Here is a 144,179-nt window from a genome sequence, read left to right on the forward strand (position 1 = left end):
GCAGAAACTGAGGGTGATAGGAATATTAAAGGAATCTCTGCTGGGGTCAGATAATGAATCCCGCTGGAGGCACTGCTGCAGAGCCAAGGTCCAAGGTCAGAGGTTAATTGAGTTTAGGGTTAACTAGAGCTACAGAATCCAGGTACGGGATCCTGGAGAGCATAGAGGTGAAGGTCCAGACTAGGTCTAGGCAGATAAATGCATGGACAGCAGCTCCCAATGGACTAATAGCATGCGGGTGGATGGCAATTCTAGCAGGTCACATCACCATCGGAGACTGAGAGTCCTGGGGGAGTTCTCTGCCTGGCAGTGCCTTGGCTCACACCTTGGGTTGCCAGGTTGATGGGAACTATTGCCATCACAGTTGCTAGATTCCTGGGGTTCAGAGGAAGGTGTTGCATCCTTTCCTCGGGCTGGTATGTTAGATAAGTTCTTGGCCTGGTTTTCTTGATAGGGTTTTACTATGTCTGTGTGCTCCGACAGTGCCCATTCGCTCTGATAAATTAAAGTGTAGCACCCTTTTTACTTTCGCTAGTAAGACTTGTATCATAGTCCGTATCTCACGGGTAGTGCCAGACAGATGGTGTTATATGTTCACCAAGGTGCTGAGACAACAGGCGTAGCCCAAGCAACCACTGTGCTATACACGATGAGAGAACTTCACGTCGAGTAGAGCTTTCAAACTGTGCAAACGAGAATCCAAGGGGAAGGCACAGTTGAAAACACTGTTCTGCACCCCATGAAATAACTCCGAGCCGAGCCACGTCTGACCTCTTCATTGCCCCACTCACCTCCCACTCGGGGAATTCTTGAGCAGCCATAGAAACCTCACTGGATGTCTTCTGAAGCATGTCATTGTTTTTCTCATTCGACCCTGACATCACTGTGAAATTCCTGTCTGGGGCTTGAAGGCCCATCTGTAGCAGCCAGTTCTCTTTAGCGGAACTAAGTGGGCCACCCGCTTAGGACTAATGACTGGAATCGTCTACTTCCCACACCGTCATTGGGATTAGGAAGGTCATCTAGACAGAGAGGGCATCACACTAATGACCACGCAAGTCACTCTCATTCTCACCTGGCCCAAGCTCCCCCCCCCCATGCAGCCCGCTCAGCTGAGCCCTACTCCACCCTCACACCCTCTGAGCTGTGTTCCAGAAGGAACACTTCGCCTACTGTACCAAGGTTCTTTCAGTCTCCTGTCGAGTTAGAAAACCACATAAACAGTGTTTAGCAAGTCCAGGCGATTCTTTGCAGGCCTTTATCTAAGAGGATTTAGTTATACAAAATGCCTAAAAGGTTCTTTTATCATGTAAATACAACATTTGTCATGGAAATCACATCCTGAGGTCCCTGAGAACAGAATGGGAGCAAAATTAGCTTCCTGTTTAATTAGTCTTCCTTTCTGCCCTTGATTTGAGGATTCCGGGGACAGGAAATACGGTTCCATTTTTTCCCTCCCACACACTCTACAGCACCTTTGCAACCTGAGAAGGACAGATGCTGTCCTTGAGACCAGGAGGACGAACAGGAAACTGTCACAAGTTCGAATGGACCTTGAATCACAGGGAGTCCTCGGAGCAGCCTTAAGGAAGTGTGCACTTACATTTCTTTGCCTTAGTTCATTGTATGTTTGATTACGGAATTGCAACCCTAGTTTGTGAACATTTTTTTTAAAAGTATGTTTGGGATTGAACCTAAAGCATGCTAGGCCAGCACTCTATCATGTGACCTACATCTTCAGCCCTCTGTACTCTTTGAAACTGAGTCTTAACTAAACTGCCCAGGCTACTCTTGAAGCGGCTGCAAATTGGAATGATGTATTCTGACTCCAAAAAGATATCGAAGGAAAAGACCTCAGAGGTTGAGGTTTTCAGCCTTTTCCACCTCTCCTACAGATCTGACCACGGAGTGCTGTCTTTCTCGTTTCCCAGGTCATCTCCAGAGGTCTGGGGGGTGAGGGGCACACAGCTAGAGGTCGGTGGTTCTGTGGCTCGGTGAGAGGATCTCGAGCCAAGTGTGCACCGACCTCAAGACAACTGGCTTTATGAGCTACTTGTTTCGGGAGGAGAAGCGGCTACGTACAAAAGTCCCAGCTGGGCTCAGTGGGGGCGATTAATTTTCTTTGAGTGGCATCATGTGGAGGACCACCCAGCTGGTTCCCTCAAAGTGCCCATACATTCTGAATGCGCAAGGGAAGGGGGTTAAGGGCGTGGGCTGTGCTCTGCTGGGGAGGGGGAGGTCACGGAACTCGAAGGCATGAAAGGAATTAGAAAGTGTGGCATTTTGAAATTGAAAGGAACTTACCCTCCCACACAGATCAGAAGCCCCGTGGAAGGCTTCTCCCAGCCTTGGCTGGGAAGCTGTGTCTAAGGCTGGATGCTCTGCCTTCCAAAAATAGGAGCCCTCCACCCAGAAAGGACAACCAGACTACTCGTGATAGGATCTTTATAGGCCATCCAGAAGCAAATCACATATCAGGTTACAGATGTAATGCTTGTCAAGTTCTGGGTGAAAATGGCCTCAAAAGGGTTGAGCAAGGTTACGGGTGCTGTGGATGGTGTTTTAACACTCCCTTCAACTGAGGGCCGAGACAGACACGCTCCACCGTGACTCACAGAATCAGAAGTGTTACTCAAATCAAAAGGTTCCATGATAAAACGGACTTTAAAAAATACTGGGCTTAAAAATAGATGAACAGGAAGGCCCAATGTGGTGTTAAAGTTCTTCTGTTTATAGGAGTGTCAATGTCAAAGTCCTGGTTACGATATTGTGAGATATAGGTAAACAATGTACTACCAAAGGGGGAAACTGGGCAAATGGATCTGTGATTCTCTTAAGATATATATAGATATAGATATAGATATAGATATGTATATATGTGATATGTATTTATGTATATATGTGTGTATGTGTAAATATATAGTACATTATTTCTTTTGTGACTCTATAATTATGTCAAAATAAAATGGTTATCTTAACCATGTTAAGAATTTAGGGGCTGGGTTGTAACTTGGTTGGTAGAGTGCTTACAGGAAGCCCTGGGTAAACTCAGCATGATGGTGGTTTATTCTAATAATCCCAGCTCTCAGGAATGGAGGCAGGAATCTTGTCTATTTAGGCCAGGCTGCCCTGGGCTACAAGAGAGCTGTCTCAAAGCAAACAAACAAACAAACAATAGCAATAGCACAAATTGTATCAAGTTATTTTTGGAAAATCTAATAAAATATGTGTGCTTTTAATTTCGGAAAGGTGGCCTAGCGTGATCCTTGCTTTTTAGGGCCATACACAAATCCCACACTGAATCAGGGCTAGTGTGTGTGAACAAGAAAAAACAACCATGTATGGCTTTGAAGCCAGGTCCAAAAAGACATTAAAATCTGTGGCCTTTAAATATACATTCTGTTGAACTCTATTTGCTAGTATTTTTGTTCATATATTTGCATCTAAATCCTCCATGTAATGTGCATAAGACCTTCTTCACCTAACTCCCCCTGGGTACCAAGGTTATAGTAGCCTTATAGAATTAGCTGGTAACTTCCCTTTTTACTCTGTGAAGTGGTTGAAAATAGATAAATGCTCTTTGTAAGTAAAGTGAGGTGGTGTCTTTGAGGGGTAAGAGAAGGCCAAAGGGACCCTCAATGTTGATTTTATTTCTATCATGACTGTCCTTTTCATGAGAATATTTGCTTTTTTGACATTTTCAAGGTTCATGGTCTTTATTTTTATTTTTAGAAAAACAATTATTTTAGCAAAGTTTTAGACATTTATGTGTGCTTTTACAAATCACCACCAAAGCAAGTGAGATGCCTCACACCTATAATCCCAGCACTCAGTAATTGAGGCAAGAGAATTTCTGCACGTTTGAGGTCAGCCTGAGCTTCAGATTGAAGCCTATTTCAAACCACAAATACATACATATTCAAACTCCACTAAATCTATAGTGGTATCCTCTTTCATTTTGAGTATTATTTGTGTCTTTTTATTTTATTCAGTTTGGAGCCTTTTATTTTGATTCCCAGTTTCCTTCTTTCCTATGAGGTACAGAGGTCCTTATTCTCCCTGACAATCACTAGGGAAACCAGGAATGTTAAACACACAGGCTTATCTCTTCAAAGAAAGAGATGTATGACCCATTTTCCACCCAGAAAGCTAGGAATGGACATGGTTAATAGTCTGGTGACCTCTGCACTAACTGTGTGAGAGACACCATACCAGATCCTCCCCCAAACCTTTAAGATGCCACATGTAGTCAATCTATAAGACCTTTCTTTATGGAAGAGGTCACATGTACTTTGCAAAGAATTTCAATATAGATATACCTTATGTATTATTGTGTACATGGGATTGAGTTAATTATCCCTGGGAAACTCTTCCAAAAGTGCTGTACGTAAACATGCTAAAATAAACTGCTTGGTGTCAGACTCCAGAAGTTTGAACCAACTCCGGCTGAGTCCTGATGAACTGAACTTCCTTCTTGCTTCCCTGGATTGACAATCTGCTGGTTATGGTGCTTGCAGGGACCCCCCACAATATTTTACTCCTTTCTGCTCCTTTTCCTTTTATTTAAGTTCTTATGTTTTATGTGTATGGGTGTTTTACCTGCGTGCATGTCTGGGAATCATGCGTATGCTTCGCTCCCAGAGGCAGCTAGAAAAAGGCATCAGATAGATCCCCAGGAACTGGAGTTGGATAGGTGTGAGCAACCATACTGGGCATTGAAACTAGGTCCTCTGCAAGAGCTAGCCCAAAGGTAATTTTAGATGCATATATTTATTCATAAGCACTATATGTTCTTTTTATTTATTTTTTTCAAATGTATGTTTTCCCATAAATTATAGTTTATCTGAAATTGACATTGCTAATCTAGCATTTTAGGATTGTGATTTGATTACTGTCGAGGCACAAATGTTCTAACCCTCTGTTTTAATTTACTTCATACTTGGTTTATCTTGCCTAAGAAAACTAGAAAACTATGTGCTATGGTCTGAATGTCATTTTTCCCCTACACATTGTCTCAGCACTGCCGTGATAGGGTTAGGAAATGGGGCCTTCGGAGGTGATGAGTCCTTGAAGCTACGCTCCTTGTCCTTATAGAGACCACCCCTCTGAGGAACAACAGGGAAACTCATCTATGAGCCAGAACGAGTACCCCCACCAGACACAACTCTGCTGGTGCCCTGACCTGGGAATTCCCAGCCTCCGGAACCATGAAAAACAAACGCTGTCACCTGTGAGTCTCCCAGCTAAAGACATCGTGCTATTCTAAGCTGAATTCACCGCATCACCACGCCAGGATTGGAAAACAATTTTTTGATCCTATAGTCTCTTACTTTTTGTTTTGTAGTGAACTATTTCTTCAGAGTATGGGTTACTGATTGATTTACGATAACTCTCTCCCTTGTTGTGACCAGGTGATCATGTTTTCTTAGGTTCTCCTAGTTCCCCTCTCCTACAGTCTACCGTCTTGCCAAACTTCCTGTGTTTTCCCTCTGTTACTGACACTACTGAGGATGTTTTCTTCTTTACTTATTTAACACACATAGTAGACCATACATTCTAATGATTCCAAAATGTCTAATAACTTTTTTTGTCCTGGACAACAGCAAAAGAAGCCTTGGTACACCGTAAGCACTGTCCTCGTTGCTGCTTTGGTTTACCCATATCTAGAGTCAGTTTCGAACTTGAAGCAGAACAATTCTTTTTTTGCTACTGTTTTACAGTCAGCGATTTGTAAATGTCGGCCTATATTCTATCAGTTTCTGGGCTCACTGTTTTCTGTTCTGGCTCTTTTCTTAGTGAGGAACAGTCTTTAATCCGTTCAGTATACGTCTTTCTTGGAGACCGTATTTAACGGTGTTGCATTTCTGATCAACTTCTGGCCCACAGAGTCATTTATTTCGTTTTTAAACAAAGTGTCTCTTTGCAACTCTCTTTTTAGATAGCCTGTCTTTGCTGGGGGTTCATAATTTAATAGAAAGAACCCAAGGGGTCACTCGGGACCCAAATCAGAGTTAGTGACTGTTGAGTCTCTGGTCCTTGGAGAAGGACCAAAGCAGTGTCAAGAAAACTTCCCTGAAAGGGGAAAATGGTTGTTTTAGTTTTATGCACGTTACAATTGCAAAATATATTTGGATTTTTTTTCTCCATTGATAGGAATGCTGGGGTGATCACACTTGGTGTGCTGACCCCTGGTGGGGTCTTCAAGCGCTTATTTATGGCTGTTTCTGGAGTCAGACTTGAACGCCTCCAGAGGCCAGACAGGTTATGTAAATATACTAGACAACCCTGGATGAGACAATAGACTGCGGTGTCATCCGGCAAAACTGGATACAGCTGTCTCCAGCAGCAACACGGACCATCGATGTTTTTTGAAAGTTGGCAAATCACACACAGGTGAGCCCCCGAGTGAGCGTTTAATTAGGTCAATCACGCTGGTCCAAATTCCACCCTTCAGTTGCACACAGAAATGTTGTGATGTGGTCACACCCAGAGCTGAGCTGTAAGTTAATGATCAACATCCTTGCGAAGATGTATTCTGACTTCCAAATGTATCATAAACTCATCAGCGCCATGGAGAGCTGTTTCAGTCAAGGAAGGTTAGTTGAATAAAATTAAAACCCAATTCTGATATGATATTTTTTATTTGAATAATAGAATAAGAGTAGACCACATTAAAAAATATCAAAATCAGAGGTATTATGGATGAAAGGTGTATACTTCACTGATATTTAAAAAAAATCAGCTACACTTATTAATTGTAATTGCCAAAGAACACTCACTTAACCTCTGAGAAGCAGACATGACTTATACTTACTTCTCCAGTTCTTTCTCTAGGACGTACATGATGTCTAACTGCTGTCTACTTTTGTGACTCTTTGTAACCAGCATGCCCGGAAAGAATGAGAGTATTCCAGAGACACTTTGCCTCTCCCTTTGACGACCAGGCTATTGAAACAAAGCAACCCAAGAAATTGAAATGTCCCAAGAATCTCATGCTAGGAAAAGAAAAAGACTGGACCAGTAAGAGGTGGGATTTGTCTCCTTGAAAGAGATGTACGACTTGTCACACCGTCTTGTAGAAAACACCGGATTCCAGTGGGCCCTACCCTGACTAAGACCACTCAGCTAGGTATAGCTAAGACCACTCAGCTAGGCATAGCTATGCTCTTGCTTAAACATAAATTCCTGCTGGTGAACTGAAGAGAATAATACTCACTGGATCTCTTTGCTCCTTTTCCCAGCGTGGCAGACCACATGAGTGAATCTTTTTTTTTTTTTTTTTTTTTTTTTTTTTTGTTACTGTTTGACTGGCCTAGTGGATACAAGTAAAGAAAGCTGGCTTATCGGGAATTCCGTGGTTCATCTTGTTAAGTCCCAGGATTTCCCCCTCCCCAGTTCTGTCTCCACTCTGCACATTTTGAGCACCATATGTCTGTCCTATTCTGTGGTCTGAAATTCTTCTGAGCAGTTTGAAATTTTATTTCATTATCATAATGCTGTACTAGACCTGATCTGAGCAGAGTAGGTTCATTCTATCTGAAAACACACATCATCCTATCCTAACCAGAAAGAGGAGAAGAACAAAGAAGAAAAAATTCTTTGATGTTAGTTTCCCCCTTATTTTATCCCTTTCCCTATTTTCTCTGGAATTAATGTAGGCATCCAACATCTTAGACCAATGCTCAATTTTTGCTATTTTTTTCTTGCTTTCTAGTATGCTTTCTTGACTTTATTCTCCAGTTCTGTTGCTGAGTCTTTTATTTTTGTGATGGTATTTTTTATTCTAAAAGCACATCTTTACTCTCTAATACTTTGCGGGAGGGGCTGTTGGGCTGTGTTTTGTTTTATTTTTAATCATGTCTTCTTGTTGGTTCATTTATACTACATATTTTTCTAAAAATTTTTAACTAGAAGCCAGGATGTAGTGGCGTATACCTTTAATCCCAGCACTCAGAAGGCAGGAGGATATCTGTGAGTTTGAGGCCAGCCTGGTCTTCAAAGCAAGTTCCAAGACAGCCAGAACTGTTACACAAAGAAACCTTGTCTCGGGGGGGAAAAAAAGCAAAAAAAAAAAAAAACAAAAACAAAAACAAAAAAAAACAAAAAAAAACAAAATAAAATTTCCCCAAAATTTATTTACTTGTGTATATACTTTAGCTCCATGTGAAAATCAGAGGACAACTTAAGGAGGTTTTTATTTATAAATAAAGTTATTTATTTATGTATTATTTTTATAACAAGCCATCAAAAGTTTAGAGTAATCAACTGTTCTTTGTTTTGGTTTCTCATATGAAAGCTGTCAGGATCAAAATGGAGTCACTTGTGCCAACTCTAACTAAAAGAAGTAGTAATGCCAGAAGGCTGCAAAGGAAGAGAAGTTACATATGGCTACCTAAGAACAGCAGCTATCACAGATGACTTTTCCAGAACTACGACCTTGCACAAAAGCCACCACAACCTTACATAAAAATAATGCTGGCCGGGTGGTGGCACATGCCTGTGACGTCAGCTTCTTAGGAGACTGAGGCAGAGGAAGTGGGAGTTTGAAGCCAGAATGACCAGCTTAGTAAGATTCTGCCTCAAAGTTTAAAAAGGCTAGAGCACTTGGTGAGCATCTGCAAAGTGTTACGTTTGCCCAGTACTGCAAAAACAAAGCAACGAGAAACTAGTTCTGAAAGGGCATGCTCCCCAACATCTCCTGTTCAAAAGTGGACCAAAGAGCCAGGTGGCAGTGGCACACACCTTTAATCCCAGCACTCAGGAGGTAGAGGCAGGCAGGTCTCTGTGAGTTCAAGATCAGCCTGGTCTACAAAGTGAGTTGTAAGACCTCACAGAGAAACCCTGCCTTGAAAAACAAACAGAAAAGTGGACAGATACGACCTTTGTAATTGATCCTGGGAGCCAGAAAGTACTGTGTGCATATGTAGTCATCATTTTCCCCTGCAAACTCTCCTCTTGCTGCATCCTCCTTGAGCATGAACGTGGTTCTACAACATATGTGTCACAATGGCAGTGCGATATTGTTCCCTGATAATATTTTAAAAATTCTTTTCTTTGCATTATTTTTAGGTTGGTATGCATATTTACCTTTAAAAATAGAGATCCAAACAGTAGATGGGAAGCTCTGAATGTGACCTTTGCTGATCGTGACCTTAATTTTCTGAGGCTCTGGTTGGGCCATGGCTTTAGGATGCTCCTGGTGTTAAAGTTGTGTCTCTCACCTTGAGGGAAACTCATTCTTCTCACCCTGCTAGGATGTCCACTGGCTGCCTGGATTCTGGGAGGTGGGGAGGCGGAGAGATCTTTTGGGGAACATGTTGCAAGCTTCATAGTGTGTTAACTTCTATTTATACCTTCTCCCAGCAAAATAATCTGCTCTCAACTTGTTTTGGACCATTTCCCTCCGTCCAGGGTTGAAAGTAAGTCTAGGACCCCTGGTGACGGGAGAGAATCATTTAAAAGGTCCCAGAATGCTTTCAAAGTGAGTATCAACCCATTCCCTGGCTCGTGGCTTAAACTTTCCTTCCATATTAATAGGTTCCTGATGAAATTTAGAACCCAAGAGATGGGAAGGACCAATACAGTAAGTCCAATTGCTACCTGATTTTCTCCAGGAGAAAAACACCAAGACCTGCCTGGCAGATGCTAACCGTGGTCAGAGCTCCCATATGCTTGCTTTGTGTCCGAGGGTTGTTACAACAGGGAACAAACAGAAACGCCTTTACCCCTCCTGTGTTTGTGCAATCTCAGGAGGGAAGCGAGGTTAATGCACGTGTCTGCTCAGCCGAAGCATAAGCAGGATTCTCAGTTCATTCTCTCAGATGAGCTTGAGGGCTTTGCTGATTTGTGTCTCTCATTGATTCAACTTCTTCTAAAAGCGAAACCTTACTTTAGTCCATGTACTGGCTGGTTTCGTGTGTCAACTTGACTCAAGCTAGTCATCAGAGAGAAAGGAGCCTTGGTTGAGGAAACGCCTCCATGAGACTCTGCTGTAGCATTTTCTCAATTAGATATCAACAAGGAGAGCCTTGCCCATGGTGGGTGGAGCCATTCTTGGGCTGGTGGTCCTGTATTCAATAAGAAAGCAGGCTGAGCAAGACAGGACATGTAGACCAGGAAACAGCATCCTCCATCGTTCTGCATCAGTTCCTGCCTCTGGGATCCTTCCCTGTTTGAGCTCCTGTCCTGACTTCTTCCTTTGGTGATGATGAACAGTGATGTGGAAGTGTAAGCCAAATAAACTTTTTCCTCAACTTGGTTTTTTTGGTCATGGTGTTTTGTCACAGCCATAGAAACCCTAAGACAGTCCATAATTTCTTTATCCACCAGTTTTTAGTGTTCTATTTATTATATTGTTTTCTTGTCTTTTCATTCATTTTGTGGCATTTTATTACAGGCTTAAATTAAATGTTTAGTCTGTTCCCTAGTTATAACCAAAAGTATTGAATCCAGAACTTTCTTCACTGGATAACTGCGGACAGTTCCATAGTTATTAATAGCTAACAATTCTATTGGTATAAAATTCTAAGGAGCTTGAGGGCTGGAGAGATGGCTCAGTGGTTAGGAGCACTGCCTATTCTTCCAAAGGTCCTGAGTTCAATTCCCAGCACCACATGGTGGCTCATAACTATCTGTAATGAGATCTGGTGCCTTCTTCTGGCCTGCAGGCATATATTTAGACAGAATACTGTACACATAATAAATAAATAAATTTTAGAAGAAAAAAATTAAGGAGTTTGTATCTTCAGTTGTATTTTCTGAAAGTTTTTGCATTTTTAGAAAAACAATGACATCTTTCTATACAGAATTCTTATTGCCCTTTTTGTTTATTATTGTGTACCCTTGCTTCACTGCCTCCCCAAAAGTAGACCTGTGAGCATTTTACTAAAATATTACTTTTATATTAGTATCAATCTTACATTAAAAATAGTTTTAGTTTTCTGTCAACTTCATAATTACCTTAGGAAAATTATTTTTGTACCCACTGTAAATTTTAAATGGCATAAAACAATATTAAAATGGTGTACACTTTTCTCTTCTGCCTTTCCACATATATGAGTCCAAGGTGTTCATCTAACACGAAGAAGAAAAGTCAGGAAATGGGAATTATTAAGATTCCTTTGTAGAAATGAAGCGCAAAGATGACAGTTTTTCAGTTTCTGACATTCAGATGGGATTTTGCAGTTGAGACCACAGACAACAATGTGTGACAGTTAGCTGAAGACAAATGTCTCTGTGTCTGTTTCGTGCGGCAAATGCTAGGCCTGGCCCAGAAGATTGCAGGAATTCTTCTAGAACTCATAGCAAAATCATTCTGCTTGCCAGGAGAGGATTAGCCAGGAAGGCTTGACACCAAGGGGCAGAGGGGATTAAGCAGAACCGGTATGTAAAAAGTCTGCCTGCCCTTTCTGGCCCTGTGAGGATCAAGGCAAGGGACTAGGGCATGAGACTTCGGGGAAGGTCAAAACGGGGCTGCAGTAACTCCTCTTCCAGCCACACCTAGGTGAGGAAACTAGTGCTGAAATATTGCCGAAGACTCAGTTCCCACATAGGAAGGAGTGGGAGGTGCAGACCAGGCTGCTTTAACAAAGGCGGCACTACTGAAGCCAAGGCAGGTAGTGTAGAGACACAGCTACGGCTGTGGTCTCAACCCGGTTCACTTCCTAGAGGACATGGGGACACTGAGCTGCACTGGACTGGCAAGAAGCAGGTAAAGTCATGGGTGTAGCATGAAAGTGTGACCTCCAGGCAGCTTCAGTAAAACTGAGGAGCAGGGAGGGGCATCAAGGACCAGAGAGAGTCTGGAAAAGCCAACTGTGGGTTTCTCTCTTCCAGAAGTCAGAAGCAGGTATCTGCAGTATGCCCAGAGGATACACGGGACTGCCACAGTTTACCAGTTGACGGCCAGTGGCACCCAAGGTCCAACTTGAGGCCAAGACAATTCTTTGAGAACCAAATGAGTCTCTGAGGATCTTCTGCTTTCTAGATCTGTTCTGGATAGCATGGTGGGCAGTGGATGGCATGGTGGGCCGTGGATGGCATGGAAGACAGTGGAGAACATGGTGGACAGTGGATTGTATGGTGGACAGTGGATGGCACCGTGGACAGTGGATAACTTGGTGGACAGTGGTTGGCACGGTGGACAGTGGATAGCAGGATAGCATGGAAGACAGTGGATAGCACAGTGGACAGTGGATTGTACGGTGGACAGTGAATGGCACGGTGGACAGTGGATAGCATGGTGGACAGTGGATTGTACGATGGACAGTGGATGGCACGGTGGACAGTGGATGGCACGGTGGACAGTGGATAACGTGGTGGACAGTGGAGAGCATAGTAGGCAGAACAAAGGAGACTATGTGAATCCTGTAGACTCATGCCCCCAACAGCAACTTAAGTCGAGCTGTTGCATAAAGGATAGTTTCTAGCCAAATTGGCATAAAAATCAGTTGAACTAAAATTTAAAAGTGTTTTTAGGCTTTCTTATTAGAGAGCCTCACACATCTGAACCTGTCAAATACTCTGAACCAGCCTTCTGGTTGGGACATGGCCTTCATTTTTCTATGTCCTCGAGAGTTCTTGCTCAAGTTTTTCAAGCTGAAATTAAGATGCACACTTACTTTAGGGTGGAGGACCTCGAAGGAATTCGTTTCGGAACATTGTATGCTCTTTTGTCTCCGGCGAGGACCCTTAGATTGTCTTGTCTGAAGCTCTGGGATGTCTTCAATTCCTCAGCACTGGATGGACCACAGTGCTCTCTGAATTGGGATGGCTACAGTCATTCCTGGGTTAGTGCGTGTCTCCTCTCCGTGTCAGCAGCTCTTTTCACGGTGCTGCTTAGCTTGCAGAACGGGTCTTCTGCTGAGAGAGGTCAAGAGAGTGATTTCTAATTTGTTTCAACTTTTGAAATGAAACATGTATGAAATGCTCTTAAACTTGGGGAGGTCTTTCAGCATCTACTGCTTGTTACCTGGTGTTCCTATTTCAGGAACATGGAGTTCATTTTTAAATTCTTTCTCCTCTCCAGTGTTTCTCTCTCTCTCTCTCTCTCTCTCTCTCTCTCTCTCTCTCTCTCTCTCTCTCTCTCTAGTTTTGAACTCCTGGGGTTCTTTACTCTTCAAGCCATTATTTAAGTTGGGAAATATGTATTCCATTCCTTTTGGTGTCTTTATTGACTTGAGACTGTTTTGACAACTTTTTACTTTTCAGAGAATCTTTATTTCTGTAGTCAGAGCCTTTTCCCTGACAATATTGGCTTATTGTTCCAATATCCCTGAATCAGTGAGTCTGAAACACAGTTTTTAAATACTGTGCCATTGTTCTCTGGTTTCTGTGTTAATTCTGTTCTGGAGCCACTTGCTGACTATTTAGTTTGCCATTGTTTTCTGGCTAATCCTACTCAGGGGATTCGTGACTGTCCCCATCCCCACCTAGGATGGTAGAACATAACTGTATTGTAGGAGATACGGGCTTTGGAATGTCCATGGTGGTCAGACTGCAGCAGCTCTTGATATCGTTTTATTCCAGGCAAGGAAATGCGCCTTCTGCCTTCTGAGCTGAGCTGGCAGTAGTCTTTTGTTTTGTTTTGTTTTCCAGACTCTGGCTGTCCTGGAACCAGGTCTGTAGACCAGGCTGGCCTTGTAGACCAGAGATCCGCCTACCTCTGCCTCCCAAATTCTGGGCACTATAACCTTTTATAGGTTTAGGAAGGTGCTATGATTTTTTTTCTTTTCCCATGATGGCTGGAGGGAAATCGCCTAGTAAGGAATCTGTCTTCTATCAAATGACTTATAGGAACTATGTCAGCCCTATTTGAGTCATTCAAGTAGATGCTTATGACTGCTGATTGGAAGTGGAACCTAGTTCTCATTTTTCAAAATTGAGAGAGAGCTTGCTTTCCACACTGGCTGATATACATGGCTGAAGGGCCAGGAGAGGGAGGAACCCACATAGCAGGTCCTTAGGCTGATATATATATATGTGTGTGTGTGTGTGTGTATACATATATACACACACATATATATACACATACATACATACATACTTACATAATAGTATCATGTGGGTCCTAGTGTTATAGATCAGGTCATCAAACTTGACCAGTTGTCTATTATCTGTTGAACCATGTACTGGCCTTCTTGGCGCTTAGACAGGGTCTCACTATTAGATTAATCTGGCCTTGAACTGACAGAAATCTGCCTATCTCTGCCTCCCAAGCGTTGGGATTAAAGGCACGTGCCACCACATTTGGCCCCCTTTGTTTAATTAAATTCTTTCTGTTGCTTTTATTGTAACCTCCTTTGTGGTTTTGGTTCAGAGTTAGTGTATTCCTTAACATGGTTGTGTAAGCCTCTTCATGTATGTAGGGGATTTTTGACAGCTACTACTAAATCAATCTGGATCTACTTCAATTCTTCTTATTGTTTTTGTCTTTTCAAATACAAAGATAAGTTGCCATATACATTTCATGAGCACAAAATTAATAAGACATAAAAATTATACTCTAGACCATAACATTCATTTTCTAGTGGTCAAATACTTTTAGGTGGCCTTCTTTAAGTGACTTGGACAGCTATAGTAAAAGGTAGCCTTCATTTTTTTAATACTACATTGTGTGTGTGTGTGTGTGTGTGTGTGTGTGTGTGTGTGTAACTGTGAGCACGTGACATGGTGCATGTGTAAAGGCACGAGGACTTGTGGGACATAATGGAAGGGGAGCACAGACTCCCATAAGTTGTCTTCCACCTTACGCACTGGCACAAAAATAAAGCAAAGAATATTCCATTTGTGCACAGAAGAAATTTGCAAGCCGGGAGCTACAAGTCCTATCAGAAACCAGTGGTTCTGCCTGAGATGAGTGAGGAGTCAGGACTTCTTAACAAGAAAAGGAGAATAGAGTATACTCAGCTTAGCTGATTTACTGGACAACTGGTAAAGTCCAGCTATTGGAAAGCTGGTACTAATCAGGACAGTCATAAAATTTGAAAGTGTAGAACCTGGTGACTGAACTCAGATCATCAGACATGGTAGAAAGCATCATTGTCCTCTGAAGCATCTTTCTGGTTCAAGGATTGTCTTTTAATAGGTCCTAGATAATACTTCCTGTTATAAAGCAATTGGTGCAAAGAAAGTGATCAATGTGAAGGGAAAGAATGGAATCTACATCTCTCTTGATGTTATGCTAATCAACACATAACACATTATTAAGCAGAACCTGTTAAACCCCTCAGGTTCCTATTTGAAACAATACCAAAAAAGCTTGACCTTATTTTAATGTTTATTTTTCACTGGTATAATACACTACATAATGGCTTCTCCAGAATGCTTATATATCAATCTCCAGAGCACGTGGCTACTCAGCAGCTGTGACTAATTTAAATAATTCTGAGCAGGGAGATTATCCCAAGTTACCTAGTTGGGGCTGACATACTATCCTGGGGGGTCTTCAAAGAGGACACAGGAAGGATAGGAGTCAGAGAGAAAGGTGCAACAGAAGAAGAAGAAGAAGGTGGAGGTGAAGATGCTACATGGCTGCCGGAAGCATCTAAGGCAAGAGAGACTGGAGACTGTAGAAAAGCCAGTGAAGGAAGAGGCAAGAATCCTCCCCCTTGTGCCTCCAAATGTACAAAAAAGCAAAGACAATCGATGGGGTAGTAACTTTCATGTGGGATACACTGAAAATTAGAAAAAACAATAACAAGAGGGGTTTGTGTGGGTCTAGTCCATCCAGGGACTCAGGACACTACCTAGGAGACCTGGGTTTTTATGTAGGAAGTAACTGATACTTAACTGTAGGAATAAATAAATCAAATAAATTAATTATAACTCCATATATACATATATCTTTATAACTGGTGTCATAAAAACATATTTCTGCTAAAATCAAGACATGCAAATATTTATGGCTCCTTATATGTCAGAGTTTCAGCAAGATCCGCTAATCAGTGAGGGAACCAAAGTGTCTAAGATGTCCGGAGTGGGGGCTATGTTTGGAGTGGTACCCTTTGGACTCCCAAGTTCTCTTCTTTATGATGAGGATGTTTTAGCTTGTTCCTGTTGTTATGACAAAATGCCACAAACTGGCAAACTTACAAACAACTGAAATGTATTTGTTGAGGTTCTTGACGGCAGGGAGAGCGAGGCCATGGTACAGGCGGGTGTGGCATCTGGAGCGAACTCACAGGAGGCTTGACACGGGACATTTCCTTGCTGTGTGCTTACAGGTTCTGCCCTCATAACTTAACCTGTTTTTCAAAGGCCTCAGCAATGCAAACATCGTGAGGATCAGGCTTCCACAGGAATTTCTAGAGAAGACAAACGTGGTAGGATGGCTATATTCTGTGGGCACACATTTCCTGTAAAGGAGCTGCCTCTGCTAGGATGCTTTAGTTTAGCTGGGAACAAGAGGTACTCATAGGACTGGAAGTAAAACAGGAAGAATAAGGGGGGCAAACACTGAGAAAATCTTCAAGAATGAAAGAAAATTCTCATGGGAGAGTTAGAGCCAAAAGTGATGGGAGCGGGAGGTTATGGAGGTCACAAAGCATGAGGCACATAAGGTCCAGCTTTCTAAGACAATAGAGCTCACCCTCTGCATCCCTATTATCCCACCGTCTTCTGTCTTGTACGTCTCCCAGCCACTACCGCTTCAGTTGTCTTCTCTCTTTGTCAACTGACTCTACAAAGCCTCTCCTTTTATTTGCTATACAGTCTAGCAAAGACGCTCTTTGCCCAGAGTTTTCCCCCCGGTCCACATTTAACTTTCAGCCTATATACTACCTCTTCCAAAAGGACGTCCTGACCATAGATGCCATTCTAATCTACTCCTGCCGCTCTTCCATGCCCTTTTGCACTCCTCATTCAGAAAACATACTCTTAGGTACTTCTTGCCATGTTTGCTCTGTGATGGCTGTGTGTTTCTCTCCATAATGGGTGTTCTGTAATGCTAAGCTCTTTCCTGTTCTACTCCCTGAACTTCCCAGTTCTTAGAACAAGAGTAGCATACTAAAGGCATACAAAGAAACATCGGGAGACATGTTGCTATCTTAAGCTTTCTCTACTGACAATGATCGATGCTTCTAGTGAGAACCACACAAAACCCTAAAGTTTACACAACTTAATTAGTGATATTCCCAAGTTGTCTATTCCTCCACATAGTAGATTTGTCCCTTGAGACCTGGAAAGCAGCATTGCTTTGGGTTGCAGGTTGGTTGACCGTCTCAACTTCCTACCAGAGGCCTTCCCCTCGCCCTTCTCTCTTCTCAACTTCTTGGTCATTCTGGGTCTAATAGGAGACAGATTCCAAACAGTAAACTATCCACGCCTAGTTTAACATGGAGAATTACTATTTAAATGATTTAACACAAGGAACCTTTCAGCGACTATGGGAGAATAACCATGAAACGAGAGAACTCGGCTGGACACTCTAGGACTTGGGCAGAGTACGTAAGGACAAACTCTCAAATACGTTGGGGTTCAGCCCTCTCTGTGAAGAGGGGATAGAAGGGGCACCTGCTTATTCCTGCTCACAGACAGGTAGGAGCAGTCCTCTGGCAGCTGGTGAGCCCAGGGTTGTGGGGCGCTGTAGAGGGGATACATGCTACAACGGGATCAAAGCCTCAACAGACACTGTCTGTGCTCAGAAAACCTGAACAAAGTTCCCAGCTTTGGGCCAGTGGAGGCAGGTGGTAAGTTGACAGAAGGAACTGGGCCTGCAGAAGGGGTTGGGGTATCAATGCAGACATTGCTGGAATCAGGTACTAGAGGCAGCATCCTGTTAACTTAGTGAGCTTCCACACGTGGCCTTACCCAGGTAGCTCCAAAAGTTATACTAGAACTACTTAAAATGCTTCTCTCTCTCTCTCTCTCTCTCTCTCTCTCTCTCTGTGTGTGTGTGTGTGTGTGTGTGTGTGTGTGTGTGTGTGTGTATAGTATGCTGAGAAAGGGGTGGGGCAGCAGCAATTTTGTTTGGGTTGCATCTCTCTCTCTCTCTCTCTCTCTCTCTCTCTCTCTGTGTGTGTGTGTGTGTGTGTGTGTGTGTGTGTGTGTGTGTGTGTATGTGTAGTATACTGAGAAAGGGGTGAGACAGAAGCAATTTTGTCTGGGTTGCAGCTCTGGACTGGCAGTATCTGATAAGCTTCTGAACCAACATTAAGGGCTTAATACCAGAGCTAGGGCTGGAGAGATGACTCGACCGTTAAGAGGATCAGCTGCTCTTCCAGAGGACCTAGCTTCAGCTTCCAGCAACTACATAGTAGCTAATGACCACCTGCAACTCCAGTTCCTGGGGATCTGACTCCTTCTGGGTTCTGGTGGCATTGCACACACACACACACACATACACACACACACAGTGCACAGACACAGAAATAAATCTTTTCTCCCCTTTTATTTTTTTTAAGAAGAAAAACTATCTTTTTCTTTATACATACCAATCCAAGTTCCCACTTCCTCCCTTCTTCCCATTCCTTCCACATGCCATCCGGACCAACCCTCATCCACTCCTCAGAGAGGGTAAGGCACATTGCTTTGGGGAAGGTCCAAGGCCCTCCCTACTATATCTAGGCTGAGCAAAGTACATATCCAAAGAGAATGGGATCCCAAAAAAGCCAGTACATGCAGTAGGGATAAATCCTGGTGCCACTACCGGTGGCCCTTCAGTCTGCCCCAGCCATGCAACTGCCAACCACATTCAGAGGGACTAGTTTGATCCTATGCTTTTTCCTTCCCAGTCCGGTTGGTTTTGGTAAGTTCCTTTTGGCTCAGGTAGACTGTTTCCTTGGATGTACCCATCATGGTCTTGACCTCTTTGCTCATATTTTCACTCCCCCCACTCTTCAACTGGACTTTGGGAGCTCAGTTCAGTGTTCTGATACGGGTCTCTACTTCTGTTTCCATCAGTTGCTGGATGAAGGTTCTTTGGTGATATTTAAGATATTCAGTAGTTTGACTATAGGACAAGGCAAGTTCAGGCCTCCCTCCTCTATTGCTTAGGGTCTCAGCTTGGGTTATCCTTGTGAATTACTGGGAAATTTCTCTAGGTTCAGGTTTCTTGATAACCCCATAATGGCTGCCTCAACCAAGATATCTCTTTCCTTGCTCTCATCTCTGTCCTTCCTCTATCTCAACAATCCCATTTCTTCAAGTTCTCCTCACCCCTCCCCATGTCCCCTCCTATTCCCCTTTCTCCCTCCCTCCTCCCCGCAACCCCATGCTTCCAATTTTGTCAGGCAATCTTGTCTATTTTGACTCTTCAGGTGGATCTATATATGTTTTTCTTAAGGTTCACCCGATCACTTAGCTTCTCTAGGATCATGAACTATAGGTTCAATATCCTTTGTTTATAGCTAGCTCACTTATGAGTGAGTATATACCATATTCATCTTTTTGGGTCTGGGTTACCTCACTCAGGATAGTGTTTTCTATCCATTTGCATGCAAAATTCAAGATGTCGTTGTTTTTTACCGCTGAGTAGTACTCTAATGTGTAAATGTGCCATCTGTTTTTTTTAATTCATTCTTTGGTTGAGGGGCTCTAGGTTGTTTCCAGGTTCTGGCTATTACAAATAATGCTGCTATGAACATAGTTGAACAAATGATTGTAGTATGATTGAGCATCTTTTGAATATATGCCCAATACTGGTATTGCTGGATCGTGAGGTAGGTTGATTTCAAATTTTCTGATTGCCATACTGATTTCCAAAGTGGTTGTACAAGTTTGCATTCCCACCAGCAATTGATGAGTGTTCCCCTTACTCCACATCCTCTCTAGCATAAGCTATCATTGATGTTTTTGATCTTAGCCATTCTGACAAGTGTAAGATGGTATCTCAAAGTTGTTTTGATTTGCATTTCCGTGATGGCTAAGGATGTTGAACATTTTCTTAAGTATCTTTTGACCACTTGTGATTCTTCTATTGAGAATTCTCTGTTTAGTTCAGTACCCCATTTTTAATTGGGTTATTTAGAACTTTGATATCTAATTTCTTAAGCTCTTTATATATTTGGAGATCAGTCCTTTGTCTATGTGGGGTTGGTGAAGATCTTTTCCCCTTCAGTAGTCTGCATTTTTGTCTTTTTGACTGTGTCCTTTGCTTTACAGAAGCTTCTCAGTTTCAGAAGGTCCCATTTATTTATTGTTGCTCTCAATGTCTGTGCTACTGTGCCATTTAGGAAGTGGTCTCCTGTGTCCATGCATTGAAGACTACTTCCCACTTTTACTCTTCTATCAGGTTCAGTGTGGTCGGATTTATATTGAGGTCTTTAATCCATTTTGACGTGAGTTTTATGCATGGGGCTAGATATGAATCTATTTTCATTCTTTTACATGTTGACATTCAGTTATGCCAGCACCATTTGTTGAAGATGCTTTCCTTTTTCCATTGTATAATTTTAGTTTCCTTGTCAAAAATCAAGTGTTCATAGATGTGTGGATAAATATCTGGGTCTTTGATTCGATTCCATTGGTCAACCTCTCTGTTTTTTTTGCCAGTACCAAGCTGTTTTTATTATTGTTGCTCTGTAATAAAGCTTGATATCAAGGATGGGGATGACTCTGGAAGTTTCTTTATTATAAAGGATTGCTTTGGCTATCCCAGGTTTTTTGTTTTTCCATATGAAGTTGATTATTGTTCTTTCAAGGTCTGTGAAGAATTGTGTTGGAATTTTGTTGGGGATTGCATTGAATCTATAGATTGTTTTTGGTAGGATGACCATTATCATTATGTTGATCCTACCTATCCAAGAGCATGGGAGATCTTTCCATATTCTTGTATCTTTTTCTATTTCTTTCTTCAAAGACTTAAAGTTTTTGTCAAATAGGTCTTTTACTTCTTTGGCTAGTATTACTCAAGACATTTTATGATATTTGTGGCTATTGTGAAAGGTGATGTTTCTCTGATTTCCCTCTCAGCTTTTTCAGCATTTGTGTATAAGACGGCTACTGATTGTTTCTTTTGAGTTGATCTTGTATCCTGCCACATTACTGAAGGTATTTATCAACTGTAGGAGTTCTCTGGTAGAGATTTTGGGGTTACTTATATATACTCTCATATCATCTGCAAATAATGAAAGTTTGACTTCTTCCTTTTCAATTTGAATCCCTTTGAATTTCTTTTGTTGTCTTATTGCTATAGCCAGAACTTCAAGAACTATGTTGAAGAGACATGGAGAGAGTGGACAGCCCTGTATTGTTCCTGATTTTAGTGAATTCACTTTGAGTTTCTCTCCATTTAATTTGATGTTGACCATTAGCTTGCTGTATATTGCTTTTATTATATTTAGATATGTTCTTGTATCCCTGATCTCTCTTATCATGAAGAGGTGTTGGATTTTGTCAAATGCTTTTTCAGCATCTAATGAAATGATCATATGGTTTTTTCTTTCAGTTTATTTATATGATGGACTACATTGATAGATTTTTGTATGTTGAACCATCCCTGCATCTCTGGGATGAAGCCAACTTGATCATGGTGGATGATTTTTTTTGATGTGTTCTTGGATTTTGTTTGCCAGTATTTTATTATTTTTGCAACCATGTTCTTAAGTGAAATTGGTCTGTAATTCTCTTTCTTGGTTGAGTCTGTGTGGTTTTGGTATCAGGGAAACTATAGCTTCATAAAAAGTTTGGCAATATTCCTTCTGTTTTTATTATGTGGAACACTTTGAGGAGTATAGCTCTTCTTGGAAGTTCTGGTAGAATTCTGCACTAAAACCATCCATCCCTGGGCTTTTTTTGGGGGGGGGGAGTTTTTGATGACAGCTTTTATTTCCTTGCAGTTTATAGGTTTATTTAAGTTGTTTACCTGGTTTTGATTTAATTTTGGTATATGGTATCTCCCCAGAAAATTGTCCCATTTTTTTTACGTTTCCCAATTTTGTGGAGTGCAGGGTATTTTTTATTATGATCTAATGATTCTCTGAATTTCCTCAGTGTCTGTTATGTCCCCCATTTCATTTCTGATTTTATTAATTTGAATGTTCTCTCTCTGCCCTTTGATTAGTTTGGATAAGGGTTTGTCTATCTTGTTGATTTTCTCAAAGAACCAGCTCTTTGTCTCATTGATTCTTTGTATTGTTTTCTTTGTTTCTATTTTATTCATTTCATTCCTTGATTTGACTATTTCCTATCTTCTACTTCTCCTGGGTGAGTCTGCTTCTTTTTGTTCTAGAGCTTTCAGGTGTGTTGTTAAGTCATTAGTGTGAGTTTCTCCACTTTCTTTATGTAGGGACTCAGTGCTATGAACTTTCCTTTTGGCACTGCTTTCATAGTGTCCCATAGGTTTGGGCATGTTGTGCCTTCATTTCTGTTGAATTCTAGGAAGTCTGCAATTTATTTCTTCCTTGACCCAGGGGTGGTTCAATAGTTCACTGTTCAATTTCCATGAGTTTGTAGGCTTTCTGCAATTAGTGTTGTTGTTGAATTCTAACTTTAAACCATGGTGATCTGATAAGACACAGAGGGTTATTCCAATTTTTTTTTTATATCTGTGGATGTTTGTTTTGTTTGTTTGTTTCTGTTTGGTTGACTTGTCCATTGGCAAGAATGGAGTGTTGAAGTCTCCTACTATTAGTGTGTGGGGTTTGATGTGTGATTTAAATTTTAGTAGTTTTTCTTTTACATATGTGGCTGCTCTTGTATTAGGGGCATAGATATTCAGGATTGAGACTTCATCTCGATGTATTGTTCCTGTTATGAGTATAAAGTGTCCTTGTCCATGTCTTCTGATTGATTTTAGTTTGAAATCTATTTTGTTAGATATTAGGACAGCTACACCTGCTTGTTTCTTAGGTCCATTTGATTGGAAAACCTTTTCCCAACCCTTTACTCTGAGTAGTGTCTGTCTTTGGGGTTGAGGTATCTTGTATACAACAGAAGGTTGGATCCTGTTTTCATATCCAGTCTCTTAGCCTGTGTCTTTATAGGTGAATTGAGTTCATTGATATTAAAAGATATTAATGACCAGTGGTTGTTAATTCCTGTTATTTTTTGGTAGTAGTGTTTGCGTGTTTTCCTTCTTTGGGTTTTGCTGGTGGGAGGTTATCAGTTGTCTGTGTTTTTGTGGGTGCAGTTAGCTTCTTTGGGTTGGGGTTATCCTTCTAGTAATTTCTGTAGGGCTGGGTTGTGGATACATATTGTTTAAATTTGGCATTGTCATGGAATTTTTTTTTCTCCATCGATGGTGAATCAAAGCTTTGCTGGGTATAGTAGTCTGTGCTTGCATCCGTGGTCTCTTAGTGTCTGCAGCACATGTATGTGCCCATGACCTTCTGACTTTCATGGTTTCCACTAAGAAGTTGGATGTAATTCTGATAGGTTTACCATTATATGTTACTTGACCTTTCTCCTTTGCAGCTCTGAATATTCTTTCTTTCTTCTGTATGTTTAGTGTTTTGATTATTATGTGGCGAGGACTTTTTTTTTGGGGGGGGAATCCAGTCTATTTGGTGTTCTGTGTTTCTTGTATCTTCATAGGCATATACTTCTTTAGGCTAAGAAAGTTTTCTTCTATGATTTTGTTGAATATATTTTCTGTGCCTTTGAGCAGGAGCTCTTCTCCTTCTTCTATCCCTATTATTCACAGGTTTGTTCTTTTCATGATGTCACAGATTTCCTGGATGTTTTGTTTTAAAAATTTCTTGGATTTAATGTTTTCTTTGACTGATGAATCTATTTCGTCTATAGTATCTTCAACACCTGAGATGCTTTCTTCTATCTCTTGTATTCTGTTGGTTATGTTTGCCTCTGTAGTTCCTTTTTACCCAAATTTTCCATGTCCTGAATTCCCTCGGTTTGTGGTTTTTTTTATTGCCTCTATTTCAGTCTTAAGTTTTGAAATGTTTGCTTCACCTGTTTGTTTTTCTTGGTTTTCTTTGAGGGTTTTATTAATTTCTTCCAATTTTTTATTTTGTCTTTTCCTCCACTTAAGGGAGTTTTTCATTTCTTCTTTAAAGGTCTCCATCATTTTCATAATGATACATTTAAAGTCAATTTCTTCTGCTTCTTCTGGGTTAGTATGATCAAGTCTTCCTGTTGTGTGACCACTGGGTTCTGGTGTTACCACGTTGCTTTTTAGGTTGTTGGATGAATTGTTGCACTGGTGCCTACCATCTCTTCTTTCAAATGAGACCGGCAGCGTCTTTGCATCTTGGTCCAATCCTTGCAGTGACTGTCTGAGTCTTTGGGAATTGTCCTTGGTCTGCTCTGTACTGCCAATGTCTGTGTCTCAGGGAGCCACTGAAGTCTCTCTATGCCTGTTCTCCTGGTTTTCTCTCCTGGTTCGCTCTCTTGGTTCCCTCAGTGTTGTAGCAAGTTGTGTTTCAGAGTTCCACCGAGGTTGCAGGAGGATAGGTGAGTTTGAGGGTGGGATGGGGCTAGTAGCTTGCAGGGTCTGAAGATGGTGGTGGGTATTGGGGCAGCCTAATTACAAGAAACTCTCCTGCTGGCTGGCTAGAGAAACCAAGGGAGTTGGGGGAGGAGCCTGGGGTTTTGTCCCACTGTGGAGGTCCTGGAGAGTGAGGTGTCCGGCCGCGTGGCTGTTCACTTACCTCTTAGTTTCCTCAGTATTTTAGCAGGCTGTGTTTCAGAGTTCCACTGAGGTTGTAGAAGGATAGATGAATTTAGGGGTGTGATGGGGGCTAGTAGCAAACAGGGTTCCATTGTTGGATACACTCTATACTGCTGTTTATTACCACAGGTCTGCAGTGCTCATGATGAAGGCCCCAAGTGGAGCCATGTGCCTGCTAACTGTGGTTTGAATGATGAACATCTTCCACAGGCTCAGGTGTTTGAATGTGCAGTTTGGTGAAAGTGGTGCTGCTTGTGGTTTATGGACGCTTACAGTGTTTCTCAATCCTCTGTAACTTTAAGCCCTAATTAATTTTTTTTCTCTGCACATCACTTTCAGTCATGGTGTTTTATCGCAGCAACAAAAAGTAATGGAGACAGCTAATAAAGTCAGATCTTCTTTGTTCTGCCAATGGCTCCTCACAGCCAACAGCCAGATGGGCCACTGCAGTCAGTAACTCTAATCTAGAAATAAATCTTGAAAGGAGAAAACCCATAGCTAGAGAAAGCTATACTTTGCTGGAGGAACTGCCTGAGTGAAAGGCAGTTTGTGAGCCAGCAGAGCTGGAACCTGACCAGAAGTTCTCCTTGCTTCCCTGTGTGGCTTCTATATGCCTTCCACGAACACAGCTGGATGTCAGGTTAGCAGGGAAGAGACTGTCCTCAAGAACACAGGTGGCCAGTACACTTGGAGGAAGGTAATGCATCATGGGTGTGCAATGCCTTCGAAAGTTCTTCCAGCACTTGGACTTTAAATGACACCCACACAGTGATGATTCCAATAACTGCACTTCCAGTCCATTCCCTTTTCCCAGGCCCCAGGAGCAGAGTCAGTGGACTCTGACCATAGACATAGCAAGGCTCCCCACTGACCTCTTGATTTCCCTCTCTCAAAATAATCAATTTTCTCATATATTTAGAACTACTCCAAAAGAAAGTCTACTAAGTAAACAAGTGGGGACTGGAGAGATGGCTCAGTGTTTAAGAGCACTGACTGCTCTTCCAGACCCACATGGCAGCTCACAACCGTCTGTAACTCCAGTTCCAGGGGACTGGGCATAGGCATTCATGCAGGTAGAACACCAGTGCACGTTACATAAAAATATATTTAAAAATCAATAATAAATACACACGAAGAGAAATTAAATAAAATCACTTAAAACCTACTAAAAAGAACATGGCAAACTTGATTACAGCCTCTTAACACCAAAAGCCTTTAAGTGACATCTTTCTTTCCCACATTCCAGGTACTGTTGGGCAAAGCCCATGGTCTCACAACAGGCACTTCTTAACCTGATCCCAGCATTGATCTGCTTTCAGCTGGAGACTGTGGCAATAGCCATGCCCCGGCAACCCCTGCCATGGAGTAAAAGCTGCAGTCCTCCTTGTAGACTTCACAGCCTTGTACTTTGGAGTCCCTCCCTGTTGTCTGCTCATCCAGCCCCCTTCTTGTATTCTGCTCCTCGGATGCAGACCTCCCCTAGTCCTCTCCAGATAAGGCAATGGCCCATCTTCTTTCATTGCCACAACTTTCTTGTGTCTGACCTGACTTCCTCAAGGCTCCCCAAAGCATCACCTTTCCATTAAGACTTACTTTCGCCACCTTGTTGGAAGTGATAGCTTACCCTTTCCACCATGCAGTTTCTCCTCATTCTTTTGAGCTCTTCATTTGCCATCATAGCATGTCCACAAAACTCTACCCATGTCATTCCCTAATTCTCAGCATGCTCTTCTTGTTCAAGGGTTTTGTTTTTCGTTTGGTCTATTTTGTTCCCTGTTGAATTCCAGTTCCTAAATTCTAATACAGAGAGTACCAAAGTGCCAAGTAGGGTAAAATGAATTCTATGGAAAACAAAATGTTAGTGCAATTTATATTCCATTACACTCATATCTTTACATGAGTGTAAATTTAGGCTATGTAAAACACACAAATTAAATAATAGATTGGAGATATTTGTTTTACAACATCCCAGTTATACCACACTATCATACCACCACAGAGACAACTTCCAAAGAGTTTTTTGTATGCACTTTGTCTTGAACAAGTAAAGCATGAACTAGAACTTGATGAGAATCACCTGCACTCTGTCTCCTTTCGACTTCACTCCTTTTTACAGGCCCTTTTAAATCTAGACTGAACTTTATAAAAAGTTAGATTCAACCCTAGTGCGACTATTTAGTTACATAGTTGCCTAAAAGTGGGATATCAGAAATTATGACAGGAATGTGAGTCATATCAACCTCTGGTTGCAATGGATAAAAAGAACACTTTTTGTAAAGATGAAGATTTCTTATATTCATGCATTTGTAGTACACTTTTTTTAAAAGCAAAGTGAGGTATAAAATTTGATACATATAACAAGGGAAATTAACTTACATAATTACTTAGTACGTTTATTGTAGACTTCCAGGTATGTGGGTTTGTATGTTTGCACACATTTTTTTGGGGGGGTAGAATTTGTTGGTATTTCATAATGGTTCCTTAGGAAGTTAAGAAAAAAAACTAGGGTTTAAGGTCATTTTATTAGTCTGATATCCAATCAACTGTTTATGTAATACAACATAGCAAAAAAAATCCTTTGCCCATCAGATATCTATTAACTTTTAAGATCTGTTCTCTAATCAAGCATATACAAATACACCCAGACCCATGTACTCCAGTACATAGACATGCATGTTCAAAAGCACTGACACAAAACTTGTATAATTGTTTTATAACTATTTTAATACCTCATAATTTGGTGATGACTGTACAAAGCAGGGAAAAAGGAAGTTACACTAGCTTAAAAATAAAGGGCACCTTAATCTTTAGTTAATTTCTAAGTGAATAGGTCAGTTGGTCAGAGTATTATATAGTGATGTTAATGAGCAGTTTAGGTTCAGACGCAGGGTTACTAACTTTACAGAAGTGGGGACACCCAACCTATTTCATCATCATCACCACTTATGCCTGGCAATGCTTAGGCATGCACGGGCGACCTGTTTATGGTAGTTCTCCAGCTGGAGAAGGTAGGATGAGTAGGAAGTAAGCAGTTACTGCAAACTGACATGCAGGCACCACACTAAGAACTGTTTCAGTGAGAGCATGCCACCTGCTTCTTAGTAAATCAAAGCTTCAATCTTCTAGATGAGGTACGTCACAGATGAAAAATAACCTCCCATCAGAATTGCAATGTTCCTGCCCCCAACTGCCACTGAATCCTGAGGCTAGAAAATGGAGTCATGAATAAGTCAACAACAGGCTGCATTTTCATGGAGGCTGAGAACAGCACCGTCTACTGAGTAGTCTATGAAGGGCAGGTACAACCGTAGGGGCTGGAAGGTGGTGTTAGAGCTAGGGGAATCTCTTGATTCTTTAACCTTGAAAACTGATTTTAAAAACTTGTAGGTTTTATATACTTAAATTATGCAATATATGGTGACAATTTGATGAGGGAGCTAATACCTATTTAACTTTTTATTGGATAATTCTATGAAAGCTCATTGTTGAAAAATAACCCAAAACGTACACTGGGGAATTAGGGAATCAAGAGTATGACATTCTTCTGGAAGTTACTTTAATGTTAGATCATGTAGACACTCTTCAAACCAAAGGCTAAAAATAGAATCCCTTCAAGTCATCTTGATTGTTAATGGCCAGGTCAATGGTTTATACTTATGATCATAATTTCCAAAATTGACTATACAAATTTCAATTTCTGCTACCCAGACTAGGTCACCACATAACCCATGGTTCTAGTAGAACAAATTCCAAGCCCATTCAGTAAGCACTTACTTTTTACTTAGCCATCTAATACTGCTACCTAAATTTGGACTAGCAGAAGTCTTTAAGCAGAGTTTCTAAGCTCACTTTCTCTTAGTGACAGTGCTTAATTCAGACACCATAGTTGTCTCCCTACTGTAAGGTGCCATGACTGACATTACTCTCCGAAAGACAACTTGGCTGTGACGAATGTGACGGGATAACCCCATTTTGTTATAACATTCCTTGAGAAACATGCTGCTTTAACCAATTTAAGTCTAGTAAATACAAGAAGGATATTAAAGGGTCTTGGAACTTGCTTATCATGTGAATATTATTACTTAATTAATGAAACTGGTAGTTTAAAAATAACCTAAAAAACGTTTCCCAAACATAGCTGTCCCAGAGCCTCACCATGCACCTATAAATGCATTGTCTTCAGATGGGCAACTCCTCTACCCCAAGCTTTCCTTGGATGTTGGTGAACAATAAGGGTAAAAATTTAGGCCTGGCTACTCTTCTTGAGCTTTTAGTTTGTAGAAGACTTCTCCAACCCTGGTAACAACCAATAAACCTTCACTCCCTTGAAATGGACTGTTCCTTTAGTGGGCTAAATTCAGCTGAATATGGACACCTTCTAACAAATAGTAATTTTGCTTAAAAAACGCTTTTCTTAGGAATATTGCAAAAACATTTCGGGAATCTCTGAAACTGGACCAAGATCTTCACCAGACTCTCCACCACACCTTTCATTTAAACATCAGTCACAATGTCTTCTTGTTTTATTACATACATGCTGTGCTGCTTGCTGCATCAGAACACACTGAAATTGTCTTTACTTTACTCTATACCATGCTCTTTAGCCAAACTTCTCACTCTTGTTTCATCTCTATCTTTAAAACATCAGGTTAGTAGTTACTTCACAAATCTAAGCTAACATAGAAAATTAACTCCATAGGTATTGAGATCTGACATTGAGCATTTTATGCAAACAACAGTAAAGAATATATACCAAGATACACATTACAATTTTATATGCATACTGTTTTAGTATCAAGGCACTGTAAGTCAACACAAACTTTTACCAAAATATATGCTAAGAAAAATTTGTAAAATCCAAATTCAACTTCTACATATCACTGGTTCCTGGAGATGGAACATGAATAATCATTAAAAAAACACAGGCTTTAGAATGAACACAAGCTTTAGAGCGAGACTTGTGTCCAAATTCTAGCACTACACTTAGTGGGATTTGGCACACATTTCTTTTTCCAGACTTTTTCTTGTTTTTCTGATTTTAAAATCAGCAAAAGAAACTGGGTCCTAGAAGTTGCAGTGATGTAAGCAACAGCAAGTTTGTGTATTCATCTTTTAATACATGTAAATCAACATACGGTTGGCACACTTCATTTCCATAAAATTCTGCCCCATACACACTAATTGTAGTAAGATTATTTACCCTATTCCCAGGGAGGGGGGACTACTTTAGAAGAAATTTTCACCCAAACTAAAACTTCATTAAGTAGACTGTAACAAGATTATAAATGATATGAAAATAACATTTACCATCAATTTACAGCTATGTATTTCAAATTTTTTAAAAGGTAATATATTCTACCTTCAGATGGCCTTCAGAATTAAAACACAATGAAGATGAAAGAAGAACGTGGCTCTGAGCTAAGAAGTAATGAAAATGGTATACTGAATAGAATCTTAGAGCCAACAAGGTCTCTATACTGTTCACTTACACAAGAGCAGACTTGGTAATTACCAGTTGTACTAAATGTACCAAATAAAGCTCCTAAAGTGGTACTTGAAGGCGCCACCTTAAGTTTTCCAGGTAAACTGTCTACATGCTTTTGTTGATGCTGGAGTGAATTTTGCTGCACAAATTTTAATATAGGAAGCTCAATGCTTCTAAAACCTGCTACACTTGGGGCTTCAAGTGCCATATCCCCCCCCCCCCCCAGATCCTGCTAAAGCATTCATTCAGAAATCACAACAGGGGAAAAAAAAATCTGCAGAATCACAATCTTTGCACTGCAAGAACTATGCACATTAAAGTTTTACGCTATGTGAGTTGTAAACTTTATTAGAATGTTGAAACTTGATTTCATTAACTAGAAACACAGCACACAAAACTAGGAGCTTCTCATGTACTTTAAGTCTAACACTTCAAGGCATTTCAGCATGGGACGCTTAGGAACAAGTTAGACCCAACTATCAAGAATGAAATGACTTACGTCAAGTTACCAATGTTCCATTTAAATATTCTGTTCAAGTTCTCCCAAGAGCTAGCTTCATGACCAGTTATTATATTGTCATTTTGTGTCCTATACCTTCTGGATTTGGTATAAAAAAAAAAACACAATGCAATAAGGAGTTTGTAAAATATGATCACTTACCTTGTAACCCCCACACTAAGAATTTTAGAGTTTATTTTCCTTTAAATGGACATTTTCCAAAATAGTAGTCATCGTTATCCTTGCTTCTTGTCTGATGTTGGCATCAGCAAATATTGGCCAACAAAAACATGCAGAATTCTACTGATACATTTCCACGTTACATCCATTGCTTCATGCAAATGAAGTACACAGTGACAGATTTAAATGGATATCCATACCCATTTCACGGGACATAAACAAGCTCGAGTCTTAGCTTATAATTAAACTAAGGTCCAAATGGCTTAGGCATTTTTTAGCAGTTACCTTGAATAACACTGGTATAATAGTTATGTCAAATGATAAGACAACTAAATGGACAACAAACTGTTCCCACAAAAGTCACCCGTGACTTGACCATTTCTGCTCTTGTGACTAGAAGATTTATAATTTCACTTACACCACCCCTTTCTTACATTTTCCATTATCAATAGAACACAAAAATAGTTACTAAATGAAGTGCCACCACACAGTGTAACATGTTACAAATAATACACAGAGGCTTTTCTTCCAAGACTGCAAGAACCTTATGTTGTGTAAAACATAACATAAATAATTAGGCTACTTTCAAAGGACAGTTGAGAGACAAGAGCAAAATCTTGTATTATTTGTTTAAAGTGAATACTCAAAATTAAACCCAAAGAAGCATTGTATAGAATTAACAAAAAACATTAATACCCAAGTAGCGGAATTAGGTATTCAGAAGCCCAAGATGTCAGTCAGGGTACTAGTTTTGGGAAATGTACACATTATTTATAAGAGCACTGGTTCTTAGCTAAGTCTCCCCATCCATCCAGCATATTGAGAAAACAGAAGTCAACAATGCTTCACTGTTAAAGCTTTCCAGGTTTTGAAATGGTGCCTCCCTGCTCAGTACTTACAATGCCCCATATATGCATCCCTTCAATTCCCTGGTTAAATTCACTGACATAAAGAATCCTTGCTATCATAACCATTTTCTTTTTATTTTGTGAGGCTGTTTCCTAATTGTAATAAATTTTCAATTTTTAAATTGACAACTTAAAAATAAATTGCTGTCCTTATGAAAAACGACAGCAAAAAATTACAACACAACAATTAATGAACAGAGGTGACATCATTTTTGTAGCTGGAAAAATTATCCATCTTCCCTAAAATTCGAGTCACAAAAAATTTAGTCACATTATTTTTTCAAAACATTAAAAGTAGATATAAATGTCAATGACCTATTGCTGAGGAGAAACATCAAAATGCATCACAAGAATTTGGTAAGGTAGCAGAAGTAGCATTCCCCAGCAAATCTACTTTAACCCAGAAGCAAGCATCTAGAAGCACAAGTATCAAATCTTTATGTCCCTACACATACGCTAGACCTGATCTATACAGCCATACAGAAGATGACATCAATGAAATTTTAATGGTTTGAGCTAGTACTTTGTTTTTAATGTCTGACTTAGGAGACTTCATAACAGAAACTTTCAAAGCATCCTCGATTGCTGACAACCAGAACTGTCCTTACTTCCAAAGTGTTAAAGAGCAGCTTCCTTAGTGAAAAATCCAAATTACCAGAAAGCAACTCTTCAGCATCCTGTGGTACCTGTGTAAGCACAGCAATGTCCATATTACAACATCTTCACTGTCTCATGTAAAGGTGGGAAACATGTAGAAACCAAGACCATAAGGTTTAAATTGTACAACACAATAAAAGCAATTTAAATGAAATAAAAGCATATTTGCAGACCTAAAAGGGAAATTATAATCCAAGACGCATGGGGAAAATATTTATGTGGAGTTTTTAATCCATATTAAAATTCAGTTACTGTAACTTCACCATCAACGTAAACAGAAACCATCTTCTGAGACATACATTCTAATAAGCATAGCAACAGTATTGATGTTCAATGGGGAGTTGGTTACTTGAAATCAGTAACATTTCATTTTTCTGACAGAAATCTACAGTGGTTTCCCCCAATTACATATCTAAAACATTACCTTGTAAGAGAGAAAAAAAAGAGTGAAATTAAATAAATTGCAAGATAAAAATACTCTGACGTTAAAGCAAACTATAATCCTTGGCAGATCAATGGGGTAGGAAACAACTTCAGTGATAGTTAGAAGCACAGAGCAATGGACACAAATCTCCAGCACAAAGCACATCTCTGAAAACATGAAAATGACTCTTCAGGACAACAGAGAGCTAAATACCCAAGAATCATCACATTTGAAAAATATTGCTTAATCACTTTCCAAAACACAGCTGCAAGAACTGAAGACTTCCTTCAAACTACCAAGTTAATCTATTTATTGCATTTTTAGATTGTATTTTGAAACAATGGTGTACCAGTTTCACCAAAATATATATTTAAACTGTGTGCATGTGTGTGTGTGTGAGAGAGAGAGAGCAAAAGAGATATGGGGGCTAAGTTATTTATAAACAAAGGGTAGAATGTATGTGCTTTTCAAAGGGACTGAATTAAATATAACCAGCTGCCACCTTTGTGCTCTGACATATTTGAGTTAGTGTGTAAGTGAATACTAAATTCGTTTATTTTTTGTCTACAATAAATGAAATAAAAACACCACCCTATACAATCCACTATTAGCAGTAAGTACAACAGCAAAAAATTATTGTACAATTTATACATACTAAAATATTTTCTTTCTCTAGAAATAACTCAGAGCAAAACCTAGTCATCTTAGAACTTATTTTGGAAAACCTCAAATTACAATAGGGACAAAACAACTCAGGGTATGTACTCATGTCCAAACAAAGGGTCTTGGTCATAAGGCTGGAAGATTAATAAGTGCAAGTGGTAGGATAAAGCATGCGCCAATTGTACGCCTGGTCTTTGTATATTTATCAAACCTTTAAACAATACCAGCTAAGGAAATGTCACAAGCAGAGCAAGAAAACTGGGAACTTTGTATTTCTTTTGCCATTTTTGCTACCCAACTTACACAATGCGCAAAGTGCTAATAAGCAACACTACAGAAACACATTTACATCAACACTGAAGACCTGGGGAAATGAAATTCAACAATTTTATTTTAATGAGCTGTGTTTTCTAAATTTGTTTTATTTTTTTCCTGTTTTCATACAATATTGAAAACAAAACGCGGCACATTCACATTTTCCCGAGGAACTGTAAAGATGATCTCTACAGGGATAACGTTGGAAAGCCTGAAGCTCAATCAACTGATGTTGAAAACTCTCAGAGGGAGGAGAGGCTTGATCTGAGTGGTCTATAACATGTACTGCAATTTAACAGAAGAGATGGTCGTCTTAATAGTAATGATTTAAAAGAACTTCCCAGTCCATGCGAAGAGTACAGTCCAAGAATAAATCAAATTTCTGAATGCATTTTATGCTACGTATGTGTATACTTTGCGATCCTCAGGGGTTCGTGCCAAATATTCTCTCTCAATAAGTCCTTCAATACGTTTCTTAATAACAACTGGACTTGGTAAGAATCGAGCCTTCAACTGTTGAGTTACCTAAAAAGAGAAGGTACAAATCTAATTTTTAAAACACTTCTACATAAACACACAAAAATTCCTCTTTCACTAGAGCTGACATGCCATTTTAAAGCTAAGATCAAAATTTAGTGACTGTACAACTAAATTAGAAAATATAGATGCACCAGGCATGGTGACTACCATCTATAATTACAGCAGTAGGGAACATAAGGTAAGAGTACTCTGTATCAACCTAACAGATAAAATGACTGAAACAGAAAAAAAGCACAAGGAGTAACTTTAAGGCCTTTACTTGAAAATGTTAAAGAGGGTTAGAACACACTGCCATGTGTCAAAATGTGAACGATAAAGATGATTTGTTGGGTTTCATTAATCTGACAATATACCATATCTGACAATATATATAAAATGCAATCATTTTGATGATGATATTACTAACTTCTGGGTTATGTTTTCCAGCTTACAGAACCTGGGTAGCACAGTATGTGGTTTACAAGCACAAGCTCTGGATTCAAGTTGCCTGGGTTCAAATTCCTGATTCATATCTGTCCAGCTCTGGGATCTCAGAAATGAGTTAACGGATAAAATAACTTACAGCAATGGCAGCCAATACTATGAACAACTGTCGTCATTTGCTCCAGCTGCAGTCAGATCCTAAGCAAGGTGCTTCTAGTAATAAATTAACTGTAGCAGTCGGTCTACTGCTATCAATCATTGTGTATGTAAATAAATATACTTGTCTAATGCTTTTAACTACAATGTAGGCTGTTTCATTTTATAAAGAAAAACAAGAAGTTGGTATTAACAGTTAGTACCAGAACCAGAGAGAACCTAAACCTCTTTGTCCTCAAAGCTTATTGAACATTTCAATAATTCACCCTGACTCATCCATTCACCCATAATCCAGGTTTTCTTTAATTCTTGTTGATTAAGGTTATTTTTCCCACAAGAATCAGTTATTAGAAATTCTGGGATGTGAAATTTCAGCACTCTACTATGCAGTTACTATCTATCCTTCTTCCACAATTACTATTGTAGCATCAAAAGCCTTGCACTTGGCAGGTAGTTCTCCTTTTCCAACCTTAGCCTCTCTGCATCCTCACAGTGCATTTAATACACCTGCTAATTAAAAAAGGTAATAAAAACAAAAATCTTGCTATCATCCATTTGAAATTGTCTATTCTTAAATATCTTTCAGACTGTGAATAGCTACTTTGGACACAGCCTCCTTCCTTACAGGGCCTAGACTGTATTTAAGACACTACTTCAACTCTCAAAAGCATTTTCGACTCTGGTTTCTTTGGTCCTATTTTACAAGCATTGTTTGATGAAATTATTATCAGTATAAACTAAGAGTCATCAGTTGCACTCATAGGTCAAAACCACCTACTACTTGCTTTTATGATATAAATCACTTATATCTAGTCACACTTATATGTGCTGCTTCTAGCTGCCCTCAGGCTAAAACTGGCCTTTTATAAAGGTCTGAAAATCCCTGGGAAATCCTAGTACAAATTTAATATGAAAATCACCGCTCAGTTGTAGACAGAAATGCTAATTTCAATGTGTTTCTTCTTTTCCAACCTTGGTGCTACAATAACGCAGAACCACTATCCTGTTTTACACAGGGACAAGAAAGAAGTCATCTCATTTTAGTTTGATTTGATACTCATCTTCCTTCCTTACATCATGTTTATCTACTTCATCACTGCTTGGTCAGCACATACTGTGTGCCCTACTGTGTTCTCAGGAAAAGGCACATTTTGTTAGTGCCCACTATTGCTACTACCAGCCACCAATATTCACCCTTCCTTTCCCAGATTTTACTGCCTCCTTGTCCTAACCACCCACAATATACGCACCATCAACAATCTCCATTTAGAAGAAAAGGGCGAATTATAGAACACCTAATACTACCACTTAGTCCTCTAGCGTTCTTCTTTCTACCTATTACCAGGACCCATGGTCTCGAAGTACAAACTCTTAGTGGTTTCCACCCCCACTTACTTCCCCAGTGCTGTATCAACTATCTACTCTTCTAGACCAGTGAAAATATATGGCAAAATTAATCACATTTGCTGATACAGTCATTCATCTAAGCTTTATGGTTTCTACAATTATTGACCATCCACTCGTGGTCGTTCCTCTGCTGTGTAAAACCATACTTAGTTTGTTGTTCTCTTTGGAAGGGCATCATATTTAAACACGCTTCATAATCACCTACGTAGAGCCTGTTAAAGGCCAGATTGCTGACTCAAGAATTTCTGATTCAGTAGGTCTGGATAGACTGGGAACCTCTATTTCTAAGACTGGTTCAGGAAAACAACAAAAACAACCCTTTAAAACCAGTGCTCACGGGCTTCCTCTCAGTGTCATTAGGCATTCTCATTGTTCCTGAATGTGGTACTGTAGAACTCTTTCTTGCAGTATTTTCCTTCTGCTATTTTCCATGTTACGCCTGAGCAATTTATAATATGAATCCAGTTTTGACTATATTCCTACATAATGTGAATTAATAATTTAATGTCTGGCCTTCACGTTTCAACTGACTTTCAATGCTCTAATGGACTCCCAGCCCCGCAAACGCCAGTGTACAACAAAGACAAATGTGCAAACCATTACAACTAAGATACAGATCACAGAAGCACATCACTCTTTCTCACTATAGAGTTAAGGGGCCCAACCTCTGTTTATTCACTCAAGCCAGAATCCCAGGAAGCTAAACTCTTCCTTCTCATTTCTCAGTTAATAAACTGTTGGACCTACTCGTCTAAATTCTTAAACAAAGCTTTTGTTATCTGACTATGTTACACCCCTCATGGGTCTTAGTTTCCTAATTTGTGAAGAGGTCCTCAAAAAATGGTAACATTACTAATATTCAAAAATATATGTGATTTGTTTAAAAAGGTAACTGGTGTGCAGGTGTTTCATTATGCAGTGTCTTGCTCGTAGTAAGCCGTGTTGTGTGAAAATGATGCCAATCTGGCTCCAAGCATCCTTACCTCTGCTACTAAAACATTGTGCTGCATCTTCTTCCTAGACTTCATTATTCGCACTATAGCAGCTTCTATCTCATGCTTTCTGTCATCATCTACTTTCTGTCTTGTTTCTTTCCTTTCTGGGTCAGATTCACCTTGTTTGGCTGCAACTAAAATAAAAATAAAGGTATTTGTCAGAAGAAATATATTAAAAATTTGGTTTATAAGAAAATTTAATATACTTTACTATTATTCAGGGAAAAATTCATCTCAACTAGAGTATGCATACAAGTTAACACACAATAAGCAAGCATTCACACTCACCTCAATTATAAATTTTTTTGTATAATTAGAAGATAGTTTTAAATAGGAAAATAAAGCCAAAAAAACATTTTTTAAGAGGGTCTTACTACATAGTCCTGCTTGGCTAGAACTCATTATTTAGACCAGGATGTCCTCAAACTCAGACATTCATCTGCTTTGGCCTCCTGACTTCTGCTATTAAATTTGTATTCCACATATGCCTGGCTAAAAGTCAATTATTCATAGACCAGAATAATTTCTATCCTGGAAGAAAAATGGTAGCGAATATCTCCAGTGGCAAAATTAACAGTACACAATTTATAAATTGTTCATAGCTTTTAGACCTCAACTCTTACTTTTTCACCATGGCTTCAAGTATTATTTCAACAAAAACCTTTCAGATAGATAGTCAAATATTTGCTCTACCTCATAAGACACCACAGGAAAGGGAAGAGGAGGTGTTGTCAAGATTCCAACAGTTAAACAATTAAAATGCACTACTGAGGTATCAGTAAAAAGAATTCTATAGCAATGAAATACCTTTTTCCAACTCCTTGGATTCTACTACCTAATAAAATTCTTTTCATAATTCTCATCATACATTTACTCTGTATTCCAACCTTTGGAAGAGTCTCACTCTGCCCTTCTTATAGTATTCAAAATAACCAGGAAGGGGCAAAATAAAGACCTACTATACAACTATGCCATAATTGATGTAGCAAAAACAAGACCCATCTGTTGTGTTATCAGGCCATTAAAAGGAGGTAAGCATGAAACTTTATACTCAAACTAGAAAACCTCACAGAGGCAAATGGCTGACTTATGAATAGACATTATATAGCAGATTTATAATTTATATTATTCTGGTAAATATAGACATTTAGATGCTTGGAGGAAAAGTTTCTTGATAAGAATACTGCTTTCTGTAGGGGACTCAATATGGCTCAGTGTTAAGAAGCATGTAGCCTAGTGTATGTGAGATCCTGTATTACAGCCCTGGTATCTTATCTAATCTAATCTCACCGATCCCTCTATCCTATCTAATACAATCAAACCATGTATCTATTTTTCACTTAAACAAACATAAGAAGACATATGGAAAAGAGAAAACTGCATTCAATAGCATTTAGCAAAAAAAAAGTAAAGCAATTAAAAATTATCTACACAAAGAATTACCCCCTCATGAGGTCAATAATGAAGGGTATGGGTTTAGATTATTTAGATTAGGAGAAATAAAAGAAATACAATAAGTAGTAATGCGGAAATCCTAAAAAAAAATCCTAGTTACAAAAAGAACTTTTGAGACAAAAAGAATATACAACAGAAGCAATATGAAATTATTTTTCCTGAGTGTGATAACATATTTAGAATGATGGAGGAAAATATTTTACTTCAAGGAGACATGTGTGCTGAGGTATGTCTGTGTACTAATATTAACCTTGAAACCAGGAAGCAGGATGCTTTAATTCTAAACACTGAAAAGGAAGGATTGGCTTTTTGCCATTTACAAACAGAAAATAAAAACCTAAAACAGATTATATATACTGAAGACTATTTTCAGTATCAGCATAGAAGGCAGTACTAAAAATTGTTCACAATGGTGTTATTTATGCTTTTAAATTAAAGGTAATACTGGTTTTACAATACTAAAACCTAGAGAAAGTACCTAAAGATTAATCCTTTAGGTAACAACCAATTTTAAAAATCTGTAAAACAGCCTTAAAAGACTTCTGACTACCAGTCAGAAACAATTATACCATTATTGCTAAGAAGTCTGTAGGGCTGTGTCTCATTTGCATTTGGGTTCAGCATTTTGCTATGCTCAGGTATCCACACAATCCACTTCCCTTCTCAGCACCAAGCACAATCATACCACAGGCATTATTTTTGTTAACAATGAAACTATTACTCTTTAAAAGGAAGAAACCCAATACAAGAGGAATAATTTTTTTATGTAAAAATACATGATTTTTAAGAGGAAAACTTGAATTCCAGGTACCTGTTTGAATCTTGACTCTGTGTAGTTTGGATGTGAACTGATCATTAACTGTAAATATGTGGCCACTTTCTATCTCCTTTGACTTGGGTTCTTTTGTGAGGACCCGCTGTGTTGGTTTACCACAGGCGAGGGACTGGAGGGCTCTAACAAGTTCTCTTTCAGGGATATCTGTCTCTTGTTGAATTTCCTGAAATTTCATTAGATTTGACATAATTAGATTTCCCCCCAATATTAAAAGTACATTAGTTAATCAGCAAATAAATAGACCAAGCAGTGGCTAGTGAAAGGTAATTTCATTAAAGAATTAATTTACAATAAAAATCTCCTGACTATTATGACTTGCTACTAAAATCTCATTATTTGAACAAACTATACAAACTGTTAAAGGCAAGGGCATTTCTGCTTCAGAAGTACAATGTGTTCTCTAAAAAGGACATCAGCAGGCACCACCAGGAACTTGACAGCATTCAGGTAATACTGTCACAATAGTCAGTCTCGGGAGTATTTACTATATTCCTTCCAAGACCACTTTGTTCAAGCTTTCACTATGAAAACAAACATTAGAACCTGAATTAAACCATTTACTGCCCCTGGGATCAAAGTAAGATTTGACTACTGGAAATTAACAAACACAAAAATCATAAGACAACTATTCTGAGGTCTAGGCAATTACTAAAATACAATTTTATATTGAGAAAAATAAAAACACTTGGGCAAAGAGTTGTAATTTTTAACCCACTGTGCTCATGTCAGTAGGATAACTGAGAGAACTGCACACTCACATGACTTACTACACATGTATGTCTATGAAAACATGAAGTAGGTAAGCTCAAGATTCTGTGAAATGTTATCTTACATAGCTCTGCTTCAAATAACAACATCTATTACTATTGTAGACATTACAAATAATATATGAATTAACAGAAAGCTAAATAGGTCTTATTATTAGACTATAGATGGCTAGTTCTAACATAAGTCACTTATACTGAAAGATTTGAAAATACTATCTTAGGTTGTATCTTTATTTATGCTCACATATCAACTTTCAAATATATGCATTTACCTAGAATCTACCTTCATATAAGATGTGATATAAAGGTAGTAAAGGCCCTCGACTGTCCTCTAACACCTCCAAAAATATCCACACTTGACTTAAAATGATAAATTTAGTGTATCTGAAATATTAAAAGATATAACCCAATTTGTTTCTGGGTTCTTATTTTGTTCAAACAAGTTCTTCATCTATAACTTTTATCATAACACCAGCACTTGGGAGACTCAGGCAGGAAATCATGAATTTAGACACCAGTCTGGGCTATATGATAACTCATCTTGAAGGAATACATTTAAAACAGAAAATAATTTTATGCTTTGGTATTAAGATTCCCCACCACCAATTCAAGACCCATTTCCTTCCAGTAACGTTTTGCTTATAGGCTGGGCAGTAGCGGTGCACACCTTTAATCCTAGCACTTGGGATCCAGATACAGGAGAATCTCTAAGTTTGAGGCCAGCCTGCTCTACAGAGTGAGTTCTAGGACAGCCAGGGTCATACAAGAAACTCTGTCTTGAAAAATCAAGGAAGAAAAAAAGAAAAGAAAAACAAAGGTTTTGTTTAGTCTTGTGCACTTTCTTATTCACATAAATCCTGGGATCAGTTTATCAAGTTCATAAAAAAGAGAAATGTTTAGTTTTAAAGTTCTTTGAACTTATAGGTGACTTAAAAAAATTGACCACATAATATGTAGTCCTCCCATTCTACAACCTTCCATAATTTTTCCTTTTAAAAGCAAAATTGGTATAAATCCTCTATTTCTTGCTACAATGACTATATTATGGCTATGATTCTTGATAATTCTTTTCTTCTTGTCATAAGCTATGAAAACCTCGCTTACAGAAAGTGTCATTTTTCCATACCACTACTCTGAGAATGTTTTCTTGTGACTGTCACACACTATCAAGCTCACAATCAAATAATATTCATAAATGTAAATGTTTATCATTTCACATTTATCACTGTTAAGAATTCAAGGACCTGCAGAGGAACTGTGGTAGCAAAGGTAGGCATCGCACCAATTCTCAATGGTGCTGTCCCGTTGTGATGTTTAGAACTCTCTTTATGACAACTAAGAAAACTTTCATTCTATTTAGACGGCTAAGAGGCCTACATTTCAGCAGTGAATATGAAGACTGACTTTAAGCAAATATTTTCAGTATATCTGTTGAAAGCACCAATTGCTTTTTGCCTTAAAATGGTGCGTGGCAACTAAATATCTGTGTAATATCCTAGGATTACAATTTAGCTATCTTAACACATCATTCTCGTGCAGATCATTTTTTGTATTCCAAGAAGAGTACTACATAGACACATAAATCATTTTTCAACATGCATCTGTAACAGAGCTCCCATCTTTTTCCTTTTTCAGCTTTGGTAACACAGTTGTGTCATATAGAGATTTATTTCAAGAATTCAATGTCTATTCTGCTGTGTCTAAATTCTTTAAACAGTTTCAATTGTACCTTGTTATATTATGTAATCTTCCATATCCCTTTTAATAATTTTACTAGTTGATAATGTAGGGAATTACTAAGATTACACACATCTATTTTTCTATCAATGTGTTAAAATATTTCCTTCTGGCTTGTGGCATTACACTTAACCACCACTGATGACTGCTATCCATTTCAGATGAACTACACCCCTTTCCCACGGGGTTTCTCTGTGTAGCCCTGACTCTCCTTGAACTCAGAGATCTGCCTGTCTCTGCCTTTCTTGTGCTGTAAAGGCATGTCATCACCACACCCAGCACTGGGTATGTTTATTGGTTTTCCACTTCAATTATATTTGACATTAGAGTTCAAATTAGCTTATACTTGAGAATCAGAAAAATTTTTAAAAAGCATACTATAGAGCCTTAATATAAGAATTACTACTCATGTTGCTTTCAAAACCAAATATTAGTTACTAAAACTAAGGATATAAGCTACTATTCTATGATCCTTGTAACTATTTTAGATTACAATGAACTTTATTTAAAAAAACACATAGAAAAACCTCAACAACTTTATTACTATGGATTAAATGTGACACTCTAAAATTACCTCTCTTGTAAGTCAGTTCTCAAGACAGCTCATAAAAATCTTGGTAGTGCTGTTTTTAAACATTTTTGTTACATTATGTATTTACTGGGTTTGGTGTGTGTGCGCGCGCCACAACTCGTTTGTAGAAGGTAAGTTAGTTCTTAACTTATATCATGTGGGTCCCAAGGATAAAATTCAGGTCAGTAGGCTTGATGGCAAGCATATTTATCTGCAAGCACTTTTGCCTTCTGTGACATTTCATCAGCCGAGACTGACTCGGGTGACCAAACAAGAAAGGAAGGCTCTACCAACAAAGACAATAAGACTTCTTCTTAGGGCTCTAGGAGTGCTCACATTAGGGCAACTAAGGCACTAACGATGTTAACAATGGTCAAAAGATCACAAAGGCCTACATGGAAAAAAACTACAGACTTTTAACAACAGCCAAAACAAATCTGCTCACCATGAAAAATGCCTTGGAAGTGTAAAGTGCAGTCAAATAACTGGATTTTCTAAGCTCAACCTGACCATTAAATACAATCTTGTCAAGGACTTTAAGCTAAAAGGGCCTTAAGCCACAGTTACACAAGTGACCTCCAGCTAATACTTAACTCAGAGAAACCAAAAGGTAACAGATTATTAGTGGGTGTTCTAAAGCACATCGATTGGGATTTGGTATGTGGTTAATCACCTTTCTGAACTCAAAGATGTATAAAGTATAAATTTTAAAGCTTCCTTTAAAATTATGAAGTATTTAGATCTCCTCTAATTTCTGTGAAAGAGTTGGCTAACAGAATTGAAGGGAAAGATGTAACACACAGTGTACAACCCAAGTTAAGTGTCATGTATCTTCTTACAATGCCTTAGTTAGAACCCAAAGGTTTTGAGGCCCATTATACACATGGAATTCTACACAGAAAATTCAGTGTGCATGAATTAGATAAATTGGCAATGTTAGAGCAATTTTCTTCTACCTAACTTCTACCTAAAACTTGCTCGTTAGCATCAATGAATCCCAAGTTGGTTGAAAAAGAAAAGCTACCTTCAATCATTACAGTTAATGACAGCAATTTCATAGTAGTTCTAGAAAATAAATTTGGACTGTTCTAATAATCCCACCATACTTCTTAGTTCTTTAATAAATTAGAGCTTTCAAAATTCAACCTTAGTATTTATCAGGTATTAACATACTCTTCATAAAATATTCACGAAAAACTTCAATTAAAGAACATCTATTAGAGCTAGGCAACAGTGGGGCACACATTTAACCTCAGCACCTAGGAGACAGAAGTCTGCAGAGCAAGTTCCAGGACAGCAAGGATAGCCAGAGCTACGTAAGAGAGCAACCCTGTCTCAATTATGCCCAGCCAAACAAACAAATAAAAACATAAACACCTATTGGAACTAGGGATATAGTTCAGTTGGCAGAACACTTGCCTAGCATGCAGGATGCCAGGTTTGATCCTCAGCACCACATAAAGCTTGATGTGGTAACTCACACCTACAATCCCAGCATATCTAAAAATTAACTTGAAAATTACCATATGTAAATATAAAAACTAAAATTATAAACTACTTATGAAAGCTAGAAGTAAATCTCTACAAATCTCATGATGGGAAATCATTTCTTTGGATATCAAAATAATAAACCATAGTGAGCCAGGCACAGTGGCACATGCCTTCAATCTCAGCAGAGGCAGGTAGATCTCTGAGTTCTTGGCCAGGTTGGTCTACAGAGCGAATTCTAGGAGAACCAGAGGTACATACATGGAGAAACCCTGTCTCAAAAAGTCAAAAAAACAAACAAACAAAAACAAAACAACAAAAAAACAAAGCCATTTTAACTGAACTTTAAATATTTATAAGTTCTCTTCTTCAGAAAAAGCAAGCAATAAATTGAAAAATATTTGTGGCATAAACATGTGGTTTAAATGACAACGACCCCACAAGCTCTTATGTTTGAATACTTTTGTTCTTGGTTCATGGAACTGTTTGGAAAGGATTAGGAAGTATGGTATTGTGGGAGGAGGGCTTTCCCTAGGGGGTGTACCTTTAGGGTTTCAAGAAACTAGTGCCTTTTGTCTACTTGTGGATCTGGAGTTCAGCTATTCCTGACTCAACACCTTTGCTTTCCCTTTATTGACTCTTAATTTGCTGAAACTCTAAGTCCAATTAAATGTTTTCTTTTACAAGTTTCCTTGGTCATGGTGTTTTTGTCACAGAAATAGAAAAGACAATGTGACAAAGCATTTGTATCTGCAATTGTGTGTGTGTGTGTGTAGATATAACTATGTAGCTTACAAACACATAAAAGATGTGCAACATCATTAATCATTAAAGAAAGATTAAGTCCATGATTCAACTAAACATAAACTAAACTGACTAAAACTACGAACTTCAGAATATTTAAGGCAGTTGCTTAAAAGTTAAACATATACCTTGTGCGCTCTCTCTCTCTCTCTCTCTCTCTCTCTCTCACACACACACACACACACACACACACACACACACACACGAGACAACCTTAGGTGTAGTTTCTGAGGAGGCAGTCACCTTTCTCTCTTTACCTCCCTCTCACAGGCCTGGGGCCCATCTCCCCAGTTCTGGAATTACATGTAAGTGCCACCATGTCTGGCTTTTTTAAAAAACATGGTACTGGTTCAGGTGATGAAACATAGACAACTCAACAAGTGAGCTGATTAAAAAAAAAAATGTAGCTAATACACAGGCAGTAAAAAGAATCAACTACTGATACTATATAACAGAGATGAATTTAAAAACAACGAACCATGAAACCTCAACACAAGCAACACATACCATATTATATTGACATGGAGTTCTATAAAAGGCAAAACAACCCACAGAAATAAATATTAGTCATTAGTTATTTGGCACCAAGAGTGGTTGGAGGGAATTGGCTGTAAACAAATACAAAGAAATATAGGAGGTAGTACTCATGACAGATAATGGATACAAAATTTACTTTTAAAACTTAGCAAGCTATGTATGTATTCATATAATAAAAAACTGTATCTAAATAATGTCAATTTAAAATAACAAAAACAAAACACACCCCAATAATGATGATCACATAGTTCAATGGATGAATTTTATGCAGTCTCTCCTAATTGTATTCAAAGAGTGTCTCTTAAGTTAACTCCAATAAGAAAGGCTCAAGTAACAATAGTTAAAAACAATACCACTGGTCAAAATGTTTATTACTATAAGCCATACCTCAAATGTATATTTCTCTCTATTATTAAACAGCATTAATATGGTCATCTGGAAAGTGGAGACTTGCAGTATGTGCTTCCGAGTATTAGAACCAGTTACTTGTGCACCACCAACACCAACTTCAGATCCATCTTCCTGTTGTATTTTTTCAAAAAACCAAAAAAGACATTATCTCCTACCAGCTTTAATCATAATTTCAGAAATAAATTCCATATTCTCCTCCCATCCAATAAATATTGTAACCCATTTCTATATAATAGAAAGCCCGCTTAACACTCATGTACATATACTGTGTGTGCACGCACGCAAGCGCACACACACACCCCTTTAGTAAGAACTGTCCCCATTTTCCAGCAAGTGAACACTTAAATGTAGTCAAGAAGAGTTTATATACTTAAAGAGATAACAGTGCCAAATATTTTTTCAATTAAAGAAATTATAAAGTTCTGCATCTACGTTAATTACATATAAAAACAACAATATTTAGACATGCATTTAACAAAACTAAAAATGCTTTGGTGTCATACTCATTACATGAACAAGTCTAGGTTACAATCTAGATTACAACTTTTTGTTGCCTAAGTTGATTAATTTTCAACTCTAAGGTTTGATTCAAACCAAGTATTAAGAATAAATTATCAGTCTAGACCTCAAAACTTTTAAAGATTACTTTTTAAAGAGAAACAAATTACTTGTTCTTCATTTTAAAAATGACTCTACAAATATTTGTGTGTCTTATAAGTATCAATCCTTATCGTGCCAATCTCCTGGTATTGATTTGCAGGAAGAACTAAAAGACAGAATTTTCAAAAGGGTTACTTTGCTTTGTATGCTCTTAAAAATCAACTTACATATTTGGCCACAGGGTCTCTGTCTTAATTTTATAAGTAAAATCTGCAATTTTCCTATTATTTTATTCTTTAAATTAAGAAGACATAATCTTCACATTTTCAAATGCAGTTAGCAAACAAAAGAACACACATAATAAACAGAAACAGAGATTTTAAGTTTTCCAACTTACGAGGTGGAAGTGACTGCTATCCTCACGTCAACCTAAATCATACAGCTCTGTCCACAAATTTTTAAGTTACTCTGCATACTACCAAGAATCAACATTTACCTTTTTAACTGGACCATAAAAGGTGGCATTGAGGTCTGCAGAACCCATGTGATGCTGGAGTGTGAGCTGTCGACCACTGTGTTTGGCTAAGTAGAACCTGTAGCAAAGCAAACTAAGTTTTAAAAAAATTATACAATTTACACATCTGAAATTACAAACTGTGAGACAACGACCCTTTGCAAACATACAGATAAGAGACATTAAAAGATGTAGGAGGCCTTTAGATTCTGTTCCTGCTTTTTACCAGAAGAGGAAAGTGAAAGCAGAGCATAGGCTGTTGATGTAAGTAAGATCAATGCAACTAATTAGGTACCAACACACTCAATCATTCCTCTTGCACACTTTGACCATGCCAGCTGTTCAGAAGAGTTTCTTCACAGTCTATCCTCAGCCAGTGACCAACACTAACAGTGCAAAACATAACAATTAACATATACTGATGCTAAAGGAAGGACACTGACACTCGTGTGAGGTTCTTTTTAAGATGTTCTTACACGCTAAAAGTTACTAATATAAATTCGTCTGAATATGAGGTTTAAAGTAGAATATATTTACCACTGATAAGAAATATGACTAATGTGAAAAAAAATCCAAATTTGGTTATTTATAGAGTCTTTTTAGGTGTTACCTTCTAAATATCTCAAAAGCATGTCTCGGTGCTGGTGGGATGTTGCACTTTGGTGTGGCTGACTGAGTGGGCCAATATCCCGTTGTGAGAACCCGGACTGTGAGATCAACACCACCTAAAGATACCTATACAAACAGAAAGAGATGAACTACAACAGACTAGATTCACTACCCACCCATACAGTCTCTATTGTAATTTACAAAGTAGTTGCAAAGTAGATATCTTCATGTCTAGAATCTAATAAAGAAAAGAGATCTTAATAATTGGATCTGTTTAATTAGCTTTCCAAGTAATTATAATTATTGCCTAAGCTGTTAACTTAAAATAATAAAGACAAGAAAATTCTTAGATGTGAGTAGAATCATTTTAGACCAAACTTTATCTTTCGTCTATGCTTTGAACATTTTTACCTCATTAGATAACTAACATGAGCTGGAGGTCCAGTGTTATGTATCTGCTTTCAATAAACATCTATCTATATGATAGATAACAACTTCAATAAAATACACACTAGCATTACTCTCACTGTTAGGCTTTCTGCCCTCTTAAAAAGAAACAGGAAAAAATGAACAAACACTTGTAATTTCCTATAATACTACAAGTAATCACGTGTATTCTATTTTTTAGAGCAAAATATTTGTTGTATGACTCCTGAAAATAAATAAAAGGACCACTGTGTTGAATAGATTTCAACAAGCCCAAACCCTCAGAAAAGTTGTATTCAGCTTGAAGATCCACAACATTCTAACAGAATTCAAAGACTTCAGGATGCTCACAGTTGCTTTGCTGACTCTGATGCTGTCCATCAACTGCTTCCAAAACAGGGAAAAGCTTAGGAGATTTTACGTTTAAGGTCTGCAGCATAAACAATTACATTTAAAGACTTCCTAAGTTATTAGTTTTAATTATGTTTATATGTGTGTCTGTGTGAGTTTGTGCACATGAGTGCAGTTGTCCTCACGATACAGGAGGGTGTCAGAGCCCTTGGAGGTAGAGTTACAGGCAGTTAGTTGTAAGATGCCTAAAAGGCTGGGACCCAAAAAAAGCTCTTAATCTCTGTGTTATCTGTCCAGCCCAAATATTATTTTTAATTGCATGTCTAGGGTAGCTTCAAAGTATATGGAAGATGTTATTAAAATTGAAGACATAGACTTTCTATATATAAAAGAAAAGATTCAACATTTGAGAAATTAATGTAGTCTCTTACCCCTGTTGCCTGTAGATGTTGCCTGAACTCATCCATAGTTGTGTTTGAGATGCTCATATCCCTAAACATTCCTTCCAGTTTCGATGTGAATTGACACCCACACTCAGTCTATTGAGAAAAAACACAAATACAAACAAATAAATAGCGGACTTTCCTAAGAAAAGGTATAGAAACAAAGACTTTCATGTTATTGCCATCCCTGATTATCTCCTCTGAAAGTCTTCCCACTTCACTCTATGTGTATGGCTATTAAACTTTAAGGTGCTTAAGAATAACTTCAGGATTTAGTTTTAAGTATCATTACCAGGCTCTTTCAGAAACTCGAATATACTCCATGGAAAGTAAGGCCTAAACTCTGACATTTTCTACAAACATCTCAAATGATTCTGGTACAGATTATTTCAGAAACCGCCCTATGCAACAGAACTTGAGAACTTTGATGTTCTTTACTTCGAACAAGTGAAAGCAAAGCACTTCCCACCTCCACCCCACATTCAAAAACCAGACTACCCTGAATAAGTCTGGAAGTAAACATCCAAAATCAAACAATTTCTAACTATATGTTGATGTTGCTGTGTTCAACCAACCACACAATTAACATTGGTTAGGCATACTACATTCATTTTAAAATAAAGCTTACCTTTAATTTAGAAATCATATTTTTTTCAGAATCATCAGAAACACTTTTATTCGTGAGCAGTCTCCTTGCCAGGTGCTGTTTATAATAACGTTCAAATACATCTTTTTCTTGCATAAACCTAAAAAGGACCATAGCCTTATCCAATATCGTTTCTACTTCTTGTTCTGTTAGCTGCAAAAGTAATCAAAAGACAAAGGACATGATTTGAGAATGTGCTCTACTTCATTCATTCCTATACTCTCTAATGTATTTAAAGAGTGGAGACTACTCAGATGGGACATTAATTATTACAGGGCTGGACTAAGAACAGATGAAATTTCATTAACAAAGGATACATTAAAACTTTCTGCAGAAATTTACATGGCCCTAAGAGATTTAAGACTTCATTAAAAACCTCAAAATTGGCAAATATACGGGTAAATTTTTGTTAAATCCTTAAAAAAGGCTTTTTTTGCTTTATCTCTTAAATAAAGAAAAGAAAATAAGTAGTGGGTTGTATTATGCTTGTGATTTTAGAAAAGAGAGATTAGATTGAATGCCATTTCTTTGCTGCCGGTAAGTTTGTTTTCTAACTTAGCAGTAGCCTCCCTTAATCTTCAATCATTTGCTGCCTTTTTCCTTTGTCTTAGAATTTCTAAGATGAGGTTTAAAAAGGCCACATGTGATCAAAATAGCTTAATTTGATTTTTTATGGTTCCAAGTGAGCTCCCAAGGTCCCAGAGATGAAATTTAAAATTATGCTTCAGTAAGTGAAACTTTCAAAATATTTCAGAGAACTGGTCTTTCAAGTACGCCTTCAAATTCCTCAAAAACCAAGCCCTGCTTGATATCCCAAACCCAGAACCAGATAAAAGCAAGCAACAATCTACAACTGTTGTCAAGTTTTCCAGTTTTTGTAATCCCTCATGCAACTATTTTGTTAGCTATAAAGGTAATCATTTTAAAATTATTGTGATATTTGTGCTTTTACTTTTAGGGGAATTTTTAACAAGAAAAAACTATGTAAAAAATGTGTATGTGAAATGGCAAGCAACTTTTGACATGTCTAACACGTTAAACAGAACTGTCTGTCTAGTAGAGTAAAGAGCCCTGCTTCATTTTTATTTGTTAAACTTCTTAATTTTATTTCTGAATTTTAGATCAGGAAGTAAAACTTGCATTTTCCAATGTATTATTACTTACCCCTTTGACTCCCTTTTTCAGCTTATCATCAATAAATAATGAGAGGTATTCAGGAGACCTGGAGTTGAGGTTTAGGAAATACTCAAAGTCCCCAGCAATAGTCTGTTTAAAGAGCCGGTCATTATTGAAGGATTCTTGGAGGAAGCGATCAAACCTACTCTTCAGATCCAATAAGCCCTTACAAATAAAAGCAAATTTATGAAATATTATAAAAATGTTCTAAGTAAAATACTTGCAAGTAAAATAATTTGTTGGTAATTATGAGTTCAGTGTTTTTATAGACTATTATTATTTTCCAGTTAGTTTCTAAGTTCTAATGTTAGTGATGGTAAGCATTCTACCTTTCACATATGTGTAATATATCAAAATCAAACAGGATCCGAAGATGGCTCAGTAGGTAAATGTACTTGTTGGACAAAGAGGATAGGAGATAAATAACTCTGTCCTCTGACTTCTACAAGGCACACACATGTATGCATCTCCTGCCCCCTCCATACAAAAATAAATGACATATAAGCATTTTACAACAAACCAAAAAACACTGCTACTGTTTCTCCTCACCCTCTTATCTGGACCAAATGGGGTAGCCAAAAAGTATTAAGTTTTAAAAAACACTGATTATTCATAATAAAACAAAAGAGCACAATTTAGTCAAAGTACTGTTTAAAAAAATTTTGAGATTTAAGCATTTAAAACACAACTTGTTATTGCTGGGTCTTGAGGAAGATTGATTCCTAATTTTCTGAGAAACGTTATACTGATTTGTACTCCCACCAGCAATGGAGGAGTGTTCCTCTTACTCTGCACCCTCTCCAACATAAGTTATCATTGGTGGTTTTGATTTTGACCATTCTGACCAGTGTAAGTTATCTCAGAGTAGTTTTGATTTGCATTTCCCTGATGACTAAGGACTGTGAACAATTCTTTAAAGTCCACAAGGACATTTGCTCAACTATGTTCATAGCAGCATTATTTGTAATAGGAAGAACCTGGAAACAACCTAGATGTTCCTCCACCAAAGAATGGATAAGGAAAATGTGGTACATTTACACAATAGAGTACTACTTAGCAGTAAAAAATAATGACATCTTGAAACCTGCAGGTAAATGGACAAAACTAGAAAAAGAAAAAACCATACTGAGTGAGGTAACCCAGACCCAAAAAGACAAATATAGTATGTACTCACTCATAAGCAGACATTAGACATAAAGCAAAGGATAACCAGCCTACAGTCCACAACCCCAGAGAACCTAGACAACAAAAAGGACCCTAAGAGAGACATACATGGATCCATTTAGGAAGGAGAAGACGACAAGATCTCCTGAGTAAATTCGGAGCGTGGGGGTGGGGGTGAGGGTGGAAGGGGAGATGGGAGGAAGGAAAGAAGGGAAGTGGGGAAAATGTGTACCTTAATAAAAACAGTAAAAAAAGAAATAGAAAAAAAAATATAACGTCTTTCCCTGTATTTCAACACTAACACACACACACAAAAAATAGTTTACCTTTTGTTATTCAGATTAAACAAATCTTGACTAGGTTACTAAAGATCAACAAAAAACAGTAGCTGAGTCCAGTTCCCTTATATATATAACGAACACCTTGAAATATTTTAAAATACTTAGTTCAGGTATATCATACATACACTGAGCAAAAGTGATCCATAAAGTACTTGCTAAATGCTTATTATGAATGCAAAACTTTTATCTACCTGGATATAGTCAACAGGATTCTTCCCTTCGCCTTCCTCGGAAACAAGGGCTTTTCCTTGCTCCCTCAAGTAAGAACTCATACATTCACACATTGTCTTCAAACCATTTGGCACACGACTAAATAATTTGTACATGCAAGCAAGATCTAGAATTAGAAAATAAACAGACTGGTTACATTAAAGATTAAGGTAAAAATGGAGATCTGTTCAAGAAAATTTACTTATCAATTATTATCATTTGCTGCCCATACAACTAATAAAAGAAGATATTTGAACTTGCACATAATTCATTCTGTTACTCTATTGTAGAAACAACAGATGCTGCAAATGTCTGCTAAAAGCTGTAACTAGAAGTCACTAGGAAGAAATCTAAAGCAATTAATATCTTGCATCTGAACTGACAACCATTACAATAAATGAAATGTTATTAAAATAAGATTTAGTAGTACACTGTATCTCATAGTAAATTTTGCATGAAAACTTAAAACCTAAACATTCATTTTTTAAAAATATTCTTACCCTGAGTAATTCTGGGCAATTACTAGTTATTTCCCAATAACACTGTCTATATTTCTATTTTAAATACTGGGTACACCACACTGCACTGTTTAATTTTAGACTCTGGTCTTCACCCATTTTTTTTTCATAGCATTTTCAACACCACCAAATGCAGATCTTAAATAAGTTTCTTCCATATGCCCTGTGTTGCTCCAAAGAGCCGCTTATGGGGAGCCTGTAATGTCAGAAATTTATGATAATAGAAAAAATATTTACTGTCAGAAACTTTCAGAAATGGTGTCAGAATGGCAATTTTTAGGTCAATGCTGGCCTACCATCTTCTATTCAGCACTAGACAATACATATCTTAGGCTAAGAGGTCATAAGATATTAGACACAAAATCAGTTTTGTCATCACAGTAAGCAAGCATTCAGAGAGAAAAGCATGAATGATTGTTCAAATAAAGCTTTATGAATATTGAAAATTTATATAAATCCTAGCATATTATTCTCATTCTGCTATTTCTTTATTTTTAAAAAACTGTTAAGAGGTCAGATTTGACAAACCATAACTGTCTACCTTGGGCCTTATTTATAAGTCAATTAGTACCTAAAATTAAAGTTGGTGTCTCTTACATAGGTCACTAATATTTGACTCACTGACTTAATCTCAACTTGTATTAACACATGTTCTTATTTGTAATACATTCCCAGAGTAACCTAAATATGGCAAATCGTGCTTGTTTAATAGATTACAACCAAAATTTTCCATATTAAAATCATTATAACGTACAATAACAATTTACAAACTACACCAAGCTCTGCATGCCAAATACCTGTAGCAAACGCTAAAGTTTATTTTGTTCCTATGTTTTAAACTTTACCTATTTGTACATTTAAGCTGTATATTAATCAATATAATCTTACTATATTGCTTGATTCAGTGTAATTAAATATATGGGATATTAGACAATGTGAACAAGTAATTGAAAAAGTTTGACATTCAAAAATTATGTGTCATTTCTCTATACTTAATTAAAAATAAGTCAATAATACAATACCATTTGAATTTTCATACTGCTGTATGTATCTAATCATTAATGTTCATTTATTTTCCACACAGTAAACAAACTATTCTTTCACTCTTTGATTTATGAGAATAATGAAATTGTGTCTGACAACAACTGCTGATGAGCAAGGCCCACCACAATTAACACATTCTTTGATTAAGCTTCTAGTGGTAAGTTAAAGACAAATTTAAAATCATAGGTTAGCTACCTGCTAACAACACTAAGAACTAAACAGAGCAAAACCAAAACAGCTATTCCACTATTTAGAGTGCTTGCCAGAACGGGTATACCTACCACTTTCACAACACATGTCTCCATGAAGCTTAAAGAAATACTGTCATTCAAGCATGTCCAGAAATTTCAAACACTTCCCGGGCCCTAAACTCAATTTCCAGAAATGTAGCTTATACAAACAGCCAGGCTCTTTTCTTTGGTTTCATTGTCAGTGGTTACCTTTTCAAAGTAGCAGCACATAGTCTGAAATATCTGTTATCTATTCCTTTGCAAGATGCTTGTTAGGAGCCTTTGAGACAGCTCAGGGGTTAAAAATACCTGCTGCCCAGGCTGATGACCTGAATTCCCAGGGCTCACATGATGACATGATGGAAGGAGGACCAACTTCCACAAGTTGTTCTCTCAACTTCCACACATGTATATATCCACACAACAAGTAAATGCAGTAAAACTGTTTTTGAAAAAATGTTATCATCTGACTTAGACAAGTATCCAAGAGTGCTGTACTTTAGAATCTAGACACAGCACATAAACTAGACAACTTGTTTTCTCAAAAAAGATTTATGAGAAAAAAGAATGCACCCTTGTTAATAAAAACAACTTTGTATATAGGTTTTTCTTTTAATATACCACATATTTAAGTCTATAAATGAAAACATAGGCCAAGGATTCCATTAGAGATTAAGAGGATAAATCCTCTTTTCTGGCCAGTATTTCTCTAACCCTACCCCTCCTAGGTCTTATTTTTTGATAATTGTTTTTAAAAAGCAAAACTATAAACTTTTCCCATTCCTTATCTAGCTCATACAAACAGGCAGTATGACTCCTTTTACTAACAGTAAGCAACTAAAATGCTATTGACTTTTTTTTAATTACAGAAGCAGGAAAACATCGATGGTTATTAAAAATCACAACTCTCATGTAAAATACAAACTTCAAAGCAAAGCAACAGAACCAAGAACTTACACAACACCAATCATTCTCATAACCTTTCAAGGCAAATATGGCAAATTAAACTTAACAATGACTGCTATAGTTAATGTATTATCTCAGAAAATGCTAACATTTTTTACTTGCCTACTAGGGTTTTCTAAATATTCTAATAAAGAACCACAAGGACACACAAACACAGAAGAAGGCAGGTTGACGGACAAAGACAGACACAACCACCTTGTATGAACGTCTGCGAGACTAGACAGCACTCACACTAACTGGCATTTAGGAAAATACAGATATGAAGGAGGAAGCTACTGGCCTGTGGTTAAATATTAAACTTCTTAATCTTTTATACTAGAGAAAAGGAAATAAGGAAACAAACTGTGAAAAGCATGGGAAAATGCCACTGAATTCAAGAAATATATTAACATTTTTATGTATAACACAATGTAAAGCTCTATCATTAACCCCACCCTAGTGCTAACTGGGGTAAATTATTACTATAAAACATAGCTTTTTGAAAGCTGACATTCGCAAGTTAGAATTAAAAGACTGATGGGAAAGAATAAAAATTTATTTTAACTGATGACACTTACCTTCTGTCTTTCCATTTTTCAACATATGTACTAGCCCAGAATTCTCCATTTCTACAATAGTCTTCATGTGCTTGGAAATGAGTTCCCTCTCAACCACCTTGACAATGGGCTCTTCGGTAGATTTGTCAAGGCAGTGCATCACCCGCTCTATTTCCTCATTAATTCTAGCTTCTACTTTCTTTATATACACCGAAGCACTATTTTCTGCTAAAAATTTCTGGCTTTCCATCTGCAATTAAGAATTTTAAAAAGCATAACAGAAAAAAGTTGTTTTTATTCGAACAGGGTTTCTGTAGTATTTATAGTGGATCATACCAAGTAGTGTAACAGCTGAAGACATTCATTCAGTTTCTTACTAAATTAGGCTTTAAAGCATTTACATAAAACTAAATTAACACAATATCTATAAGCATTGTTTTAAAGATCTGCTCATGTACTCCATGCAAACTGAAGCATCTGAACTTCTTCCATTATTCTTGTAAGCTGTAACTAGAAAGATTTCTGTCATAGGCTTTGCTGACACACCACTGTAACTGAAGTTCTCTTGCTACCCCACTCCCAAGTTTAAAGTACACGCGTGCGAGCGCGTGCGCGCCCACACACACACATGCAATTTGAAAAAAACATTTAAATAACTATTAATTCTGTCTATCAAACACTAATCTTACTGATTTCAGAGTCAGTAGTATCATCCCAAGATTTTAATGTACCTGATAGTAACATTAACACAGACACATCTAAGAATCACATAGTAAAACATGCTGACATACGCTATACAAAAAATTTGTAACATTCTCTACCTAGCAAAAATAGTTTTAGTCTTTAATATCAAGTTCCTAAGAACAGACTTTAAATATACTTAACAAAAATCTTGGTGAGATCATCTCCAATCATAATATAAACAGTGCACATGTGCTTTTAAGCAAACTTGTAATACACACATATGCATAGCACTTCAGCATATTTTGGAGATGATATGGTGTGTGTGGATTTACAGTATTAAATAAATAAAATAAATCTTAAGGTTATTTCTAAGCTCAGTTTTGTTTTTTGTATTTTTTAAAATTTATTTCTTTACTATGTATACAGTGTTCTGTCTACATGTATACCTGCAAGCCAGAAGAGGGGCACCAGATCTCATTACAGATGGCTGTGAGTCACCATGTGGTTGCTGGGAATTGAACTTTGGACCTCTGAAAGAGTAGCCAGTGCTTTTAACCTCTGAGTAATCTCTCTAGACCTAACACTTAGGGTTTTTTTTTTAACCATACAATTTTAAAGTGGAAATTTTTTATTATTATTAATAAGTAGCTCACTGATGCATAGAAACATGAAGTAGGGGTTCTAAAGAGGTTTTTAGTTTTGTTTTTTTGTTTGTATCATCCCCAGCAATGGGTTCTAGCTGAAACAAGTCAAAATATTCAGACTAATTAACTTCATTGAACAATGTTATGATCATCATAACAAATCTAGCTATTGATTACCTGAAAAAATTCTGCAGACATTTCCAAAAAAGGAGCTTCAAAATCTTCCTCATAGACTGATCTTCCTTCAAGACCTAAAATCATTAACATCTGGCAAGCATTTCTTATTGCTCCTCTGTCAAAAGAAGTTTAATTAATTGATAATCAAATATATTAAAGACATGTAAAATACATAAAAGTTGAGAAATACCTTTATAATATTTAGCTTTTATCAAAGGGAACAGTTTTCCAGAGAAAACTCATTTATTAAGAATAGATATGGAGCCAGGTGGTTGTGACGCACACCTTTAATCACAGCACTTAGGAGGCAGAGGCAGGCGGATCTCTGAGTTTGAGGCCAGGCTGGTCTAACAGAGTGAGTTCCAGAACAGGCTCTAAAGCTACAGAGAAACCCTGTCTCGAAAAAATAAACAACAACAACAACAAAAACAAAAAAAGAGAATAGATTTGGAATAATTTTAGTTACAAAGTCCATCTTGATTATGACGCTCTTTATCAAATTATTCTTGTCACACAAAAATTTTTAAGAAAATATGCTTAAGAAAAAAATTCTATTTACTTAAGAATACAGGGGTAGTTTAATGGGATACAACTGGAAAGGAAAAGGTAAAACAGGTTAAGTTAGTAAGCCAGACAGCAGGACAACCTACACCTAAAAATAAAGACAACACAATATTTTTTTTTAATAAATTGCTTTTGGGCAATCCTAATTAAACACCAAGTTCAACTCCTCCTCTGAAACCAAAGAGAGAAGGAATCCCACATGTTTCAAACTCCGGCAGCACCATCACAAAAATGGTACTGTACTGTCGAGAAAAGTGATAGTGGAAGATATGGAAATGGTTCTGGGATGTTTTCAGCTACATGCAGTATTTTTCTTAAAAAAAAAAAAAGTCAAAAGCCTACCAAGGCACAATGCATGTGCCTACAGTTTAGGCTTCTGGGGAGCCTGGAGAGGAAACACCTGCATTGAAGAGTTCACTATTGGTCTGTGTCCACAATAAGACCATATATTGATGGGGTAGGCTACAGATGCAGCATTGGCACGCGTGAGGTCCTAGGTTCAATTCCCAGGAATGCAAAGAAAACGAAGTGAGTGAGTGAGTGAGTGAGTGTGTATACATATATAAATAAAGAGGAAGGAGAAAAAAAATTAAAGAGTCCTTAAAGAAGAAAAAACAATCTAAGAAACTAGAAGTGTATTACATAGCAAAGAAAAAACAAAACAGCCCCCCAACAAATGACAGTTTTTTTCTTCCAATATAAGAAATCAACATATTTAAAAAAAAAGAATTAAAAAGCTTAAGATGGTAACCTTAGATTCTAGGTATCTTAAAACAGTGAAAGTCTTGGAAGCTCTTAATAAGTACTGAAAATTAAAGTTTTTAATTGTTTCAATGAAATTATGACAATCGGTTTTAAGATGTAAACACTAAACAACCAAAAGTAAGGATATATGATATACCTGTCTACAACTTCTCCTTTCCGCTCTCTGGCAATCATATCCAATAAAGTTTGCCGAAGATGATCCCTAATACACCCATAACGTACAACTTGATCTCGAAAAATTATTAATCCCAAATTGTAGACATTTTCTACATTATTTTGTTGTACATACACACGGTCCTGTAGTAAAAATAAAAACAAAATAATGTTAAGCAAAATTGGTGCAAATATAAAATAATCATAAGAACCTACAACAAAAATTATTTCAAGCACTTTTTAATTTCTAGTATCTCAAGTTATGTAAAAGTAAATCTTTACAATTCATGATTATTAAAACAAATTTAAAATAACTTTTTTCTACTATATAGCTAAAATGGGCAAAATGTGAAGTCCTGTTGATTACAACAAATTTTTTGTTTCAGCTAAATTATAAGCCTGTGGAGTATTAAACAATTATTATAAGGAGACATGCCAGAGAGCCAATGAAAGTATAAAGAATACTCCAGAAGCTTAAGCATAGATATGTAAAATTAGTATTCACTTATAGCAAAGGGTTGATGTGTAAATAATTATCATTAAGACAAAAGTTGCAATTTATAACATGTATCAAAGATATACACGTGTTAAACTAGATCACAAGATCTTGAAGTGAAAGAGTAGACAGTAAGATAAGACACACTGAAATCTTTGCTGAGTGGCAATGCCAAGTGTTTTCTTTACTGTTTATTAGCACTGAGAAGGAATTCAGCCCGGGGGTGGGCAAGAACGTTTTCACAACTTATTCCAAAAAGAATCTCCCTTTGTTACTACACTGTTGGTTTTATGTAATACATTACTAATGTAGTTCTAATTATTTAAATTCCACCAAGAGTTCTTTGTTTTTGCAGATGTTTCCATGTTAATTTCAAAAGACTGCTTATACTTAAAAGGGGCTAGGACTAAAAAACAAACAAACAAAAAAAACCATTCCCAAAAGACATATAATACATTAAGGACTAATTTTAAATGTTGTAAACTCAGGATTAGACAGTTATGTTTAAGCCCAACATCGGTAAATATTGACTGCAAAGAATGTTAACAAAATTGACAAAATTGCCTGCTTTTAATTTGTCTTTCAAAATCCAAAACCCAGACATTTTAAATAAAAAATATTCTGAAAGGTATCTTAAAGTTCCATAAATAAAACATTTCATCAGCACAGAGATAAACCACATTTTAAATCTACTTGTAGTTCTCCCCTAGAAGTTACTCCTTGCCTAAGCAGTCTGTAGGAGACATGAACCTTCCCAGTCTTGGGAGGCAGATCATAGGGGCAAAAGGGAGAATTAAACAATGGGTACCATCTCATGCCTGTTATTTCACAGAGCTAGGTAGGAAGTCAGATCCTGTTACTGATCTTACTCAGTTCACTTACATAGTTCACTTCATAAACCAAATTGTAAACACATCACCTATAGTACATTATCTTATAGAAAGAATAGTTTTTCAGACCTTGCTAAGAACAACTATAAAGACTGGCTAACAGTATTTAAGAAAGCACTACTTGTTTAAAAATACCAATTATGATAGGCAGATCTGTAGGAGCTAGGTAGAGAGATGCAGTCGATCTATATCTTTAGCCAGGTGATCTTCATGATAAATTCCTCCCTCCAATATCTAATTAATGTTGAGGGGTCCCTATTATTTTCAACAGATAAGAATTAAGGAGATACTTGGCTCTATCCACAGATATTAAAGCTTCTACCATTTTAGCAAAATTCATCCTTTTCCTCCTGATGCCTCAATGCACCAAGACACCTGTTTACTAGGATATAAAAGATCAAACTCAGAATATAAAAGCATGTCTAGAGGTGCCAAAACACACTATGCTAAAGTAGTTTTTAAGATAGCGACCCTACAGAGAGTCAAGGAATACTTCTGGGACGTAGTCCAAATAGTTTTATTACTCAAGAAATAGTATTAAAAGCCACGCTACTGAAAAGCAAGTTAGAGTAAGTGGCTATAGGCTCATAATCACTGTGCAAAAGGAGGGAAATTTCAGTTCTAATATTACCATCTAGTGTTCATTTTAAACAATGTTTGTTTTTTAAAGATTAAACAGGTCATGGGGGTGGTGGCATACACCTATAAATCCAGGCTAAGGAAGAAGAATTTAACATTTTAGGTTAAGTCTGGCCTATACAAAGAGAAGGTAGCCATCTTAAACAAAAGGTGGGGCCCTGGAGTTAGCTCAGTCTGCAAACATGTTTGCTGTCAAGACTAATGCCCAGAGTTCCACTCCCAGGACAGCACATGTAAGGAGGAGAAAGAGACTCCACCTCTTCAAGTTTTCCTCTGATCTCCATATATACACAAAATAAGTACATGCTTAAAAAAATTTTTTAAAGTGCCAAACAAAAGAAAAAGAATTCAGTAGAATATTTAGGACACAAATTCTAACAAACTTTGGGTTATATGCAAGTCGGAAAACTCCGTTTTGTACATACCAAGTCTTTATGAAACGTCTTAAAGAGCAACAGTTCCACAACTTTCACAACTTTAACAACACGCTGAAGAGCCAGAGTAGTCATGTGTTACTCACCTACACTTTCCTGGCTGACCTCACTTATGGCCAAAGTTACAAATGCTCTAAATATCTGTGAAAGTTGATGTGGTCAAGCAGGTTAATTAAACTCAATTTCTCACATGAGCATCTATAACAATGCTTTCATTCATTTCTTACAAGAGAAAAAACTTTACAAATATTAAGTATTCTGCTAGTAAACACTGACAACTTCAAATCACACTTTCAAAATACCCCCAAACTAAGGACTCAATAACTAGTCTGTGAGAACATGTTTGAAGAAGCCTCATAGCTTAATCACAAGGAAATCTGACAAAAAGTAATAGAAGTTATTTTCTAACAAGGTTCCTTCCAAGCCATGAAATAGAGGTTAAAAAGGTCTAACACAATGAAGACAGAAACAATGGTAAAAAGGCAAAACACACAAAAAAGGTTCTTCTATAGGATCAGAAAAAGGAGTCTAATTAGCTAATAGATTACAAAATGAGCCAAGCATTTCATTTTGTACAAAGGTAAAGTGTAAAATAGTAAGCTGTACACTTCCGTGTGAACACTAATAAACTTAGTAGAAAAGCATAGGATGTTTCACAAAAGACTGAGGAGTAGGCTCGAAAATCATTCACAAGAATGTGAAAAAATTTAATAACATTCTAGTTGTTAAGAGAAAAAGATCTTGTGATTTTCATTCAGGAATTGTCTACCAAAATATAAAATAAATGAAAACCATGTTTGTGTAAAGCTGTAAAATTATACCAAATCACACTAAAATGCATTGTTCTCTACTGTAAAATTTTATAATCTATGAGCAGGAGGAAAAAAAATAGAACACTAGGAAATAATCTCCATGTGAGTTCAGAAGACAAGTGACATAATTCGATGGTTAGGAATCAGGGAGATGGTTCAGTGGTTAACAGCACTGGCTGCCTTTCCAGAGAATCCAGGTTCAATTCCCAACACCCACATGGTGGCTCACAATGGTCTGTAACTCCACTCCTCTGGGGATCTGATACCCTCACCCTCTCTTCTGGCCTTGGCAGACACTATACAAATGTGAGGCACAGACATCCTTGCAGGCAAAAAAGAACACGGATTCAAGGAGCATAAAGTACTTCCTTCAATCAGTCCTATTTCTGCCACTTAATAAATATGACCTTTACATCTGTTTTTATCCAGAGCATTTACCTCAAATGGCAACCATTTGCAATACTGACAATAGAAAAAACTGCTAAAGCTACCATTTTTTGCCTTCAAATTTAAAAATAAAAAACCTCTACTAGAATAACTAAAGCCGGGTTTGGTGGCACACACCTTGAATCCCAACACTCATGAGGCAGAGGCAGGCAGATCTCTTGAGTTTGAGGTTAAGTTTTAGGACAGTCAGAGCTACAGTGAGAAATTCTGTTCCCCAAAAGCAAATGAATGGATGAATGAATGAATGGATGGATGAATGAGAACTCAAAAAGAACAAAACAAGAGCATCAAGTAAATAACAAACATTAAGTGGTGGTCAGGATGCAGTAGAAAATAGTATCAATCTGTCAAAAGTTTAAAACCAGAGTTAGTCGATGACGAGCAGTTGTGCTTTGTACACTTTGTACACACTTTGTACACACCCAAAATACAGAAAGCAGGGTCCTAGAGGGGTAGGTGCATTCCAATCTTCACAGCAGCAATTTCCAATTCATAATTAAAATGACCATTGATGAGTGGATGGGACAAATAAAATGTGGTGCATATATAAAATAGAGTATTATTCAGACTTTGGGGGTGGGGGATCCCATGGCATGTAGAAGCAGGTACTAAGTAGAAAGAAAAAAAAACCCCACAAGACCAAATACTGTATTGCTCCACTTACAATGGCAATGTACTTACGTGGCACACACAGCAATCAAATTTACTAATGCAAAGATCAGAATTGGGGACTGGAAAGGTTAGTAATGGTTAAAGAGTTCCAGTTTTACAAGAATTTTACAGGATGGTGTTTGCCAGGTATATAAAGTAAAGGCTGGAGAGCTGTGTAGTAAGAGATGTTTACTGTCATAGACTCAGGCAAGTACTTTATTTTTATTGCTTAACTACTTTTAATGCTATGACTACTTAAAAACAATGATAAAACATACATTGTGAAGACTAAATCATAGAGTGCTTAAAACGGTGCCTGGCCCACATTATGGACTACGAAAGTGCTGTCAGCTATCATTAGATAGATCACTTATCTACTTATCACTGAGAGATGTTGTTACACAAGGCTGCTATCAATCTCCTTTAAGAGTTACTAAAGAAATTGTGATCCACTTAATACCAATCTATCCATGCTCCCTGTTTTCTTCCTTTTCCCCATTCCCCATATATAATATCTTGCTGCTCATTTTCGATATTAAAATAGTTCCAAGTTTTACAGTTGAAAAAACCTTGAAATTTTAATAATCTAACTAACACATCCTTAAACAGATTCTACAGATGGCTTCGCGCCCCCTGCCATGAAAAAAAAAAGTCTTGTGTGTTGGGTACATAAACATACATATGTCTATTTCTTGGAGAGGATCCAGGAATTCCAGCCATGCACTAAGAATTCTCTGGTTCCCAAAAAGCACCAGGGGTCTTAAACAATAAATCTGGTTCATAGATATGGAAAAACAGGCTCACCCAGAGGGTTAAATAAATTAATTAATGACAAAGCAGGAACAAAGCCAAGACTCTCTTAATTCATCATTAGGCACTTTCTCACTGTTTCAAACTTCCCACATAATTGGCAACACTCCACTCCAAAGTAAGCTCTATTCCATGTGCTTCATCAAGAAATTTGTGCTATAAGAACAAACCCCTCACAGAGCTTCAAACCAGACAAAATCCCAGTACTGAACTGAGAAGGGTACACACAAAGTGCCATCTCTAGCAAAGCTATTTCCGATTGTTATCTGCTAGGAAAAGGGAAATCCATTTTTTCCAATGGAGTGTTATTGGGTATATCAAACACACTTAAGGCGAAGGGCCCATGACCAGGAGTAGTTGGCCATCCCAGTCATTAGTTTTCTGAGTAATTCAAACTGAAAATGAAACGTCCCCAATTAGCCCCAAGTACCTTGTATCTTCTAAGATACACATAAGGAAACAATGACTGTGGAGCTGGAGTTTAAGTTCACCATGAAAGTGTGCCTGCTCATAGCAAACTCTAACACCAGCTACAGGTTACCTGATATTTTCTTCTGATCTCCAAGAGCAGCAGGTACAAATATATACATGCAGGCAAATGCACACAGAAAAAATAAATAAAACTAAAACAAGCAAAATACCCCAACAAAACAAGAAGCAAATTTAAACTAAAGCAGTTACAAACTCTAATGCCGTCACCTGCCAAATAGGCAGTACAAATCTCACTCCTCCCTGCAGAGGTTGAGCACCTATGTTAAAGAGGAGGTGGAAAGATTTTAACAGTCAAAGGTGGCAGATGACTTCAAGGAAACTGGTTTCCAGATACAACAAAGATGGATGTCAAATGTGACAATATGCACAAGACCTGAAAAAGCTAAAACCAGAAAAGAAAGAAAGCAAGCAAGCAAGCAAGCAAGCTCAGTTCAGAAGAGAGGATCAAATCCCATCCCAACTGGGGAGCTCTGGTATTTGATGGCTGCTAGGAGAGGAAAACATCACATCATAGATAGTCCTTAGACTATCTATGGATTCACAAACACCTGGTATATTCACAACTACTCACACACAGGAGTACTTGGCCAACACAGACCAAACCTGATACATAACGAGAACATGAAGTTGGGAGGGTAGGGAAGTAGGGGAGGATCTAGAAGGGGCTGAGGAAGGGGATGAATATGATCAGAATATATTGTACAAAATTCTCAAAAATAAAAATATACAATAATACACATTAAATTACTTCATTTCGACACATATACATTTTTCTTAGTCTAAAAATGTCATTTCTGAGCCAGGCGGTAGTGGCACACAAACAGAACTCATTTCTGGTATATTTTAACTAAAACCAGAACAGTACATATATTTAAAAAACATGAAACAGGAAAATGAAGGACATAAAGATAAAATGAAAATCTGGCTATGGAATAAAGCTAATTCTTTCTGAATCTAAAGTAAGACTTTAATAAGCATTTTGAAAAGGCAGTCAATTCAAAAAGAGCATATAATATATACTGCTTATGTATGTCTAGTTTGCACAAGGAGCTACACTAGGGTTTATGACACAATGGCTTTACAGGCATTCACGTCCCTGACCTCAGTACAATCTAGTAGATATGCCATACAATACTGCTAGGATAATAGTTCACCTTTTCTGAAGATCTGCTTTCAGTGGCTCCAAATTCAATGTAAAATTTTAGAAATAAACAATTCCTAAGTTTAAAATAATACAGCGTTTCCATGAAACCTCACTGTCTCACTCTGACCTACCAGACTCAATCAATGCTGTCTCTAATTTCCATACTGCATTAGTCAGCAACCTATCCACAACCTCCACTTATGAACTCAGTTTTCAGATCAACAAGTAATTCTTTTATTCAAATAGTTCTTATACTAAATAATAGCTCCAAATTTCAGTAAGTGATGGGATGGGGTATACACCATGACTACTATGAATATTGTTAAACAACAGTTCTGAGTACAAAGAGCATACTTTCAACCAACAGGGCATAACCCATCAGAGACCACTAATAAAAACTGGCCATTTTCCTTGAGACAGGGTCTCATGTAGTTTAGGTTGGCTTCTAACAAATTTTGTAGCATAAGATAACCTTTAATTTCTGATCCTCTTGACTTTGCCTTCCAAAGGCAGGTATTATAGGTGGGTCACCACTAATTCCACACCAGCTTTGACAAATTTTAAAACTTTAAGTCAGAACAAGGTAAGACTTTTTTAAAACAGAGGATTATGAGAATTCTCAAAGAACTTAAGTGACACGATTTTTCATACTACGGAGAAAACAACAACAAACAAACTAAGCAAACATACAAAGGTACATCTGTGGGAGAAATACATAGAATAAAATAGTGCCTAGTGGATGCTTTAAAACTAGTATACACACACACACACACACACATACACGTACTTCTAAGACTAGTTACACCAATTTTAAGAAAGAAATGAAAGACGATAAGTTTTGGCCAATAGATAGGAATGTAAAAAGAAATAAGATTCTAGCAATGGGAGATGTAGGGAGAAGAGATTAAAGAAGTGTCAGGTTTCTGTATGGGCAACTAGAATGACAAATATGAGTTCATTTGGAGATGCCAAGTTTGAATGTCTTGTAGACAATGAAGGGTGCCATCAACTAAACAGACAATGTAAGTCAAACCTCTGAGAGTAGTGTTATACATACAATTTGGGAATCATGTACATTACAAAGAGCTGGAAGAGTGAGTAGTGCAGCATGATAAGAAAAACCAAAAGCCCAAAGATCCCTAGATTTACAGAGGAGGAAAAGAAGGATGTGCAGGAGGGGCAGTAGCTGAGAAGGAAAAGGCAGAAGGTAGGAGACACATAGTGCTTTGTCACAGATCCAGGGCTTAATATAGTAAAAGAAAAGTGCAGTTAGTTGTGCCAAGTGCTGCTAAAAAGTAACTAAGGAGAATGTGCAGTGCTCTCTGTATTCGGAGATGTATAGCTCCTCCCTCCATGATGATCCCAGAAAAGACAAAATAGAACAAAAACTGAGATAGATTCTTAACTGGGATGTGTTCAGAGAGTGGGCATTAAAAAAAAAAAAGCAAATTTCCACATTTGCGAATGAAACATCTACCTGAGAAATGGGTAAAAGCTGGGGAGATGATGCTCCATCAGAAAAAATGTGGTTGAATTTTATCTGGAGTATGAATGGTTTGAACATGCCCAGTGCTGATAAGATCAATTAAAAACAAAAACATTAGAACTCTCAAACTCTTAAGGGTACAGACCAGTTAGTAGGAAATATGGTCCCCAACACGGGTCAAAAAACAAAAAACAAACAAAAAACCTGACCTATGTCTTTCTGCATTAACGCAGGTGGGGAAAAAAAAAGAAAAGAAGTGCATACAAGTTCCACTGCTATTTCTGCTTTTCTGAGATGGAGGTAGTTAAGTCCTTTACTAGGAGGGAAGTCAGAGGGCTGAGCAAAGAAAGGAAAAAAAAAAGAGCTATAGCCAGGAGAGCACTTTCACCAGACAAGAGTCTAAAACCCGGACAGTGAAGAGGGCTACCAGAAGGCCTGTGACAGTGGACAAATCCTGACACTGACACACCCAGTATGAAGTTTCCTCCAGTAGAGCACAGGAAAGGGTAAGATAAGTTACTGGATCTACCTCATCATTGTGCTACCTACCATATGGGTTAACAAAAACATTAAGGAATTGGAAATATTAATACTAGCTAATTTTTACTGAACGTATTACTATGGCCATGCTTTACATAAATGGTTCATATAAGCTCTATCACTACCCAGTTGATGATTCTTCATTTTAGACATGAGTAAGGTGGCAAGAAGTAATAACCTGTTTGACATGGTCATGTAAGAAGTAGAGCCATATACAAACCTTGAGATTCCATTAATTTGGAAACAGAAATGAAACTGTTCTAAAATGAGTACACATAAATTTTGAATAGTAACAAAATTTCAATTCCAAGTGACTTTATAATGGTTAGCAGCTGGTATCGAATTTAAAGGCTCAGCCCTGTTAAAACTGCAAAGAGAACAAGAGTAGCGAGCTTCCTTTACACTTGTACATATTTTGTTTCCACGTGTTATCTCATTTATCCTAAAACTGTTAACACAAGGTAGATCCATAACCTGACAAAGAAAACAATGCTCAGAAAGTGGTTACTTTGGTAGACCTCTTATTCCATCCCAGGAAAATTAGGGGGCCGCTCCCTCACCCTTTTGCTACTAGACACTCAATGAGGGGTAAAGGCTTGTTTGAATGCACTGAGCAGAAAGGCTCTAGTTGCTTGGTCTCATTATAAATACTTTCCGAACGTCGTTTTATTCCATTAAGTGAAGGAAACCACAACAAGCTTTTGTTACCATACTGCAACTAAGGAACTGAAAACTGAAGAGAGTAAAAGGTTGAACTAAAATCACTATGTCCAGTTCTCCAACATAAACACTGATACAGGGCTAGAAAGATAGCTCTGTAGTTAAGAGCACTGGTCGCTCTTCAAAGAACCTAGATTCAATTCCCAGCACCCACATTGTGGTTTACAACTGTAATTCCTGTTCCACAGGATTCGATGCTCTTTTCTGGTTTCCACAGACACTGCATGTACATGGTGTACAGACATGCATGCAGGCAAAATACTCATGCACATAAGCAAAGAACAAAAGAAACAGATAACAAGTCATTAAGACTTAACTTTGCAGTGATGCAACAAATTAAACTGAAATAATTTAGATTCATCCAAACTTACAAGTTTTGTTTTGTGTTTTTTCGTTTCTTTTGAGACAGGGTTTCTCTGTAGCTTTAGAGCCTGTCCTGGAACTAGCTCTTGGGTAGACCAGGCTGACCTCAAACTCAAAGAGATCCACCTGCCTCTGCCTCCTGAGTGCTGGGATTAAAGGTGTGTGCCACCACCACATGGCTACAAGTATTTTTTTTTTTAATTGAGAGTAAAATCAGAAGTCGGATGCATGGCTTTAATGTAAGCACTTGGGAGGCTAAGTCTGAGGTCAGCCTGGTCTACACAGTGAGTTCCAGAATAGCCAGGGCTACAAAGAAAAAAAACCTGTGTCAAAAACCAAACTAAACCAAATCAAAAACTGAATGGAAGAAGCAGGGGAGAGCAAGAGAATAAAATTCAAATTAAAGCCATCTCACTAAACATCTTTTTCTTGACTGATAAAAATTGAAAAACATCAATACCAAGTGAAACAGATTATATATCCAATGAAGTTCATATCCTAAAACAAGACCGACTGCAGTAATACAACGGCAAGAATTTACAGAAGAGATGAATGGCAGCTATGAAGAATATAACTATGAGAAACTGTATTAATAAAACATTTTTGTCGCTGAAAATATTTACAGTTAGGTTTCATAAGCTTAGAAAATTCAGCTTTTAACTCATGCTGTAACTACCTTTACCTCAGAAAGACATATTAAATAAGGGTTTTTAATATTTTTTATTTTGAAGCACAAGCACTAAATGCTTGGTTTAATTTTTCTTCTTTTCTTATGCATGCTACTACTTGTGAATGCAGGGGCATGACTTACTCCTCATTCTTCTGGAGGCAGAGTGTCTCAGCCAAACCCAGAATTTGCCAATACAGATAGCACAGCTAGTTTATCTAGTCAGATTACTCTGGGGACTCTTAACTCCACCTTTCAAGGCTGAAAATACAGATGAGCCACTAGGTATGGGTTCTGGGGATCCTAACCCCAGCCCTCTTGCTTGCTTGGCAAGTGTTTTACAAGTGAGCTGTTTCACCTCTCCAGCCCATTAAAACAATTTTTAAAATCATGTCTTTTCAGCCTTTTATTCTAGTAGTAAATGAATGTGAATGATCTACACTTCATTTACACAGGTTGAGGGTGACTTTTACAAAGGAAGTATTTTTACTTAAACTAAACCTGGGTCTGGAGAGATGACTTAATGGTAAAGAGCACTTGCTGTTCTTGCAGATGAACTGAGTTCAGTTCACATTATCCACATGGTGGTTCACAGCTACCTGTGACTCTAGTTACTGGGGATACAATGTCCTCCCTCCTCTGACCTCTAAGGGCACGGAGGCAAGTGGTGCTCATAAAAGCATGCCGGAAAGACACTCATACATAAAATAATCTTTAAAAAAAACAAAAGAAACAAAACAAAAACAATCTACAAAGATGCAGTCAGTATCCAACTAAAACTGACAGAAAGTCACTCTTTTGAAATGCTGATTTTTTTTTTTAAAAGAAACACAAGAAAAACTGTACTTACCATATACATTAGTATATCTCTAATCATCACCATGGCTGTTTGATGATCATTCCAAGCTTGATTTAATGTTTGAAGAAAGTTGTTATTCAATGAATTTAGTACATCTTCTCGCACCTATTAACAGAACAATTCATTAGTTTATGCACATAAATATGCATACATATACATGCATGTATTATTTGTTCAATAAAGTAATCAAGTAGAATCCTTAGCTTTAAATAAAAAAAAAATATGTTACAGGCCAGGCAGCAGTTAATCTATAACACACAGCAGACTACCAAATATGCTTATAAAATCCAGATTTCTCTCTTAAATTCTAGTATCAAAATTCTAGAATCAAAAGCAACCTCCCAGGTATTTCAAAGTACCCAGTGGCTTAACAATATAAAATAAAATTCCAGATCCTTACAGTGAATAAGGCTTTGTTCTTGGCTCCAGGCTACCAGGCCCAATGTCTTTGTAAATTTTCCCCAGGGATGAAGCTGAAGACCACGGATATGAAGGATAGCTGCCTGAGTGCATGCAAGTTCTAGGTCTCTGAGGAGCTCTGTGACTTTGGAAAAGTTACTTCATCTACGGAACTTGATTTCCTGACATATAAAATAATACTCTCTTGCAGGATTGAAAGGACAACATCTAAGGTACAGAGAACAGCGCCTATAATTCTCTAAGCACAATAAATGCAAACCTCCAGCAGCAACCATGACTGGCCATTGTCCTGCTCACTCAAATCCCATGGTCTCACTTCCATTTCTTCTACTTAAATTTCACCCCCAGTCTTCCTTAACCTCTTCTTCCCTCCCTCTCCCCACCTACACTATTTCAAATCTCTCTATTGATACATACTCTATTTCTATCTCTGTATATATACATTCTATTTCCAGCTCTCTACTTCTTTACCTTCTGCTTACATTTTTCTTTCTACTACTCATTGCTATCTGACTACATTACATATTTATTTATTGCTTCTTCTACTAAAATCTAAATGTCTCCACAGTGGAAGAATGTCTCATTTTAGATGTTCCTCCATCACAAATAGTACAGTGCCTGGCATAGAAAAAAACATATCAACTGTGAGTCATTTTCAACAAGTTAAACATTTTCATGATGTTTTCTTGTGTCTGATATACCTTAACCCAATCCCAATAGACCACTCAACTTTACAAGTCTTTCCTAATCTACAAGTTTGCTATCACCTTCCCTAAGTTTCCTGTTGTGCTCTCAGCCCAACGGAAAGATTATTTGCCTAGAAGACAGACTTTCTTCATGTAATCCTTTGAAATTACAGTTGAACTTTCATATCTGTGTGTTCCACATCCACATATTCAAGCATCAATCAATCAAATATATTTGGGAGAAAAAGTCTGCTTCCTACTGAAAATAAATACACACCCCTTTTGCTCTTGTCATCATTTCCAAACAAACACAACATAAAAACCTTTTTAGAACATTTGTATTATATTTGCTATATGTAATTCAGAGATGAGTTCAAGTACAAGAGTATGAGCTGGACAGAAGTACATGCAGATTTTACACATGAGAACTAACTAAACACTTACGGAGTCTGGTTGCTATGGGGACCTGGAACCAATCCTAGAAGACAAGAAATGAGTACTATGCTGTACACCTCTACAAATATTCAGACTCAAAAGTCTTCCATGGTCCAACTCAATTCTCATTAAGTCCAACCTAACCAAGTCTGTAACACCAAACACACGTCAAACCTTGATAAGTTAGGGAGAATCTCAAGCCATGGTGCACTTTTGAAACATACTAATTAATGAATCAAGATATACTTATCTATAAAACTGAGTTGTAAATATATGTAAATAAAATGTCACTCTATAGGAAATCAATTACTAAGTCAGTCAAAGTAAGGATCAAAAAAATAGAATGCCTTTAACACACAAAATGCTAAGTTAAAACCAAGAGAATCGTGCCTGATTTTTTTTAACTTTTGAACTAACATTTATTTATTTACTGTGTGTTACGTGCATGTACATGCATGCATGCATGCATAGATGTGTCTGTATGTATGGGAGAGTATGAACTACACTCTGTCCATGTAAAGGCCACAGAATAACCTGTGAAAATTGGCTCTATCTATATGTAGGTCCTGGACATTGAACTCAGTAGTACTGACAGAGAGTACTACTCCATTTTCTTAAATGCTGGAGAAATCTAAGTTATTAGACTTTAATTGTGAGATCATACATATAATCTACCCTATGAGTAGTATGAAAACTACTAGCCTATATCATAAACCCAGAATATGATATATTTTGGCTTTTAAGACTGAGCACCTTAGTTTTAAGGTATAGCCTCTGGAGTTGTTTCATAAGTACATTGACTGTACCAAAAGATAAACACACACAAGTGCACACATGTGTTAGCTGATAGAGCTGTTAATAAAGTACTTTCACATAAAGTTGGTATAACTGTAAAATTATACTAATGGGTAGATATATAATTTCATCTACATAATGACGTATTAAGTGTCGGGCTTATCAGTTGCAAATATTAAGGTACAGAACACACAAACACATGCGGAAGTTGAAACATTCTCATTTACAAATGCCTTCGGTAAGCTCCATATACTTCACTGAACCACTAAGTTTTGAGAAGTAATTAAATAAGAACATGACAATGCAGGGCAGGTGTGGTAGTAAACAACTGGGACCCAAGCACTGGGAGGAGACAGAGACATAGAATCCTAAATTCCAAAGACAGCTTTGGGTTATACCCAAAATCAAAAATTTGAGTTATACCCAAAATCAAAAATAAAGTGCTTAGATAATCTACACATGAAAGTCTTGTATCCCAAATACTAAAACATCTAGTCAATTATATTAAGAACTGAACTTTCATAACTACTACAAAATTGAGTTAATGTGAACTGTATTAAATCACTCCAGTTTGAGAATACATTTCAAATCAGAAAATTATTTCTAAATGTACGACACATTTGTTGAGTGAATGACAAAACTGACCAATCAATTAAGTTAATATTACAAAATATGTTCTCTAAAATGTACTAATTTATACACTTTGATATATCAACAAATATTTCACATAATACAATGTTTACAATTTATATCACCTCCATAATTTCTGGAAATTTGAATACTTGGTCCTTAGTTGGTGGCTGTAAAATGAGGAGGTGTTTCCTTGCCGAAGAGAGTATGCTGCAGGGAACACCAGTGAGAATTCAAAAGCCATGTGTAGTTTCTTGTGAGTTCTTTCAAAGCTTCCTGTTTTGGGTCTGAGATATAAGCTCTCAAGTTATCCCTGTCTCTGTGTCTGTTGCCTGCTGCCATACTGTCCCATCATTATAGACCCTAAACCTCTGGAACTGTAAATCACAAATAAACCCTTCCTTCTATGTGTTGTTTGGGTCATGATGTTTTATTATAATAACAGAAAACTATGACAACCGGCCTCTGTGCAAAATTAAAAAGACATTAACCAGCACACATTGCAAATGATGCTATTTGCATCATTTTTCAAAGAACTATGCTATCAGTTAATAGTGAACTTTTGTGAGGTAACCCAGACCCAGTAAGACAGACCCCATACACACTCACTCATAAGTGCATATTAGACATAAAGAAAAAGATAAACAGGCTACAATCCACAACTCTTGAGAAGCTAGGTCACAAGAACCCTAAGAGACAATTGCATGGATGCCCCTGAGAGGAGGTGAAATAGATAAGATGGGGGGGGGGGGGAGACATGAGTAAACAGAATGGTTGAGTTGAGGGAGAGACAAAGAGGGGGAGCAATGAAAGAGATATCTTGATAGAAGGAGCCATTATGGGATTAGGGAGAAACCTGGTGCTAGGGAATTCCCAGGAATCCACAAGGATAACCCCAGCTAAGACTCTAAGCAATAGTTGAGAGTGCCTGAACTAGCCTTCTCCTGTAATCAGACTGATAACTACCCTAATTGTCAACATAGAACTTTCAGTCAGTAACTGATGGAAGTAGATCCACAGCTAAGCACTGGATGGAGCTCCCAGAGTCCAGTTGAAGAGAGGGAGGAGCTCAAAGGGGTCAAGATCATGATGGGAAAACCCACAGAGACAGTTGACCTGAGCTAGTGGAAGCTCACTGACTCTACACTGATACCTGGGAAATTAACATAGGACCAAACTAGGCCTTCTGAATGTGGGTTCTGTGGCTTGAACAGTTTGTGGGGCCACTGGGCAGTGGAACCAGGATTTATCCCCAGTCCATCAACTGGTTTTTTGAAGCCCATTCCCTATGGAGGGATACCTTGCTCTGGGGGAAGGGATACCTTGCCTCTACTTGGTATGCCAGACTTTGTTGACTCCCCATGGGAGGTTTTATTCTTCCTGAGGTGTGCATGAAGGGTTGAGTGGGAGAGAAGGAGGGGAAACTGTTGGTTATGCAAAATGAAAATTAATTTTTTTAAAATAAAAAATAGCTAGCTTTAACCAGGTAGAAAAAAAATCCGACTAAAAGTTGTTTGGATTGTTTTATTTGTTAAAGACTTATTTATATGTATGAACAGTTGTCTGCATGAGTATATGTGCATTATGCACATGCAGTTCCCATAGGGGTCAAAAGAGGGAGTTAGAACTCGAGCATCTAGAAAAAATTAACAATTTCTTAAAAGAGGATAAGTTGGCACAGAAACTAAAATGTACTTAAGTTAATAATAAATAACTGACCTACTCTTTAAATTAACACAAAAATTGAGAATAGTATAGCAATGTGTATCTGTGTAGTAACTCTACTTATTAAAATAAGTAATCATTACTTATTTTATTTTTCCACCAGCAGGGCAAATGGCCAGAGTCTGCTGTAGAGGCAGTACTAGAATAAAGGATTGCACACAGCAAGCACTAAAAGAAAACTCAGTAAGTTCATCCAGGTGAGCTGCCATCTGAAGAAGAGTAACATGGTACCACTTGTGATAAGAAGGGTATGCAGTAGAGGGCTAATGTGTGTGTGGTACCTGGACTTGCAAAACTGAGAAAATCGCACACAACAGTCTACAGAAAAATAAAGGCATCTAAAAACTTTTAAAACTGATTAGTCAAAAGAAGAAGACCACCACTGGCTAGAAGGACATATTTACAAGACCTATCTGATAAAAGACTACTATCCAAAACATACAAGAACATTTTAAAATTTAATGGAAAAGTAAACCTATTTTTTAAATTGGCAACAGAAGGTACCTAATTAAAGATATACTGACAGCAAATAACTGTACAAAAAATGTTCAACACAAGCCACTATGGACCTGAAAACTGAAACAATGTGGTGATCCTACATGCCTATTAGGATGGCTAAAATTAAACACTGACAAAACCAAATGTTGATAAATTTATGTGTAACAGAGACCCTCTTATTCACTGCTGAAAGGAACGCAAACAAGCAGTTATTATTTTTTAAAAAAAAGGAAAAAGAAAACTCTTTCCCTTCACTACAAAGATCAACAAACTGGCACGTGCAAACAGTGAGAGACTAAGCACTAAAGGGAAATACGGAACCAGGCTGTGAAGTAGAGAAAACTTAAATGCATCACTCAAGCATAGTCAATGAGAGCAGGCTACATGCTGTATGATTCCAACTGCATGATACTCTAGAAAAGGCAAAACTAAGAAATCAGTGAAATGCCTGGTTGTCAGTTAGGGGGAAGGATGAATAGGCAGAATACAGAAGGACTTTTAAGAACAGTCAAAGTATTCAGCAGATGATAATGGTTACATACATGCCCAAAAGTATACCTTTAATGCCACAGAATCAACTCACACTAAAGGCTTATGTAAGCTATGGGCTCTGGTTGGTAATGAGGTATCAACTGTATGGGTTAACAAACAAATGTTCAACTCTATGTTGGTCAAAAGGGAGGCAGTGAGAGCCAGTACATGGGAAATCATAGTACCATTCCATTTCGCTAGAAATCTAAAATCTTCTCTGGAAAACAAAGGTTATTTAAACAAATTTTAGGGCCACCCAAAATCCAAAGGCAGACAATTGGCATAAAAGTAAAATGCTACATGGGCAGTTATGCAATAAGGAGACCACTGGCTTAGAGAGCCAGCCATGTCAGCCAGCCTTTCCAGCTTTTACACCACTTCAACTGCTATCTTTATACAATTTTGACTCCTGATATTTAAGACACTGATTAAAATTTCACATTAACTTTCACTAAAAAAAAAAAATCCACGGTTGTATTTGCAAAGCATCAAAGAAAGGGGTTTTATTATAATGAAAATGTATCATTTGAGAACTTTAAAGTAACTGTCACCATGATTTATATGGCTTAAAAAAGAAAAAAAAACACTGGACTCCATAAGAAAAACTTGAACTTTTGTTATATAGATGCTGTTAAAATGAGAAAAAGCTAAGGATTGCAGGGGAAAAAAATCAAAAAAAGCAAAATACAAACAAAAAATTCACACAACTCAGTAAAGAAAGCATAAAATTTTTTAAATTCTTGAACATCACTCCACAAAAGAAAAGCAAAAGGCAAATTTTCAAGAATGTAAACTAAAACAAAGATGAGAAACTATTAACCATGCTAGAATTGCTAAAGTAAACAGACAGGATCAAGCGCTGACAAAGATTTGTAGCAAATGGAAGCAAATTAGTACAGCCATATAGGAAGTTAGGCACTTTTATAAAGTTATTTAAATATATACCAATAATATGCCCCAGCAATCTCACTTCTAAGTATTTATCCCAGAAAAATTAAAATTATTTATGTGAAGTTTCAATATGTGTATTTATAAGCTTTATTCACAATCTCAAAAAGCTGTCTACAATAATCATCTTTCACTAAGCACACAGGTAATCGATGAGCAAGTGGTGATACTCTTGGCACAACAGAGAGAGCATGAGTTGGTCATCAGCAAAAGGAACCAACTACTGTTACTTTCAATTTGAGTCAGAAGAAATAATTATGCTCAAAGAAGCTAGTCACCAAAGGTAATAAACTCTGACTCCAGTTACAGAATATTGTTGAAAATACAAAACTATAGTGAAAAGAGAACTGACCTGTAGTGGTATATTCGTATTTTAATAAATAAAGTTTGTCTGAAGATCAGAGTACAAATCTAAGCTACTAGAGGTCAGGGAGTGATGACACACACCTTGAATCCCAGGACTTGGGAAACAGAGGCAGACTGAATTCAAGTCTACCCTGGGCTACACAAGTTGGATCCAGAAACAGATCCAGGTGGTAGGTAGGTGCTCACACCTTTAATACAAGTGTTTGCGAGTAACATACCATTTATCCTAGCACTAGGGAGGTGGAGACAGGAGTAATATGGCTGGGCAAAAAGAATATACAGGATGGAGTGTGGAGTTCGAGGTTTGGTGGAGACACAAGTGCAGTCTAGGCAGTCTAAGAATCATCCCTTCAGTCTGAGCCCTGAGAGGTAGAAAGGTCTCTCTTGTGGCTTACTGGTTGTTTCTCTGATGTTCAACATTAACCCTTTTATCTGTCTCTGGGTTTTTAGTATTCGTGCTACACGGATCAGTAGTTGTTACAAATGAGAGGACAAGGAGGGCGGAACTATGAAGGGGGTATCACAGAGTTTTTGGGAGTAAAAAGAACCACTCCACATTTAAGGTACTAGTGGTTGCTCAATATGTATATATGCTAAGAATCAAAGAACTTTGCATGGAAATAAAGGCCAATTTTTATATAATCATTAAAAACTGGCAATAAAATTCTCAAGTTGGACCTGTTTATCATAAACTACAATTCCACAAACATTGTTAAAATAACTTAAATGTCAAAAGGCGCTGGAGTTTTTAAATAATGTCAATATAGTGAACTAATATCATAAAAAAACCAAGTTGAGCGCTATTTATTTCTGTGAATACAACTTTTTTACACCTTAAAAATGTCAACTTTAGCTAAGATTAAAGTATAAAGATATACGTATATATTCTATACACACACACGTATTATATGTAAGATATACACATATATGCTTGGCATTAAATTATACTGGAAAATAAAAGCTTGTAATTAAAATGAGGCATGAATTATATGGAATACATGCTAACTATACCAAGAACATTAGAAAATACAATAGAGGCATGATTCTGGGCATCTTGTCCTTCTAGAAATCTGTGGTATTTAAATCTTCACCAAGAAACCCAAATAACCAAAACTGTCATTTTCAGACAACTCTAGGCAGGGTCTCTGATCAAGTCACTTAACCAGTCTGATTTGCAGCCCCTTTCTTACACCAAGTTGACTGTGACTGATCACACCTATGACTTCACATGACTTACTAATCAGATTTCCCCTTAAAAGATAGGAGTTTTTTTTTTTTAATTGTTTAAAGGGGGTTGCCTAGAATTTTGGAATAACAGACAGTAGATGCCTGCTGAAAACTTCTGATTCTAAACCCTAGGGCATGTTGATCATTTCATCTGATGACATCAGTATAATAAATAGGAATTCTAATATTTACATGACCTATAAAAACATTTGTTTCTACCTAGCACCACTAAAAATGAGTCGTGTACCACATACAACCATATGTGGTAGGTAGATGTAAATATAGATTCCTTGTTCATTTCCCGGTCACCCAGATTCGAAAAATCCCACAGAAACTATGTTAATTACAACACTGCTTGGTCAATAGCTTAGGCATATTTCTAGCTAGCACTTAATCTTGAAGTACTCCATTCCCATTAATCTGTGTATCGCCACAAGGCTGTGGCTTATCACATAAGGTTCTGGTGTCTTTCTCCTTTGGCAGCTACATGGCGTTTTCCTGACTCTGCCTTCTCTCTCTCTCTCTCTGTTCAGATTTCCCGCCTGGCTTTACTCTGCTAAGCCATTGGTCAAAACAGCTTTATTCATCAAATAATAAAAACAACACATACAGAAAGGCATCCCACATCAGATAGGGTCCTTGTTACATTACACATTTCTCCAAATATGTAGATCTTATTTTTCCAAGGAATGCTATAAAACATACAGCTGTATACCATATTTTTACATTATGAAAAATGTCAGTATTTAAGATTGCAGGTGCTGCTATCCTTCCCTCTAAGGAACAGAAATGTTAACATTAGTTTCCATGTGGAGTTAATACACAACAACGCCAAACTCCAATCACTTGCATCTTCAACATGAATTTGGTGAATAGATGTTGCTATTGTTCACTTACCTTCTTCAGATTTCTTATTTCAAACCAAACAGCTATCTCTTAGCCTTGACTAAGAGAATAAAATGTACATTATGTAGGTATTTTAAGCCTTTCAAAACTCTGAGTGAGCTTCCTGAACATCTATCATAAAACTCACTGATTATTAGCTAGATCACAATATTATTCTAATTACTTTTAATTAACTGTTAAGAATAAAGGCAGAAATCAAAGACATCGCAATAACTTAAAAAAACTGTATTAACTACAGAAATTTTCTTCCTCCAGATTGATGCCAGATTTCTCTAGAAGTAACTTTATTTTTAGAGAATTTACACAGTTAGTAATACGGCTTTAAGGACTTCAAAGACCACACAAACTTTGAATATCAAATCAAATATTCCAAACCCCAGTTGTCTGAAAGTTTCCAAAGAAATAAAGTCATGGCTATGGCCATACCACCCTGAACGTACCCGATTTCGTCTGATCTCGGAAGCTAAGCAGGGTGGGGCCTGATTAGTACTTGGATGGGAGAGATAAAGTCATAATATCAATTAAGTATGGTTCAAAAGAATAAACCAAAACCCCTCCTTTTACTGATAGACTTATGATGACTTCCATCAGGCAAAGCAAGATGTTTACAACACTATAATGGAATATAAGATGCATTCAATCACTTTATAATCCCTACAGAGGAAAAAAAGAAGTCTAATATTAGGATCAATTTGAGATTCAAAATAGATACAGAAAGGTAATAATTTCACACATTAAGATAATTTGTTGTATGTTAGGGCAAAGAGAAAACCATGTAAACTTGGTAATTTTTTAGAAGCACTTTTAAAAAATTAAATTTATTATGTGCATGAGACAGTCAGAGAACAACTTGTGGGAGCTAGTTCTCCTTCCACCCTATGGGTCTTGGGGACTGCATTTAGGCTGTCAGGCTTGGCAGCTATATAACTTTACTGGAAAAGCCAGCCTGTACAGTCTAAAAAGCATTCTAATTTTTATTTCTTCACTTTTTGTTTTGCTTGTATGTATGTTTATGCATCACATGTGTGCAGTGTATGCATAAGCCAGAAATGGTGTAAGATGCCTTGGGATTGGAGTTACAGTTTTGAGCCACCATATGCGTGCTCTTAATGCTGAGCCAATCTTTCTAATCCTCTAAAAAGCATTCTTATTTTCAAATATTCTTTCAGCTCTGGGGATACAAGTCAGTGGTAGAGCATTTGCCTAGCATGTATGAGAGAGACTATACTATAGCTTCAATCCCCAGTACTGCAAATACTTTTAACCCACATTAGAGAATCACAAGTTCGAAGTACATTACAGTACCATGAAAGAAAAGGAAGCTCTGGGGGTAGAGTGGTGGTTAAAAGAAATTCACAAGGCCTGTAAGATGGTTCCAGTGGATAAAGACACCTAATGCCAAGGTGATGTGAGTTCAATCCCAGGAACCAATATGATGAAAGGAAGAGAACTGATTCAAAGAAGTTGTTCTCTGACTTCCATATGCAAGCCTTCATACAAATGGACCCCATACACATACCTACATACAAACACACACACACACACACAAACGCAAAAACAACTTATTTTCAAAAGGATGCAGAGAAAAAAATCTCCCCCAGAGGGATGCCACTAAGATCTAATATTTTAAAAGCAATCGTTTCCAATGGCTAAGGTGTCAAGAGAGAATTTAAAAGCTATCACATCACAAGTACTCAACTAAACTATGAACACTGTAATTGTCAGGTAATAATCTGGTTCCTAGAAGAAACATTCAAATCTCAGAACAAAAAATAACTAAAAAGCTGAGGGAGGAAATGTCTCCAAATCATATGATGCACTTAAACGGTTATTTAGTAATAATCTGAGTAGAAAGAGATGTAAGCCCAATCACATAAGGAATTTGTGGCTATAAAAACATGATAGTTTCCACTTTGCCGATTCCTTTCAACAGACCACTGAATGCAAACTACATATACAGAGCAAGAGTCAGAGATGAACAAAACGTTTTTTTAACATATCTAACTATTGTTCATTCATTCATTCATTCAAAAAGTCACTCATTCACATGCCTCTTATTGAAAGACCACCACCACACACTGTAACAGAGAAAGGCTGTGCTTGCAGTTTACTGAAGTTATGCAACAGCTGATGGGTACTACAGAGAAAATGCTAAGTATCTTCTAAACCTGGCTCTCTGACAGCTCTTTTCCAAATCCTTCAAAGCAATAGCTATTCAACTTCTATGTGTCTCACATCTTACAGTTAGTCTATACTCACTTCTCTAATAATCCCTTTCCCTACCCTAGCTCCAATCACCACTTTAAGGTTTCCTTTTTGTGTTCAGGTTACTATCACTATGCAATTATTAAGAGATTTTACTCCCTAGCAGGCAGCCTTATTTTTTTCTCTCTGACTCCTATTATCGCCTTAAGCAACTTCAGTATCAAACAAAATAGAGTCTTAATTTCTCCCAAAAACTTTAAGTTAGAGAAAAGTATTAAGAATTTAAGGTAAATGTCAATGAAAAAGCACTGAAGTAGGGTTGACACTAAGCATTTAAAGTCAACCTCTTTTAAAAATTTAATAAATGGCTCCTTCCAGGAATACTTAAGATCCGATGTTCTTACAGTACTTTTCAGAGTCCAATCCACATCCTCATCGCTACAGATGTCTCTGAAGGCCTTTCCTACTCCAGCTGCCTATGCATTGAGCAAAAATGCCTACCTGATTTCTTTCACATGGAGTATTTTCCTACTGCAAACTTAGAATCTGAACTAAAACTAATGAAAATGAGATAATGAATCTACAGATCAGCTAGTGGAAATCTTTCCCACATTGTTCCTACCAGTAGTCCTCTTAAGAGTTGCTTCCAATTAAAATTTTTATCCACATTGCTTTACATTTGCCTAAAAACGAGGAAGACTCAAAGCATTTTAATATAAAAGTTAGGTCTTCTCGGCCAGCTGGACTGGGACTGAATGAGCATGTGATCAAACCGGATTCTCTGAATGTGGCTGGCACGGGGTCTTTCTGAGAAGCCATTGATAATGGCACTGGGACTTGTTTCCTCTGCATGTACTGGATTTTTGGGAGCCAGTCTGTTTGGATGCTCACCTTCCTAGACCTGGAGGGAGGGGGGAGGAACTTGAACTTCCCACAGGGCAGGAAACCCTGACTGCTCTTAGGGCTGGAGAGGGAGGAGGAGAGGGAGTGGGAGGGTATTGGGAGGAGGGGTGGAAGTGGAAACTTTTATAAATTAATAAAAAAAAAAGAAACACTGAAAAAAAATACACAATAATGTTACTGTTGTCAGCACCCCTCTCATTATAAAAATTAGGTGGTTGAAAATGCTAAGAAAAACAGTAAAAAAAAGTCCTTTGCTTGCAGGTGCTCTTTCTATAAATATTTAAGGAATTCTGTAGAAGAAATAACAATTTTTTGACATAATTGATTAATAACTTGGGATACTTGTAAGTATTAAATAATTTAAATAAAGAATGAATGCACATTTAAAAGAAAGTTAGGTCTTCTCAACAAACTGATCAACAAATAGTTCAAAGCTTAAAAGCTTCTACTAGTACTCTTACATAAAAATATCCTAAATCATCTATAGATAATATTTAATTCAGTACTTCTCCTCTCCTAAAAAAAAGAAATTAGTTTACATAAATATAATACTCTACCAAACAGAATAACAAATTTAAAAAAATGGAAATAAGCTATTTGTCCTACAAGTAAGACTTTGCATTTACAAAGCAATTCAAAAAAGAAAGCCACCTAAAATTTTAAACTATGCCCTCTTCATGGTACCAATTTTCCTATCTGTAAGCTACAGCATTATGAAGTTCAGATTTATGATCCACCAACTCAAGTATGTGAATCTAGAACCTCTAATGCACACAAAGGCAGTGAGCTTTGCTTGACAGACACAACTGCCTAAACCAGGGCTTGGAACACATAACGTCCTCAATGAGCAGTTCTCTGAATGATGAAAAATGAGCAGGATGAATCTCCTCTTAGTCTCCCTTCTTCCCTTTCAATCAAAGTAAAATAGTATTATTCAAAGAACAAGATGCTTGGACAAAGACTTTGAAACCCCACTAGAGTATGTGCTCTATATAGCAGTAAAAATCTCCTATATTTTAAGAGTTAACACCTTTTTCTTCAGCTATACCCAACTCAAAGCTTCCATAAGTTCATTCATAAAATATTACATCATTTAATTAATACTCTGGGGTATTAATGAAAGTATTAGTACCAATAAAAAAAATCAAACCTAAGAAACATGTAGAATATTAAAAACAGACAATAATAAAGTCGCATCAAACTAGTTTCATCTTGGACTTACTGGAAAAATTTTATTCTAAACACATGGTTTAGATATGAGTAGTAAGCTTCACAAATTGTTTTTCCAAGCCTTAATAACCTAAATGTGCCAAATGTGGTGGCTCATGTCTACTGCCCTAATATGGAAGGCTTAGCTAGCCAGTCTGAGGCCAACCTGAGTTATATAGGTCAACTCTATGTCAAACAAAGAATCAGCCACGCATGTTGATGCAGAACCTTTAATCTGCAAGGGATTAAAGGAGGCAAGGAAGAGGAAGAAGTGGAGCCAGAGGCAGGTGGATATCTGTGGGTTTAAGGGCAATTTGTTCTACACAGCGAGTTCTCAAGTCAGCCAGGATTATACAGTCAAACTCTGTTCCAAATAAATTATATGATGTAGGTGGGTCTTCTTTCTATGTGTTGCTTTCATTGGTTAATTAATAAAGAAACTGCTTGGCCTAATAGGTCAGAAATTAGATGGGTAGAGTAGACAGAACAGAATGCTGGGAAGAAGGCAATGAGGCAGACACATGAAGCTCCGGGATGTAGGTTAGAATCTTCCCGATAAGCCACCACCTCATGGTGATATACACATTAATAGAAATGGGTTAATCAAGATGTGAGAGTTAGCCAATAAGAGGCTGGAGATAATGGGCCAGGCAGTGTTTAAAAGAATACAGTTTCCATGTAGTTATTTCAGGCAAAGCTAGCCCGCTTCCCAATGCAACTATATCTAAGTACTTATTCAACAGATGCTCAAAAGACAGAACGATAATTTTCTTATTGCAGAATAACCCTAGAGACTTGTCAGTTACATTTAACATTCCAAATAGGAAGCATCAAAGGAAACTGGCTTCATCCTTGCCCTATCTACAACCGGAGAAACTAATGATCACTATTTTTAAACACAAAGCAAAGCTGACTTTCAACATTTCTATATTCCTTACACACCAACCATCAGCAAGTAATAATCCCTCTACACGTGAGATACTGTGTATCTGACAACTGTGTTCTGTAACTCTTACTGTATATTATTACCATCATTGGTATAAATCATCAACTTCTGGATTACTTTGTTCTAGTCCTCTTCATTTCAACTCTTAAGCCCTCTTAATTCTTCAAACAGCACAAGTATGATAATAACTTATACAACAGCATTTCACCATTTGCTTAAACCACAATTGGCTCTAACATACATATAATTATGAACCAAGCTATTCTGCCACAGCTTCAAGGCCTGGCATGGTGGCTTCTGACTCTTCTCTCCAACTCCATCTTGTCCTGTTCCCAGTAACTACGAACTCTTAGACTTCTCTATTCACAGCAGATTGTCAGTATCTTTACTTTAGGAATTGATAAAGGATGTCTTGCTGCCTATTAGAATGAACTCTCACTGGAATCTCGCCAGAAGCATTTGCTACTTATGGGTATCTACTGCTTTGTGCTTTATAGTTTGCTAAGGAATATGACAGAGACTGACTCAGAAAAACAAGACATTTAGCATTTTCTTTGCTCAGAATCCTCTCTTCTTTTGAGGGCATGCTCACTCTTTAAGTCCCAATTTAAACATCACCACTTCCTCGAATAAGCCTAATTTAACTCATACAAATACTCTCATTCTTCCTCTATCATGCTTTTATTGTATTTTTTTTTAACTAAGTATGCTTACTCCATGAGTGGAGATCAGACATGTTCTCTTTACCAATATATTCCTTACACCCAACTCAGAGCCTGGCAAATAAATACTTGGTTTGTTGAATTCTGTCATGTCAAACACTAAGGAAACTTCTGAGGCACTCACAAACTGGTGTATAAAACTGAACTACAGAAAGCATCAATACTTTTTCAACCACGTTTTCAAAATTATCTTCTTTAGAAAAGACGGACGAGAACAAACCTGTGAGAAACGAAAGTTTTCACGCTTACTAAGACAGTATTTTTCTTATGGGAAGGCACATATGTTCTGCTATGTTCTAAAACATTTCATAATATTTTGGGTCTCAGTTTCCTAGCAGAAAATATTCTAGAGACAATACACTATCAGCACTAGATGAGAGATAGCACCTGAATTATTTGGACTTTCTTTGATTTTGAAAACTTGTTTCTTAAATTAATAATCAGCTACTTTCATCATGGACCTTCCCTACAACATCTTGTTGTATATAATGAATTTTAACAAATGTTAAAGGCTCACTATTTTCATCTCCAAATCAAGGTACTAAAAACTACATCAAAAAACAATACTGACTCCATATAAAGATTTAATTTTCTTTACATTCTTCAATCTGAAAAAAATAGGCCTTAGTTACTTATACAACGATACTAAAAGTTTATCTATCTTACTGATACGTTATGCAGATAGCTCAGGTAACTATAGGCAACAAAAAAATGAAATGCAATGAAATAATAGGTAATACTGATTTCTATGCAGAATATAACGGTATACTATACCATATTTAGCATTGTTGAAAAATATATTCACTGAACTAGCTCATACTTCCTAAACTCAGAGACAAACATTTTGAGCTACTGACCTCTCTATCAATTAACAGTTCTCTCTTGGTAGTGGCTCATGTGTATAGTAACACTATTTGCAGCTATTATTTTTTATCTAAGAATAAAAATGAGTATGAATAGAATAACAAAAATGAAAAGAAAGCAAAGACACTAGCTAGCAGAAGCTCAAAAACCTAATTCATTTAACATAAAGAACAACAGATGTGCAGTCAGTGGACTTCCTCATTAGAAACAGCTGGTTAAGAATGGGGGAATGGGAGGAACCTGTAACATTTCAGATTCTGGAGACATGAAAGATGACGTATAAAAAGAAAATCAGAAAAGTATATATGCTTTAAAGTTTTAAATTTACAATTTAGAATAACAAACATGAATGCATGCCCTTAAAAACATACTGAGGGTAGAGCCCTCATGAACATGATTCATAGTCTGTCTGCCAAGTGAAGATACATCAAGGAAGAAGTTATGTGCAAACCAGGCAAACAGTCCTCTCCAGGAAACAAATCTACAGATATCTTAGTCTTGGACTATATGATATCCAGAGCTGCAAAAAGTTGTTGTTTAAGCCATCTGGGCCATGGTATCTGTGATGGCAGTCCAAGCTGAGACAAGTTATGGGACCTCATTAAGCTGAAAATGTCTTAACATTTCTCATGGCAGGAATATTCTAATGGCTTCATTATGTACTTAATCATGGTTCAGAGTCCAAAAATTATTCACTTAAACAGTGACCTCACACTCTCACGTCTCTTACTTTTTGCATGAACCGATTTTCATCAACACATGATTGCAGCTTTTCTGAGTCTGCAAATAATAGTAAAGCTTAAAATAACAGTAATGCTACAAATTACACTTTTTAACCAACTTCTACTAAATAAAACCCATTGTCAACTCTTTAGTATAGTCTTTACAAGGACCATGTCAAGTATCTTTTCTCATTTAGCCCTGCCCACTAGGGCTGGGCCTAACATATAGTAAATGGGGGAAAACAAAAGTTATGATTATTACTGTCATTACTCCCTGACAAATGTGAACAAAACTTTATTTCTCCATCATTCTTGATCCCACATCTAAGAACTCAAGTATTCCAATCCTTCACCCTTCAGTACCTTTAAGCAAAACACTCATCTTTCCTCTTCCTTTTGATGTCTAACTCTTGAATTAATCTTCCTTATTTCTGTCAACTATGAGTTTCCTCCTCAACATCATCCCTTGACTCTTGTCACTTCATTCTCTGAAACCCAATGCTTATTCCTCAATACATACACATACCCATCTCCAGGACTAGTTCTAAATTTTCAAGTGTATCTACAAACATGTACTTTTATTTGAGGAAATTATGTTTCACATGTAAAATGACTTAAGATATTTTCCAACAATAAAAACTGTCAATATAACCTAATAAAACTTACCCCCTCCTTTATCTGCTGCTAGTCACTTTCTAGACTGCATCACAGAACTCCGGTTAGATGCACCACAATTTGAGAAAACTAATTTTGTCTGCCTATCATCACTGACATCACTCTTTTCTAGTCTACCCTTTTACTCAGATTTTTCAACTGTAATAAACATCTGCCCAATTCTACATTTCATCTCTTTCTCATATTAGTAATCTCCAAATATTGTTATACTGTCACCCACTTGTACCTTTTAAACCCTTCCACTATTTAACTTAAATTCTTTCGTGAGGCAATCAAACTTTCTTAATTTTTTCTATGCTCTGCTATATAATAATTCAATAATCCCATAATTATTATGCTCCTCCATTAATTTCCCTTTTGCTGTAAGGGTAACCAGTTGTTCTTTTTTTTAATACCATACACTATTTGCTACACTGGAGTGTCTCCCACAGTGTTTGGATATATCCCTCAATCTTTTTTTAAAAACCAATTTAATATCCTCCTTTCTCATGAAATATTATAGCTCAGGTTAACTTTTCCTTCAGGTAGTCTCTAAGCTATTATCACCTATACAACTCATTTGCTACTTAATGTATGGGGCTTCATTCTATTACTAAAAGTGCACCATCTCTCATTCAAAATAAAAACAACCCAGAAAAGAGACAGTATACACTATCTGTGCATCTACTGCAGTTTTTCATTGAAAAGAAAGCACAGGTATTTACAAAATCTGGCTGCATGATGAATATAATCCTTTCAATGACCTGAAATACTAAACTACCTAGCTCATGTAATCTCTCCACCCCACCTTCCAGAGAAAGAAATTCTAGAAGACTGATAGGAAGGGAAAGCTTTTTTTGCAACCCTAAAACGATGACTCATAAAAGAACCATCAATGAATACTGAAACCACCACACAGAAGTTTCTATAAGAATAGGACATTCATATAGTTTCAAAATATCACTGAACAGATTACTTAGGAATTACAAAGGGAAAAAATGGTACCTTTACAATGAAGAAATCTGGCGGACACCAAGTGATCAAAGTTAACATCACCAATAATGGGATAAACTGACAGCATGTGCCTCCTGATGTGATGCACTGAGGACACAACATCACTTATGTATTATTCCTGCCAAAAATGCACAACCTGAAACTAGTCATGAGGAAACAATCAGACAAACCAAAAACTGAGGGACAATCTATAAATCAACTGACCTATAACCTTCAAAATTGCCAAAGGGCAGGCAGACGAAAGTCTGAGGAATTCAGTATGTGATCCTGGCTCAGATCATGGATCAGAAAAAGATTACTATAGATGACATCGCTGCTACATAGGACAACCAGTAAAATCTGAATATGGATGTTAGCATGGGACTACACTAATGTTAAACTGTCAATTTTCTTCATTCCTCTTTGGTTATGTAAGAGAACTTCCTTATTCACAGGAGAAATGTTATCAAATAATTTAGAGTAACAAAATGTAAACCTTATTCTCTAATTGTTCAGTAACAATTACAATAAATTAAAAGTAGTAATAGAACGACTTGCAAAAAATGTGGCAAAACATATAGGTTAGAAATATGAGTTCACTTTACTACTCACAAAACATTTCTGGCTTCCCCCCAAAAACATTTAAATATATCATATAAAAATCTGTGATATGTCACATTGTATTTGAAAATCTTAAAGCAAGACACTGTAGTAAGGATATCTCATAAATGAAATTAGTTTTGTTGCACTCTGTTCAATGAAAACATTTTATGTTAACCACTAATTTATCTTTAAAGATTTCACATTTACCATAAAACTTTGCTAAAATGAGTAGTCTACTTCAATTAGTAAATGTCTTAGAGACTATTTTTAAGTATATAGTTTTCTTATTTTCAAATACACAGAAGCGAAAGCTGAAAAGGCTAGTTGAGATATCTGTAATTAACATTTAATAAGCATTTGCAATTCATTCATGTTTTTTCAATAATTATGATTATATATTCATAACAGACCACAAACTTCCTCTCTTCTTCCTCTCCTATCATAAATTGTGATTTAGCCATTATAGGTTTTCAGTAAGGTTTTACAATAGTGGCATGTTAAATATAGGCTTCCTGTAGCCTTGAACAGAATGTTCTGGTCAAAATAAAAGATGGTGTAAGTATTCTCTATAGTTTATCAACAGTCCTTTAAATTGGGTACCTTATTTATGAGATGTTCAGTAACAACTTCTCTTAGTCCAGTGTAGAGTTTTTCTCCATGTTTATGCAAAACCATTGTATATGCATTTCTATAGAGCTCCTCAAAACTAAGACCACTGTTATTCTTACGCTGGATTTCTTGAATAGCATTTTTCAGAAGGTCCCAAATGCTGTTTACATATTTTTCATCCATGGTCATCTGCAATATTGAAAAGAGAGAAGAAAAAAAAAAGGTTGAGAATATTTCTAAATTTGTTCGTACTTAAATATTTTGACTATGACTACCTATATGATTTATAGATATTAACAACTATTTTATTTTAGCAAAATAAGAGATACAGCTGAAATTGCTTGAGCTAATAGAAACATTCTTATTCACTCCTTTATAATCTCCTCCTCTATTCCTAAGTATAGCAGAACACTCTATTTTAAAATCATGATTTCTATATCCACATGTCACTTAACCCTTTTTTGCTCACTGATATTTGTCATGTTAAATTCCATCAGCCCCTTAAGAAAATGTTCAACATACTTAGTCATCAGAGAAATGCAAATCAAAACAACTCTGAGATTCCATCTTACATCTGTAAGAATGTCCAAGATCAAAGACACTGATGACAACTCATGCTGGAGAGGTTGTGGGGAAAAGGGAATACTTCTGCATTGCTGATGGGAATGCAAGCTGGTACAACCCCTTTAGATGTCAGTGTGGCGATTTCTCAGAAAATTAGGAAACAGCCTTCCTTAAGACCCAATAATACCACTTTTGGGTATATATCCAAAGAATGCTCAATCGTGCCACAAGGACATGTGCTCAACTATGTTCATAGCAGCTTTGTTTGTCATAGACAGAACATGGAAACAACCTAAATGCCCCTCGACCAAAGAATGGATAAGGAAAATGTGGTACATTTACACAATGGAGTACCACACAGCAGGAAAAAAAAAAAAACCCGACATCTTGAATTTTGCAGGAAAATGGATGGAGCTAGAAAACATTATTTTGAGTGAGGTAACCCAGACACAGACAATTATCACATGTACTCACTCATAGGTGGTTTTTAAACACAAAGCAAAGAAAGCCATCCTACAAACCACAATCCCAGAGAACTTACAATGAGGACACTAAGAGAGATTTACATAGATCTAATCTACATGAGAAATAGAAAGTATAAAAAGACAAGATCTCCTGAGTAAATTGGGAGCATGGGGACCTTGGGGGAGGGTTGAAGGGAGACACAAAGAGGGGATCAGAGAAAAATATAGAGCTCAATAAATATCAATAGAAAAATGAAAATAAAAAATTCCAACAGCCAAACCATTTTTTCACATGAACCCATGTAGTTAAAACCAGTAACAAATTATTTATATTTGACCTGTTTGAATTCATATCAACTAACTTGAAGTGTAATTTTCCTACAACCCTATAAATCCAATTTCTAGTCTACTGATTATACTTTTCTTGATGATTTTTCCACCATATCCTCACTCAAATGCTTCCTGTTACATTGAAAACAGAAATAACTGGGAGGCACTATACAAATTGACCATATCCACCAACATTTTCGGTTCTATGCCAATAAATCCGTTAATTCTTAAAAGTACAGTGCAGAAACCAGAAGTAAACACCACAAATGCAGGATATCAGACCCCAATCCAGGTCTATTGAAACAACCTGCATTTTAACAGGAAGTCTAAGCAAAATGTATCCAGAATGAAGTTTTTATGCCGGTCACCTCCTAAAGTACCTCTTTTTTTGATAAACACCTTTCTCACTATTATTGATTTTCCCTCTCTACTAAATCATTCCTATTTACATCCAAAATTATCAGTTTTCTACCTTAAAAATAAATTCTCATAACCCTTTCTTAACTTCTTTCCATTTTTAGTGAAATAAATAGCAAGGGATTGGAATGGTCCTTTATATTCAGTATCTCCGAGTCCCATTTACCCATTATTTCTTTAATTTACAACAATATAACATTTCACTAGAACTGGCAAAAAGTCACCAGTGACTTCTACATTCATAAATTTAAAGATCAAAGTTCAGATCTCATTTTACGAGACTTATCCAGCAGTATTTTGAAAGAGTTCACCAACTCTACTGTTAAAAACAAAATTTCACTTACCTTCCAAGCACTATAGCCACTTACTTTTCTTCCCATTTCACCGGTTTTTACTTGTTTGCTTCTGGTTCTTACTACCATCTCCAATCCAAGACTCATGTTCTAGAGATCTCACTTATTTTAAGTCACTCTAGAACAGGATATAGGATTTCCTATATCCTACCTGGCCATCTCTCTTGCACATTAATGGTTTCAGCTGCCCAATGTTCCTACTGAGCATCTCAAACTCCTCAAGATTCAAAGACAAGTCCTAATCCTTCCCCCCACATTCCACTTGCCCTGCAGCCTTTTCCAACTGAACAAATATCAACTTCTTTCTTCCAGGTGCTAAGGGCAAAATCATCATCTTTGGCTATTCCCTCACTTCAATTCCAAACCAAAATACAAATCTTGTTCTCTATCTTCAAAACGCAGAGAGCACAACCCCTTCACAATATTTCCATTAATATAATCATAGTCATATAGTTCTTCATAATTCTTGGCCTGCCTCCAGAAAGTAATCTCCTGAAAACATAAATCAAAGCATGTCACTTATCTGTTCACAGCCCTCAAATGATTTTTCATTTCCCCTAGAGTTAAAGTCAAAAGCTTGTAAGGTTCTCCCACAAAGCCTTATTTGATCTCATTCATCTCTCAACTTCATCTTTTCTCCCTTGTTCACTCTGCTCTGTGCACACCTACTTCCCAACTGTTCTTTGGAATACATAAACTTTTGTTTTAGCTTTTGTGTTTCTTACCCTCTCTGTCTGAAACGTTTTTCCCTCAGACATATCTGAATGTCTCAAACCTGATAGCTAACAACGAACAGTTAAGTGCCCATCCTATTTACAATAGCAGCCTCCATTCATTACTGACCCCCTCCCATCTACTCCTTTTTTTTTCATGTTAGCTCCATGAAGGCAGAATAATTTTAATAGCCCCTAAATAAACTTGGTACATAACAGGTATTTGTACTTGCTGACTAAGTAATCCTTCTGCTAACCCCTGACCAAGGAACCTCTTTTGTATTACTTTGTATTACTTAGGTCTACTCAGCTCAGTATTTACCATTTGGGAAATACTTGTCAGTCAACTGCCCTAACTGGGTTAGAATTACTGAGTTAGTTGAATTTTTTTCAAGCCATTATTTATACATAAAAGTGTGAAAAAAGAAGCCTAGAAACTTATTATTTCACTTAACCTAACTGTAAAATGATAGCTCAACTGAATCAAAAGGATCCTTAAACAGATGACTCAAGCTCAGTCTAACAATTTGGGATAAGCTTCAAAATGTAAAATGCTAATATAATACTTCCATCCATCCACCAAATCCTCCTCACATCCGAGGTCTACTACATACTTTAATAGAATCTACTTCTATGCCTAAACTGCTAATTTTTTTTATCAGATATCCTGACAGATAAAATGGCATGTCTGGAAAATGTAAAGGTGTGGTTATATATAACTTTTCACATCCAAAAATAAAATAAAATAAAATAAAATAAAATGGTACATGCAAATCAACACAGAAAATAACAGCCTCAAATATTTCACTCACTTGTAATTAGCTTTTAGTCTATTGATACCTATCAACACTGTAGTAAACCAAAACTATCTCATGGCATTAAAAAACAAATATACAAAGCAGAATATAAAGAAAAATTTCAGCGAAAGGGAAAAAATAAACTTATTAACTCCAGAAATACTTCTATCACAAAATATCTGTCAAAGGATCTCCTCAGGCTCCTTATTATCTAATATAAGCTAGACAAAGCACAAGAACAGATCTACGCAGCACAGCTTACCAAAGAAGCTTCTAATATTACCTAAAATCTCTCACGCTATTATAATAAACTATTTTAAAAATTTATTTGGCTAGGCGGTAGTGGCTCACGCCTTGAATCATAGCACTCAGGAGCCAGAGGCAGGAAGATCTCTGTGAGTTGAAGGCCAGCTTTGCTTACAGGGCAAGTTTCAGGACAGGCTCTAAAGCTACAACAGAGAAACCCTGTCTGGAAATACAACCCCAAAATGAAATATATGTATAGTTTATAATACAATATATTTATTATATTTCAAATAATAAATATTTTATTATAATTAATTTATATGTTTCTATTTGTTATTTATAATTTATATTTATGGTTAAAATAATAAATTATATATGTTTTTCAATATTGTAAGTAGAATTTTCTATGTCATGCCTTGTAAATAGAGCAATGGTTAGGGTCAGAAGACAAACATGTTACTTCTGGTGATTACTACAGTAGTATCATCAACTAAGCAATACTAAGCACAAATTACATAGTGTACCACAAAACACCAAATACTACAATATTCAAACCATTGGACTCACTTCACATTTCACACGTAGAGTGTATCAGACTGATTATCTCGAGAAACACAATATGCTACACTAGAAAAGAACATAGGGTATGATGGGGAGGGTTTGATTTCTACCATGGCTTTCTCACTGTCAAACCACAGGACTTTAAACAAATCATTTAACTCTTGATTTTCTCATTTCAAAAATAGGTCTAATAACATGACTTATCTCAAAAACTGTCTGTCACAAAGAGTAAATAAGAATGTCAGTAAATTTAGCATGATTCATCCTTGGGCACAGTATAAGCCCACAGTGTAAGTATAAACACAGAACAAGAGTGTTTACAGATAGAATCTCTTGAAGTCTCATGTGTTCTGCAAACAAAATTCAGAAACAGTTTTCTAACTCTGCATATAAACAGGTAAGAGCTAAGACTTAAGGCCATAACTATGAAAAGATGGCTATCAGTGTTAAGCAAATTTACTTCAAAGCACTGTTTCTCTGTATGTTTGTCTCTCAATACTTCAGCCATATAAATAATTTCCATCCCCATCACTCTCTTTGGCTCTTGTCACTCTCCATAATGGGCCCCTTATGCACCTTTACTCATTATTAAGGTTACAATTGTTTGCAAGAAGTCCAAAGTTTCCCAAACTGTATACAGTATTTTGCAAATATAGCTTGTGTGTACTTCTTTCTAAAGGGCAAGTACCTAGTTTTTAATCAGAATTCTCAACCTGGGCTTATTTTTGTCTCACATGACTGTTAATATTTTTAACTTAATAAAATCACAAAGAAGATACATGATAGGCTTTTGTGGCTCCTGAGCCCATATTGCTAGCTCAAATTTTACCCAAAAGCCTAAAGCTCCTATACTCATATTTCCAACCAATGCCAGAAACAGATCGAACCATGTGTACATTCCAAGTAAATTCACCACTACACACATGCCCAAATCTTCTTTTGTTTAGTCATAGCATTATAAGTCACTTCATTCCACAAACCAGAAGCATAACCTTACAATCCTTCCTATCAAAACCCTTCTCTGGGGTAAGATGGAGAAGGAATAACTTTTCAAGGGACAAACACATCCTTCAAGATGCAGTTAAGGGTTCTTAGTGTGTTTTCTTTCAGTCACATAACCCCCCTCTGTCCACCTCCTAGCCAGTGGGTTTGGTTTGTTTATATTTTACTTATTTCGTTTATGTGCGCATGTCTGGAGAGTAGGGATGAACGTATGTGTAATCAGTAGAGAACTTGCAGGAATCAATATCTCCTTCTACCATGTGGGTCCTAGGGACTGAACTTGAGTCATGAGGCTTGGTAGCAGGAGCCTTTAACCACTGAGTCATCTCCCCGGCCCTACTCCCCCTTTCTTAATCTGATTCTTACATGATCCTGAACCCAGTTCAGGCACCATACTCTCCTGGATTTTTTCCCTGGCCACACCAAAAGTCAACATTCTTCTTCAGATCTTCCCATTCAGGAGTTTTTTGCAACCAAGGCTTTAGAGGGACAATGTACATGCTTACACACACACACACACACACACACACACATACACACACACCGCAAAATTTCATTTAACGCCTGCTATGTAATTATAAATATATCGTGTCCTTCCCCAAGTTCAAGCTACAAAAAATAAATTCCTTCAACAAGAAAAGCTTCTTTTTAAAGGAAAGATATATAATTATTCTTAAATACTTTGTAATTCCCTCATTAGGCAACAGCAATAAAAATTACTGTCTTTAAAAAACTATAATGCTCATCTATACTATTTCAAATGTCATATCTCCCAAAGGCCTGAGTCTGAAAAGATGTCTAATACATACTTATTACATACTTATACTTCAAGTATACTTGAAGGTGCTGTAACTATTTTTTTTGTTAAAGATTTATTTATTATGTATACAGTGCATGTATACCCTCATGTATGCCCTCATTCTGGTGCCCTCATTCTGGCCTGCATGTATGCCCTCAGGCCAGAAGAGGGCACCAGATCTCATTACAGATGGTTGTGAGCCACCATGTGGTTGCTGGGAAGTGAACTCAGGACCTCTGGAAGAGCAGCTGGTACTCTTAACCACTGAGCCATCTCTCCAGCTCCCCGCGCTGTAATTATTAAAACCTTGGGTAGAATTACATCATATTTTTGCATCCACTATGTACAAAGTACAAGAAGTCTTCAGTCTTTTGCTAATGTATATATAAATAAACAAGAAAAAATGTTTAAGCTTAGTTGAAGCTTCAGCCTCAACAAGGTTTCCTTGGTATACTTTTCTGAGGAATCACAGTATTCTTAACATTTACGACAGAAGCACTAATTACTAAGGAATCTCCCATTTAGACTATAAACACTTCCCCCCAGTGGTCTCTCCTCCTTTGTTATTCTACGTCCCATTATTTATAAATTTGTGTTTATGCATATATACACACACATATACACATACATGACATGATGACTAGTGACTAGTTAATGATGATAAAGGATCTTACTTGATGACAGGATTCAATGGCACACAATACCATCACTAACCTCATTTTTCTAGCACTAAACTCTTAAATGTCAACCATCAGAAACAAACATCCAAGCTTTGAGGCAAAGAGCACAGTGTAAAGACACTGAGTAAACAAGTTATTAAAATTTCCAAACTTGCCTTTCCTCACCTGTTTGTGGTGAAGAAAAGAAAGATAGTGTACTAAATGGCAATTAAGAACATTTATGAAAGCACACAGAATATAGCATTTGCTTAATAAACGCAAGTTTGCCTTTTCCTTTACTGAACAAGAAAGCATTGCCTAGTGACTTTGAGTATAAAATCATTTATGCTTGCTTAAATGTTTTCTTTTTAAAATAGGGACCATTTGGGAATAAACGTCTGCCAAGTCAAAAATAACAAAACAACAAAAGAAAAATCACCTCAATAATTTATGTCATGAGGGGAAAAAAACTATCAGAGCACAGCAGCCTGGGACAATTTTACAAAAGCACTAAATAAGATTATCTACACCAAACTGGCCTCACTTATAAAACAGCTACTTTTAGGAGGTTCAATTTTGCTCAGATTTCAATCTTCAACACATGAGTAGGATGCTCAGGTATCATTCCAAACATCTGGAAAATTTGGAACTTACTTTTCAAAAACAAGATTAAGTTTCTAGATTGGTCTATCAAAGCCCATTTGTTTACAGATCTTTCTACTATTAACAATTCTACTTCAATTATTTTTTGAATGATTTTTAAAGATGAGAAACATTTCATAATCCAACATGACCATAGCAAGATGCAATCATTGTAAGTACATTTGTCCCTATCATCTGTGGAAAGTTGATTCAAGAAACCTCAGATATACCAAAATTTGAGAATGTTCAAGCCTCTTATCTAAAATTGGGTACATAAATCCTCCCAGTACTAAGTCATTTCTAGATTACTTGTAATACTAATGCAATATAAATGGTAGGTGAATAGACTGCCTCCCACTGAAGCACAACGCTGGCCAGTATCTCACCAACAGTCTTGTCTTCATAGTTTTCGAAAAGACAGAATCTTAAAGTACTTGTTAGAAAAGAAAATACATGAATGCATGACTTAAATTTATACTTCTATAATCTAAAGTTAGTTGTTTTAATAACAATGGCATTATCATTTTCCCCTTCAGCTGAAATCACTAGCTTTTTAAATAAATAAAAGTTTTTCCTAAATAAAACTTCTTCTACCAACCGTAAGACAACACCAAATAGTAGCTACGCTAAAAAAAACTCAATTTGGGAATATCATGATCATGGACTTTCCAGCCTCTAGCATGTACGATCTGCTGTTACAGTTACTAAGACAGTTCTCCCAAGCTTTTTAAAATCAGGAACTAAGGCGCAGTCCATAAAATGCATGAGAACCAAGTCTGGATTCCCACCACCCATGTAAAAGGCTGGGTGTGGTGATACATACCTGTAACCCCAGTGCTAAGAAGGTAGAGACAAAAGTATCTCTGGAGTTCTCTAGCCAGTCAACACAGCTCTATCAGCGAGCTTCAGGTTCAGTGCCTGTGTACTGGCTGTTTTTTTTTTTTTTTTTTAAAGTCAATTTGACATAAGCTAGAGTCAGAGAGGAGGGAGCCTCAGTTGAGAAAATGCCTCCATAAAGTTGGGCTGTATGTAGGCGAGTCTGTAGAGGATCTCATTAATTAGTGATTGTTGGGGGAGGGCCCAGCCCACTATGGGTGCTATCCCTGGGCTGGTGGTTCTGGGTTCTGTAAGAAAACAAGCTGAGCAAACCATAATGAGCAAACCCTCTATGGCTTCCAAGCTCATGCTCTGCTGTTTGAGTTCCTATCCTGACTTCCTTTGATGATGAACAGTGATAAGAAAGTCTAAGTCAATAAAATAAACTCTTTCCTCCCCTAATTGCTAGGACCATGCTGTTTCATTACAGCAATAGAAACCTTAACTAAAACAACCTATCTCAAAAAAGAAAGTAGAAGCAGGCGACGGTGGGACACGACTAATCAGGATGGCCAGAGCTGTAACACACAGAAACCCTGCCTTGAAAAACCAAAAATAAATAAGTAATTAAATAAAGTGGAAAAGAGACTAAAGACACCAAACTTGGAACTTGGCATTACACAAGAATGCATACACACACGCACATGTTCATAAACAAACACCACAAAATACTTTAGGAGAAAATAGTTAAATCTGGCCAATTTAATTCATTTAAAAACTATATTTCATGTCTAGGCTGAGCAGGGTATCCATAGAGTGGGCTCTATAAAGTAAGTTCATGCACTAGGGTTAGATCATGGTCCCCCGCCAGTGGCTCCACATACTTCCTAAGTCACATCATTGTCAGGTGTATTCGGGGGGCCTATGCCTAGGCAGGGCAGAGGGCGGGGTTGGTCTTGCGGTGATGGGACAGACTTAGTTGACTTCCCAGGAGAGGTCTTACCCTCTCTAAGGAGCAGATGGGGGTGGGGTGGAGGAAGGTGGGGGGAATGGGAGGAGAGGTGGGAGGAGGAACTGGGATTGGTATGGTTAAAAAAAAAATTCATCTGAGAAGATGTAACTTCTCAGCCATGCCGCAGGGAAAAAAACAAAACAACAAAAAACTATACTTCATGTTTCATTCACAAAGAAACTACTTAGAAAAATACTAAGAGAAGTATTAACTGAACTCTCTAATCCCCATGCTTTAAACTCATTTCACTGTTTACTACTTAGGTATACTCTAAATTTTTTTGAAGTAATTTAACCATGTTGACTGCAAGTAATAGTATTTCTAAGTACACACTTAAGACAAACTGCACTGTGTTGCACATACTGGATAAGCCCCAGGACTTCTAGACATATCACCAGTTAACATTTTTTTTTCTTTTTTGATTTTTCAAGATAGGGTTTCTCTGTGTACCCCTGGCCATCCTGGAACTTGCTTTGTAGGTTAGGCTAGACTGGAACTTACAGAGGTCCACATGCCTTTGCCTCGCAGGTGCTGGGATTAAAGGCATGCACCACCACTACCCAGCTATCAGTCAATAATTTAAACCAACTTGGAATTATTTTTCCAGTATATTTCTTTTGAGAAAGCATATTATTCCAGAATCTAGAAAACACTTAAATATGTAGTATAGCATGCAAGATCAACCTGTGTCCCATGGGCTGCATGCGTGCATACTAGGACAGCTATGAATATGACCCAATACTTTTACAAATGAGAATGTCATGTAGTGATATACAAAGGTTGAATAGCCCTGGTAGTCTAAAGGAAAACGACATTCTTTTTGAGTCAGACACTTGGATATGAATTCTGCCTCTACCCTTTCTATGTGTATATATAATATCGCATTTGTTTGTGGTTCTCTCAGAACTCCCAACTGGATTTAAAACAAGAGGAAAAATGTCAACTAAAGCTTGTCTTCAGGATTTGAGATCAGCCAAAAATATTTAAAACAAAATTCAGAATAAAGTAGGTGTTCAACACTTAGCAGTTTACTAATCGTATGAAATGACTTCTCTCTGTTGGAAATGGAGAGAGAGTACCTGGACATAAAGAGGAAAACAATGCTCATTACTTGGAGAGGATATATCAATAGAGCTACTTCAGAGAATAAATTGCAAGCAGTATATTAAGGATCCCTCTTAATAATGTTGCCTTGCTGTTTTAGAGTATCTCCAAGAAGTTTTACATTTTCCAAAGAAAGCAGACTCCCCTTTGACGATTTTGTTCTCTTGCTCAGCACTTCTCATTAAAAAAAAAAAAAAGCTCTTTTTTTCTCTAGACTCTAAGTCTTAAATATATAAAAGTCAAATCAACAAGTTTTTTCCTTAATCACTTCAGAATTTCAGTTGGCTTTAAAACATTAAAAGAAATGCTTTCCAGTAACAAAAGCTTTGGGCTAGTCAGACAACTAGAGGGCTAGTTATCCATTTCCTATTACTACCTAGTTAGGCAAGCAGGGCCCTGTTGGGTAGGCTGGTGATTAGTGATGTTAAGGCAATGACTAAGCTTTTTAAGTGCACTCTTTTACAGAATCCACTATTAATGACAATAAGAAGCAGCTCTAAATGACCATGAAGGACAACTCTGAGGATACCTTTTACTATAAATCCTCCAGCCCTCTGCAATCTATGTCTGACTGTGACAACCCTAAAGGAAAGGCTAAACATTTTAAAATGAAAATTCTGACATCAAAATTAGCAACTCTTTCTTTAAAAATCTCCCAGTTACACTGCTATTAGAAAGTATTTCTATACTCTCATTTACTCCTTATAATTAGAATCTGTGAAAAGCTGTCCTGTGGTGTGTCATTTTATGTTAAGAAATGACTGCATTATTTCATTTACTGATTACTATCTACTCTACGTTGTGTACTATTATTACTAGACTAAGGAAAAATCAATACAAAAAGACTTGATATTTCCTCTAAACGAAAATCAAACTGCTAAATAAAGAGATATAGACCATTCTATCAGGACTTTGGCTATAAAAACAAATGAAATTGGTAATGAAGACAAGGAAGAGTTTCTTTCTACTCAGACCAAAGGCAAAGAGTTGAGTAATGATACACGTTCAACAATACTAAATATAAAGATTGCTGAAGAACTTTCATCTCCTGACACAGGTTTTCCTAGTGTGTATGAGGTGGGGAAGAATAGTTGTTAGATTTTTTTGAAGAGGGGTAAGAGAATTCTAGGGGGAGGTTCGGGGCAGGGTTTCTCTGTGTAACAGTCTTAGGTGTTCTGGAATTTACTTTGTAGACCTGGCTGGTCTGAAATCACAGAGATCTGCCAACATCTGCCTCCTGTGTGCTGGGATTAAAGGTTTGTGCCACCACGTCACACACTCCACACACCCGGCTGAGAATTCTTTTCCCTTTTTTTCTTGTTTTTTGTTCGAGACAAGATTTCTTTATATAAACAGCCCTGGGTGTTCTGGAACTCATTCTGTACACCAGGCCTGCCTCTCTCCTAAGTGTTGAGATCAAAGTCATGTGCCACCACCACCTGGCAAGAATTCTTAATAAGCAGTTTTAAGTAAAGTGATTAAAATTTTGAAACTGGAGAGATGGCTCAGTGTAGTAATATTTCATTTGTATTTTAATAAATAAAGCTTGCCTGAAGTTCAGAGAGTAAAAGCAGCCACAGTAATCAGTCTGACAAACCAGGCAGTGGTGACACACACTTTTAATCAGTAGCCACACTAGTTTGTCATAGAAATCAGATGGTGGTGGTACACATCTTTAATCCTAGCACTAGAGAGGAATATAAGATGGGAGGACACAGCTTTCAGTCACAGTCTCACTCTGAGATTCCTGGAGGCAGGCTCGCCATTTCAGATTGAGATAGAGGTAATAGCCAGCAGTTGGCTGTTTTGCTTTTCTGACCTTCAGGCTGAATCCCAAGGTCTGTCTCTGAGTTTTTATTAATCATGCTACAGCTCAGCAGTTAAGAAGACTGGCTGCTCTTTCAGAAAGAGGACCCAGGTTCAATTCCCAGCACTGACATGTCAGCTCACAATTGTCTGTAATCCCAGTTCCAGGGGATTCAACACTCTCATACATACAGGCAAAATACCAAAGTATATAACATAAAAAGAAATAACAGCTGAGCAGGAAAGGTGAAAGAGGACGTATTAGCTAGGTACACACACAAAATGTTTCAAGTCACTGAGTGGCTGTCTAAATTAGTGACCACCGTCTTTCACTTTTCTTCTGTTCATCACAGCCTAGAAAACATGAACAATGAAGGCAAATAGGTGGTATCATCCAAGATGGGTTTTGCTAATCCTTTTGTCTTTGTTCTGCAGAAGAAGGAATAATGGAGACAACTGGTAGCAGAGGAGATAATGACAATGCCATAGTTTGGTCTCCTTGAGGTCATGAATACAATGAGAGAAGCAACCAACCAAACAAAATAATAAAATAACAACCACTTACATCTGTTTATAATGTTTATTTATCCTCCAGTACTATTCTAAAAGTTTTGTGTATGAACTTGGTATGAAGGATAGAGAAAAGGCCCAACAGTTTATAGTACTTGCTGTTCAATAATCAGGACTAGAATTTGCGTCCCAGCACCCATGCCAGGTAGGTCACAAACACCTATAATTCTAGTTCCAGGGGATCTAACATCCTCTTCTAATCTCCAAGAAAATCCTGAGGACAGCTCAGAGGTTAGTTCATCTTCAGTTAAAGCAGTGGCTCAGACTGTACAATGAAGTGGGCTGAGATGGAGAGGACACGCAAGTGTGTCCTGACAGAGGTACTCTGGTGTAGTGTGGAGTTCAGCTAGGATATAGAAAATACTGTACCTAGTCAGGTGATGCTGGCGCTCACCTTTAATCACAGGACTCGGGAGGCTGAGGCAGGTGGATCTCTGTGAGTTCGTGGCCAGTCTGCTCTACAAAAGCTTGTTGAAGAACAGACTTCAAAGCTGCAGAGAAACCCTGTCTCAAAAAACCAACCCCCCCAAAAACCAAACACACACACACACACACACACACACACACACACACAAACCACCTGTACCAGAGACTAGGACTTCTATTGCTGAATCTAGAAACCTTGCTAATCTATCATACCACTTACTTTCAAGTAATTTCTGTTCTAAACACTAAGGAGATTACCCTTCTAAAAAAATGATACAGGATCGTTAATGATCTATGACTTCACTTACACACGCAAACATTTCAAACCACCATTTGCACTAAATTAATCAATTACAATTGTTTGGCTTAAAGCACCAGTTTCTCATTTATCAATCATCAACCCATGCACATTTTGTGGTTCAAAAAACTGTCTAGTATAAGCACTGGGCAAAGCCATAATCTAATTGGGGAGCAATATCAAAAAAGAGAGGAGAAAGAAAATAACACTTAAAACAAAAAATGGTAGTGTTTTAAACCTGTGGTTCTCAACCTTACTAAGGCTAAGGCTGCACCCTTTAATACAGCTGCTCATGTTGTGATGACCCCCAACCAGAAAATTATTTTCACTGCTAATTCATAGCTGTAATTTTGCTACTGTTATAAATCATAATGTAAATCTGATATGCAGATAGCCTTAGACAAAACCCTGTAAAAGGTTGCTTGACCTTCAAAGGGGTCAAGACCCACAGGTTGAGAACTGTTGGTAATTCTCTCTCCAAGAACCAGTAACATTCTGTGCAGAACCCGAGGGACCAACAGTATATCCTTTAGATTGCATTCTTGGATTGGGTGGTTCACAAATTGGTTCTGCAGACTTTCAGAAATGCTAAGCTAGAGCTTGTATAAAATATGGAGGGAGGACACATCACTAAATAAGTATGCAGAATTTCAATCTACCTACAAAAACATTACAATTTTAATATTCAGATTATGGCAAAATCATGACTCAATAGTGACATAATTATAGTTAACTGTGTGCTAGTTAAATTCTAAGCTTTACTTTATCACACAAGAAGATGGTAAGGCACGTCCTTTCAGTATTCGCATTTTATAGAGAAAACTAAGGCTAATTTAGAAGACAGCACAGCTATAAAGAAGTGGACCTGTTGTTCAAACCACAGCATTGTAGAGTCCACACTCGTAACTGCTATTCTCTCAGCCTCTTTCGAGACAGGTTTCTCTGTCGTTTTGGAGCCTGTCCTGGCATTAGCTCTTGTAGACCAGGCCCGTCTTGAACTCACAGAGATCTCCCTGCCTCTGCCTCCCGAGTGCTGGGAATAAAGATGTGCGCTACCACCTCCCTGGCAGCCTCTTTACTCTTTAGCCATATGACTAACACATATATCAAATGCTTCAAAACTAAAAGTTCCTCGGGGTTTACCCATAGTTTTACCCTTACTAATAATAGTGAAAACCAAGACACACACACACACACACACACACACACACACACAAAGGCACAGGTAGTTGTTTTTTTTAACCTATTAAATAAAAAAGGATGTATCTGGCCAAGATTCAAAGAAGTCAAACAATCTTGAAGTGTATGCTTCCTAGTCACATCAAACAGAACCAGTTATAACCTGGTTCTCATATTTACAGACTAACCTCAAGCACACTGAATTCTCAAGTTCTCGCAGGTAAAACAGAAAAAATTAAGATAGCATAGAACAATGGCTCTCAACCTTCCTAATGCTATGACTCCTTAAAACAGTTCCTCGTGTTGTGGTGACCCCAATCATAAAATTATTTTCTATACTACTTCCAACTGTGATTTCACTACTATTATGAACTGTTATAAACCTTTTTTCGTTTTGTTTTCTTTTTTTTTTTTTGCATTTTGTTTTGTTTTTGGTTTGGGTTTTGGTTTTTCAAGACAAGGTTTTGCTGCAGGTTGGCCTCAAACCCAGAGATCCACCTGCCTCTGTCTCCCGAGTGCTGGGAATTAAAGGCAAGCACTACCACCACCCAGCCTGTTATAAATCTTAATGTAAATATCTGATATGCAGATGGTCTTAGGCAAACCCCAGTGAAAGGGTTGTTTGATCCCTAAAGAGGTCACAACCACCACAGGTTGAAAACCACTGGTATAGGGCTTCAGGAATTAAGTTTAGACTACCCAACACATGAAAAGCATTCAACTAAGTTTTAGTATTCTACTTTTCTGGATACTCATTATGTAATATACTTAAACTCTATTCAGTTCAGTAATTCTAGAATCATAAATAGATTATGCAAGAGTCCAAGCTACATTCTGTACAGAGAAAATAGGAACTTCCAAGAGTCAATCAAATACCTGACCGAAGGTGAATGATTAAAGCTAAAACCAATGACTAAAAATGTTTCAAAAAATATATACGTACTGAAGGAATCATTATTAAAAAAAGGAATACAGGGAGTTCAAGACTTAGTGGTTACGAGTACTGGTGAAAGACCTGGGTTCAATTCCCACCTCCTCAGGCACCAAGAACACATGTGGTGCACAGATACACATGCAGGCAAAACACTAATACACATAAATATAAAATAAAATAATTTTAAAAAAGGAATACACGGAAGGGGATATAAAAGCTCACTGATAAGAGCGCTTATTTAGCATATCTGTGGCCCTGGGTTCAAACTCCACCACACAAAAAGAAACCAAACCACAAAAATGTAATATACAAAATAAAACTGAATAGGACTAAGCAATCACACAGTGGTATGAAGCATTAAAAAGAGAAACATCAAAATGCTAATATTCTTTATTTCCAAGTGGTAGGACTAGTGGAACTGTCATATTTTCTATCATTAGCTTATCACTTTCATGATTACAAAGATTACTAAATTGTCAAACCATAATAAATCTATTAATTACACATCATATTTTATCTCAATGACTCTTACTATTAATACATTTTACAACAGGCAAACAAGAATTTATTATTTTATTAACTTATTTTAAAATAAATTATCCAGTAACATATTAAGTCTATCTACTAAAGACCCTCAATGAGAACCCTAAGTAAAAGTAACAAAAAAAAATCTATTCTATATTCTCCACATTTATAATACGAAGAAAAGTGTAGTATTTCTAGTCATAATTCTATACTCTTTCTGAACTGGACAAATGTTATTACTACCACCAGTAAGCTACATTTAATGAATGAATGATCTTCAAACAAATGACTTTTATGTGAATGATTTAACTTTCTAATTAATGTATTAAATACACAAAAGGCAAATTTTCACATTTCTAGACTATGCTACTGTGCAAACAGGCTTTATAATTCACGGTGTTGGAGAGATAAGATGGCTCAGTGGGCAAGAGTGCTTGCTATGTAAGGATCTGAACTCAGATCCTAGTAGCCATGTAAAAAGCTGAGCACAGGATGTGTGAATGAGAATCTGTAAACCTCAGCTCTATGGAAGGGTGGGGACAGGAGGATCCCTGAGACATACTTGTGGGCTGCCAGCCTATCTTCAGGTTCAGTGAGAGAACATATCATAAATGAGTAAGGTAATATAGACAAGTATATTCAAAGTCCCCTGGCCTCAAACATACCCACAGACACATGTGCCCACACCACAGACACATTTCACACACAATAACAGGCACCAATTCTCTCTCTTGCACACAAACAAAATTCAGCCTGCACACTAATTTTTCCAACTCTTCTGAACTGCCTCAGGAGTTACAGAGTGTGCCCCTTGGTTCTCAACTTCCCCTAACTCCAATTCCAGGGGATCCAACCCCTTCTTTTGCCTCCACCGGAACCTGCACTCATGGGCACAAGTATACACATAATTTAAAACCAAAGTAAAAGTCCCAGAGAGATGACTCAATTTAAGAGCACTTGCTACCACTGCAGAGGATGCAGGGTTCAGTTTCCAGAATCCATATGGTGCCCTGCCACCATCTACAACTTCAGTTTCAGAGGATGATGCCTTCTTCTGACCTCTGAGGGCAACAGGCACAAAAGTGGTACAGACATACAAGCAGGCAAACCATACAAACATGTACAACAACAACAAAAAAATTTTTTTTAAAAGGAAGACATTACCCTTTTTATTTTCTCTTAGTTTAAGCAAAGCTGCAGTAACTCCAAACTAAATGTTATACATAAGCTACTAAGTCCATAAGCATAAATGTAACCGGCATTGTGGTATATACATTTCCCCATAATTACTCTGTAAGAAAACAAAAGAGGGGCTGGAGAGATGGCTCAGGGGTTAAAAGCACTTACAGCTCTTGCAGAGGAAGCGGGTTCAATGGCGACTTACAACTGTCGCCAGTTGTAACTCCAGCTCTAAGGGGACCTGAAACTCTCACACAGCCAAAAGTACAGGTAAAAACGCCAATGCACATAAAATAAATATAAGGAAAAATTAAAAAAAAACACAGAATGAAACAGTTTACTCCTGGGTTTGTGTGATTAAGACTGTTATTTAGCTTTTCTACAGACACAGTACAAACAGTTCTAACAAGTACCTCCTCTAGGAAACAAACCTATTGTAAAGTTCAAAGATGTTCTTTAAATCTGGCAAATATTACTGTAACTAGAAACAGGAAAAAAAAAGACATTAACTATCCCCAAGTCCTTATCTTATTTCTCAAAGCTCTAATGTTTGTCATGAGTGATCTTAGCATTTTCTGTCAATCACTTTGTGGACATCATCCGCTGCCCACGCTGCAAAGGTAAAACTCATTACAATCACAGAGCAGATTACATCCAGAGTTGTCCCTGTTATGATTTAGCATGCTTCATAAACTTATTAACTGAAGTTACTTTCAGGACCCATGGGAGCTTTCTAAACAGACAGGTCACATCACAGGAGTGACTTTCACTGTGTCTCCTCATCTTGTAAGTGATGCCAAGAATGGTAAATGACAGAGGACAGCATTTTCACTCAAGAATCACACCTCCAATTCCAGCCAAGCCTATTAAAGCCCATGTGAACAAACTTCTGGACCATACAGAGAGGAATGGTTTTTCACAGAAAGAAGAGAATGCAGGAGACAGAACAGGAATAAAAACACATGCTAACAGCAAGGAAAGAATCTCTTCCATAGAAATTACTTTGCCTGAACCCATATGTAATGTCCCTTCTTCATAATAATCAAGTTCTGTAGCCCCAGTTGATATTTTGTGTACACTTTTTACAAAATATTATCAGCAGGAGCCAGATCAGTGGCTCAGTGGTTCAAAGTGCCCACTGCTCTTTCAGAGGACCAGAACCCAGCACTGAAATAGGTAGCTCAGGATGGCTCCAAGGTGGTATCTGACTCCTCTGCCCTCTTCAGGAACCTACACTCATATGCACAAACCCAACCCCCTCCACACACACAATTGGGTTATTTTAAAATTACCAACAAAAGTTTTAAAATAATCTATATTCTATATAATGAAAAGTCTACAAATAAGTCAACATTTTTTCTGTCAACTGTCAAAAGTACACAAAAATTTGTAATCTTAAATGTTTACTTAAAAATGTAAATGGAGGGGAGCAGAAAAATTTAAATGCAATAAGCTGGTGTGGTGTAACTTTCACTATGCTGAATAATGTGAAAGCAAACTTTAAATACACACTAAAAATATGAGTGTACCTGTCTGATCTGGTAAAATTGTATTTGAAGTCCTCTCATGTATATACGAACTATTCTGTAAAGTAACTGACCACTACTGCACAGTGAAAACCAATCAAATCCAAACTTACTCATTCCTTTTACACATCAATTTTGAGGGGGGAAAACCAACAAACTTGAAATGAGCAACTGAAACTTTTTAACCTACAGTCTGGTGCCATAAGTTATAACTAACTTATATCTCCACATGGTGTAACATACACCAGTGGTAGGAATACACACACATACATAAGCATAAATGGTATTTATTTATGTACGTGTGAAATACTATTTACAAACTTCTGACTAGCAGTTCATGTGGGCTGTTGTTATACACGAGAGCACTAATCTCTATGAAAGGAACTCTGACAGTCTAAGGACTCTATCCCCAGAAGTCAATGAAATATCACTGGAGCATTATCTGTCCTCAACAACAGCTGATTATTTTCAATGGGAACTACCTGTGACTGTTATCATTAACTAGGAAAAAAACCCAAAAAACAAAACAAAACAAAAATCTCAGTTCCAGTACTATGTATTATCACACACTATTATCTTCAGCTAATGGAATAAAAAATTTTCTCCTGCTTTTATTCCCTAACACTAGCTCCAGAAAACAAAGATCTTTGCCTTTCCACAACTACTAATGAATTCCCAAACCCTAGGAACAAACAGTGCCTGCATATAGCACTCAGCATATCTTGGACCACTAAAGGAATGGGAAAGGAAAACAGGTTCCAGAAGGGAAATGGAGAGGTCAGAGAGGTGCGAACACTGATAAAGACAGAACTGGTTACTCTGAAAAATATTAACTTGTCAGATAAAAGCTCTTCAACATTTTACTAAACAACAAAGACTTCAAAACCGAACAGCACCAAGAGCAAACATTTCCTAGAAAACCAGTGTCACTGTTGATTTAAAAAACAAAACAAAAACCTAAAAAAGAAGCGGGGGAGGGGGTTAAGACTTGACAGTCACTTGGATGGTTGATTCAGTAGGAAAACTATTATTATTCAAAATCATAAACCCGTTCACAGCCCAATTACAAAGGAAAGCACACTAGTGAACTTTTTATTAGTGCTGTCGCCCTAGTATTTCTCACTTTCTGGTGTAATCTTTTATTTAAAAAGATCATTTCATAATGCAATTATTATGAAGATAATTCATTCTGATTGATTGTACCCTCCCTGTTCACAAAGACCCCATTTATTTACAGAAAGGTTCAAGTTTCTACACACTGACAATGCGTTCCTTGCAAATTCGCAATTCTGGATCAGATATGTACTTTTCTTCTTGATATTAAGAATTCAGAGGCCCCTAAAGTTCTCCAGGACAAAGTTACTCAACTCGGACAACACTGTCATCTTTCCCTTCCTCACTGCAAAAGGTATTTCAGGAAAAGCCTGCTTAAAAAAAAAAAAAAAAGATGACAAAGTCCCCCTTCCCTCCCACACGACAGAACGCTATGACCCTTAGGAAAGAAAAACACATACAACTTTCCTTGGTTTTACTTTTAAAAATCTGCTCGCCTGCCGGTGTGTCTACTTGACTTTTACCTGTTACTGTGGCGCCATGAGCAAGTACGTCCAGTTTCTCTGTTACAACAGGACGTTTTAATTGCCTGCCACAGGCTGTCTGATCAAGGCATGGCATCCAAAGTTACACTCCATCTACTAAACACCGCAAGTCTATGACTCAATCGAAAGGCCAGGAGAAAAAAAGTTTCTGAGAAAACGTTTGCTGTCGCTAAAATACTACAAGGTAAAACAAGCCTGCGTGGCGACTGTTGAGGACTTCCTTGGCTAAGACATGGAAAACCAAGAGCCCAGTTCGTTCCGTGCCTCCCCTCCCAGAAGCGCAGCGAGGATACTGAACAGTAGTGGGTAAAGTGCTCAGGAGGTTTTGCAGGACCAGAGATGCTCTATATAAACACTACTAATATCGGTGCTGGTGGTGGCATTTGTCACCGAGTGGGGCAGGCGGATAGCAAGACCGCTCCCGACGGGGGGGGGGGGGGGGGGGGTAGAGGCGGACGGTCCCCCCTCACCACCGTCCAAGTCAAGCCGGGTCCTTCGGGAAACCACAGCCAAAAGTTACACACACGCCCCACGCGAGAGCTGAGGCGGCAACGCGCGTCCCTTTTGGGCCGCGGCACCGAGACCGAGGCCGTCGCGAAGGAGGCCCCGGGGCGGCCCGGGAGGCGAGCGCGCCGGCCCGCGCCGCCCCGTTGCCGGGAAGGCTCGCGCCCCGCCACCGGCGGCCGTGGGGGAGGGGAGGCGGGCTGCGGCCTGTTGGCGGAGTTCAGCCCCGGCCTCGCGTGCGGCTCCCGGCCGCGGCTCCGGGTCCCGGGCGCCGAAGACCGACTCACCGGAAAGGCCCGGATCCGCATCTTGGTGTCCTTCCGGCTGCCCGTGCCTTTGCTCAGATTCGACATGGTGCTCGGCCCCTCCCCGGTGGCGGCGGCGGCGGCGGCTGCTGCGGCTCGCACTCCGAGGCGCCGGTGTCACATTGAAGGCGGGAGGGCGGCCGCGGGGCTCGGCGGGGGGCGGCGGCGCGGCCCCCGGGCTGGGTTGGGCGGCGGGCCGGCCCCTGGGCGGCCGCGGCAGCGGGGGCGGCGGCTCGGGCTCGGGCGGCTCGGGCTCGGGCTGCGCTGGCGCGGCGGCTCCGCGGGCTTCCTCTCGCGCCGGGCTCGGCTGCCTTTATCGCGCTTCTCCGCGATGGCGGCGGCGGCGGCGACGGACAAACATCTCACTGCGCAGGCCGAACGTCCTCCTCCTCCTCCTTCTCCTCCTCCGCCTCAGCGAGACGAGATCCGGCCCAGAGGGTGGAGGGGGGAGGAGGGAGGGAGGAGAGCGGAGAGTGGAGAGATGGGGGGGAGGGAGCAGGAGGACGGGAGGGGAGGCGGGAGGCCGCGGCGCGCACGTCAGATCTCGCGAGATCAGGGCGGGCGCCGGCCCGGGGCGGGGCGGGGCGAAGCCCGGGAAGGGTGCGCGCCTGGAGAAGGGCTGAGGAAGGGGGTGGAGTTTTAGGGGTGGGCGTGGTCAGCGGCCTGGAGGCGGGAAAGGGGCGGGGACTGGGGGTTGGATACGTAGGCTGCGTTTTCAAAAGAGGAGCGACGGAGACGCCGGTAGGCGGAGGTGGCCGCTGATTGGTGGAGGGCGAGGGTGATACGTCACGTGGGCAGGAGGGGGGGAAGTTCCGGGAGCCAAGCTGGGAGTGTTCGGCCGTGGGCTGGCGCGGCTGAGCTTGGCTGGCGAGGGTGGCAGGTAGTCTTGGGAAAGGGCGTGGGTTTCTAGTGGGCTGGATCTGCGTCCTAGAACTCTTCTGTGTTTTTCTAGGGCACGTGGCCTAGGGATGGGTACTTGAGCCCCAGCCAGAAACTCGAAAGGAGGGTTCGTGCCTGAGTTACCTGCCGAGTAAGAAACTGCTGTCCTGTATTTCGCTGGGTGTTGCAACGCCTCCGAACTAAGGCAACCAGGCTTGCTTACACTGTGCACGCTCCCGGGTTTGTTGGTTAATTGATATTTTCTGGAGGATCCAAAGCCAACTAATATCAAAATCCGCTTTTTATTTATATAGAAATAAAACAAGTGCGTAATGTAGTACCGTATTTTAATTATTTGTTAAACATAGTGATAGACAACTGCCAAACAAATCTTTTGTACCATTACAAGAGCAGTGTAAATCATTAAAACAATCACCATGAAGCTCAGTTTGCTGTAGGTTTTGAAGCATTTTTTCTTTGTTTGTTCGAGGACTCATCATCCTATAGTTGAAATGTCGAGTTCTACTACCTTTTGCTTTTAAATTAGTATGAATCCTATTTCCTAATTTGCCTACTTAGTCAATTGCTGTTTACAGCTCTTCAGGAAAATATGAGTTTCTCCTGAAGTTTTTGATCTTCACATTTTAAATGAACTGTTGTCCGGGTGTACATCTACATTTGAAATCTGAGCTCTAAATACTTTTTAAAATAGAAAACTTAATAAAACTTGTTTATGGTCAGATTAGCCCCAATTATTTGTAATATCTAAGCTTACAGTGCAATGCTCTCCTTGGTTGAAAATTCCTCATTGAAAAAATAAAATATATTTACTGCCTGACATGGTGGCACACACCCTTAATCCCCAGCGCTAGGGAGGCAGAAGCAGGAGAATCTCTGTGTGTTCAAGGCCATCTTGGTCAACAAAGTGAATTCCAAGACCACCAGGGTGGTTACACAGAGAAACCCTTTCTCAAAAAACAAATACACACACACACACACACACACATCAAAACAGAAACTTAAGGAGAATTCGCTTACACTAAACTAAAAATAAAACATCAAGAATGTGTTAAGTAAAACTAGGAAGGGCTCTGACAAATATAATAAGTTTTGCATAGGAGTTTATAATTTGTGTGCTAATTGATTTCTATTTCCATAATTATCAGAATGTAAAACTTTTCTGTTGGCTGTCCTGCCACATAACTCCATTTGTTAGTAAAATTTGATATATGTTCTGGAGCCATTGGTTTGAATCTAAGCTCTGCTACTTTATTAACTGTCTGAAAAAATGTCTTTGTGGGCAAAGACTTGACTATTTTGCCTGGAGGGCTTCATCTGCAAAATGGAGACACAGCATTTCCTCCCGAGTTGCAATCAAATTTGAATGGGTGAATACATTTAAAAGCCATCAAAGGGTCGATGAGGTGTCAGAAGCAGATGTGCTTTCTCTACTCAAGACTGATGAACTTTAAGTCTGTCCCTGGCGCCTACCTAGAGGTTAAAAAAAGAACTACCCTCGAAAGTTTTTTTTTCTGACCACACACACAAACACACAGAAGATATAGTATATCAACATCCACATAGTCACACATGCAACAATAATAAAATTTTGAAAATTTGAAAGCAATCACAGCAGTCATGCAATACCTGCTGGCTACCATTATGTTATTCATTAAAGCCTAAGTTATACTACTTCCGAAACAATAGGTAAATACTAGTATGCTTTTATAAAATGGATCATATCTGAAGGCCAGTCTGCAGCTCAGATGCCACAAATCAGGAAACCACTTTTCAGAAAGCTGGAGAGCCCTTATAAGGTTATCAGTTTTATTTTATCAAATAAAAAGGAACAACCAGATGAGCGAGATGGCTAGACAGATACCCACTGAGGACCTGAGTGGTCTCTAGTGCCTATAGATGGCAAGAAGGCTGAATATCAGGGCTGGAGAGATGGCTCAGAGGTTAAGAGCCCAGGCAGCTCTTTCAGAGGTTCTGAGTTCAATTCCCAACACCCACATGGTGGCTCATAACCATCTATAGTAAGATCGGGTGCCCTCTTCTGGCCTACTGGAAATGCAGAATACATACTATATACTTTAAATAAGTAAATAAACATTTTTTAAAAAAGGCTGAATATCAGGAGATCAGGAAGTACTTAATGCAGGGAATGAACACAAGTTATGAGTGAGGATAGAAAGTAAATTTTTTGTTTTGCTTTTGGTGGTAAATAAGTACATAAAACATATTCAGTAGTAAGTGCAAAATTTAATAGAAGCCCACAGCTTCCATTCTGAATTTCAATTCTAACTATAGATGTTCATTGAGTCTATGTGTGTGATGTTTTTATTTGTTTGCAAGTTTAAAAAAAAATAACAAATTTTATTTAAATTAAAAATTTTACAAGAACAACCATCCCCATAATTTTAATAAACAAGAGATATTTTAACTCAGAAATTGGGAAGATTTAAGTTTTGAATAAAGAACAGTTCTCTACATTGACTGATTTAGACTTATGAAAAGCAGTATATTGACTGTTCTCAGTTTTCCATGAACTTGGGAAAACACCAAAGGCCAGACTAGAAGAATTAATTACCTTAAGGCCTATCTCTATACAAACTGTAAAGTGATATAATCACTTTCATTTGTTTTAAAAACACAAATACTCATGCTTGTGTTACTTAAGCAAAGTTTAAGTGCATTAAAAAGAATCACTATCAAATGTTTGATCTTTGTCAGGTGTTTCTCTGTGTAATAGCTCTGGCTGTCCTGGAACTAGCTCTGTAGACCAGGCTGTCCTCGAACTCACAGAGATCCACCTGCCTCTGCCTCCTGAGTGCTAGGATTAAAGGCATGTGCCACCACCGCCAAGCCTGTTTCTTAGATTTTAACCACCAAAATAATACAAAAATGCTTCATAATGAATTGCATTAAGAAATTTACTATTTGTGGGCTGAAAAAGATGGTTCAGTGGTTGAGAGTGATTGTTCTTCCGGAGGACCTGGGTTCAATTCCCAGCACCCACATGGCAGCCTACAGATGCCTGTAACTACCTCCAGGGGATACCACACCTTCACAAAGATGCTTGCAGGCAAAACACCAATGCACATAAAATAAAAACAAATAATTTTTAAATAAAATTTGTTGACTTATTTGTTCATTCATTTATTTAGTCAAGTATTTACTGAATGCTACTATATATGTGAAGTACTAGAGTGAATATATGAGTTGAGGCCCACCGTCACAGAATATAAAAGTTCTTTTCTGAATCTCAAAATTAGAAGCCACAAACTCAGGTGGGCAGTGGTGGCACATGTCTTTAATCCTAGCACTTGGGAGGCAGAGGTAGGTGGATCTCTGTGAGTTTGAGGCCCGCCTGACCTTCAGAGTGAGTTCCAGGACAGGCACCAAAGCTACACAGGGAAACTCTGAAAAAAAAAAAAAAAAGCAAACAAACAAAAAGAATTTTGCCAGACGGTGGTGATGCATGCCTTTAATCCCAGCACTCGAGACGCAGAAGCAGGTGAATCTCTGTGAGTTTGAGGCCAGCCTGGTTACAAGAGCTAGTTCCAGGACAGGCTCCAAAGCTACAGAGAAACCTTGTCTCGAAAAACCAAAAATAAAAAAGGAAGGAAGGAAGGAAGGAAGGAAGGAAGGAAGGAAGGAAGGAAGGAAGGAAGGAAGAAAGAAAGAAACCACAAACTCAAGTTGAAATGAGCAATAGCTTCCTGTATATTCCAGTCCAGAAATTAGAGATGCTTTTTTCTTTCCAGGGAAACAGCATCCTCAAAATGTATATGAAAAACCTTCTATGTCTCAGTAGACTATTCTGTGCCTCATGGTGGTCCCTGACTTGCAAATAAAAGATGACCTTTCAGGATATTATCTTTTGTGCAAGCAGCCGCCTTCCCAACAGAGCAAGCACACTGCAGTAGAACACACTAGATCTTGTGTGCCTGACAGTTATTATTCCTATGCCTGCTGACAGTGTCCTGACACAGGGAAACAGTGACCCCATTTCCATTATCCACATGGAGGACGTGCAATCCGACAGGTCAGGCCAGGCAGCTGGGTGGGCCAGCCCCTCTTCTAAGTCCCAGACTGTAAAAAGACTGCAAGATGTGAAGAGCCTGTAAAAGGGAATAATATAACCTCTTCTTGGCCATGAATTTCTAGGTGTCCAGGACACCAAGCCACTGTAATCACCATCGCAGATGCACATGTGTGATTGTAAAGATATCGGTTATTAAATCAGCTCACAGCCCACCAATTCAATTAGAATGGAATGGGTTTGAACAGACGGAGACCATGGTAAGGGAAGTTGTATGCTTTTCAGATTAGAAGACGGATCTATAGAGAGTCCCAGCTCCTTGCATGAAAGGGCTAGGTCTTCTTTCTTCTTTGTTTCTCTATCAAGTATTACAGCTCATCAGACGTTATTCACAGCATCTATACCTGCATTGTACGATGCCATGTGATTAAAGGGAAATGACAGTAGACTGACCATTGACAAACTAACTACTTAAACTTGACCATGTAAGAACTATACATCTTTATCCTGTGCTTTTTCTCCTTATGTCCTGAGACAAGAAGTGTCTGAGACCTACAACTATACGAGACACAATTACTGCTTGAACGAAAGAAAACTTCTACATGCCGGATTACTTCATAAAAACACATCTCCATTTTCATCCACAGTCATGATAAATCGTCTTGCAGACAATTCTAGAAACTTTGCCATTGAGTTAGCTCGTGTTCTGTTTATTTTTATCCAGTGAGTATTTTATAAATAATATATATCATCTTGGCAGAATATAAATTTGCAATTAAAAATCACAGGCATTGCAGTCATATGTTTTTTTAAAAAAAAAACAAATTTAATTATTAGCATATGGGAAGGGGGAACGACATGTACCATAGTGTATGTGTGGAGTCAGTTCTCTCCTTCACCTTTCTGTGGATTCGGGGGTTTGAACTCATGTCACCAGATGTGTGTAGCAGGTGCTCTTTTATCTGTTGAACCGTCATGCTAGCTCCCACATGATTTCGAAGGAAAATAATTTCCTCGTACCGAGAGCATTTGAACCGTAACCATCCCAAGAAGCCTCCAGGGGACAATTACATTGTGCACTGCTTTCATTCGTGACAGCCAAAGTATATGTTGAAATTTATAATTCATCAGCTCATTCTTTGTAAGGTAATTTTGGAGTTGAGGTATAGCACGGTGCCAGGGAGCAATAAAAGCAAATCGTATAAATTTTATCCCATGTTTAGTCATTGTATAAACTAGCACACCAGTAAGTGTAATGAAATGGCATTATCTTTAAACCTCTTCAATAAGCTCTTGTCTGTATTGTTCAGAGTGGAACCGTATGCTTAATTCTTCTATCTAGACCTGGTGGAAGTCGTAAAGTGAGTGAATTAAAACATCCCTGGTAGGACAGAGTTAACAATAACTGACGAACAGACATCAACAGAGCCACGTCTAGGCCCGGTTAGTATAATGAAACAATTCCTAGAGAAAAGTTGACTCATGCCACCACATTCTGGATCGTCTCATTCTTTCATGATGGTTTTGTTTTTGTTTTTTTTTTTCCCCACCAAATGGGCTATTCAGAGATGATGGCAACATAGACATCTTTCTAAGATGAATCAGACTTTATGTTTCACTGAGTTAAAAAAAAAAGCCACAAGAATTTTTCATGTATGGGTCTATTCAGAGTGGCTGAAATTCTCGTTGAAAGGTATCTATCACTGCATGAACTTCCAGGCTCTAAGAACAACACTTCAGATGCTTGGATTGTTAAGGTGGCTACACATTTGATTAAATTAATTAATTATGATAGTGATGACGGTGTTTGTCCTTGAGGAGAAGGTATGCTCCGTATGAGCTTCCCGATCTTGTTCTAAGGGCGATTTCTGACTCAGATGGTTTAGTGGATAGTGGTTAGTGCTTCCAACCATGTTAGCCCATATGGCTTGACTGGTTCTTTGCACAGGGATGTGTACAGATGGTTCAAGTAATGAGATCCATTCACAAAAACATGAGTAGATGTCTGAGGACACAGGCAGTGCAACATTTAGGGGCAGTGACAGTGACTTGCGTTGGCACCTACTCCTCAGCTTCTTGCGTTTTCACGCTTGCCCAGCAAGTACTCTTGCTCACTGAGCCATCTCTCCAGCGCCCTGAGTACTTTTCATCTCTGTTGAAAAAGACAGCTCATCGTATACTTGCGCCCAGACTAACCCAACCTATTGTCATCCTCCCTCCCTCACTTCCTCCCTTCCTCTCTTTCCTTCCGTTTTTTTTGTTTGTTTGTTTGTTTGAGCAACTTATTCACTGCTGTTTTAGATGAATTTCCACAGCTGCCACTTCATGTTAAGTCACCACGGGTAGCGATAGAAAGGTTCAAAAATAAAACAAGCCAACCAGGTCTTTTGTATATCAATAACCGATGTTTCTGTGAACACAAAGAAAATTAGCTATTATTATATGCTTATATGACAGCTATAGAGTAGATGAGTACCCATAGAAAATACATGAAATTAGATGATTGTTAATTATTAATATTGTCTGTGAAAAGTGTGATATGTCTGAATCAGCTAAACTGCTTTATGTAGCAAGATAGAAAACCCATCTCTGTCTCATGGAAGAATAACCAGATCATTCTCTTGCATAACAAGAACAAGAAGCCCAGAGTCAACCTACAAAGCAGATTTAGTACATTTAGGTTCTAGGCCAAGTTTGTGGCAGTTTTGGGAGCCCTAGCCTCCTCCATTGGTTAGTGGCAGCTAGAATCACAATATGTATTATTTATAGGCTAGAGTACAATATGTTTCATTTGAGGCTAGAGCAGTGGTTCTCAACCTGTAGATCACAATCCCTTTGGGTATCACATATGACATATCCTGCATATCAGATATTTACGTTACTATTCATAATAGTAGCAACATTACAGTGATGAAGTAGCAACAAAATAATGTTATGGTTGGGGGTGACCATAACGTGAGGAACGGTACTAAAAGGTTGCAGCTTTCGGAAGATTGAGAACCACTGGGTGAAGAGGAATACAAAAGACAAACTCTTAGAGGTGCTGTGAGCAGGGAATGGTTCACAGAGGCAGACCTTGGAGATACTGCCATGGCTCATTGGCCAAGAATAGGTTACACACCTAATCTATCTCATTAGGTGGCAGGGGGAATAAACATGGCTAATTCTAGTCATTGGGGAAGAATAGGTCTTAAAAGTAGATGAACAGCACACATTTATACTTATCTCTTTATGAAGAGATTTCACATAGCAACCTATACATTGAAGGGTTATAGAGAAGAGGTTGTGTGTGTGTGTGTGCGTGTGTGTGTGCGCGCGCGCGCGCGTGTGTGTGTGTGTGTGTGTGTGTATTAAATTGAGTGGTTAGCTAATGAAAATACATGATCTCAGGCCCAATTACACTGGAAGGAGAGCTGTCATACAGAAATGACAAGACCAAAGAGAAACACAGAACAGCCACAGACCCACAGAAAGGTGAAACACAGCATAGAGGTGACGTCGGTATCCATGTTTTTACAGACGCCTTTGCTCTCTGGGCTTCTCTTTCAGAGGCACTCAGCAAAATCTTATTCCCTGTTTCCTTTTGTCATGTGGCCTATAGACTAGAGAAGCCAGAGGCAAAAGGAAATAAAGTGATTGCCCACACACTGACCTTGGAAGATGATGAAGAGGCCTCTTTGCCTTCTTCTTTTTTAAAAAAAAAAATCAGTTTGTTTTAAGTAAGTTGAAAGTTAAAAATAAAACAACCATGCAGCTAGGTTAACGAAGCTACTCAAGACCAGAGACCGAAAGTCTATACATCTCAATGAACTTGTCTCCAATTACAGTAGCTATTCTGAAATATTTAGACTTGATTATTCATAAACGTGTGCCATTTACTCCAAAAACCATTCAGATTCTTGAAGGGGGACTACTTTTGTGTTTTCCAAAGATGTGAAGAATGGGCTATACTCAGCCAGCTGTCCTTTGGAAATACGTTAGTATTACAGATCAGTTCTAGTCTCCTTTTATTGCTTCTCTTAGGAGGAGATTAACTTGCTTCCTAAAGGTAAACCAACACCTAACACAGTTTCTGGTGCTCTTTTTTGGGTAGACTTTTATGAGGAAAAGCAGGGCTGTCATTGGATGGACATGTAATCCATGCCATTTTCTTGCTCACAACCATTGCAATTGAGAATTCTTATCCTGGTAGTGAAGAGTGCAGGGTTCAGTTCATTGAGTAATTCTGAGTGCTCCGGAATAAAATAGGGTAATAACAGCACATGAGAGTAACATCCATGAGAATTAATTGGTATAAGAAATGTGATGTGCTCTTATTCAGCACACCAAAGATAATAAAGCGCTTGGCCAAGTTGGCTTCCTGCTTCATAGTGAACCTCATTTTACAGGGAAGAAAGTCATTCTCAGAGAGGCAACGTAACTTGCCATATCTGATGGAAGTTAAGTATCTTACTTAATGACTCCACATATGTAAGTCACAGCAGAAGGATTCGATTCCTCTTAACTAAATTTCAGGTCTGTTCAATTCTAGAGTCTGTTTCTCACTACGTTGTTTTTCTGTTAGAGCATCAATTTGGACCTATGATCCAGTGCAATAGGGTTGATGGAAGGAAATGCTTAACATTTAAATGGACATCGAAAAAAAATGAGGGGTTACCTCAAGTTCTCTGTACCTACCAGCCATGCTCTAGATGTTGCTTCATAAACAGAAGAGGAGGAAGAGGCGGCACCGGCAGAGGTGGCAGCAGTAGCAACTATGGTAACTGCTATATCTCAGACACTGACGGAGTGAATCCTTTGTTACACTTTCGAGCGATGGGTTCAAAATGTCACAATAGATATAGCCCACCAAAGTAAAGGAGTTTACCCAGGCTTACACAACAAGCAGGTGGTTTGGACCCCAGCAGGAAGCGTGCAAGGCCTGTACCAAGCTCTTGACCTCACTAATAGATCATCCCCTTGCTCTGAAGAATATATTCTGTGATCCAGAGTAAACTTAGCATTGATACACGATGTAGCTGAATCTCAAATGGCTGGAACCTCAGAAACAGGATAAGCTTATCTGGTGAGATAAATGTCATGATTGTGAATGGCTAAAGTCAACGAGATGACACTGCAGATGAAATCAACATGCTATCAGCTAAAGGAAGCACTCGTGTGGCCCTGGTTTGGGTCTGGGGTGTGTTTTCTGCAGCCAGTCTGTGTCCATGCTCTTTGCATTCTTGCGCATTTCCATTCATACGTTGGGATCTTGATTCACGAAGATCATCTCTGTGTTCTGAAAAGTACGAATTAAGGGGCGACGATGTAGTTTTGTTGAATTCTTCTCAGCATATTAGAGAGAAGTAAGTTTTCAAGTTTTGGAATAAGATGAATTTAATTTGTCAGAAAAAGTAGGTACATCTGAATAAGCTATATATGTTTAATTGATGTGTTTCTCACTAGCTACAGTGGTGCTTCTTTTTACTTAACAGTGTGCATTTTATGGATTCAGATAAACTGCATGTGCCCCAATGGGTAAAGTACAAAAGATAGTCTTTTGTTTGTTTGGTTGGTTTTGGTTTTGGTTTTTTGAGACAGGGTTTCTCTGTGTTATCCTGGAATTTGCTCGGTAGACCAGGCTGACTTCTAACTCATTGAGACCCGCCTTCCTCTGCCTCCCAAGTGCTGGGATTAAAGGTGTGCACCACCACCGTCCAGCAAAAAGGAGAATCTTGATGTGGTTCAGCTAACCTGTGAGAGTGCCCTTCAGTATCAGAATTCTCCTCCTTCCCTTCCTCCCTTTCTCTCTCTCTCTCTCTCTCTCTCTCTCTCTCTCTCTCTCTCTCTCTCTTTCTGTGTGTGTGTGTGCATGCACGCATACACGTTTGTGTGAGTGCAGGGATATACGGGTCACAGTATGTGTATGGAGGACAGAGGACAACCTTAAGTTAGCAGTTCTCACTTTCCACTTTGTTTGAGTCATGGTCTTGTTGGCTGTTGTATATGCCAGACTTCATGGTCCGAAGGCTTCCATTGCCTTCAGTTACTATAGTCCAGTAGGAGCCTTGGGGTTACAGATGTACATTATCCAGTCTGGTTTTATGTGGATTTCGGGAATCTGAACTCAAGTCCTCATGCTTTGTAGCAGTCACAATGTCCGCTGAACCATCTCTCCAGTCCAACACTGACATTTTTTTAAAAGATTTATTTATTTATTTATATTATGTATACATAATTCTGCCTTCTTGTATGCCCACACACCAGAAGAGGGCGCCAGATCTCATTATGGATGGGTCTGAGCCACCATGTGGTTGCTGGGAATTGAACTCACGACCTCTGGAAGAGCTGCCAGTGCTCTTAACCACTGAGCCATCTCTCCAGGCCCCAACACTGACATTTTAAGTGCATTCTGATATATAGTGTAGTCAATATACCTTGGAATTATTAAATAACTAACTCTAAAATTCAAAAATAAATACATAATTTTTGTATGTTAAATTTATCTTCAAAGGAAGAAAAGAAACCATGAATGAATTATAAAATCTCTTTAACAAATGCAAGCCAAAATACACCCTTAATATCCAATGCTGTTAAGCACTGTGTTCTGGAAGGGGGACATTTCTCCATGTCTTATTGTAAATGTCACACATAATCCATTATCACTAAAATCCCAGTGTTTCTAGAAAGTCTCTGATCAGGACTTTTCCCCACTCATGGGGCATTTATTTAAGTGCAGCTTTGTTGTTTCTCCCCAAGTGAGTTTGCTTTAGGATTTCTTAACACAAACTTACAATGTACTTTCACTATAATTTCCTGTGGTAGAGCTTGGTCTATATCCTTTCTCAGGGATCCATAAACAGAGCCATCCTGATGCTATCCACAGTATGTCTGAAAGTGTAACATTAGCTCAAGCTTATAAATGTGCTCAAAGTATGCATATTTCTCTACTGGGAAATGTATGACGTTCTGAAATAAATAATATTGCCCCATGTGAGTGAAAATACTGTAACCCTATAATCCTCAGAGGCTCACTTGAAATCTGAATTCTGAGGCTATGGCTTGCCTCTGCTTTCAGCTTCTACATTGACCGATTTACATCATGCAAACTACCCTGAGAAGACAGGAAAGGGGAAATTGAACATTAAAAAAGAATGAGTGGTGTATTTCCAAGGTATTCTTCTGAATTAGAAAGGCCTAACCTTTATTGCAGTTAGTAGCAGGTTTATTGTGAGCATTAAAGAAAAGTCTGTTTTTTTTAATGAAAATCATAAAACATAAGCACAACAAACATTCTTAAAGTTTTTCAATTGGTTTTCCCATTTCCATCAAGCACAGTATATGACTTTACTTTGTAATAAAACCCTGAACTTATTTCTTGATTTTGGTGTTGATGGACAATAATCCACGAGTCTGGATATTGCCCTGCACTCCTTCCTTTCTTCTTTTCATCCCTCCTCCTTTCTGCCTTCCTTACTCCCCACTTCTTCCTTCCCTTCTTTGTGACAGTGTTTCACATACCCCAGGCTTTCTTTATTTTCTTTTGTTGCCAAAGATATTTTTAGTTTTGGAGACAGAGTTTCTCTGTGTATTACTGGCTGTCCTGGAAATAGCTTTGTAGACCAGGCTGGCAAACTCACAATGCACAGAGATCTGCCTACCTCTACCTCCAGTGTGCTTGGATTAAAGGTGTGTGTGTCACTCTATGGACTGAGTTACATCACCAACTCATGCTCATCTTTCAAGTAGAATTACTGATTGCTTTTATTACCGACAGTCTTTGTAAGGATTTTTGAATAAGAGCCTTGAAAAACAGTGTCTCTCTCTAGAGCTAAGAGCAGATATACCTGTTGTCCCTATGGGGTGGTTGGAATGAGAAAGGCTCTCATAGGCACGTATGTTTGAACGCTTGGTCCTCAGTTAGTGGATTAGTGGAATTATTTGGGAAGGCTTAGGAGCTGTGGCCTTCTTAGATAAGAACTGTCACTAGGAGTGGGCTTTGAGGTCTGGTTTCAAAAGTCCAGTCTCTCCCTGCCTGTAGCTTGAAGATCAGTTCTGATCTCACAGCTATTTTTCCAGTACCATGCCTGCCTGCTTGCTGCCATGCTCCCCATCATGAGGGTCATGTACTAACCCTCTGAAACTGTAAGCAAGGTCCTAATAAATGCTTTCTTTTATAAATTGTCTTGACCATGGTATCTCCTCCCAACCATAGCACAGTCACCAATATACTATATCAAAGAGTTAGATTCCGGGCTAGAGAGATGGCTCAGAGGTTGGGAGCACTGCCTACTCTTCCAGAAGTCCTGAGTTCAATTCCCAGCCACCACATGGTGGCTCACAGCCATCCATAATGAGATCTGGTTCCCTCTTCTGCCATGCAAGCATACATACTGGCAGAACACTGTATACATAATAAATTAATAAATCTTTTTTTAAAAAAAGAGTTAGGTTCCTTAGTTTAGGATTTCTTCTCTATTTCACAACACGACAAATTCAGCTGTCTACACTCATTTGCAATACCCTGCATTACTCTCTTGAAAATGGGTGTTGGTGTGCCAATACAAACACTGACCCTACCTATAGAGCAAGATAAAGCTCTCTACCCCTTACTCAGGAGCCTCGTGTTGTCTGACAGCCTTCACTGAATTGTAGTATGCTAATTTATTAGCTGGTGTTTATATTCGCATTAAACTGACCGGATTCAGAGTCTGTTGTGAAACAAACCTCTGGGCATCTCTGTAAGCTTCTAGCCAATGAAGATTAATAGAGGAGGAAGGGTTCACTCAGAATGTGAGTGGTACCATGGCACAGGCTAAGATTCTATGACTAATGACAAGTTAAGGCTGAGGCATAGTGAGATGGCTCAGAGGGTAAAGGCACTTCTCGCAAGTCTGACAACATGACTTAGATCCTTGGGACCCACAAATGGAAGAGAAGGGACTCTCACAAATTGCCCTCTGACCTCCATTTGTATGCCCTTATGTATACATATGTGTTCCCCCCCCACACACACACAAATAAATAAATATTTAAGGAAGGAAAAAGATGGGGGTAGAGAGATTGCTCACAGATTAAGAACACCAGAATTCAAGTTCATTTTCCAATACCCACGATGGATAGCTCATAGCGGCCCATAACTCTAGCTCTAGGAATATGACACCATCTTCTGGCCTCTGTGGACACCTGCATACACGTGCCACACACACAAACACACAAATAGGAAATGATAAAAATAAATCTAAAAAAAAACCAACAAAAAATAGAAAATGTAAGTGGTGCACCAGCGTTCATCCCTCTGTGTCCTGACTGCAGATACAGTGCCATCTGCCCCAACGCTCCCGATGCTGTGCTTCCCCCACCAAGATGGACTCTACCCTTGAACTGCAAGTTCAAATAAACCCATTTTTCCTCAGGTTACCTTTGTAGGGCATTTTGTCCAGCATGAAGAAAAATAATCAATGTAGACAACGAGGAGCCAAAGTTCAGATTGTTCATGGATTTTCACAAGAAGTTGTATGTCATGTGGGAACAAAGATTCTTCTTCCTATCATTTCTTGAGAGTTTTTTTTTTGCTACATAGATGCTAAACGTTGGGAAATAGCATATCGCAATGATAAAGAACACAGGCTCTGCAGTTGGACTGTCTTAGTTTAATCCTGGCGAGGGCTCTCTTTTAATTTCTGTTCCTCCAGAAATTGAGACAAGAATATGACTGCGGCAATCTCAGAAATCACTGGTACAGCTGAGAAAGTAAGAAGGAGAAAAGAGATCGGACAGATGGCTCAGTGGCTAAGAACTCTGCCTGCTCGTACAGAGAACCCTGGTTCGGTCCCCGGTACCCACATGGTAGCTCACAACCTCCCGTAATTTCAATTCCAGGGCTTCTGATGCCTCTTCTATCCACGGGCACTAGCTCCACATATATGGTACACACATATGCAAAAACACCCATACTGATAAAATATAAATAAATAAGTCTTTAAGAAAATAAAGTTGAATAGATGGAAGCAAACAAATGATGAATTACCAAAGAAGTTATGATGATGGATAATCAGCTTAATTCTACTCAAGAACTCTTGATGGTCAATATAGGATGAGAACTTCAATGCTATCCTACCAGAAGGGTGAAGGAACTGGGAGATGGTGTACCAGTTCCCACTTTTCATTGGTGGAGGGCTCCTGATATGGATAGGTGCTGATTCTAGTCCTGACCAGTCTTGCATAGCACAAAGATGGTTACAACAGGTCTGATGTAGGTGGGCCTTCTGTCTATGTGTTATTTTAATTGGTTAATAAAGAGACTGCCTTGGCCCTTTGATAGGACAGAAAATTAGGTAGGCGGAGTAAATAGAACAGAATGCTGGGAGGAGGGCAATGAGGCAGACGCCATGGAGCCAGCCACTGGGTCAGACATGCTGAATCTTTCCCGGTAAGCCACCACCTCGTGATGCTACACAGATTATTAGAAATGGGTTAATCAAGATGTGAGAGTTAGCCAGTAACTAACTCTCTAGAGATAATGGGCCAGGCAGTGTTTAAATGAATACAATTTGTGTGTTGTTATTTCCGGGGCTAAGCTAGCCATGCGAGATGAAAAGCAGGCCTGCCTGCGGTTCCTCATTACACAGGTCTTGCCAGTTAGGAGTGAAAACTGGGTGTTTATCACATGGATAAAACACAAAGAAATATAGAAGGCACACTTGTAGACTTGGCTACATATTTCCGCTAGTGGTATATTCCTAGAATTTTCTTCAAGGCTGTTTAATGTTTCTATTTCCTCATGAACGGAAATAATAGTATTATTACATAAGGTTGGTAAAAGAATGAAATATTGTAATAATGGAAAGCACTTAAAACAGGCCACAGAGTTTAATAAGAACTTAGTAAACGTTGGCCATTATTACAGAAGAGCACAGCATTTATTCCCTGCTTGATATTTCTGTGTACTATTCTCTGACAGGAGAGTTTGACTTTTTATTCCTTAATATCATGACATTTTATTTTGCTAAATGTCTGTGGTGGACTCTTGGAGACTCAGTGTGTATTTATGTTTGACATGTGTCAAGGGGCAACTTTGTCTGCCACCAGGGAAGCGCCAGGAATGAGTGTTTAAAGCCTATTCCTATTTAAATTCCCTCAGAGAATTTATGGGGCTAAGCACTCCTGAACTCTCTAATTTAAAGATTCACTGCTCTGTCAGAGAAACTAATTAAAACTTATTTGAAGTGTTAGTAACACAGTAGCATTGGGCTCCATTTTTTTTTCTCCTAAAATGTGAACAAGAATATGAAAGGGAAGTGTGTTTATTTACTTATTAAAATTGTATGCTTATGGGTGCTTTGCCAATATGTATGTCTGTGTACCGAATGTCTACAGAGGCCAGAAACAAATGTCTGGTCCTCTGGGACTGGAGTCAGAGGTGGTTGCAAGGCAACCTGTGGGTGAAATTGAACCTAGGTCCTCTGAAAGAGCAATCAGTGCTCTTAATTCCAGAGACATCTCTGCAGCCCCTGAGAAACATGTTTTTTTTTGAGAAGCATGTTTTGAATGCAGTTTTCTAGCATTATATATTATCTTTGTCAGAGTCCTGGGAATCCACATGAATTAACTACGGAATTCACCAGAATGCTTAGAACTTTAAGGAAGGCTACTTTACTGTAGATTAGGATAAATTTGTACTATTAGCCAGACAGCACTGGTAGGAAATCACCAAACTTTTGTAAATTATGCATAAATTAAAACCAAAATTTTAAATCACATTTGAATATTTCAAATGTCCTTTTTATGTATATATATATATATATGATGATTAAAATAATAGCAACAACAGATGTTTTAAATAGTCTTTTGAAGAACATAAGTGATTATTAAAAATAACATAACAGAGGTAGGAGGTTTGAGTTCTGTGTCTTTGTCCCTTCTCAGTTCTCCCTGGAGAGACTAGCCTGAACAATCTCAGGAACCAGGAGCCCCCAGCAACTTTGAAGACCACTGCCTCAAATCAGGCTAGGAAACCGGTACAGTCAGGGACAGTGGCATAGCTCAGCATTCACCAGCAGAATCGAGCAGGCATATCCATCCTACATACCTAGGGTCTGAGTCCACACCCTAACTACCCATGTCTCGTGAAATCTCATCTCTTCTGGATCCACTCCGAAGCAAAACAAATCCTATCTTTCAACATAAATCACCCTCCTTTTATTCCATTCCCAAAGGTCCTGTTATTTCTTCTCGGTGAAATATAACTTTGAAAGCATCAATTTCTGTCAAATGATTAATGGTGATAACGAATCCAGCACAGTACCTGTTGCATAAATGTTTTGGAGAATATAAAGCATCTGGTAATCTTTGTGGGACATACATACATACACACATACATACATACAAATACATACACACACACACACACACACACACACACACACACATATATTCTAGCAAGGATAACTTGGGTATGCTTCTTAAAGCAGAGAGTAACACTAGACTTTAAAGGCGCCACCCTAGGATAGAGACGTGTTTGGGAGCATGTTACCCATTTATAATTATTTTTCTATCAATGACTTTAAAAAGGTAGTTATTATTTCATATGTATGGATGTTTTGCCTGCATGTATGTTTATGTATTACATGTGTGTCAGGTGCCAGCAGATGCCAGAAGAGAGCATTGAATTCCCTAGAACTGCAGTTATAAACAGTTAAAAGCTGCTGTGTGGATGCTGGGGATCAAACCCAGTTCTCCCGGAAAAGCAGCCAATACTCTTAACCACTGTCAACTTTCTAGCCCCCTTTTTTTCACCCTCTTATCTTCATATGATAAGATGCCTGTGGTTTAGTGGACGCAGTCTCATGGGGCAAATCTGATGTTCTATGAGTTTCCTGGAGTCCAAGCCATGGGTAATTCAAGGCTTGTCAAAGATCTTGACTGTTTCTGGGCATCAGTACAATCCTTAGAAAGAAAGATCAGTTACATGTTTTCTTTAGTAATGACATGCGTTGAATAATGTACCCTCAGATTAAATGTGTCACCTATTCAACAGTTCTTCCTTTGATGCTTTTATGTGAAGTATGAAAACCGGGGAATGTTAACAGCTGCCAAGCTGCCGAATGTTATGTTTGCACATTTTACATGCTGAGCAAGCATGGCACTCCATTCGTTTGACCTAACTGTACTCCCTTCTTGAGAACTCGATTCCATTGTTTCCAGTAAGGGGGCAGCAAACCTTATGGCGATACACCGCTGACGACAGCGAACTGGTGGGGACATGATAGACAGACAAACGCAGGAGAAAGAAGGCCAAATAAAACCAGGCAAGGGGGTGAGGGGATGGAGCTTGAAAGAGAGAGCGTTCAGTCTGTAAAATGTTTGCTATACAAGCATGAGAACCCAATGTCTGTCCCCAGGATCCTTGTAGAAAGCCAAGTATAATGGTACCTTCGTGTAATCTCAGCACTGGAAAGGCAAAGACGGAAAATGGGCCAATGGTCAGCCCGCACCACCTAAGCAACAAGCCCCAGGCCAGTAGACCCTTACTCAAAAAGCTAGGTGAAAGGTAGATGGGGAAGAGTGATTTCTGAAATTGCCTGCTGTCCTCTCCAGTACGCCCAGTCGTGGACACGCCCCCCAGGGCACGCCCCCTCCCCTGCTCACCCACAAAAATAGATAGCCAGACAGTGATCTTGGATGTGGCTCCAGTGAGTGGAGAAGGAATAACACATAACGTGTTTTGTTTGAGAAAGCTTTGTGTAGAGCAGATTGCCCTGGAGCTTGCCGTCACCATAGAGAGGGCTAGGATTACAGATGTAGACCGTCTCGCCCCGCTCTCCAGCTTGACTCTAGAGAGCTTAACAATTCCTGCTAGTTTGAGAGAAACCCAGATGTGTTTCCTGCCTATACAATAGATAAATAGATAATCTGCCTAACATAGAAAGCTGATTCCCACAAGAGCGTGGTCCAAAAAAAGATAACATATGAGCCATTTAAGTAATTTTTTTTTTTTTTCCGAGATGGGGGTTTCTCTGTAGCTTTGGAGCCTGGAACTCTTGTAGACCAGGCTGGCCTCAAACTCACAGAGATCTGCCCGGCTCTGCCTCCTGAATGCTGGGATTAATGGAGCGCACCATCACTGCCCGGCGTAATTTTTTGTTTTTTAAACAAGATCTAGTGAGGCGGTGGTAGCACACGCCTTTAATTCCAGCACTCGGGAGGCAGAGGAAGGCGGATCTCTGTGAGTTTGATGCCAGCCTGGTCACATAAGCTAGTTCCAGGACAGGCTCCAGAACTAAGAGGAAACCCTGTCTTGAAAACCAAACCAAACGAAACCAATCAAATAAGCAAAAAAGACAAGGTCTAGCTATGTAGTTGGGCTGTTTTGGAAGTCACAGAAATCTGCCTCCTGCGTGTTGGGACTAAAGCTGTGAGCCACCACATCTGGTTTTCCTATACAGTGTAACATTTTCTAGAAGCCATGTTAAAAAAGAAAAAGAAATAGATGAAAAAAATTAAATAATATAATTTATCTCAATAAATCAACAATGTTATCCCAATATGCAACTTAAAATTGTTGAGATATTTGTATTCTCATTTCTATCATAACCCTCAAGTCTGATATGTATTTTACAGTACAGCATGCCTCAATTGTAAACCACATTTCACATGCTCAATTGCTCCCTGTAGTTGGTAACCACTTTACTGTAAGAATAGTTGCTAAAAGGTATGCTAACAGGAAGTACATTTCCTGGTTGTCTTGTATCTAACATGGCCATGCATGTTAATCAGATTTTCACCACTATGGCAAATACTTGAGAAAACTTACAAAAAGGAAAGAGACTTACTTTGATTCATGGTGTCAGCCCTTCATTTCATGAGGGGACACAGAACTATGATGACCCAGGCACATAGCACAAAAGAGTTGCTCAGTTTATGGCAGCCAAGTAACACAGAAAGAGATAGACAAGGACCTAGGACAACATATACCCATAACTGCTGTGAGTGATTCTTCTATATGCTGTGAATATGTATTTCTCCCATTGGTTAATAATAGAAGATGTTTAGTCTATGGTAAGGCAGGATAAGGTTAGATAGAACAAGCAAACCGAGGACTCAGATGGAAAGGGTCGGAGTTGAGGGAGATGCAAGCCAGCTGCCTAAAAAACAAGATGCCAGAGGACCAGTAAAGCCATGACCATGTGGCAATAATAGAAATGTGTTAATTTTCTCTTGGCTATAACAAATGAAAAAAAAAAAGGAAATGGGTTGATTTAAATACAAGAGCTAGTTAGCAGTAAGCATGAACAATCAGCCAAACATTCTGTAATTATATAAATGTTTGTGTCTTTATTCGGGACTGGGCAGTTGGGACAAAGAAAAGCTCCATCTCTGTTTACATCCAACAGCGTGCCCCTTGTAACTGCTATTCTCCAAATAGGCCCTCACCTCTGAAATGTATGTAGCTTTCCAATAACACTATCAAATTATGAATCCATCAGGTAGTTAGTCTATTGATTAAGTCAGAGCCCTCACGTCCCATCATCTCTCAATGAACGGAATTCATCAGCTGAGAACCAGAGTTTTTAGGTGGGCATTTCATAGTCAGCTCCTAATGCCCGGTGGCTAATGTTATGCCAAAAACATGAGAGACCAAGCTATTTGTGTCACTTCCAAAATAGCCTGGTTAAGAATCAGCTTGGCTTCTCTTCTCTCTTTGTCCCTTGCTACCAGCTTGACAGGAAGGACACACCAGCCTTCAAAGCCATGTGTGACAGATGGCACAGAAGAGAAGGAGAACATATCCTCTGAGTCATCACTTGGAGGATAGCCTACTATTCATTTTGTATATTAAGCCAGAAATAATTTTCCTTTCTTTAAAAAGAATAGTATTTTTTTCTTTGTCCAGCTGTTAGCCTCCCTAATTAATATACCTATCTTTTACTATGTTACTATCAAAGTCTTTTTCACTTTCTAGCACTGATACCCTGGACATTGTGCACAAGCAAGTACATGCACAAGGACGCACGCACAGCATGTCGGCATTTTCAATGCACATGAATGTACAAGGATGCACACACAACATGTAGGCATTCTCAATGCTGTCTGCCGTTTTGTGTTTCATCACCTAATAATGTAGCTGTGCATATTTTAGGACAGGCATGTTTAGGCTACAGATTTTATCTGGAAAAATAAGACTCTTTAAAGCAAATCAAGTTAAAAATATGAATAAGATATTGCATAAAACACTTGTCAGGGGGTTGGCGGTACAACTCAGTGGCTGAATATTTGCCTGACATGTCCAGGGTTCTAGGTTCAGTCCCCGGCTCTGACTCAAAAACTAAACAAAGGGACTTGAGAGATGGCTCAGCGGTTAAGGGCATTGCCTGCTCTTTCAAAGGTCCTGAGTTCAATTCCCGGCAACCACATGGGGTGGCTCACAACCAACTTTAATGAGGTCTGGTGCCCTCTTCTGACCTGAAGGCATATACGCATACAAAGTATTGTACACATAATAAATAAATAAATAAATATTTTTTAAAAAACTAAACAAAGCAACCCAGCAGTCAAAACTCCTTGAAAACTGAAGTCAGTACTGGTGAGCCGTATCAGTGGGTAAAGGGTTTTGTCATTAAGCCTGATAACTTGTGCTTGATCTCCAGAACCTGGCAGGAGGAGAGAAACAACTCTCATCACCACATTCATCCACACACATAAATAGAGAGATAGATAAATAATGAGCAACTCTTTCAAAAAAAAAAACAAAGATTTACAGCATTGACTTGTTTGGCAATCAATTCTTGTTTATGACCTGAAAGATCCAGGTAACAGAGGACAAAAAAAAAAAAAAAGATAAATTGAAGTTATACATTTTCTTTGTTGTTGTTGTTCATCAAAAGACATTTTCCACAGAGCAACAGGCAACCCCCAAAATGTAAGAAAATAGGTAATAAGAAATGTCCAGAATGTATCGAGGATTCCTATCCCTCAAAATAACTATGCAAGCAACATGACAATGGGGAGAGTGCTTAAATAGATATTTCTCTGATGTGGGACATCTTTCTGTATGTTGTGAATATGTTTTCTTACCATTAGTTAATTTAAAAAAAAAACCTGCTTTGGCCTATGGTAGTGTAGAATATAGCTAGACGGAAAAACCAAACAAATACAAGGAGAAAGAAGACAGAGTCAGGGCGACACCACCAGCCGCCGGAAAAACAAGATGTGAGATAATAAGCCACGAGCCTTGTGGTAAAACACAGAATAATAGGAATGGGTTAGTTAAGTTATAAGAGCTAGTTAGTAATAAGCCTGAGCCATTGGCCAAACATTTATAATTAATATTAAGCCTCAGAGTAGTTATTTGGCAACTGGTGGGCGGGAGAGAAACCTCCAGTTACATTTCTCTACAGAAGAGATACACATGGCCAATAAGCACATGAAAAGATGCTCATGTCATTAATCTGTGGGGAAATTCAAACCACAACCATAGACAGAAGCCACCCCACACTCACTAGGATGGCTGCATAAACAGGCATCACAGAAAACAGCCACCGTTGGAAAGGATATGAAGAAACTGGACCCTTTCCACACTGTTGGTAGGAATGGAAAACTTCGTAGCTGCTCTAGGAAGCAGTTTGGCAGTTATGCAAAAGTGTGAAGTAGAGTTACCATGTGGCCCAGCCGTCCTATTTCTAGGTTAAACACCTGAAAGCAAGATCTTGGAAGACATAACGTGTTTACCTTACCACGTTCCTAGGACCATTAGTGTCAACGATAAAGCATGGGTGCGGCCCAGTGTCCATTGCAGATGAATGGTAGGGGAAACGTGGCAAATATGAAAGATGGAACGTGACTCAGCTTAAAAGAAAATAAAAGAAGGAAATTCTGAGCTGCTCTGCAGGATGAATAAACCTCAAGGACGTTTTCCTAATGAAATAAGCCAGCTGCAAAAGTGCCACTCCCGTGGCTCCACTTCTATGAGGAACTTGGCACAGCGAAATTCACAGAGACAGAATGCGAAATTTTGTTTGTACCGTGGGCCTGGGAGGAAGAAACGGAATTATTGTTTAATGAGTCCAGGCTTTCGAATTTACAGAATGAGAAGATTTCTGGAGATGGATGGCGGCAATAGTTACTCAGCAATATGGATGCTTTTAATACCACTGAACCACACATTTAGAAATCATCAAGAAGGTAAATTTTATTCTCGGTGTGTGTTCTAATCAGAGCCTTCAGAATCCTAAAACATTCGATTGGTAAAGATGTAATCCATAATTGCTGAGACGTTTTCAACCTCAGTATAGCTAAAGTAGAGAAAAAAATTGACCTACCGTGGCACAGTGATGAAATGTGGTTTAGTTTTCCATGTGTTAATATAACCATGGCAGAATAGCAAGGCTCCAAGACATTATTTTAACTCCTGTGAGATTCCTGAAGGAGATATATCTATTTTCAGGGAAGGAGGTTTAGAAGCATAAAGTTAAATAGCTTTCACAGGTCGTTTGTCCAGTCCTCTGTAATAGAGTTTCCCATCCTCTGAACGGACACAGACTGATACTGCTGCTATCCAGCGCAGGACCGTTCCCAGTGTCCGGTCTCCATCCATTAGCACCTTTCCCCATCAAGTTATGTAAACAGAAGGCGCCTAACATGCCCCAAGGGTGAAATCACACTAAACTGAGAACCCTGCCCTAACAAGCAGATTACTAATCCCTAATCCAAGTCTCTTTATGTGGAGGTGGCGATTGGAAGACAGCGAGGATAGGAAAGTAGGTAGGTCACTAGTAACAGGGCATAGCAAGGCCAGGATCTACGGAGCTCGCGTAGATTTCTAAACATACCATGAACAAGTTGTCAGCTGAGTGGATTCACTGACTGGCCTTATGTCAGTTTGACACCCAAACTAGAGTTATCTGAAAAAAGGGAAACTCAATCAAGAGAATACCTCCAGAAAATCCGACTATAAGGCATTTTCTTAAGTATTTATTGATGCAGGAGGGCCCAGCCTGTTTTGTATGGTTCCACCCCTGAACTGCTGATTCTGGATTCTATAAGAAAGCATGCTGAGGAAGCCACGAGAAGCAAGCCAGTAAACAGCTCCCCTCCATGGCCTCTGCATCAGCTCCTGCCTCCAGGTTCCTGTCCTGGTTGAGTTCCTGTCCTGACTTCCTTAGAGGGTGAACAGTGATATGGAAGTGTAAGCTAAAAGAAACCCTTTCCACCTCAACTTCCTCTTTGGTCACAGTGTTGCAGCAATAGCAACCCTGACGAAGACGGTGGGGTAACTTTTTTTTAAAGACAAAGTTGAATGGTGATAAGAGATAGAATCCCTGTCCAATTGATTCTAGTTGAAAGGGAGTTTACTTTTAGGGTGCAGTTCTCTCTTGTAAATGAGACACAGTTGGGAAAAAAGCAAACTAGGGAAGCTGCCGCAGACAGCAGCTGCCTTTCAGTGGCTGCTGAACCCTTCGTGCAAGGTTTTACAAATACACTCTTCCTGTTCCACGGACTAAGCTTCTTTGCTATCTCTTGGTGCTGATTTGCCCACACATGTGTTTCATACCTGACTTGAGCTTGCTGTAGTGTTCACTCAAGAACACACCTAGATGAGCTTTTACATGCCTTCCTATTTTTGGACTGTGAATTTCAGATTCTCAGAGAAGAATCAGGTTGGTCAGCTACACATTCCAAATGTCTCATCCCATGAGACCAGGAGTGAGAACATATGATAAAATGCCTTTTTTTGTCATCCCTGATGGTGTGGGGTGGGTGATGACAGTCAGTTCTCAGGGAAGGGAAGTTAGGAGGGTCTATTTCCCCAAACACAGTTAATATGCAGCCTTTGGATAGGGCTATGGCACGGAAGAAATTAACTATTAGAAAAATGAATGGTGCAAATAAGTGTATTTTATATTCATTGAGTAAATTCCTCAAATTAATTAGACCCCAAAGCTCAAGCATCAGTATGCAAGCTTGATTTATCGAAGGTCAAGTTACATGAAGATAAGTAGGCAATGAGACGAGAAATATGAACTGGTAGGTAACTGTCAAGGGCATTTAATGCAAGTTGAAACATTTAGATTTTCATAACCAGAATAAGAGCTTTCTTAGTAAGACACTGAGGAAACGAGACCTCCTGCTATCTTAATTCTCAAAAAAAAAATGAAGTCAGCAGACCATTTTTAATTAAACATTTAAAAAATTCAATTATAATTACACCACTCTCCTCTTCCCAATCCTCCCTCTGAACCCTCCTCTTACTCTCAAATTGGTGGCTTCTTCTTGATTATTGCTATACACACATATACATACACAAATATATATTTGTAAATACAGCTTTCCAGCTTCCCGAGTCTGCACAGTGTGACTTGTATGAATATGACATCAGGGCTGACAACGTTGTATTAGATAACCGGTTCAGAGACTCATCCTTGGGAGAGGCTAATTCCTTATTCTTCCAATAGATCGCTTTTTAGAAACTAAATTTTCGAACTAAGACACCTGTAGTCATTTCACTGTAGCTACAACCACCCACATTGTTCGGGATTTTTCTGTGAGCCCCTCAGAGCTGCCCATAGAGACCCCAATGGTTGGGATCTGCACTTTTTGACTGTAGAGTCCACCTGGGGATATCAAAGTGTCTTGTAAAAGATAAATCTCTATGGATAACAAAAGCCTAGCGTAGGATTTAATAAGCCTGTTTCGTGCTTCAGATACATTGCTAATGGTAAACTGAAAAAATTCCTGCCAGAGATAATTAGTGATAATGGTGATTACTGACCTTATGCAGTCTTTCACCTAAACAGATGGCAGAGAGCTTTAGAAAAGAAAATGTGTGCTTTAAGGCATGATTTCTCTCTCTTAAATAAAAGTTCCTCTAGGGTCAACAATAGTTTGTATTTAACACAGTGTACGATGCTACACATAATAAATAACAATTCTGGGCAATTCTGTTAGCCTGTTAATTTGCTAGGCAATTAGCTTTGCACGGATTTCCACCCTGGACATATTATAAGTGTTCAGATGCATGCCATCTCTATTTTGCTTATTTTTTTATTTAAATGAAATAGGTGCTATTATATGGAAGGCTTTCAGAACACAGGAGGCAGCTCACTTAGCATGCCTCTTTCTGGCCCATGAATCATCCTCCCACAAGTGCCGTAAACCTCCTCTAAGGCATGTGAGTGGAACCAGGAGGTTTGAGATCTTCTAGAGTCCTAAGACGGTAGGATGTATTTTCTGGAGTCTTTCCTTAATTTTATATAAAGTTATACAAAACGTTAAAAGTTGTTGGTTTTTTGGTTTATTTTATTTTGGTCTTGTTTGCTTGTTTGAGACAGGATTTCTCTGTGTAGTCCTAGCTTTTCTGAAGCTTGCTTTGTAGACCAGGCTGGCCTCGAACTCACAGAGACCCTCCTGCCTCTGCCTCCAAAATGCTGGGATTAAAGGCGTGTGCCGCCACCACACCTGGATAAAAAGGTGCAGAATGTGTATGATGATTTATCAAACATTTAATTTGTGACAAGGAACATTGAAATCCTTCATTTTCTGCAGCCTTCCTTTCCTTGTTTCCCAAAGGTGATTTGGCCTCCATATTATGCAATTCTTTATACCGTGAACTGGGGAAAAGTCAAGGCAGAGCTTCCTTTATCAACTTGACCACACAGAGTCACCCGGGGAGAGAGAACCTCCATTGAAGAATTGCCTTAATCAGATTGGCCTGTGGCCATGTCCCTGGGAGAATCTCTTCCCTGAGGAACGACATAGTAGGGTGGGTGATACCAACCCTGTGCAGGTATTTACAACTCCTCAGCTGTGCAAGAAAGTGATCTGAGCTCCGTGTACCTTTAATCCCAGAAGAAGCAGGTGGTCTCTGTGAGTTCAAGGTCAGGCTGGTCTACCAGAGCTACTTCCAGGACGTGCTCCAAAATACAGAGAAACCCTGTCTTAAAGAACCTAAAAAAAAAAAAAAATAGTGATTTGATCAGGTGGCACACGCCTTTCATCCCAGCACTCGGGAGGCAGAGACAGGCAGATCTCTATGAATTTGAGGCCAGCCTGGTCTACAGAGTGAGTTCCAGGACAGCCAGGGCTACACAGAGAAACTCTGGCTTGAAAAACAAAAACAAAAACAAAACAAAACCAACTAGCAAACAAGCAAAACAAGAAAGTGTGAGTGTGAAAATCTGAGTGTGAGTCAGTGAACTGGCAAGCAATCAGCTAATCAGCATTCCTTCACAGAAGTAGCTTTCGTTCTCCTTCAGTTCCTGCCCTGATGTTCCTCAATGACAGGAGAGTGGCCCGGAAGTACAAGCTGAAATAAATCCTCTCCTCCCAATTTTTAATCATGGTATCTATCATAGTGATTATACGAAACTAGGACAGCTTCAAAGCTTAATAAAAACTGGATATTCATGGGAAGAATATGAATTTCTATGCAGGACTCTTAATTTTTTTGGGAAGAAATGACCTCTGTGTTTTTGGATGTATTTGCTTACACAGAGGTGGTGTCCAGGGTATGTACGGGGCGGGGTGTAGCCTGGAAGTAAGATTCCCACTGCCCTTCTCCTCTGTCTCACCTCTTCCCTAGCCCTTCCCTCCATGAAACAGATCTTTACAGCCTTAGCCAGAGTACAGTTCCATAGTTCTCAGGGTAGAGGACAGCAGAGGCAAGGGCAGAAAGAGGGAGAGGCAGAGCTATGACCTAGAGCTTGGGACAAAAGGTTGGTGTTAGAATTCCAGAAACCCCTAGCATCAGATGCATCTAGAACTTCAGCTGCTTCTTATATAAAATAGTGTGAATTCCTTTGAGCATCATATACGAGATGGAAGCATTCGGCAGTGGCATGTGGTTTAAGCCCTATTGTTATTGTCACTGGCACTCGGGATCTAGAACCGCAGGATTTGATTTGGCCACTTCCTTTTCTTTCTTAAAGATGTTCCCTTCCCTTTTTATTTACTCATTTATTTATCTATTTGCTTTATGTGGTGTGTGTACTATATATGTGTACTCATGTGCATACAGGTGTGTGTGTGCGTGCGTGTGTGTGTGTGTGTGTGTGTGTGTGTGTGTGTGTGTGTAGGCTAGAAATTGACCTTGGATGCCTTTCATTGAAGTCAGAGTTCATCAATTAGACAGATTGGCCAGGGAGCCAGAAGGATTTGTGGGTTTCACCACTCCACCCAGAGTTAGGGGTCCAGCGGGGAGTAACCACACCTTGGTTTTCATGTGGGATCCAAACTCAGGACCTCATGATTACTTATGCAGTGGGCACTTTACCAACCAAGCCATCCCCCAGCCTCTGGATGTTTCACTTGGAAGAAGTAAGAAGTCCAAAGGAAAGACCAAGGACTAGGATATTACAGGGTAGGTGCAAAAATAATGAAAAAGAGAAGATGAAGAACAAGAGAGGCCCAGGCAGAACTCTCCTGAAAGTCTCAGGTGTCTTTAGCAGGGGAATCCCACTCTTAACCATAGAGAAGCTGACAAGAACAGAGCCTCACCATAAGAATACAGTGGCTGCTTCCAGCCCTGTCAGCCGGTACTTCCTAGCCAATGCAATTTTGGAATATACCCAGCACCCTGGTAGTAAACACCTGTTCAAAATTCAGGTAACTGAAGAGAACAAAAAATAGTTCAAATATCAGATGCATCCAGGTATAGGGATATACAGACCTTTATATTAAAATCAATTAAATTTTCCCTCCATTCTGTTGAGTCTAGTAGCCTGTGACTTATTTGCCAACTTTGACTTAACTCTCCAAGAAGTTCTGTGTAAGACACTTAATCCTGAGCCTTGCATGCAATGCCTAAAAGAGGAAGGGGGATGGTTCCCGAGTCAGTTCTCTGCCTAACCTCTTCCTATGTACATGGGACCATCACCAAGGATGCTGGAGATCCAGAAAAGATACCCTTCCATCACCAAGGATGCTGGAGGTTCAGAAGAGGTACCCTTCCATCACCAAGGATGCTGGAGGTTCAGAAGAGGTACCCTTCCATCACCAAGGATGCTGGAGGTTCAGAAGAGGTACCCTTCCATCACTAAGGATGCTGGAGGTTCAGAAGAGGTACCCTTCCATCACCGAGAATGCTTGAGGTTCAGAAGAGGTACCCTTCCATCACCAAGGATGCTGGAGGTCCGGAAAAGGCACACTTCTGATGAGGAACAGTTCAATCAGACTAAGAGAGCAAACCTGTATAACTCATGTGTTTGGAAATAGTTCATATTAGGTTATGCATATAACTCTGACTGTCTTAAAACTGTGGAGCAGGAAATGAACACAATACAAAGAACATTCAAGGATGGAAAGTGGTACAGGCAGCCTGGTTTGGAGTCTTAGATTCAAAAATTACTGAAGCCTCCAAGTGTCTCACATTTCTTATTTGTAGATCAAGATCAGTCATATCCCACCAAAGCAGGCCATGGGTAGGAAAGGATTGCTTCTACTTAAAACATGTTCATTTTCTGTTTGTTTACCCATGTGTTCACTCGTGCATATACGAACTTTTGGATTTACCATTGTTCCTTTTTCTGAAAGATTAAATTCAGTATTTATTTCTCTTAAGAGCTTACTTGAACAGAATGTGGTGTTTCATACCTATAACCCTAGCACCCAGGATGCTGAGGCAGGAGGATTGAGAATTTAAGGCTATGTAGTGAAATTGCTTAAATTTTACTGCTGATTTACTACGCGCTTTCTAAAGTCTTTGGCTTCCCCAGCAGTCATAAGATTATTCTTATATACTTATGTTTCTCCACTCTATTACTAGGTATGCCTATATACATTCTTGAGGTTCACTAAAACCGTTCTTTGCTACAATTGAGTTAAACAAAAACAATTCTTAGGCTTACTATTCCTGTCCCAGTGACTGGTGGGTTTATATATAAATCTGCAACTCAAATGCAGGAGTGCATCCATCATTTCCCGTAGTTGTGGATTCTTGCCAAAGGGAGGGGGGAGGCGCTATGCATTATTAGTCCATCTCTTTACATGGTCTAGAACATGCATTTATTCATAAGCAAACTGTCATACACAACTGATTTGTGCCACAGTAAGCACTTGCTGCCTTTTCTATGACAAATTGAAAGTTCACTTAAAGAACTCGTGCAACAAAAAAGACTTCTTTCGCAGTGTTCAAGAGTGAGGGCGCATGTCTTAAATGTTTACCCAACCCCAATACACTCTTCTGGAGAGGAGAGCTGGAGAACAGCAAGATCTGGGGCTCCAGGTTTCCTGGAGTCCTATTTTCTTATACCCAGTATATACTAGGGTTCTTACCCCTAGGGCACATGCATGGTATACATACATACACACACACACACACACACACACACACACACACACACACACACACAAACCCTTAAGAGATATAAGAGATATAAGGTATTGGCTCACGTGGTTAAGAGGTTGTCAAGTCCTAGGGTCTGCAGGGAGAATCGGCAAGCTGGAGACCCAGAAGAGCTGATGCAGCTTTTATCCAGAGGTCAGTAGACTGGAGACCCCAAAACAGCCAATGTTTTGGTTGAGTATAAAGGCAGGGAAAATTTGATGCTCCCGTTCAAAGGCAATCCAGGCAGGAATAATTCCCTCTTAACCCAAGGATGGTCGCCTTTTGCTGGCTAAGAATGTAGACCAGACAGAACAAACTTTTGTGTTTTCTAGGAAAATAAATCTTACTATCATAAGTAACTGTGTAAACAAAAATACTCAGCCTTCCTGAGGGGGAAAATCTTAGTCATCTGCTGTTTGCATGCAATGTCCTAATTACAAATTATTTTTAAAAGCTCATTACAAAATGGAAAAAAAGGAGCATTTCTCTAAAAGCATTATGCTATTTAGGCTGAGTCCCTTATGATCACCAAAAAGCTGAAAAAGGAAAAAAGATCTAGTTAAACAGAAGAAATGACTGAATGTATCTCTGGCTTTTAAAGAACGTGCATTGAACTATCCTTGTGAGCTCGCCGCGTTTATCTCAAGCTTTCAAAACTCATAAGGAAACTGGGCTTGTTTATCATTCTGTAGAAGTGAATTAGAATATTGACAGAGTTTTTTTTTTTTTTTTTTTAAAAAAAAAAAAAGAACCTGCCTAGACTATCCTTGAACTCCCTGTGTAGCCAGAGGTGATCCTGAACTTCTGGTTCTCCTGCCTCTGCCTCTTCAGATTTACAGGTGTGTACCACCACACCTGTTTGTACAGTGCTGAGGAGCAAACTTGGGCTTTTGAGCACGCTAGGCCAACACTTTTCCATCTGAGCCACACCAGCCCTCCACTCCCTTATGCATTTATTTTTCTGTATTATTCCTTTGAGTTGTAAAAGATAATGATTACAATAAGAAAGAAATAAAACACATTATGATTTTTACCACATTTAATTTTATCTGACCTATATTTATTATTTGTTCTTAGAAAATGACCAAGCTCAATTAGAGTCCACTACCTTTGGTTCAAAAGTACTTTGTGAATTCAGAAGATATCAATGATATGTCATATTTGAGATGATGTAATATGAGGGCATATTTAAGCACTTTATCAACAATTTACAATGATTTATATTTTTTTTTTGTTTGTGTGTTGGTGTGTGTACACATAAATCCTCAGAGACCAGAAGAGGTTGTTAGATGCCCTGGAGCTGGAGTTACAGGAAGTTGTGAGGTACCTGAAGCCCTGATGTGGGTGTTGGAGACTGGATTTGATCCTCAGGAAGAGCAGTAAATGCTTTTATCCACCGAGTCATCTCTCCATCCCCTGACAGTACCTTTTTGCTCACCCTCTGCTGCTTATTTCTAAAAAGTAGTATTCCAGAACTTCTACAAATCAAGACAAACTATTAGAACAGAGAACAGCAAACACCTAGTGACCTTTAATCACAGAGAAACAAAAGTCCCATCCAAAGTGTGTCTGTCTCTAGTTTTTCATCCTTGATACACAATCGCAGGCAGACATATGCACACACACACACACACACAGAGGCAGACACACAACCACACACACATATATTTCTCCCAGGTGAAATTGGATCAAAATAAACCCCAGGTACAAGCCTGAGTGTGGTGTCAACACTAGTAGGTTGCCACCTACTAGTTCTACTAAAGAAATCCTACCTGTCCAAGATGCTCAGCTTACATATGGAATTCTTAGTTCATGTGGCCATGTATATGAACTCTAAAGCCCCCCTTTACTCTTGCTCTGTGTGTGCGTCCATACATGTATGTAATATACATTTGCACGAGTGTTGCACATGTCAATGTTTACATGTGGAAGCTTTAAGCACAGTTCCTCAGATATTGTCCACCTTGTCTTTTAAAACAGGATCCCTCCCTGGCCAGGAGCTCACTGGCCAGCGAGCCCCCGAATCATCCTGTCTTTGCAGCCCTGGTGCTGGCATTAGCAGTGTGGACCTCTGTGCCTGGTTTTCTTTTACGTTGGCTCTGCACATGGAGCTCTGATTCTCTGACGGGCAAGCAGTCTCTTCACTAGCTGAATTACTGCCACTCTATTGGTGTCGTTTAAATATCAGTCGTCTGTAACTTTTTTCCAGGAGCTGAGTACAGCAGCCCTAAGCACTAAAGAGAGAAATGTTTTTTTTTCTTTTGAAAAACAAACAAACAAATTACGAGGAAATGTCTCAAACCTGGAAACAAGTGGCTCGGAACTGACAATCATTAAATGTTTATATGTTATGCTTGTGTTATATACTTAAAAATCACTTAATATTCAGATGCCTATGACTTTAATTTTTAAGGTGTCTACTTCAGGGTTGCAGTCACCATTGCTGTCTCGTTTCAGGGACTTTTCACCTCCCTTGTGCCCATTAGCAGTAATTTCATGGTCTTCTTCCCAGGTGTTGACCACTAGCAATTTACTTTCTCCACAAATGAACCTTCCCTGGCATTTTACATAAATGGAATTATACAAACATGGCTCCTGTGCTCTAGCTTGTCTCTTTGAGCAAGATGTTTTCGAGCTTCCCCTATGTAGTAACAAATCAGTTCTTCACTCCTTTTTTTATGGTTGGATGATATTCTGTTGTATTACATTTTGCTCATACATTTGTCAATTGATGGGCATTTGATGCTTTCTTCTTTCCAGATATTGTAAATAGTGCAGCTAGAACAGTACACATGCTTTTTGCTTTTGTTTCAAGTGTCTTAGTATTTGTGACACACTTACAAACCTCTTGTCTCATTGGCCCTCAGAAATACTTTGTGCAACCAGACAGTCTTACTATTTCTATTTTATAGGCAGGGAAACAGGTTCTTAGAAAGAATTGTCTAATTGGTGCTAGAGTCAGCACTCCAACCCAGTTCCACCTAAACAAAGTG

The 144,179-nt window shown here is 38.3% G+C and overlaps 1 protein-coding gene across 3 annotated transcripts; it reads right to left on the reverse strand.

The window, feature by feature from the left end:
- Positions 1-33,754: 33,754 nt before the first annotated feature.
- Cul3 (cullin 3) lies at positions 33,755-111,399 on the reverse strand. Of its 3 annotated transcripts, XM_087904759.1 has the most exons (17): positions 110,942-111,399; positions 89,622-89,819; positions 88,431-88,526; positions 70,025-70,138; positions 58,567-58,727; positions 57,102-57,216; positions 55,618-55,846; positions 52,284-52,429; positions 50,576-50,752; positions 49,394-49,564; positions 48,754-48,861; positions 47,547-47,671; positions 46,919-47,015; positions 45,799-45,933; positions 39,484-39,670; positions 37,206-37,351; positions 33,755-34,221 (listed from the first exon to the last, which is right to left on the reverse strand). In XM_087904759.1, the coding sequence occupies exons 1-17, from the start codon at positions 111,005-111,007 to the stop codon at positions 34,090-34,092; spliced, it is 2,403 nt and encodes an 800-aa protein (XP_087760885.1). In that variant the 5' UTR covers positions 111,008-111,399; the 3' UTR covers positions 33,755-34,089. The 3 variants fall into 3 exon arrangements, with proteins under 3 accessions (XP_087760885.1, XP_087760888.1, XP_087760890.1); XM_087904762.1 differs by lacking the exon at positions 88,431-88,526 and having other exon boundaries at positions 110,942-111,395; XM_087904764.1 differs by lacking the exon at positions 88,431-88,526 and having other exon boundaries at positions 89,750-89,819; positions 110,942-111,393.
- Positions 111,400-144,179: the final 32,780 nt, after the last annotated feature.

The sequence above is a fragment of the Myodes glareolus genome, chromosome 1 (genome assembly GCF_982192425.1).
Source record: "Myodes glareolus chromosome 1, mMyoGla1.1, whole genome shotgun sequence".
In the NCBI taxonomy this organism is placed as follows: domain Eukaryota; kingdom Metazoa; phylum Chordata; class Mammalia; order Rodentia; family Cricetidae; genus Myodes; species Myodes glareolus.

What these genes read in the sequence shown, in the direction of transcription:
- Cul3 (XM_087904759.1), bottom strand. Translation starts at nt 111,007, where the DNA reads ATGTCGAATCTGAGCAAAGGCACGGGCAGCCGGAAGGACACCAAGATG. An exon ending in AACATCTACAGGCAACAGGG is followed by an intron (nt 47,672 to 48,753) that starts GTAAGAGACTAC and finishes CTGTTTGTATAG; the next exon opens with GTATCTTTAGGTGGTGTTGA. An exon ending in TTTATGGTCCAGTTAAAAAG is followed by an intron (nt 45,934 to 46,918) that starts GTAAATGTTGAT and finishes AAAATACAACAG; the next exon opens with GAAGATGGATCTGAAGTTGG.